The sequence below is a fragment of the Patagioenas fasciata genome, chromosome 1, assembly GCF_037038585.1.
Source record: "Patagioenas fasciata isolate bPatFas1 chromosome 1, bPatFas1.hap1, whole genome shotgun sequence".
Lineage (NCBI taxonomy): Eukaryota > Metazoa > Chordata > Aves > Columbiformes > Columbidae > Patagioenas > Patagioenas fasciata.
Window position 1 is genome coordinate 142,108,667 of NC_092520.1, and position 144,179 is coordinate 142,252,845.

A 144,179-nucleotide genomic window follows, 5' to 3' on the forward strand; every position below is an offset into this window, starting at 1 on the left:
TATTGCCATGGTGGTTCTGGCAGTGCTGGTACTTGCAGCTAACTCCTTTTCTTGTGTACAGACACATGAAAGATCTGTCAGTGATAATTTGGGGTAGTTGATGCAATCACAGCTATACCGATATACTATTCATACATTACTATAACCTGTGAATATTTTCCTTATGATATAGTATCATTATTCTGTGGGATGCAGGAAGAACATTCATTCAAAAATCATCTGAATTTCAGCCAAGGCAGTAAAATTGAAGTACTCATGAATGCCTGTCACCAGACTTGCTTTTTGCTCATGTGTTTTGGAAGAAAAGTAGATAAAGTTTCTTTGCCTTCTTCAGTATTCTAACTTAGGGCAGCGGAAAATCTTCCAGAGCAAATCAACAATGATCAATGCTGTCAAGGGTTTAGATTGCGGGGTGACAATAAAACCCTGGCAGATGTATTGTTAACCTCCTCTCCCCGTCCCTTTCCCTTTTTGTCCCACCCTCTCCCCCGCTTCCCACTCAGGACAGGTGATTGGGAGGGAAAGAAGGACAGAGAGAAGAGAGTTGGAAAAATTAAAGATGTTTTACTAATGCTACTAATAAGAATAGACAAAATAATACAAAATATACAAAACCAATCTTGAAAGTCTCAGCAACTGCAGAACCGGCACCCAAAGTCCTGGATTGGACTCTGCAGCCAACCGGAGCTGGATTCATTCTATCACTAGGCCTCAGTTCACAGGGACAACCAGCAAGGTCCTCTCCTAATGTTGGCCATAAGCAGAAGGGATGAAGAAGGAAAAGGGACGAGATCCTCATGATCTCCCACTTTTATATGAAGTATTCACATGAATGGAATGTTATACACAGTTGGTCAGTTTCTTGGTCACCGGTTTCTTGTTGCCCCTCTCACAAGATGTCAATCTGTCCTCATTGATAAGTTAGCATTCCATTGCTATGTTTACCAAAACATGTATCTGGTTTTCCAGGAAAATGCAGCTAATATGAAGGTTTTAGCTGACAGGCAAAATTCGCTAAGAGAGAAACTTGTTTTTTAACAAAACCAGGGCAAATGCAAAGTGAATTAATGCAAGTCACATGCTAATAAATAATGTGGAATTCATCAGGTGCATATAGGTGTCTATTGTTAGGTGCTTTGCTTATGTAGGGATTTTCAGACTACCATGATATGGTGATAATGAACTGTTAGAAAAATCAATCTGAAAAGAAAAAGGCATTTGTAGAAAGTTTTTTTTTTGATAGAAGTAATATTTAACTATATTGCATGCAAGTCACTCCTAAGACAGATGTGGCAATTCACTTTCAATGCATCTCTTCTGAAATGCACTGGCTACAATTCTGTATTTCAATGTATGGATGAATGATAAAGGAATTTATCATTAATAATGTGGGTTCATTATAACTACACTTTCTGTGACCCAAAAAAGGCTGCTTAATAATATTTAAGTAATGATCTTTATTAGTGGATTTACCAGCTGTGCTGTAGCTCAGAGTGGCAGCCCGCTGAATACAGGTTTTGGTCACAGACTGCAGTTTAACCAAAAAAAAAAAAAAAAAAAAAAAAAAAGCAGAAAATGTGTATTGGTAAGCACATGCATAAAGGTGTCCCTGTTCACCATGGCTCCTGGTGAATCAGGGCCTCCAGTTCCTACAATTTCGGTATCTTCTGCATACAGCAAGATTGTTACTATTCCTCAGCAATTAAATATTACTGTGCAATAAAATAGGGAATTTGTCATATTTTTCATCATTTCAACTTCAGAGAGTGTGCTATGGCTCCTCCCTTTTTAAAAGTGTTGGCAGTTTACATGACAGATCTATGCCTATCTCCGAGTTATGCCCTGAAAATTTACCTGCAATTATTTTATTTTTATTTCCTTGTGAATGCAATTGTTATTTCAGTCTAGTTTGCCACAGAACAATCTCCACTCCCTCTTTGGATATCCAAGGGTGTGACTTCACATTGTACCCCCTGTGATTCACAATGTGCTGACATAAGCAGCAGCCTGTCCCATCAGCCTCTCTGCACTGACTGTGGTGGTCTGCAGTCTCACCGGCAGATCCCCTCACTCATCTCAAAGATAACATTTCTTCCCTCACTTCTGCGAACTGATCTGATCCAGCCCATGGCTGCAAAATCTCCATCTTTGATGCAATGAAAATAGTGAGAAGGTACTGCCAAGGGAACAGAGACCTGTACCTGCAGGTAGACGAGGTTAGAAATAATATTAAAATGCACCACTAAGTCCCATTGACATTAACATTATTTGTGGGTTTAAAAGCAATTGCTCTGATGAGGTGCTCTTACATCCTTGAACAGGAGACCAAGAAATGGAAAAATATTTAATAACAAGTGACTAATGTAATTCATTATTTGCTTACTTTTAATGGTGGTTTCCAGAACGCAATCTAAAGGTCTAAGCTGCAACTAGGCTAAAAAAGGAAAGATTGTGTAAAATGTATGTCCTTCCTTTTGGGAGAGTTCATTGTATGAAATATGTATTTCATTTAGAATAGAGAATTTCATCTCAAACAGGAAATAAAAGGCCTTCTTGAAAGTTTTGTATAGACAAGTGTTTTTGTTGCTATTATAATCTAGACTTGTGTATAGATTTCAAAAATGCTTGATATATAGGTATACCCTCTGGTTATCTAAGTAATCCTGAGGGATGAACAGTGCAAACTTGCAAGCAGAGCAAATTCAGTGTTCCCATTCATGATCATATTTCTTCATTGCTTTTCTGGGTTCTTTATTAATTAATCTAATGACAAGCATATCAGATGAAGAATTTATTGACTTAAGAGAGTTTGAAGAAGCCCTGTATGAAGTGATCTAGGTATCCTAAAGATATATTATGTTTCCTCCATCTGCAAATCTTTCTAAAAGAGGTATGTTGGGAAGTGGGCTACATCTGAGAGAATTCCTTTGAATACAAGAAAAAGCAAAAAGTTGGCACATGTGAAGAACTGGGAACTGTAGCAAAGATTTATGAATGTCGCTTGCCATATGTGCATGCCTAGTAAAAAAGTGCAGCAGTGTTTCTGCCTCGTTAGCTATGGGGCTTTTTTAGGACAAATACCTTTACTGGCTTCTCTTCTGCTGCCTTTGTGCTTTCAATCATGTAGATTTTTTTAGAAAATTATTTATGAAGCCCATTTCCCCCACTGTTTACTTGTCTTTTTCCTTAGAAGAAACAAATGCGGGTAACTATGGTGCAAAAATAATTTCAATTGTATATCATTAGAACTTCCACTCTGGCTGCAGATGGTTTCAGGTCCTGCGGCCAAGCTTTGAAGCAAGATTGTGTATCAAAAAGTTCTCACTTTTTTCAAGTTCACAGCTACTACTTAGGAGAAGCAGCTATAGATTACCTATATAATACTTTTTCAGTTCATGTAAAGCATGTTATCCCCAGACTTAAAAAAAAAAAAAGGCAGCCTAGCAAACCTATCCTGTACATTCAATGCAAGTCTTTCTGAGGCTAAAAAGATGTAAAGATTAGACATGTGTTATGAATCCCAAACAGGAATCTGTCTTCATCCTGTGCCCAAAATTCCCTGAAGAGCTGAAGATGTTGCTTGTGGGTAACATTAGGCTCTCGTTTGCCCTAAGAATATTCCTGAATGATCCTGATCTTCCCTGCAGTGTTCAACCAGGCAAGGCTCCAGGCCCTGGTCAACCCCTTCCCTCCTGGTTCCTCCCATTCATTTCTCTGACATGCTTTCTGTGTTTTCTTTGTTACCCCCTGCCCCTCCCACCCCCCATTATTGTTCTATTTTTGCATGCGTTTGTGTGTGGTGCCTGTATAGCTTCCTTCCACTTTAAGCCTAATTAAATCTAATTGAATTGCCTGGTTAGCCTTCTACAAAGCTTTGTCTGCAACATCCTATTTCATTCAACTCAAATGTTAACTGAATGTGCATGTCTTTCTGAAAGCGTGTCAAATGAGACAGCCTAGGCTATATAAAGCAAGTGTGGTTCAGCTTAATGGTGAATAATGAGAAATAAAATGGAACACTCTTCAACCTCTCCTTTGCTTAGAATTGTAAATGCAGGCAAATATTTTGCAATTTTGGTATTTTGGATTTTTTTTAATATGTAGGCTACTGAAGGGAGAGGGGGAGGGTATGACTAAGTGGGAGGAAATAGCCCTCCAGAGTTTAAGAGGTGAGGGTTCTGGGACTGCAAGTGCTGGGGTGAGGTGAGAGCTCAGTTAATGTTACAGGACATGGGGAAAGGTCCAGGAGAGCGGCATCCCTCAGTGCATCATTTTACTCCCCAGAAAGAGAAAGGCTCATGCTTATCAAGTGTTCACCATCCTTTGAGGACCTGGATGAAGCCCTGTTGGAGCTATGAACTTACTAGCATCTCGGTAGTTGTGTTAATCTTCGTATTAAGCTTGTATTTTTTATGCTCAAGTGTAGTGAAAAGCTTAAACTGATGGGTTTTGGTTGTATGTTTTGGTATAAAGTTTGCACTAGTATTCTGGTTATGGTCATGATCAAGCTGACAGGTGCAAGGAGTGGGGTGTGACTTATGTTCTGATGGCTGTGGTGCCCACCCATAGAGTCTGGTTCATGGGGTTTTAATGAGTACAAGTTGAGACTGGTATAATGTGAACCCATGTAATCTGGTCTGTAGAGGCAAGGGGAGGAGGAGGAGTTTGGGACAGGTAGTAAATTTGGGCTGTGGTGATGTTAAAACCAGTAACTTTTTTTCACAGAAGTTAAGTGGAGATAAGCACATATGCTTGTGATTGCCATGTTGTGACAAGCCCTTATTCTTACTGTGTGGTCTCCAGGCACAAAGAGGGGATCTTACAAAGAAAATATATTAAGATTGTGGTGATGTTGATAGAGCTTATAATGGATTTGTAAGAACAGCAGGGCTCCTGATGGGGATGGTGGCCCAGATGAGGGTAGGGATTCTCTCAGGTGGACTGTGGCCTGTGGGTGGCCCATGCTGGAGCAGAGGAAGACCAGTAACAAAGTCAAGTGTGGCAGGAAGAAACTGTTAGGCATATAATCCCAACCTCCAGAGCTGCCAAACACCTCATCAGAGGAATTTAGATGGACCAAGTGTGTCTTACTGCAAATATTGGGGAAGCCATGACAAAGAAGAAGGGTTTGGTTTAAGCTGAGCCTAGGGCAGGGGGAGAAAAGGTCTTAAGTGTTTGCACTCATTTTTCTCCTCATATTACCTGATTTCATGATCAGAAGTTGGTGATAATTAGCAATAAATTTAAATAAAAATTCCATGTGTAGAGACTTTGCCTGTGACCTTGCTGAAGGGCCAGGAATACTCAGGTGAAATGGAAGAACAACTGAAGGGTCACAATAAAAGCTTTGAGGAGGAACACCCTGGCTATCCAAGGGACCTCGGTCTACACTAAAGAATGCACGAGAAAACAAGGAAGTTGAGACAAGGATGTTTACTAGGCCTATTCTTATTACTTTTTTGTGTGGACTGTGTATTTCTTGCATTCCTTGGCTAAAGAGTCAAGAAAAGCAGTTGTCTTGTGAGATTCACATGACACTTTTGTGTATGTGCTTATGTGACTGAATGCATATGTTTACACCTATAGCACATCCAAAATGTTAATTGTAAGCCAGACAAATAATTTCTTAATCATGTTTGGTGCTGGAGTGTGTTTAGGTCACTACAGAGCAGGGGCTTGAAAGGTGACCTCAGTGCAGCTCTTCCCTAACTGGACACCATTTTAACGGTGAGATACATCAAAAAATACAAGTGTCTTTCATCTGGCTCTGAACTTTTAAAACTTCCGGTTAATGTATCTTGTAATACTATTTGCCACTAGTTTAATTATCTGCGTAGTATCACAAGTCTTTTCCGTATGGAGCTTATTAGGAGATGATTATCAGGTCTCCTCACACATTTATGTGACATGATGGAAAGTGATGGAATGAAGGCAGGCTTTCCAGTCCTCAGGCCATCTATCTTATCCTTTCTTATACCTTTTTTGACTTTTTTGAAATACAGACACCAGTAGATAATCTGCTGCCTTGTAACTGGGAAAGGGAAAATTGAACAGAGAATGGTCTTGGAACCTTTTTATTTTTGCCACTGAATTTGCCTTTTCCTTTCTGACAGGAGGTCTGAGTATTTTGATAATACCAGACTTAGGCTAGAAATATCCATGGTTCTTAGATTTCCGTGTGTCTCTGGGTGATATAATGCAGATATATTTGTGAAGAGTATATATATATATATATTTTTTTTTAAGTGGCATCTTCCTCCAAGAGCTAGGCGACCTCTGTCTCTATTTAGTATCTAAAAAGATCCTGGTCCTTCACAGAACTTTAGTTGAGTATATTTGGGAAGGGCTAATCAAATCAACTGGTTTTGGTGTTAAACCTCAGTGCTTTGATTCATCCCTTTCTCTAACTAGGAAAAGTAGCTTTCGCTTTTCACTGGCTACATAGGCAGCATAAGCTCCTTTTGTATTCAGAGTAATGCTTAGGCTAAATGCCTGAGGAAGCTGGTGTTAATTTTCCCCTCTGGATACATCTGCATGGCATGGTGCAGTGCTGTGTAAAGATATTATTTCCATGTGGAGTCCCACCAATGTCCATAGTTTTGTATTTACAGACTGTCTAAAGCACCAGGTCCTCAGCTTTGGTTGTTAAAATATATGAATACTTCACTCTAGCCTGGAGAGAGATTTATATTTTTGATATGTGCATAAAGATGCAGCTAGACTTCATTCTGCTGAATATTTCTACATTTACACATTTCTCTGTCAGTATGACCTGCAACAGAAACACACTGAAGTGATTGCAGAGCATGAAAATGTTACAGAAATATGTCGAACACTACATTTTTATCACAAAGCTTTAATGTTATCTGGCAGGTATGCGGGGGGAAAAGAGTATTGTGATTGAAGGCCTATCCCATTTAAGTTACATTGCTGTGGGAAAGAAAGGAATTGAGAATGCAAAATTTAAATTGGCTTTTCTGGAGCTCTTCTGAGCTGGAACCATATATCAGCAATCTGATACCTAGAGTACAGAATTGCTATGATCTTCCTTGTTGAAGGAGAGGAGCTTCATCCAAAATAACTCTCATGAATGTCACAAAAGTCGCATTTACTATTCTGGTATGTTGTCATGAATGTGTCTTAGATGCAAAAATTATATTTGATCTCTCTGCTTTCTCTGCAGATTTTCTGTGGTGGGAGTAGGATCAGGCTTTCGTTAGATATTTTGTTCTGCACTCTGTCTATCTGGCTGCACCGCCCTCTCTCACACTGTTTAATCTTTCTGAGCAATTTTCTCTCTTCCTGCAGGGGTGATTGAAACGATGCTTTGAAGCAACCAGCTTTGACATTTGGAAAAAATAAAAATAAAAATGAAAGAATGCTCTAATTAAGCAAAACATCAGTTAAAGCTCAAGCAAAAATGAGTCTGATCAGCTCTTTCATGTACACTTGAAAACTGCACTGTGTTAGCAGAGGGGCTCATTAGAGGGTGCTTACAGAAAATCCAGATTATTGAGCAGAGACACCCATACACAAGATTGTATGTAGAGAAGTTAAATATTTTCTGTCCTTGACATACTGCCCAAGCAGTTGAGAAAAAGAGAAAACTTTTGTTTACAGTGGGGCTAAAACACACTGTTCCACACATTAAAAGGGACTCAAAAGGTTGTGTATGTTGTCCACTCTTGGTTTCACTAAGAGCTGAACCCTCTGGGTCCAGGCACTTGCACATGTGTGTGTTTAATACCTGTGTGGTTTAACCAGCACATGGCAAGATTAAGAAAAAGATGTTTTCAAGGCCATGGTTTTTTGTCCTTCCACAGTGTTGTCCCCACCACAGGTGTACAGTAGGTTGAGGAAGTTCTCAAAGTAGAATCTTCAACTTGAATCCCCATGTCTCATGGCCACCTGATATAAAAAGCTGAATTTGGATGTTGTGAGAGCTGAGGCTGGTACTTCTGCACACAAAATGCCCACAGCTCATTGTTTTAGATGTAATGCCAGTGTTAAGATAGTGATTACTGTAAAATGGCACACATGATATAATGAGATGTTCTGAGTTTACCCTCAGAGAGGTTCTCTGTGAGGCAGGGCTGGGAGGATCTCGTGGTCTGGTGGCTTCAGCCTCACGATGCCTCAGCCAGCCAGTTTGCAGAATGCACTTCATAACACTAGTGAGACACATCTTAAAAATGGATAATTGTGGCATGCCCACACACCGCCCTTTGAAAAGCTGTTTAAGTGGAATGATATAAATCGTTTGTATTGTTTTACTCGCTTTTCTTTTTTGCTGAGTGAGGAATAATTTTCTGCAGTGAGGTTGTGCACTGCTGAAGTTGTGTTGTTTTTTTCCTGAAGTTTTCTCAAATCATTTAGTGTTGAGTGAAAATGCTAGAGGAGCGAGATGAGTGGAACTCACAAAAGCCCCTGGTTTCAGCCTCCCTGAGTTTTGGGTGTGCCTGATTTCTGGCATGGATGGTTTTCATTCAGTCATAGGGGTTTTTCCCCCATTGGAAAGTTGCACACCCACAGGAGGCAAAATAGATGAAATGGGCACAGACACAGGAAGAAGCTCACAGCACTTTGGCAGGACTGTGAGTTTATTGCCTGCATTAATAATGTTCTAGTGCAGGAGAAATACATTTTGAGAACTAATTGCATGTGGGGGTGGTACTATGGTGTGAATGCTTTTCTCTGCAAGAATCCACAGCCTTTATCTTGCAGTGGCCATTTATAACCACTGTCCTAGGGGACTGGACACCTTTAGCCTGGCTCCTTCAGATAGTTCTCTCTAGATTTTGCTGACCTTGCCTGGTTTACAGTGTGGGTATAATGCTCTCTCCCCACAGACTGCAGAATAAGTACTCAGTTATCTTAGAAAGACACCAAAGCATTAGAGGGGCAGTCCATGTATCCATGCATGCCAACAGGTTCTTGTGTCCTGTTGCTCTTTCAAGGGCATCTTGCAGAAGTCTCACTGCTGGGGCTGAGCAAGAACCACTTCCCTCAGGTGAGAAGAACAGTTGATGAACAGGGTTTACTGACAGCCAGGGCTGCTTTTCTGGGGACAACGGACTGGAGAATTCATGACCACTCTGGTCAGTCACAGTTTCAACATGAGACCACATGGTGCACGTGTATGAGGAACAGCTTCTACCCACTTTGCAGTTATCATGGTTGTGCTCCAGACATCCTCATAGTGTAGTTAAGAGCTGGAAAAGTTGTGGCTGCCTGAGTAGGAATTATTTCCTCAGGCACAAATATAGCATAGCTTAAAAAAAAAGTCCCTTTTTTGGAAAAAAAAAAAAGGGGCTATGCAGTACTAAAATCTTGAACTGTTGGCAGAACAAGAAAGAACCTGTTCTTTACTCCCTCAGTAATCAGGCTTTTGTTGACAATTATTTTGGCGTATATAACACACACATTCTATGATGGACCACACATTTATGCAATCTCCTGAAAAAAATTAGGGATTGTGCTGATGTTTGATTCTGCAGCTTTCTCAGGTGCCCAACATGCCAGAAAATAACATCAAACACAGTAAGTCTTGTGTTCCTTTACATTTAAATACATGTATTTTAGTTTTATATTGCTTTCCCAGAACACTTACTGGCAGAATATATGGCAATACTATTTTCAAGGTGACTCCCTTGCTAGTTTCTATCAGATCTGACAAGGAGTCTGTTCCTAACAGATATTTGTTGGGGCTTCTTGGCTAAACCATCCTCTCAATCTTTTGACAAATTCAGTGTCTCAACACTGCGAATCTCACACCCACCACCCCCAAAATACTGTCAGAGCAAGTGGCTTTCTTTAGAAATGTCCTCTTTCCAAGTTTTGCGCACTGAAAAGTTCCTCTTCAGATTCACTAAGTCTAGCTTGTGGGAGGATCTGATGACATCTCCTCTTTTCATCTTCGTCTGCAGCACATCGGTTGTTCCTGCCCTGCAGACTCGATAGCTGATCCCTCACTGCACGCTCCCTCCAGTGTGCCTGTGTGTACTAACGAGGCTGGTAAGGGAGTTTTTTGGTACCAGTGCTGTGAGCAGGACCTCACACCGGGGCACCTGCGTCACTGCCACAGGCAAGGGATGGCAAGGCAAGTCGTGTCACCAGATCACACAGCTCAGAGAGTAGCAAATATTAATTGCCATCTGCTGAGTAACAGTGATGGCTATCTGTGACAGTATCTATTTTGCTTGTCCTCGCTTCACAGATTATCTACCTGTAAGAAGAGGGTAGCTGGGTGAAAAGGCCTCTGGAAGGAGAAGGGATGCTCTTTCCCTTAGGGAGCAATTGAATCTGCCCAAAGGAGAGAGACGTCTGGATTACAGGGTGGATCAGAGGGAGCGGCAGTAAGGCTTTGGCAAGGCAGCAATCTGCAGCACAGTGAGGAAGTGAGATCCTGCTGCGAGAAGCAGCAAGCACACTCCGAGCTCTGTGCTGATGTCAGACAAAACCTCTTAGAGAGCTGAAGGGACTCTGCAGGTAGCTGCAACCCACCAAAAAAATCCAAATATACCTGAGAGTGATGGCCTGCCTTTCCAGGATACAATGGGCAGGGAGAGGTTTGTTTATAAGCCTTTTAAAGCTACTCCTCCGTCTTGCCTATTGTCTTACCTGCTTACTTGGCATCTTATGATCTAAACAGTCAACAAGCTGGACTTCTGGTCTAATAAAGACTGCCTTTTTCTAAATTTGAATGCCTTCTGTGTTGTCTTTGAGGAGCTCCCTGTGAAAGAAAAGGTCTTGACAGATTTGTATCAAAGCTTGGGCTAGTCTTGGGATCCCATCACGCAATCTAGTGGGTTTTGTAAAATGAGTTGGCAATCTGACCTGATTTTAATTGAATCATCATGGCAGTAAATGACACTTTGTTCTCATGTTACCAGACTTAACAGAAAATCCTGAGACTGAATCATCAGATCACCAGGAAGATAAGGTGCTTTTCCATCCTCTGTGCCTGGCCTCTGCAGACCTGCTCTGAGGTGCAGGGTTGGGCTGCCTCTGCCTGGTGAAGGGACTTCATCTTTGCAGAGCAGTGGACACTTCAATTCTCTCCTTCATCAGGGTATCATACGTCTCTAATGCTCAGAAACTGCCTCCTCAAAATACCTATTCAAGTTTTGCAGTGTTTTGGGGTAGGTTATGCTTTCCTCTGTCCTGCGGAGTAGAGGGCACTGGCAGGAGCCTGGACCAGTGATCAGATGAAGTGTGTGATGGAAAGAATAACACCTCCTTTGGTGGCTTTTTTTTCTGCCTGTGTCTGTTCAGCTGAAAACCCTTGGGGCAGGAACTGTCTTGTCCTATGTGACGGTACAGTGCACATTGATGGTCTTGCTCTGGGTCAAGGCTGCTGGAAGGTACTCTGAAGATGAAAAATAAGCATTTATTTTCTCTGACTTTGGCAGATCAAGTGTACTGCTGTTGTCCTGCTGCAGGTAGGCCAGGTAGATGCATCAGCCATATTGCCTCTCTCAGATACTCACCCACCAAATCAAATCCTGTGAGGCAGGAGTGTATATTAAACCTCTCCAAAGGTTGATTCAGTAGCCCTCTTCTCCCTTCCCTTCTCCACAGCTCTGTATGGACTTAAACTGTCCTGACCAAGGCAGAAGCACATCCTCCCCTGCTTCTTTAGGAGCCAGCAAAGCTACATGATTTGCCCCTGATGCTCCAGACCCTCCATCCTTCTCTCTCAGTTTAGACTTATCACCAGCCTTATGCTTTGGCAAAGGCAGAGGAAAATTTCTTGGGCAGAAGGAAGCAGCTCTTTTCTGCCCAGTATTCACAAACATGCTGGTGTATATTAAGTCCATACTGTCCATGTGAGAAAGAAGCACAGTAAAAGGAAAATAGGTACCTCCCACAGAAAGAAAAAAAAGAAAAGCATCATCAGTGCGCAAATGAACTTGAAAAATGTTATACAATATCACTCTGAATCTCTTCAGTGGGTTTGTAGCTGGTCTAACCAGTCTTTTACATCATGGAATCTTCCCCTACATATTATTCATTAAACAAAGGTCTTTAGTAGAGCAGAAACTGTAGCACGTGGCATAGATAACATCTCTAGTTCAGGGGAAAAAAAAGCTCCAGTCGTTCTTTAGAACACACCTTGCTTTTGTGAGAATGGCAGGTAATGCTCCTTCAGTGGCAGGGACAACATATTCCTAAGGAGTACGCGGGGAATTCCCACTGTCAGAGCAGTGAGGAGCCAGCAAATGCCCTATTGCTGCTCCCACCCACCTTGTTCATCTGTAGCTGTTCTGCCTTGTTTTTCTGCATGTTCCATGCAGGGGCCTTCCAGCTGCCTTTTTAATCTGTGCCTTTTTTTCAATGTGGGCTCCTTTATGTCTCTGATTTTTAAGGGGTCCACCCAAAGGTACAAACAAAAAAGCCATCCTGCTGGCAAGTCAGCTTACATTTGTCACGTAGGAGGCTGTGGAGTCACTTGGAAGGCTTTACAATTGTACAGCTAAAAGGAGATTGAAAACCCCAGTTTAGATGAATGCAGAAAGGATTATTATACTCATACCCACGTATGTTTTGGCTGCCTGGTAATGACCATATCAGAGCAAAGGCCCTGTCCAAAGGAATTGAATTACACAGACAGTGTTTACCATTCTGGTGGCACACAAGCCTTTCTTCCAGTTATTTGCATAGATTGTTTTGTCTTTCTGTATTGATAAATGTTTTTTTAAATTTCCTTGAGCTGTCTCTCTTCAAGGTATCAAGAAAAACTCCTTGGTAACTGCACATTGCTCCATGATCAAGGATATTTCCCCTCCACAGAGCTGCTCTTTGGAAATGTCGTGATACTTTGGCCACCAAGCTGAGTTGCTCATGATATAAAAGCTGTCCTTTAAGCAGGAACACTACATACCTGTGTATGTACCTATCCACATGCCATTCCCCAAAAGAGATATTGCTCACAAACTGCTGGAATTTTCTCAGTTTATTGCTCCTCTCAAAGTGAGCTGTATGAAGGAAGCTGTAATGATGCCTCACTGCCTTACGTGGCCAGTAGAGGCCAGCATCTAAAACTCAAGAAACTCCTAGCTCACAAACATTACATTAGAGTTAATTTGTATTTGCTGTTGGAGAAAAATCAGCTACGAGTGCTGCTGCAAACAAGTGTTAGCCAAAGTCTAAATGAGATGGAGCCAAATCTAAACAGTCCTGGGCAGCTAGTCATTGCAAGTAATGTATCTGGATACATTAAGGGAGATCAAACTTTTTTTAATTTGGAAGCAGCAGTGGCTTTGCAAAGACAAGTAGGATATGCTCTTGGATTCTTAGAGAAATGTCAGGTCTTTTATGGTAATGTTTTTGAAAGAACTGTTACAACAGTGGCTATAAGGAAACAAATATAATTTTATTGCTTTTAGTCTAGCATCAGATTTGCAATGTTATTTATTAAAGTCATTTTGGTATATGTATTTTAAAGAAGATATTATTATTCCCTACAGCATTACTAGTGTGCTGATACTAATATTTAAAATCTGTTAACACAGGACTACTGCAAGTTTGATCTTCAGGATATTAAAAACAGCACTTAAAAAAGAAAACAGACTCTCTTAAGGAAGAGCCTCAGCAGTGTAATAAACAAATTGTTTAAAAAAACACATCAGCAAATACAAAGTGAAAAATATTAAAATTAAAATATTTTTAAAGAATTTGAAATCATTATGAATTATATATGTGGGTTATTTATCTAAATATTTTTTCCTTAAAGTCTCTGTGTCATTTTGCACTTGCTTCTGAGTATCTCATTGCTCTGGGAAATGTAATCATTATAATTACGTACCATATCTTCTTTGACAAAGACTCTTAGCACTTTACAAACTTTTAATTATGAGGTATAAGAATCACTTCTGTAATCAGGAAAACACAGCCAGCACTGGCATGGACCGTGGCAACCACTTAGCAGCAAGACAAACACACTATGTGGTGTCATGGACATGGAAGGAAGAGTTGAATTAGATCCACTGGTGAAATAAACAGTGGTTCCAATATATCAATCACCTAAAATCTTAGAAAGGATGACCAAAGAAGTCTTACAATGTGGTTCCCTGGACCAGAGCAAGTTACTGATTTAGGAGGGCAAAACCATGAAAGCAAGAAACCACCTGCATCATTCCCTGCAGCAGAGAGTGCAGAAACAGCTTTTACTTCTTGAAACACTTTTCAAGATTCAAAATATTATCTTTTTTTTTTCTTTTTCTTAGAGCTGCTCTGCTTTGAGGAAGCCATCATGACAGTCTCAGTGCCTGCTGACCAGTGAGAAGCAGAGGCAGTCCAGACCAATGTGGAGCACAATGGAGGTTTGCGAAATAGATGGATGAAGAGGACAGTGGTGTCTACAGCCCTATTGCACAGTAACAGAGAGTGAGCCTCTCTGCAACCCTTGCTAATAGGGGTGAGAACAGGGTGAGTGGGCACCATTAGCTTCTTTGATCGATTCCTTTCACTGGTGCATCTAAAGTACTCGGGATGGGAGTACTCCCATGAGTCACAGTGCTGTTCCCTGGTGTTCAACAGGAAGGTCACTGAGCAAGAGCCTATTTCTTTGCCCAATTCATAGTGGACAATCCACACCAAATAGTTTCACAGACAAGACAGACAGGTCATCCCTCAAGCACCCAAAGTCACAGTTGTAGTTTTGCTCCTACAGAAGCTGTGGGAGACCTGCCTGCAAATTCAACAGTTGAATCAAGGTAAGAACTTGGGTCCATGGCAAGCTGGACAAGTGTTTTCAGTCCTCAGGTGTATCGGGTATTCTCAGGGCAGCCTCACCAATTTGGATCAAAAGTTTCAGTCTGGGTTCGATACTCTTTTCCTAATGAAAACTTCATTTGAAAACTACCCAGTCCTGGTTAGTTTATAAGATAAGATAAAAACAGGAGGAGGGATAGTTTCTCGCTCCCTTCTGTGGTTCATTGCCATCTCATATCTGGGATCATTGGTTTGGGACTGTGGGCTCCTGCCAGGCTGCACCCAAGTGTGTGTTTAAGCAATGCCAAGTGCAAAAAGACCAGAGATCCCACCCGACATCTCTGCAGAGTACCACTGCCAGTAATCGTGCTCAGGGCTGACATTGCACTGAACTGCATCATCAAATATGCTGGTTTTTGAAATGTCAGCTGAACAGCAGTTCCTTTTCCTTCTCTACCAACTGCCAAGTTGAAACCTCTGGTTTATTTCATATATCCTCCAATGATGGCCAGAAAAAAAATCCAAAATGAAAAATGGTTCTAATGTTCAAACTTGTTTATGCTTAATTCTTGGTAGCAGCCATCTACTGCTGTACTTACATTTAGCTTACCAGAACAATTGGAGATATCTTGAGGCTGGAAAGTTCCTGGACCACTGAGAAGCAATATGAGGTGGGATTTAGAATGTCTAAGACACATATCAGTGGTACATCGCTGATTTGCTGTATGCCCTTCAGCAACTCATACCTGCTTTTACATCTGTTCTGGTGTAAGCATGTTTATGTGTATTTTGGTGTTTTACCTATTGCGGCTGTTTTGCAGAATAGCTATCAGTGTCTCAACTGGATGCTTTGAGAGAGTTAATTAATGTTAGTGAAACATTTGGTATCCTTGGATAAAAGTCACTACAGAAAAACAAATTATTATTCCTTATGTTGTAAATCAGATTCCACTCAGTTCCTAAATACCTGCTTTATCTAAGGCTGATAGCAAAAACCACAAACTCCTTTAAACAATAAAAAAAGGTAAGATACAGTTGCCTGAGGGCATCCTTAATCAGAGAATATCTTTCCTTTTCAGATGAAAAAGACAAAAGATTGTACAGTGAGCAATTTAACTAGCCAAGAAACAATAAAGAAAAGGCTTCCCATGCTAAGTTGAATAGGTGGTAATTACTTTGCAGCTAGAGAAGGGGTGTGGGAAGAAGACTGAGACAAGCATCCGATTTCTGAGCCACTTAAGCTATGAAGGAAGCCAAAGTCATATGACTCCATTAAGAACCAGAAGTTAGAGGTCTTTATCCCAGCTGTCCCATAGGCAAGAAAGTTATTTCATCATCTGCTTGTGCCTTGGTTGCCTAGGTAGGTTTCCTTTTCCACTGTCTGCAGCTGTACCCTTGTACTATAAGCCCTGTTTAAAATGTTGTGATTATGGTTCATCTTCACTTCCCCTGAGCTTCCCATCCTCAGCTCCTCTGACAATGATCCCTTGTGTAACTTGAGGAGATGCAACAGCAGGGACATGTAAAATGAGTGCGCACACAAAACCCGTAACTGCGTGCAATAAAGTAAATCTGGCCTTGTATTAATTCTGACCAGCTGGTGAAAACTGAGCTTTCTCTGTGCTCTTACTTCATTGCTTAGTAAAATGACTGGTTGGCGAGGTATTGCTCTTGCAGATGGAGGGAAATTTCTGCCTCCAGTAATATTTGTGGAATTAAGTTGCCTGGAGTGGGCATGCTACGGCTTAACAGAGGACACTCTCTGGCAGTCAGGCTCTCTGACAGTGTGGGTTGGTAGTTTTCCACAGCCTTTACCCAGTATCAGGACATCAACCTTTTTCCATTAACTCATCCTTTCTGCAGCTCTGCGGTTTCCTGTGCTTGTTCTAGTGCAAATTTCCTTCCATCCACAACTTTGTTGTGCAGCCTTTACTTCAGGAGGCAAGAGGTTTGCCCTTGTTTTGATAATTGAGAACTGCTGAGGGCACTGAAATAAAAGTGCTAACAGCTAACGCCCTACATTTCCCAAAGCCCTACATATTCTTTTTGCTGCCATAGCTGAGAATTTAAAAATTGTGCCACCTCAGCGCACTAGGCACCAGGAAGTATTTGCTTAAAATTAACTTTACCAATCATCTCCTGCCTCTTTAGCAGCCTGAGAATATGAGCACCAGAGTCTCCAACAACACATGGACAACTGTGCTTCTTGCAGAGCTGTCTCAGAGCTTGGCAGCCTGGCTCAGCGCACCTTACAGAGATGCTCTCACCGCTCGCCTCAGCCACTCCTGCTGCCCCAGTGATTAACATTGCCGGCAGTGATGGTCCTGCTCCTTGCAAATATTCTAGTTGATTTTTGCCATCTAATCAAGTCTCCTCAATGACACCACCCACAGGGAAAAAAAAAAACAGGTGATCTAACTTAAAAGCCGCTGCTGTCTCTATCCGCATCTCAGGGTATTTGCATGTGATGCTGCTGCTCCCTTCGGTCACTTAGTGCAGAAAAATGAAGCGAGATGGAGGTTAGGCAAGGTCCTGTCTGTAGGACAGTCCAGGAAGACAAGGCCCATCCTGCGAGGCGTATTCACCTTGCTGCTTAGCACAGCCCCTCTGCTAGGCAGGCTCCCTCAGGTAGAGAAAGCTCCTGCTCTGTTGTACAGCCTTCTGCCTCCCTCAGTGGCCAAACGAAGGCTGCATTTGCATGTGCAAGGCAGCAGTCTGGGCTTTTGCATTGTGAGGGTGCTCCACCAGCTCTTGCACAGCTGCTTTGCAAGGTGAAGAGCTGTGCAGGATCCTCCTGCATCACCACCCCAGCCAACTGGCTCCATGTACCTCCCTCCTCTTTTGCTGGAGGCACATTGTTGGACAGGAATCAAAAAAGGGAAGGGGAGAACTGAAACACAGAAAACGGGGCTGAGCTGCCTGTTGATTTGGCTTCTCCTGTCTTCCTGGGCATGCTTCTGTTGATCATTTCTGGTTCTATACAGGTACTGAATAAGGCTTGCTTTTGCTCTGGCTGTGTCTAACACAAGGAAAAAAAATCAACAACTGGTTCCTATGTACAGATAACTCTGTACCAGGCTGTTTTGCTGACCTGGGCACCTGGCTGACTACAGTTATAACACTCCCGGTCCTCTTCTTGAGATATTTGTATTGGTATTGAACTGATAAGGAGCAATAAAATCAATTCACATTTTCTCTGAAGTGTAGCTGTCTTCATGTTTGAACTGTTATCTGCATAGCTATGCTGTATTAAACTCTACCCATCATCGCTTGTACTTATACCAGTAAAAAGTGTAAGTATACAGATTAGACCTCAGTAGGAAGATGTTGCTAGGGATGTGGGTTTATTCCTGAAGTAACTGGATGCATTGGCTGTTAGGAAAGGGTTTGAGTGGATTCTGACTGATGTTACTCCATCTGGCACTGAGATTAATTCGAACCCTCTGGTATGCTTTCCTGTCGTGAAACTCAAAAATAACTAAATATTTCTTAAACCAAGATACTAGATCAGGGTGATACTTCACCTACCCAGAGTAATCACAAATTAAAACTGCAAAATGAGGCTTTGATCTCATAAGATGTTCCTAACAGAAGTTTTGTGCCCATACTAGTTTTGATGGAAATTGGCTCGGCTGTGGAGAGGTGCAGGGAGGTTGTCCATTCAGCTCTAGCTATGATCCTGGTAGTCACCATTAACAGAATTTATAAGTACTGATTCTCCCATTTTTATGCTTGCTTTAAAAACTACATACTCTATAGAAAAGCTTTCTGTAAACTTAGAAGGAGAATGTAACCTGTACAATTTTGCCTTGTTAAATAAAAAAAGAAATGCATTTGAGGTTTCTGATGAAAAATTCAGATAACATTTCCTACCAAAAAAAGCATCATTTAATAATAATCCTGGAACACTTAGGGATCAAAGAACCAATTCAAGTTCCTTTGTATGTTAATTAATCATGTTTTAATAATTTGGTTTAGATTTTCTAAAATGGAGACAACGTAAAACAGATAGTGATACAAATGTCTCTTCTAAGGACTTTAGTTTGTCCTAGAACCCTACTGTTTGAAAAAATGACAGAGCTGGAGAAGAAAATGCTCCCTCATCCTCAGATTAACTCTTTGTTGTGTTCAGGGACAAGGGCAATCAGGGATATTCTGTTCATTCCTCCACTGAAGATATAGAAGGGCAAAGTTGGCTTCCCCAGGTATCTGGGTCAGTTAAGCTGACGAGAAATAATGGCTTTCTTCAATGCAGGAGTGTAGTTTTATAATTTACATGACTCTTGGACTACTTAGTCATGAACTTGATTGTTCCACCATTTAATCTCAACAGACATAATGAATTCTGCCGGTATAAATACCCAGTGACAACCCATGCACTGCTGTTATTGTATTTGCAATCAGAAAATATACGATGGTGTACTTTCTTAGTTTCTTTCGAAGTGTAACAATTTGCCCTGAACACTGCAGAGGAGGATCCCTTTGTATGATCCTTACTTCTCTATTAGATTCCTTTATTTGGTGTTACCATTCAAAGTCATTATAGCCTGAACACAAACTGAATCACTTCAATATAGCAAGTCACTGATGTCCAGCTTCCAAATGGGAAGAAAGTGAAGCCATGAGCAGCCCCTTCTGAGATCAGAAGACCAAGTATTTTGAAGCCTGTAGTACTGTGACGTGACTTTGTGGCATTAACACCCAAACACAGCCATCATTTGAGTCCGCTTCTTGGCACTGTTTCCATCAAGCAGGACTGCTGAAACAGGTAGGAAACCAGAGCAGCGTGCCTGCCAGATACCCCAAACGAGCTACGATTTGATGTGGCTGAAACTTGTGGTGGAATTGATTTGTATAAAACTTCCCTTTGCTTTTAAATCCCCACAGGGCGTGCTTTGAATCCCATAATTCAGATCAAAACTACCAGCTACAGACCAAGCGAAACCACAGGCTTTGATTCATACACAACCATAAAAGCAAACTTCAGCCAGCCAGCGTTACCCTGTCCCCGCACGGCACTTCATGCTCCAGCGAACCCTCGCCGGGGACCTCCGCAGCTGCAAGGCCTGGCACAAGGTGCGATGCTTCCCAGTGGACTTCCCGCTCCTCCTGGAGCAGTATCGGCTCTCCTGGAGAAGTGACACCTTCTCTTGACAGCCGTGGACGGGCCCGTTTGTGCCTCGCCTCCCCCTGCACGTTTCTCGCAGGAATTAAACGTTTGATTTGCTGCCCGTCTGCTCGCCCCTTTTCTGCCCCTTGGGCAGCTGCGATCCCACAGCTCGCTGGAGCGGAGCGGGGGCTCACCAGCCGGGCTGCAGCTCGCTGGTCGCTCCGCAAAACAACTCGGAGGCTGGCCCAGCAAGCTCAGCGCCGAGCTACCCCAAGCCGCCCGCCGCTCACCTGCCCGCCGACACCGGCTCCGCGGTTACCCGGGCGGCGGGGACGGGGAGGGGGGGCCTGCCCTCCGAGCAGCAGCGGGCACGGAGGGAAGGGACTGCCTATAAACACCCCGGGGCACCACCGGGCTGTGTGGCCGTGGTGCGGTTTGGGGTGTTCGATGTCCTGCTTTCCCCTCGCCTCCCTCCCGCGGGTTCGGCAGGCCCCCTCCCCGCCTCGGCCCGCCCCGGCCCCGCCCTGCCGGCGCGGCTCCCGCGGCCGCGCATTGTGCATCGCGCCGCTGCCCCGGGCGGCAGCGCCGGCGACAGCCCCCTTTTGCTGCGGGGCTGCCGGACACCTTCCCCCCTCCCCTCTCCCCGCCCCAGCCTCCCGGGCCGGGCCTCCGGCTTCCTTCCCCCGGCAGCACCGGCCGAGGTCGCGCACGGTGAGTGGGGAGCGGCGGGGCCGGCACCCCTGGCGGCGCGGACTGGAGGGGGACCGGGCGTTGCTGCTGCCTGCGGCTCGGGCCGGAGAATTGGGGAAGGGAAAGTGGGTCTGGCGTCGTTCTTCTCCGGCGGACACGGCGCCTGCGGAGCGGGCGTTGCGGCGTTTCCCCTGGGGGCTCGGGGAGCGGCTCCGGGGGACCCCTCTTGCCCCACAAGGGCCGTGCGGCAGTGGGAAAGCGGGGCTGTCCGGTGGGAGAGGTGAGCCTGCAGCGGAGCGGCTTCCCCGCTCCGAGGGGAGCACCCGGCTTTGTTTATTCCTCTGAAGTGCGGTAAAATACACCCCTCGCAGCCGTTCAGATGATTTCTGCTAATAGTAGACCTGGGGCTCGCAGTTCTTTGCGCGCTAAGTGAATGTGAAGTTGGCGTTTGTGCAGACACTCACCTCCTTTTTTTGCAGTCTGAAATAGCTATCTCAAGTAACGGGAGTTGACTCTCAATGTGATTCCTGTGGGTTGACTGCTGTAAGCCTTATTCACGCAAGTAAGATCTATATATGCATGAGTAAGGTTTTTTTTTGCAGAATGATTTTGCATGTTCTCACCCTCAAGTGTATAATCTCTGATGGCTTTTGCAGACTTGTCCGTTTCAATGTGTGTGTGTGTGTGCAGTCACTGTTAATTTTGGCAGCTTGCAAGTGATCGTTAGTAAAGGTCCGGTGTCTTCATTTTCTTCAAGAATACACCAAGTTGGATGTATGCCAGTGTTTTAATATTGTAGAAGGAACAAGAGAGGCAGCCTTAGAAAAAGGATCGAGGAAATGCTTTAGCATTTCTAATGTTCATCATTTCCAGCCTGCGTACTTTTAAGCATTTGATTTTAAATTACAAGAAACAATCAGTTTTCGTATCTACCAGCATGTTGATTAATAATGGGAAGGTAGGTCTAAAACTAAATTTTGGTGCTTCATTTAAAATAAATACTTTTCATCTGTTTCGCACACCTATTACTTTTTAGGAAAAGAAGACTATTGGGTGATGATTAGGCAGCTTTCTTACAATGTGAATAAAAGAAATAGTTCAGTATAGGCCAGCTATAGAATAATGGACACATTTTGCATCTAGTGCACAGTTGGATGTAGAGCTGTGTTGCTGCCTGACAAAAGTGTGCTTTGTTCATAACTTCTCCTGTAGCCAAAACAGTAGTAGTTCTGGGAGTCAGATGAATACTGCTTATACCTCTGATTTCTCTATGGTAGACTACTAATATATCACTTACTATGGAACATGTAGTGACAGGGATTTCGTATTTATAATATATACCATTGATTGAATGACTTGATGCATCATCTTTCTCATTACTAATCTAATCAGGGGAAGACTCTGGGATTGAGACATGTTCCCAGTGGATATGCAGTAAAAAAAGAGATACTGCAAAGCAGACAGTGTAAGAGGAATTTCCAAAAGTACTCATCACCCAGGACAGAGCCAGATTTTGAACACTCCTAGGCTTGCGTTTAAGTTCCAGAGAAAATTGCTAGGTTTTTGAGTCTTTCTTTTCAGTTCTCAAACTTTTGTATCCAGAGTTGTTTGAGGGATCTTGAGGTAAGACAAGTTCTGACCTTTCAACGCTTAAGAAAATCAAGCCCTGAGCTTGAAAAATCTGATCCTTGGGATACAGTCATACCTCCCCCTGCTCCCATTTCCATTCTGGAGGAATTTCCTTTTAATTATTATGACAGATAGAATTATAGTTGTAAAATGTAGCCACAATAAAGAAAGTCAGTAAAATTACTTTGTTTTAAAAAATATATTTTTTTACTGTAAAAGCCAACAGGATTAATGAACAGCTCCATAAATACACAGAATAAAATGCAAGATTGGTAATAGAATTGTAAGTGGCACTTAATCTTTGAAAGAAAATAATAAGTAATGGCTAAAAATAGCATTTCCTGTTTCAACAGTAGAGTTAAATATTGTAATGGATATTAACTGCAGCAAGGTAGATTGGTCCAGAGCTGCAGACTCAGGCTGTTCATACCTGCTGACCTGGCCTACTTCTTTGTTTTCATTTAAAGTATCACTCTTGCTTGTGTGTTTGATAATAAACCGCAAACCAAAAAGCTGTTATTTAAAGGGAAAATTGGAGCTTTTTTGCTGCGCAATAGCAGTGCTATAATTTCTAAAATGTATTCTGATCTCATGGGCTCAGTGTAAACTGCTGAGCTGTGTTTAGGTCGTGCCTAGAGTTGCACAAGTGGTTGGTCCCACGCGTAGGCAAAAGCATCCTTGCGCCAGAAAGACAGTGCTTATGTCTGGTTCTGATCGTTTAACAGCGTGTGAAGTGTTTTAACATCGCTGCCAGATAAATGCCTTAATATTAAGGTCAATGAAAAATTTGCCTCTCCAGTAACCCTGGCCACAGCCACTCAAGGAACTGTTGAATTATAAGAGCTGGTTAATTATCTGCCTACGTCTGTGGCCTGGGACTCATTGACACTGAGCACAAAGAAGAGAAGAAAATGACAAATGCTTGTCCAGAAGCATGTCTTCTTGGTGGCATTTGCTTTTCCCCCGTTTTCTTAGGAGAAGACTGGCAAGTTTGGGGTGCAGAGAAAACCATGATTAATTAGCTAATGCATATCTAGCTGTTGGAAGACGGAAAATACTGTATGGAGATGATTTGAATGAAGTGCTGTTATTCCATGCTATTGAAGAAATTGCCTGTTCTACGTCTCAAGTTGGAGTCGTAGGCGATTTTAAAGCATTATTTAAACTGTGGTTTAGGTCTGCTCAAGCTGCAAGGCCAGTGGGAAGTCTTTCAATAGGAAAAAAAAAATCAGGTAAAGATTTTCTTGTTTAAGCATTATTTTTTTTTTTAATAGCTGCAAAATCTGTGTATGTGAGAGGGAAGAAAAAGGAATCGAATGGAGTCGAGCGAAGGGCTGTGGTGTGAGGTAAAATTCTGATATTGTTCTCTCATGTCACCCTGCAAATACATTTGCATTTAAAATTTCCAGGCGAGCCAAACTGCAGGACCAGTGCAGAATGCTAAACGAAACGTGACAGCTAACTTGGAAAATGCCACGTAATGATGCTGGGCATTCCCTCGCTTGGACAATTGAGTTGAAGATTGTCACTTGTGATGAATATGGATCTGAAACCAAAATAGGTGCAGGAAAAAAAATGGGACACACATTTTATTCTGAGCTATTTTCACTTGAAAGATGTTTACTTTCTGTCACATTACCCTGTAGCTGCTGGAAGACTCACAGGAACTGTAAACCCCGAATCTGTTCGTGCCCATCAGCTAGCCACAATATGCTCCTTTGTGTCGCTCAGGCTGAAATTCAATCTGCTTGGGAGGCTGATGAGTGATTCGGGGCGCAGTTGTGATCTGAGAGATGGTGGGTGTCACCATGGAGGTACCTGTTCTGCTGCTGTGCGAGCAGACAAAGCAGCAGCTCTTTTGGGGAAACTTGGTGATGTATCTGCCGTACAAGAATGAAGTGTATTTATGCTCAGTGGTGGCATGGTAGAGAGGCCAGCGTGATGACAACCGAGCAAACGTGAAAAGCATTGGGAGAGCTTGGTGGGTTTTACCTTTTCGTGTGTAAAAATAGGTTGTCTGCAGTTACTGTCAATGAACTGGCCCTCTGCAGACAGACCGATGATGCAGAACAATCTGAGGGAACCGAGGGATAGAAATAGGAAAATAAAATGAATTGCAGGTTAACGTGTGCATTGGGTGTGGAAGAGCACAGAGTCACAGGGCTGAAACAAATCAAGGGCCTGTGGTCAGGCACGGCTGCTGCAATGATGTGGTAATACAAGGCAGCTCGGTTGTCTGTGGTACATCCCAGTTATGAATCGAAGAATAACAGGCTTTACATGTGCAGTGTGGATGCATCTGCCTCCCTGGCTTAAGTGCAGGACATCTGCATTTTGAAAGTTTGAGAAAGAAGTGAAAAAGTTGATTAGGAGAGTGAAGGGACTGATTTTTGAGGAAAGATTGAAAATGCTTATTATAGATAATCTAAGAAGCAGAGATACCAACAGTTCCAGGTGTGGGTACTGAAGAGGTAATCACTCAGCCTTTGCAAGACGGTGCAACTAGACTTAATGGGCTGCAAAAGAAAAGGTACCTTGAACATCAAGAAAAGCTTCTTGATGGAACAAAGCTAAATAATCTTCCATGGAAAATGCCGGTAGGTAGCATTGGTGGTTGGGGTTTTCTGAAGCTCGTAGCCCTGGAAAATGTTCTGCAGGCTGGCAGCTCAGAGTCACATCTGCCCTGGCTGAACTGTGCCCACGAGTGGAGGTTTTGGAAACAAGGCTCTTTAGGAAGCCAACTCCTCTGCGGGGAGTCAACTTCTGAACTCCCCTGTGTGGTCTGCTGGAAGGGACAGTCATTTTCTGCCAGCTTGGATTAGATGCTGATATGGAGAGCGGTGGACCAGATGAATTAATAGATCTTATTGCATCTTTAGCTCATAGGAGCCTATGATCCAGGAAGTATATGAACGCTTATCTTGCTGGCAGCTCATATGCATGCTGCTGCTCTGTAAAAGACACGCTATAGCATCTCATGTGCCTTTGTGGTTGCGCAGCGAGGGAGGATGGGAGGAGGGACGTGATGGAGGACACTTTCCTGTGGTGAGCACAGCAGGCCAGACTAGAAATATTGCTTCATTTACATTGACTCTGTATTTTGCGTCCTTGGATCTATGTTTAATTCTCCTCGTGAGGAAAAGCTGGAAAGCAACAGGCTCGGTGTATTTTCCTGCTGTAAGTTCCAGCTGTTATTGGCAAAATATAATTGATACTCTTGGACAGTAGTTACCTTATCCTTTGCAGAGTCCTGTAATAGGCACAACATTATGCACTTAGTGAAACGTGAAGAGCAAGTTCAAAGGGGTGTGCAGGTCTGCTGAAGTTGTAGGTGATGCACAAACAGATTTAAAGGGCTGAGGGACATGATCCAAAAGACACCACAGTCAGGAGAGAGGCTGCTGTCTTGGATGAGCTCCAGCAGTTCTTCAGTCCAAGAGTTTGTTTGCTTATGTTTGGATTTAATCCATTTATTTGGGATTAAGGTATTTTTTAGAATGTGGTTCCAAGAATATAAAGAGAGAATGATTTTGAACTTGGTTTTATGGCATTACTGTATACTGATGATTATTGTCCTGTTCCTCTCTTAGATATGAGATGGGTCAGTTTGTGAAAAACAATTAGAGACCACTGACTAGTATGCTGTATGGTAGTACCATAATGTAACTCTCACAGGAGGTTTGATGTCTTAACTTATAACCTTTCCCTCACTGGATTTCTTGTATCACAGAATGAAACAGAGCTTATAGAAATTAGAGATGCTCTTACTGCAGAATAGGTGGAGTTACAAGTGCTCCAAGATGGTATGTTGTTGCTGAATAGGGAGGAATATTTTTATTCTGATTCATAGGGGCTGCTTTAAAAATTGGAGACAGTTTGGCTTTCTTCAGCATGAATGGTTTATTGAAGGGCAGGCAGGGAAAACATTGACAAACATTTACAACACTGGCTTAAGGATGACTCTCCTTTAATTAAATGTAACTTGAGTCCCAAAATTTCTTCATGGTACCATGTTTTTGCCTCCTGCATTGTCGATTTTAAGTGGAAAGTCAGAAGAAAAGAAACTGAAATTCTGTTGTCTCAATTGCAAAGGGAATCAGAAAGCTGAGAGAAGTAAAGCATTCTTCCAGAAAGTGCATTAACCCGGCGTGGCTGTGCTCATCTAGCCCTTCCGTAAGCCAACACTGCTGGTTTTCTTTTCACTGCTACATTATTTTTTCTTTCTGTAAAATAATCCTTCATGCCTCTCTCCAGAAATAAACGAGGGCCACTTCTCTTCCTTTGATTAACTACTTACATCCTGATCTAGAGAAATACCAGTGAACTGGTTCGATTTGGTAATTTTTATTGATTCCAATGAGTGAATTTATTTCTCATCCAGTTGTCCCTCTAACAGGAACACCCAGTGCTGTCTGCATTAGTTCATGGGTATGACTTGGGATTATAGTATCAATTAACTTCTAAAGTACAGGCACTAAGAATTACATACAGAGAGTCTTGATTCACTCCTGGCTGCTCCACTGGTGATTACCATGACTTTGTAGTCATGGTTTTGCTTGTTTGTTTTGCTGATTATTTTGTGGTGGGGCTTGGGGGCATTTTTGTTTTTAATTTACTTAGATTTTTGCTCTGGAGGACTAGACAAAGGCCACTGTCAGCAGGTGATCAGACTAAATGCATAATTTGGTTGGCTTGGCATAACAAAACCTCTAATCCTAAAAAAAAAGCATCATTCCTAGTATAAATTATCCTGTAGTGTATCCTATCAGTGAGGCTTGAATAAGTCCAATTCAAACTGCCAGGAAAGAAACATTCTTGTGGTAATTCTGGCATCCTTGAAGATAGAAAGTATTGGAAAATTTGAGAGCGAGCTTGTTCTTCTAAAATATCCAAGCCAGTTTTGTATAACAGAGAAGCAGCTTGGAAAGTTCAAATAAGAAGCCAGATGTTGGCCCAAACTTGTGAGATTTGCTTGCATGGATCAAATTTGGCATTACAGCATGTTTCCCAAATTGATTCTTCTGTGATGTGTAATTCCAGCATGAGTCGGTTTTCCATTTTATTCTGGACGACTTTTGTTCATTTATCATTATTAAACAATTTCCGGGGGATACTCAGGCTTCAGTATGTGTTTGTATGACTACCAGAATTGTCTGTGGTTATTACAGTCAGGACAGAAAACACTAAGGGAGGTTAGAAGATACATTTTTCCCATCTACAGCACTGTATATACCTTGTGACAGTCATCAAGGATTTCTCGAAGTTTACCGGAAGATTTAATTTGAAGAATATCCCAGCTGGGAACAAGATGCAACATTCATACTTAGTGTGCTCACGGACAGTAAATTCCTCCTTCTTTTGCTGCTTTTAGCGTGAAGATTTTAACATTGATTATACAGCACTGGCATAATCCCTTTTTACTCTTTTGCTGGGGGAAAAGTATCCAAAAGAATACTTATTGGCTGATTTAAATTCAGTTAACTTCTCTTCCCTTTCGTGGAGTTTTTAACAATGTTTAATGGGAGATGCAGATGTATTGCAGAGCTATTATCTCTGCCTGAATACATTGAGGTCTTTCTTGAATTCCCGTGAAGGTTTCTTGATCATTCACATTTTAATCCTGGCCCTCACAATTATTTTGTAGCATATGTGGAGCCCTGTAGAAGCTAATTCTGGTGGCCTCAGTCATGCTGATTTAACAAATAGTTCCAGTCCCTCATTTATCTGTCTTGGTATCTATTGTTAATTGGTGATTTTTTTTTTTTCCTCTGCCTTTATACCCTTGGGTTGAGGAATTAAGACCACCCTGTGTTTCACAGAGTACGAACAGAGAACAAAGCGCAGTCACTGTTCTGCACATCAACACTTTCTTTTTATGACTAAACGAAGGATATTCCCCTTAACTGATCTGTACTGGCCCCTTCAGCAGCGTTTAGATATCCTAGAAAGTAAATCTCCAGCTTCGGTAAAACAATTTAAAACTGAGCACCACTGTTGCTAAAATGAGCCTCATGCTTGTTGGAAGCTGTAAAAAATTCAGTTTATCAAGCTGACCTTTCATCCATGTGCTTAGGCAAAGGTGTGATGCTCTTCACTCTCTTCTTTGCCTTGCTTTTTTTCTCATTCAAGCAACTGGGCTATTTAGTGCTCAGGCAAAATGTGCCCTTCTTGTTGTCTGCTGTTTGTTTGACTTCTTGTTAAGCAACAGGAGAAGAAAACCGCTATTAAAAATGAAGATACTTTATTAGCACATAATCCTGTGAAGGAGGATGTTCTGTTTCCCCCACAAATGGTTAAAGTAGATATGTTCCTTGCTGGCCCCAAATGTTATGATGGCCATAAGAATGATAAAAGCACAGTGGAATTACAAATTGTTGCATTGCTGAGTGCAAACTACTAGATGTGGAACACTCTGTACCCTGGAGTGCGGGGTTTTTTGTTTGTTTTGTTTTTTGTAGGCAGCTGAGGTTCAGAGGCAAAGCTTGTGCATGTCAGAGGGCAGTTAACTGAACTAGGCTCTCTTCTAAGTATTCTTTGGTTTTCCATACATGTGCTTATACATATACAAGCACATATAGATAAGCACACAGGTGCACAAGATTGAACAGATTGACTCAGTCCTCTTGAGCAGAGGCCCCTGCTCTGCATGCATTGTGTTGTGTCTTCCCAGTGCCCTGTGTAACCTCGTATGGGGAATTATATGGAATATAGGTCCCGCAAAGACACGACAGGTAGCTAGATGGTGCCTTCCTAGTTCCTTTCCAGCTGGTGGAAAAAGTGTCTGGGGTTTGCCATTCTTCCGGTGGAGGAGAGGGCATGTCCAGACAGATCTCAGGCAGCTTCTGCATGGTGATCCCATCTCCAGCATGTGCTGGGAAGAATGGATGCAGATTTATGCTGCTGGGACATACCTTTTAAGGCTTCTTGCTTCATGCCCTCCTAGGGAATGTGGGGAATGCTACGTAGTTGTGAAGACCAATGAAACAGCTGACACGTGTTGGGATTCCTACTCTTTCAACTTGAGCTTTCCATAGCCTCCTGAGATATGTCTGGCAGAGCCCTGGAGAGCTCAGAATGGCTTTTTATCCATGGGTCCTACTGGGCAATATTTACATAACATGGGGAAGGATCCCCTGTGGTTTGATCTTTGGATATGACCCAATTCTTACCACCATAGGGTCCCATATAAAGTCTAGAGACGTGTTCTGGTTTGGGATGGCCACAGTGTTTAGGAGAACTCCTCCTGGAGCTGCATGAGGAGCTTAAGGCAACCATTGCTACTGTTTTGGCTGGCCCCAGCAGCTTCATACACACATTCAGAGATCCCAGATATAAATGAATTAAAGCCATTTTCCCTCCTCAACTGCCTTTTTTTTTTTCTTTTTTTTTTAAACTGCTGTATCAGTGTTGCTCAGTCTCCTGCCTGCCTCTACAAACAACAGAGTAATGGAACAGATTTCTTAAGCTGATATATCAAAGAACAGAAAATAACAGTGGATTTAGTGGAATCCGAAGACAGTTCTGACCTCTGAGGAGCACAGCATGGTATGCTGCAATAAAGCTTAAAGATGGTGCCCTTGGTCAGGGTGCCCAAAGTCATGGGGGATATTTGAAATAATTTAAGAGAGACTCACTTTGCTTATGTTTTAAAACCACCTTGTGATTTTGCTGACTCTACAGCAAAGCCCATATCTTCCTACCTTGAAATGAAGGTACAAACATTTCGCATGCAAGTGATGCAGGTTGCTCTCAGACCAACGCTTGGTTTAGCTATTAATTTAGTATTATTTTTGTTTACTGAGAGGAAGTCAAATGGATTGTGGTACTTTGGGTGGTGAAAGGAGGTACCTGGGAATGGTGAGTCCACCACTACTGCAAACAAACCTGGGTGCTCTTGGCTCACTTTGCAGTTGCCGAGTGGGTGTGATGAGCTGGGGCTCACACTGTCATGTAACAGAGTTGGGTGAATTCTGGGAAAGCACTCAGGTAAGAAATCAAAGTGCAGGATTTATATGAACAGGCACAGAGAAGTTGAGTAATGCCCATGTGTTTAGAGTAGCTAAAGGTATTGATTAATTTTGCATTGAGTTTTTAGGTACGAATCCTGTCTGTTAGCAGCACCATGTGCCCTCTGGAGCATTTCCATGCAAACTGTGCTATCTCATGCTGTTGCGTGCAGCGCTGACAGCCAAGTCTGGTGTGCTGTCCTATTTCCCATCCCTCCTTCTTCCCCACTCCCTTTGACTGCTTTTTGGTTTCTTCTGTTTAAGAACTGTAAATTACTTCAGTAAACCTATCACTCGCTGGGGTTGTGCTTCTCTGTTGATGATTTTACTGAATGGAACTGTGCAACAGCCTGAAAGATAAGAATATGTGAATTAGGATACTGGGTCATGTTGGGGGCTTTTAGTTCCTACTAAGTGTAAGAGCACATATTACAAGTTCGAAGAAATATAAGGTATATATCTACTGCAGCCTCTGTGCATGGAATAACGTCAGGAGAGGCTGCAGATTCGCCAGCCCTGCTGTACACAGAATCACAGAATGTTAGGGATTGGAAGGGACCTTGAGAGATCATCCAGTCCAATCCCCCTGCTGGAGCAGGAACGCCTAGGTGAGGTCGCACAGGAACATGTCCAGGCAGGTTTTGAATGTCTCCAGGGAAGGAGACTCTACAACCTGCCCTGGGCAGCCTGTTCCAGTGTTTTGTTACCCTTACTGAGAAGAAGTTTCTTCTCAAATTTAAGTGGAACCTCTTATGTTCCAGCTTGATCCCATTACCCCTTGTCCTACTGTTGGTTGTCCCCGAGAAGAGCCTGGCTCCATCCTCATGACACTCACCCTTTATGTATTTGTAAACATTAATGAGGTCACTCCTCAGTCTTCTCCAAGCTAAAGAGACACAGCTCCCTCAGCCTTTCCTCATAAGAGAGACGCTCCACTCCTTTGATCGTCTTTGTTGCCCTGTTACCTCAGTACACCTAAGTGAAACGCGGGGCAGCTGCCTGGTACCTCAGTGGAAGATGGACATTTGGCACAGCCCAGCTCCATGCCGCTGTGACCTTGTGCCTTGTCCCAGCAAGACTGTGCAGCGGGAACAGTGGCAGCAGGGAACGAGGATAGAAGGGGAAGGACCTTCCAGTTTTTTCTCCTCTCTCCCAGGCAAACCTGAGCATGGTGAAGTCACCCCGAAGCAGAAGCAGTTTGAAAACTCACCGAGTCAACCCACCGCCCTCGCTGGAGAGCAGAAGTCTGGTCTTCATTTCAGTTAATTCTGGTTCAGCCACCAAAACCGCTTTGTATTTGGCCCTTATGGGGATATTCCAGCTGTTTATTTTAAAGAGCCAGTCTGGCTAATGCCCTCTTGGAGGAAGACCCCTCCTCTTGTGGGGATACCAAGCCTGGAAGGTCCTCTGGCTCCACAGAGGACATTTCTATTCAAATAGAAATAAGCAGAGCTTTTTGCTGAATCTAAATCCCCGTCTCCGGTGTGTTTGCTGGCTGACTGTTGCAGCATCTTATTTGCTGTGCTCTCCTGGCTCCCTGGCAGCGCTCTCCGCTGTTGCATTTCATTGTATGTTTTCTGTGAACACAAAGGCATCTGTGTTAATCTCTCATTTTCCAGGCAATTCAGCGTTCTCATCCAGCCTCTGTCTGTCTCATTTTTCTCAGCTTTTTCCCAAGGTGGAAGTCAAATTTGGTAAAAATTAATAAATTTGTATAACAGGGATTTACCCAGGTTTTCCAGACTTCAAAATTACTATGAAAGGAAACCAAGTAGGCTGATGCCCTTCTTTATTTCTGTTTGATTTTTTTAATAGAAAGTCAGATCCAGCCCAGCCTGTGAGTCTCCATGACCGTAGCAAGTCAGGCAAGGCAAGAGAGGCTCTTGCATTTCTTTCTTCAGCAAAACCTGTAGACTTCTGTTCAAATCCCATCACTTTAGAAAGGCAGCAGATTATTTCAGCTCTTGAAAGTGTGCCTGCAGACTGCCCCATCACTGAAGAAAATGTGCATGTGGGGGCTGGAGGGTAGAGAGTATTCCCTTGTCTTTGGTTTTGTTTTTCAATTTAGAGGGCTATTTTTGTTTTCATCCCCCCCCCCCCCCCTCCCCTGCCCCCCCCTTCTTTGAGCGGTACCATTATGTCAAAAGTGAACTTTTTAGACCACCTTTTTTCTGCTGCCCTTTAATTAGCAGATGAGAGCTACCAAACATCATCCCACAAAAATTTCAGCAAAACCAAGAGGTTCTTGGTGTATGTATCAGGTGAGCAAACAGAAGGAGAAAAATCATGATATTATAGCAGGCTTTCAGCTTCTTTTGAGGCAGGGAAGTAATTTTTTTAATTACCTCTAAATAGAGTGCTGAGGAGTAAAAATAAGCTGTGTTGACTCTGCGTGGGGAATGGACCATATTTCCTTGGGGGACTGCTGCCTTGTAGTCATCTCAGTATGGTCTTCAGTATTCAGTCAGATACAGACTCTGTGTGAAACAAATGGAGTCTGCTGGCCTTTTGTGGCATCTTGTAAAGCCCTTTTGTCCCTCATAGTTTGAAAATGAAGGGAAACGCGGAGGAATTCTGGGGTTTGTTTTTGAGTCTAGCCTGCTGCTATGAGATTAGGTAGAAACGCTTTTGCTGCTCTTTAGTTACCCATGAGTGATTCTGCCTAGAACATATCCTGAGAGAACATATGCTTCTGGTTTTGCTTATGCTGAATTATCTTTTTTTGTGCTGCTTTCCTGCAGAACCTACCTCAGTCAGATTTTGGTCTGTAAGTCTATGGCTGAGGCTCCTCTGTTTGAGAATAGTGCCAAAAACCCCAGCAAATAATAATTGGGCATCCTTAAATACAATTACTTCTGTGCTATTTTGTAGATACTTAGGGGCCTACTTAATAAAGCTTGGAGGAAAAATTGTCTGACTTGTGGCTAATTTTTATTGAGGTGTGATTACCCTTGAATCTCGGAGAGAGTTTTCCCCAAATAGAAAGTCTGAGAAATGACGCTCAGGCTTGTGCAGTCTCTTGAGCAGCTTTCGTGTTTGGGGTTTGGTTCTTGAGGGTTTCCCCTCTTCGTTCTCTGTGTGTCTGAACCCTTGGCAGCTTTCCAGCATTGTTCTCCGACCCGCTGCAAAGGAGCAGAGGAGCGATGCTCTCTCGCCGCTAGTTCAGCAGAGATGGTGCGATAGCGTTTAGTAAAGGTTAGAGACGCCGGCTGAGGGGAGGTTCAGAGTCACCCACCCAGCCACGTGCCCCAGCTTGTGGTTCCTCTCTGTTTTACTTGTCTGTTTTTTTACTCAAGGAAGGTAAGCGTAACCAAAACTGGCTTTTGCTTTTCAGGATCTTTCTTTTGACTTTTTTTCCCCTTTTTTTAAATTTTTTTTTGAATTCCTTCTTTTTATTGCATAAGTGGAATAACTGTTGCTCCAGTGCAAATACTGTGGCCCTGGTAAAAGCCTCTCTCCCCCGCTTCATTATAAATACTGTACAGATGATTGCATCTCTGTGTAACGCACAACAGTGACAAATAAGATTTGAGGGAAATTTGTCATTGAAGCACTTACCACCCAGTATTGTCCACCAGTACACATTCAACAAGCTCCACTGTACACCCTGATATTCAGATTCTTCTCTTTGATTATCACCTAACTTTTGCTATTGTAATTTCATAAGATTTCCCAAAGTTCACATGGTTGGGTTGTACTGCTGGAACTGAAATTTAAATCGTGTTGCCCTTCAGCTGCTTGTGACACTGGAGCTCTAGTGTTTCCTCTTTTTTCATGGAAGCTTGAAAATTCTCTGACTGCATCATCTTCTGTTGAACAAGCAGTTTTGTTCAGGTTTTAAATGAGTCCTCCTACTTGCATAGGGTTTTTAGTTGCTTACAATATGGTTGGGGAAATAGCGTTTTAAAAGTTTCTAGGTTTGTGTGCTCCTTGCACCAGCAGAGGCTTTTACTCATAAAGCAGAGCAAAGATGCTGCACTACCGTCCAATTTACAAACTGCTGTTTCCAGTTAAAATGTGCAGAGGCCCCCTTTGCCCCAGCTGATACTGCCCTTACCCCTCTGCCGGCAGTTCCTCTTGTATGTCTCTGCTTAGCAGAATAGGCTGTGTGAGCAGTCCCTGACCCACTTCAGGCAAAATTGGAAGGCTCAGGTTAAACTGTGAATGGGAGATGCCTAAATGGGGATGGCTGCCATAGTACTGGACTGCTTTAGCTCTCCCACTTGCATCCACAAAGGGATCTGTTTGCACAGGGTGACAGTATCTAAGCAAAAACTTAGGCTGGTTTAAATCCATTTAACACTTCTGCAGCAATCATGTTTTGGCAGAACTAGAGTGTTCCTGTGAGCCTGCATAACATGTTAGTTTGAAAAATGTTCACCTTTAAATTGCCCAGCGATGTTTTTCTAGCAGCTCTTTTCCTCTCCACAGCCTGGTGAGAGGCTAACACCTGGGGCTTTTGTTTTTGAGTGAGTTTTTTTGGTCCACATAACTTGGTACATGCTCCCAAAGCTCACAGAGTGTAGTGCAGGTAGCAGGCTGCCTGTGGTCTCTCAGCAGGTGGCAACTCTTCCTTTGCTGGAAACAAACTCATCCATCTGTTCATGTGTGAAAATCCCAACAGGCATGGAAATTTCAGTAGGAATGAAGACATGACAATGAAAGTCTTTTCAGGACAACCTGGCAAATTCATATGTAGAAGAAAAAGACACCACCACCCAGACTGAAAAGGATCTTGAAATAAGAAGTTTAAAGTTCTGTAGAACTTTGGCCAAGTTGGGACCTGGTTGGGTAGTCCAGGATAACTCGTTGCCTTTACCAAGTGGATGAGAATGGTGAAGTTGTTTTAGGTTTTTGTGTTTTTTGTTTTTTTTTTTTTTCCTTCTTTTCATATTAAGGATATTTTCAGTTCAGCTGATACCAGTTTAGCCATCAACACAGTCTTGAGGCTTTCACATTTGTATGCTCACAACCATGGCAGGTTGGAACAAAGCAGTGCCGTGGTGGCTGATGAAGTGGCATCGTATTTAAGCTGTAGAATGACCAAGAGGAGACTCTTGGTGATATTGCTGCTGCTGCAGTTATTTGATCATGATTGTACTTAAGCAACTTATTAGCAGAACCATTGTATTAGACTTTGTGTAAGTACATGGAAATAGACACTTAAAATGCATCTATACACACACACACATAAGTATACACATTCTAAGTTAATAAAAAATAAGAGGTCTGGTAAGAACTCCTTGGAGTGAGAAGATAGCTAGAACCAGCACCACTGAGGATACTACAGCCTCCTTCAGCCTTCTGATAAATGCCCAATGTCAGCTAGCATGATCTAAGTCTTAACAGACAAGTATATATTAGATTTTTCTCTGATTAAACCACCAGCCATCCTGCAGGAACAGTTTCCAAATTGTGCTCTCTTCAGCGCACAGGCTGAGTTTTCTTCCTTGATTTCTTTGCAGCTGGTGAGCCAAACCAGTATCACACCTGTCTGCCATTTATCTGCCGGCTTTGCCAGTGCCGGAGCAGCTGTGCAACAGCAGTTGCCATCTGTCTGGGGTGAGGACAGATTGCTTCTGCAGAGACTAAGGAAGTAATTAGAAGGCGAATTTAATTTGCTCTTCAAGCACATCGAGGTCCAAGTACCTCTCCCCACCCCCCCGCCAAAAGAGCTGGGGGGAGAAGAAGGAAAGGAAATTATAGGAGGGAAGCATAGGGAGGAAGGAATCGAGCTGTGTCCTCGCCATCTGTCCACCATGACTCGCACAGCTGCTCTGCCACTGACAGGTTGCTGTGATCCCACCCAGCACTGACAGCCAAATGACTTGCATGGTGAACACAAACCACTGAAGATTAATACTTCTAAATAGCCTGGTCAGAATAAACTGTGCCTGGAGGCAGAGCCTTTAACTGCTCAAAAGCCTTCAGTATCCTCTCGCATTTCTTCTCTCATTTCTCCCTTCTCTCCACCCAAGATTTGCTCAGAATCTGGGAGCCAAATAGAATTTCAGTACATGGGCTTTTTCTGGATCAGATCTTGTGCCTCTGAATGCAGCACAATCAGTTTTGGAACATGAAAAGGTAATCTAGAAGCAAAGGGGAATGGCCAGTTACAGCTAGAGTGAGGCTGATTCTGTGCTTAAAATTAGTTAAGGATGTGCTTACATGCTTCTTTAGCTCAGGGCCTCTGTCTGCTCCCTGGGGCTCCACAGTTTCTGACAGTCCCAGCTTCAGGGGCCTGTGGAAGATGCCCTCCTTTTATTTGTGAAGAATATGTATTTTGCATCTGTTGCTGTGGAAACATGCCAAGCAGTCAAACATGGACTTCAAGGTAACAAATATTAGAAACTAAAAAAAAATACCAAGGATATAGCATTCTTCTGTGAATGACTTCAGATATCTTTCTTGACATCTCAGTCAGGTGCTCAGGAGGTGTCTGAGGGGTTCCCCCAGGACAAGGTGTGTGGAGTCCACCTCTTCTCTTCTGGAGGCTCTTCAGGGGGGATTCTCATAACAGCCCGAGTCCAGATCCAGTATCTGTTGTCAGCAATAGAAAAATACCTTGTGTACCAGTATAAAAAAATCCAGCAAGACACGCTATGTTTGGTTTTCATCTCTTGGTATTACTAATGTTCATAGAGTTTTTCCAGAGTCTGGTCACTGGCAAGTGTCCCTTCCTGAGGCTGAAGGAATTCAGGCAGTTGTTAATCCCCAATAATAGCTCTGCATTTAGGTCTTACTGAAAAGCTGAATATTGTTTAGAGGCTCAAGGTGTCTCTCATAACTGTTCAGAAAGGTGAGGATGGGATGACAGTTTTTACATCTGTAGTATTTGCACTGTGGGACTTCAAATTATTGAGGGCAGGAACACAAAAAGATAGCTGAGTTGAATCCAGGTGCTTTTTGTGATAGTCCTGTAATTGCTGCTACTTATATTTACCTTTTCTTCTTTGAAGCCACTTTATTTCCCATAAAACCCTTCTCTATGTAGTGCCTCCAGCACACTGGGTCCAGACATTACTGCACAGTTTATGTAACCTCTGGCTGGTTTCAGTGATGGAGGATTGATGGAGCCATGATTTTGCCAACTTCTGCGTAAGTCCAAGCCAAACATTCACATCTCCCCAAATTTATGCAACTGAGAGGTTAGAGATCTGCCCTGCCTTCTCCCAGCAGTAGTTTATCATCTGCTATCCAGGCATATCATCCCCACTAGAGGGGCATAAAAAACTTCTTGTATATCCTTTTCTCCTTTTATTATGAAGGGGTTCAGGCAGCAGTACCTGCTTTGAGAATGGCAGCAGATGCAGGCTATGGAGCTGTGTTCTCATGTTACTGGGTTTCCTCAGGAAGCTTTTGACTAAGCAGCTGCTGTCTCGCATGTAGTCAGGAGCTGAGTCTGAGAGTGTAGTAAAAATGTCAGAGGAAATACAAGAAGTCGCTGCCCCCAGCTATTTGCTACCTTTCTTCAGAATCTGCAAGGCTGGTAGAGCAGAAAGTATCTCAGTATTGTATCTGGCAGCTTCACTGGAACCTCACCTTCCTTGGCAGAGGAGCTGACACCGCTTGATTTTGCACAGAAACAGACTATAACACAGCCCCTCTGCCAGCTTTGCTTTGGTGGAGCAGGGGAAGCGGTAGAATTGGTAATAAGTGTCATAATTTATTAAATTTCTTTTTCCAGACTTGAAAATCATCTGTGATGAGCTTCGGATGAACTACTTACTTTTTGTCCGTATTGTTATTTTTTTTAATTTTTTCCCCCTTTTCCCTCACATAATTAAATCCAAGTGGAAAGTCCTTCTATGTTCGCAGTATGTGACTGAAGAGTACTACCCATGTAAGGATTGGACTCTTCCCCAACACACACTTTTTCTTTCCCTCTGCAGTCATAGTGATCCTGGAAAAGGAGAATTACATTGCTTTTGCCCAATCCATGCCACCCAGCCAAAACTTTCTTTTGCAGCCAGGGCTGTGTGAGCCTCTCTTGCAAACTCCGCTACAGGTCCTGCATATGTCTCTAATCTCATGCCAATGCTGCCATCGTTAGGTTTGGTTGTCACTACTGTGCCCATAAGTAACCCCAGCTCTGCTCTAAATATAGAGAAAATGAGTGGCTTTTGCTCCGGTGTATGCCTGGAAGGTGCTGAGCCAGAAGCTTGGTGGTTTGAGTGGAGATGTCTACGTTAATGTTGGTGGGCCTTACAGCATGTTCAGCAAAGTCTACAGATTTGTGAAGAGAGACAGATAAAGTTGTCAAAGGGCTTCGTGACCTTGTCATTGCTTTTTGCCATGCAGAGTTTAAATTCTTGCTGCATTGGAAGTCAGTTCTGGCTCCACTTTGCTGTCAGATGCTGCTCTCCCTCTCCAGTCGCTTCTTCCAAAGCTTGCTTATCACTGCCCGTGCCAGGAGCGCTGGATCAGCTGAGAACGGTGTGATTTGTTCCTCTAAACTGGTTATGAGTCTCCATTGCCGAGGATCCATCAGTCTCTTAATCCCTCCATAGAGGGTTGCTGCTGTTCTTAATCAGAAGCTACCATTCTTGGGGGGTGTTTTTTCACGTCAGCTTCAGAAGCAGCTGCCTGACGTGTGGTCTGGCACCTCTGCAAACTGAGGCTGAGTGCTGGGCTTGGAAAGGGACCGTGGTGAGGACGTCTGTGGGCAGCACCTCCCCGCCATGCAGGAATTGCTTATAAATAGGAAGACAAATTGAAACGTTCTCTTTTTGGTTTTCCACCTCCTGCAGTTTGTAGGAATGAGGAAGGATGACAATAAGAAATGTTGGTACTGTAGTCAAAAAACAAAGGCAGCTGAGGGAGAATGCCTGCCTGGATTTGCTCAGTTTTCAAATACAGGGGTAAAGCAGTTGACAATCCCTGTCCGTGAGATTGCCTCAAGTGACTGAGCCAGTGACAGAGACCCAGCGGGTGCTCAAGTGATATTCTTCCAAAATGCCCTCATTTAAGCTCACTGCATCCTTTCCTAGTAAAACCCTTCAAATGCTGCTTCAAAAATTAATGTGTTTGAGTGCTTGAATGGAAGCAAAGGAGAAACCTTTCCATTTTGTCCTGAAAAAGCCTGTGGAAAGTTTAAAGGGAACTTCTTCAGTATTTATTTATGCTGCGTTCACCCATCCAAGAGCTCTTGTCCCTGAGTTACCTGAAGCTTTAGTGTTTTATTGAAATTGCTGGGGGATGTTGATTTTCATGTGAGGTCTGTGAATGGTCAGCCTGTAAACCAAGACACTAATATATCAACTACAAATTTGGCTTAAAATGATACATGTTATGAATAGGATTTTCCATTTTTTTTCCTGCTGAAATTGTTGAATAAGTTTCTATAATTTTCATTAAAGCAGATCCAGAGCAATGCAGAAAGATTTAAAAATGTCAATCTATAAAAACATTTATGAGTTCAAGGAGCTCTGCTGTCAGGATTTTTTTTAATCTGTTTTGTTGAGTGGTAGTCCCCTCTTGAAAAATGTGCTACTGTTCTAAATCTATGATTAAACCTGCTTACAGTATGAAAATGCTGGCAGTGATGCAGTTGCATTTGCAAGCTTTGCTTGTGAGATATTTTCACTTACCTGAATACGAATTTAACTTGGGGTGCTGCGTAGTCCAGTTCACAAGGTTCTCTGTATGAACACGAGCATCAGCACCTATGCCTTGTGTAAGCATCCTCACAGTGATCTGCATGCAATTTGTCTGTGCCGTCGATCAGTCCTTACATTAAAGATTTGGTCTATGGGAAATGAAGAATGAGAGAGGTTTTAAATATGGAGTATCAGTGGAGAGAGGTTTTAAGTAGGAGTTTTAAGTGTGGAGAAAGTAATAATCTGAGATAAGAGGGATCTTTTAGTGCTTTTAAGACTTGGTTAATCCTCCTATTAGTCCCTTAAAGTTTCATTCTTGGTTTTGGTACATGTGCTAGCTTTTTCTTTGTTTCCATGGAGTAAAATTTGACACACTTTAATGCAGAGCTTTCTATGACTTTTTCATCTTACTTCTAAGGGTAACATCAAGGATTTTCAGGAGAAATTATTGCCTTTAGGTTTCTATCTTCATAAATTTATGCTCTCAGAGAGATAAAAGCAGATTAAGTGTCACTATTGCAGTATAAAAGAAACTCAGCAATACATGCAACAGAAACAGGCTGTCAGCAAAAAAGAAGTCAGCATTAAAAACAATCTTATTATTTGTCTGAAGTACAGTGCTGCTGCAGGGAAAGTCAACAAGGGTTTTCCTATCCATTTCTGTACCCAAAATTAATCAGAATTCATCCTTTAGTTATAATTTGAATTTACAGTATGAGTTTTAATTCCATTAAAGTGAAATATTTCTTTAAAGAAGAAAGATCAGGGAAATAAAGCCCAGAAGACATACTGTCATCTTTTTTTTATCTCTGGGGGAAAAAAAAAAAGGGGGGAGAGAGAAAAAAGTATTTTGTACCTGCAAATCTTTCACAAGTCTGAAGGAAGAGTGATCCAAGGTGCTTGGGAAGCCAGGTATGGCATAGGCTGAATCATGTGGTTTCATTTGTTGGGACCGGTTGTAGGCTGGCTTGTAGGCTGGGGAGGGGAAGGCCCATAGCACAAAAGGCCACTTGTTTCATAGACTGAAGTAAGGCTTAGCCACCATAGAGGAAAAATCTATATGTATGTAACTCAAGGAATAAAGCTGAGTGTACAGATGGTATGTTTTACATCAGCATCTTTTCACTACATTCTTCCCATGCAATTTTTTTCCATGCTTCGGCTTGACTGACTTGAGCCTGCGAAACTCTGAAAGCAGTGACCAAGCCTTTGCAATTTCCAGCCATCAATATGCTTCCAAACGAAAATTCTCAAATAAAAAAAGGTCTGTAATGTTGCCACTGGGGGCTTTCACACAACAGACCTTGATCACGTCGACCTGCCAGGCTGACTGTAGTTTAATTGCAATCGCTATTTCCAGCCAGCATGTTGATTCTTGGCTTGCCCCTTCATAGACCGCAGTCGCTGAAATGATAGAGCTTATTTGCTGGCCACTCATGGCTGCATTAAAAGACATAGGCAGTAATACCCAAAATTAGAGCCTGTGTGACTGATTTCTCTGGCCGTAGCGGGCTGCGCAGTGCGTTTAAGTGGGGCAACTGTGTCAGCTCCACTGAAATGCTGATTTACAGGAGCTCTTGTTGGTCCTGAGGAGGAGCTGACAGGCCCTTTGCTGAGCAAGTTCATGCTGTGTGAGAAGTGAGTTTTGTCCATGCTCACAAATGAGTTACAGGCACTTAGAAAAGGAGAGCAGTTATATAATGCACCTGTGATGCATGATCCTGTGTTTTACCCTGTGTTTTGGAATATTTGCTAGAATTTAGACAACTAGCCTCTCTGCCAGAAGCAGCATTGAATTTGAGCAGATTCCAAAATCGCCGTTCTTTCAAGCAGCATCACCAGCCTTGCTATGGCTTTTCCTCCTCTGCCTCACACATGGAATATATTTGGAAATTACACTGCCCTGTGGTTCAGAGCATTTTGAGCTGAATCTGGATTTGTGGCAGCTTTGGGGTCCAAAACCCTCTGGAGTCATGTTTCTTTCCATGCTGGTCAGGAGGTCTCTAAAGCTACATGATGGTTATGTCTGCAGAAGTATTTTGGGTCGTTCACTGTGGTTCCCCTCAGAGACACGTATTGCTGCTTTTCCTATAGCGAAGTGGAGGGATGGATAAGCAGTGTTGTGTGTGAGAAAATGGTAAAGCAGTCGTGAAGTTCTACCTCTGAGAAACACTTAGTTTTAGGCACGGTATCCATACTTAATAACAGAAGGCTACATGAATTCTTGATTTGCTTTATGTGCCAAAATAATGTACTGATTGCTCAGCTGGTGCAAGAAATATGCTTAATTACAGTCTCCTGGAACTTCTATACAACAGCATCATGTTTAGTTTTGTGGGTTTTTTTTTCTCAGGCATTCTCTTTTTCTCTTTGCTCTGAACCTATAAATAGTTTAGGATATACAAGGTATTAGATGAAAGCAAGAAAAATGCAATTTGCTAGTTTTAAAACAATATATATATTTCATGCATGTGTTGATGGAATAGCCAAGCTTTGATCGTCAAAGTTAGGTCGATTTAAGTAAAAAAGGCAGTGGAGACTTATTCTGAAGTAACCCCCTCAGATCCTGAAAAATAGCAGTGTGTTGGTGGTTTATTATCCCAGTTAATCAAATTATCACAGGTTATAGGAAAAATGGAGGATTTTTTTTTTTTATCTGCTAGTATGGAAATGTCAAAGCAGGGTCTCCAAGCAAAACACTATTTTTATACCCATAAGCATGTAATCTTTTGAGAACCAAATAGTTACTATTACACTTTCTGTGCACAATATCTGTCTAAAATCAGCAGGATTTCTCATATACTTTAAATTAGAAGATTAAGAATCTTCAATTTGCCTTTTAAGTTGGGGGGGGGAGGGGGGGGCAAAGCCACATTCATGACAAGTCCTATTATTTTAGATAAGTACTTTGATGGTGTCCACTTCCAGCTAAGATCATAGCTTTTGCAAGACCTCGTTCTCCTGGCCACTCGAGCAGATGCTCCTGATATAAACCCAGCTATTTCAAGATATGTATCTGATGCAGCTCCCTTTGCTTAGAGCAGTTTTTCATATGCTAGTACAACATCTAGCTGTGCCCACAGGAGTTTTACTTGGTACAGCGTGCTCATATCTTGGGTCTTTTTTTTTTTGCTATACATCCTTCACTTAAGGTTTGTTTATGTGTCATCTCGCTGATGCATGTATGTCGCTGAAAAGGTTGCTTTCCCTACCTTGCCCACAGGTATTCAGAGTATCAGCTTGTGGCTCTGCAGCCTCTAAGCTGTGAATAGTTTCTTCCATCCTGCAGGCTGTCTGCTGAGCTGCTGGTGCGTGTGTGCTCCTTAACGCATTGCAGTGAAAACGCACTGACTTCACACAACACCGCTTAAATATTTAAACTAACACCTCTGATTTTGAGTGAAATAAGTGGTAACAGAACGAAGCTCACACCCATAGAGCAGACAAAAGGTGGGAGTATAAGGGGATTACTTAGTTCTCTCAGACATGGGAAGGATTAACCTTTACATAGATCTTTTTTAAAACACATGCAGTTATTTGCATCCTTGTGAAGAGGGTATGAAATGCCACAAAACAAACGCAAGAGCAGTTTATACCCAGGATAAACTGAATCAGAAAGAAGATCTGTGTATTCGTAGTTCAATTTAGCAGTGCGTTAGAGCTGGTACTAACAGCTGTGCAGAATGCAAGGCACGAAGAACCGCACTCAGAATGTGGATGCAGATGTGTGAGAATACTGCTGTGTGTCTATTTGTGTGTATATCTATCTTTTTCCTATTACTGTTTTACATTTATTGACCAGTGATTAAAAAAACAATATTTAAAATGTGAAGTTGTTTGTATTGTAAGTCATATAACGATAAATTCTGTGCTGCACCAAGATAACTGCTCTGGGGTTGTTCGTTGTCTTAACAGTCATCTCAGAGAGTCACTTCAAGACTAGGTCAGGACAGATGGTGATATTATGACCATCATTTGAAACCCTACAGTAAGAATTTCTACTATTTCTAAATTATGCATGTAAGACTTCTCTAGGCCTTACAGGCCTTATAGGACAGCTGCTCTCCAACAGTGATCAGCAGAGATCATATTTGAAACCTTTTTCTGTTGTGTCTTTAGCGCTGGAGCACAGGATGCTTGCACTGATGGTGCTCATGGGAACTCACCCTCTGTAGTGCAGGTGTAGCTCTTAGTGTTGGTGTCAACGAGTTGCTCCCCCTGAAGAAAACAAAACAGAAAAGGGAAAAGTGCAGGAAGAAATGTTTATTTCTAGTAGTGATGAGATGGAACAGCACTTGTTTCACTTCTGCGTGTGTCATGTATGGGCTTGTTAGTGCGCTCTTGAGAAACAATTCCTAGATTAGCAATATGTGCAATACTCCTTTTTTGTGCATCTTTTGTTGCAGAGCTGCCTTTTTTGCAAGGGGCTGACTTTTTTCAACCGAATTGTACCACCTGTCGAGGATTTTCATGTGACTCTCGAAAGCCTGCTGCAGACTCTTCCTTATTTGCTATTCAGTCCTGTTTTCCTCTCCCTTTAGCAGGTAAGCACATGTTTCTGCAACACTATTTGCAACTGGAAGTGTTACCAATTTCAGACACCTGGAGAGTTCATTCCCTTGGATTGATGAGGGTTAGCACCTCTCTTCCAAGATTTCCCACTGATCCCCCTCTATTTTCTGCCACGGAAAAATATCTGAATAACAATGCAGTACTGTGGGATTTTTAACACCAGCTCATGTCAGTCTACATCCCTCTAGCTTTAGTGCAGCTTAAAAAATGGTATGCATGGACTTTCAGCTGTGAATCTATTTACAGCTGAATCAGGGTTGTGAGCAAGCAATACAGAAAATTGCTTGAATTTCTGCTCTCTGAGAGGAGCCTCTACATAACTTTGTCCTTGGAGAAAAAAAAAAAAAAAAGGAAAAAAGCCCTGAAGTAGAGAGCTGGAATGGGCGATGCAAAAGCTTGGATATTACCCACCACAGGGACCTCGAGCTGAATGAGAGGGTTCAGATACTGTTCACCAAGATCATGGTCAGACAACCGTGGCAGGAACAGATTAAGCTGCCCTGGCTGACTGTGCACTGTAGCATATAAAGAATTCTCAAGTGACCTATATATGACTGATGCATACGTGGGTGGGACAAGAAGCAGCACCAAACAGCTGAGTGGTAGTGATGTCTTGCACAGTTGCAGAGATTTCTGCAGAGGTGCTTGGCACAACCCTCTGGAGTTCCTTAATATTAATTGCTAGAATTGGATCCATGTTTAAGATTCAAGGCTTTTAGGAAGGAGGAAATTTTACAGATTTATTGAAATTACTTTCAGTAAACACTAGTCATTAACGGAGAGTGTGTATGGGGGTTGCATGTGCATTTATGTGAAAGGCAAGTAAATGTGCTTATCTGTCTTTGATGTTGTTCTGTTTTTCTTTTAACGTTATCATTGCGTGTAATTGCTCTTATTTTTTTGAAGCAACTTGGAAATTTTGTCAGAAAACAATGACCAGTTTATTCCTCCAGAAGATTTTTTTTTTCTGGTCCTATTAAGAGACTTATTTTCTCTTTAAGACTTATTTACTTTATTACTAAGCTGCAGAATCTAACCTCTGCTGTGATTTGAACTTTTTTTCCTGTGTTTTTTAAGCAGAGGTCTTGTCTAAAGGGTTCACTGTTGAAAACTACTGTTTTTATTTACTTGGCAGTAATGCATGCTTGCTTCCCAACTTGTATGAAGTGGCAGATGATGGGAACACCTATTCCATGCTGCTTCATTGCAGTGGTAGCTTGATTTTGCTACAGTGGTTGCTTGATTTTATCTCAGGCTGCAGGGGGGTAAATGGTCCCCTGTAATCTGCAGCTCCCACCAGGCCTTGCACCATAATCCAGTGCAAGGCTGTGACCTACAGCAGAATTTGGCTTTGTCTTTGAACTGGGCACAGATGTTAAAAAATGAGAGAAACTGTCTTCACTTGTGCTGCACTTTTTTCCCCAGGGATTTCCAGGGTGCTGTTACCCCCTTGCCTCTCTGGATTTCCTGAGAAGTAAGTTAGCAGCACCAGTAGCAGAGAGAGGGTCTTGCACAAAGGGAACTTGATAGTCCCAGGTCATGAAGACTATGGGTATGGATGTCGCTCTTCTTGTTATAAGTGATTCCTCTGGAAATGTTGAGGGAGGAATCTGGGTATAACTGAGTCCGCAAATCCCTGCTACCTCTGCCCACCTTATTTCAAGCATACCAAGAAAATTTCTGCTCCTGAACTTCACCACCTTCTCTAAAACAAATACCCATGTCTGCTGTTAACAAAGTTAGCAGTCTACCAACTAATCTGTTAGCAAACAGGAGTTCTGTCAGCAGCAGTAACTCCAAATACAGCTGCTGGGAGGATTCAGCCATTGCCAGCAGAACTTCTGCTCTGATGCTTCACCGAAATATTTTGGAAGGTTCGCTGTGAACGCTCCATCTTGGTTTTGTTTGTTGCTAAACTTTTTATTCTTGCTATTGTAAATACGTACCCGGCAGACTAAACAGAGAGACATGAGCATCCCTTCTGTTCCTAGCAGAGCATTTGCGAACTATCCCACTGTAAACTGTTTAGGGATGACTATGACATCTGTAACCTCACTGTGATGGACAGCCAGATCAGAGTTCCCACCACGCGAGAGGGCATTATTAGACATTATGCCTTGAGCAACATGCTGCCACCCTGACAGAGTGTTTTCTGATTGGAAATACCAGCACCTTATGAAAAACCACTGCCTGCCTGCTGCAAGCCCAGCATTTTGTAACCACTTGGGTTTTTTTCGTTGCAAAAGCCATAACTGTCTGGCAATATAATAGACTTTAAGTGGTGTTTAGGGTTTTGTTTTATTCAAATTTATATTCCAGCAGTGTGCATATTTTCACAGTTACTTTTATTATTTGCTCTTCCTTGTGGTATAATATAATTCAAAAGTCTTAGGAGTTTGGTCCTACTCCAACAGAGACTGTAGAAAAAACGTATTGAAGGTTTCAGGCCCCTAGTAGCTTGCATCTGCAGACCATGGCCTTTATAAATGGTTTTATATAGGTTTTACTTTCTGGATGTGTCCCATGTTATTCCATGTAAATGTCACAGGGTTAAAATCCAGTACATACAGAAGCCTTAGCATGGCAGGGGCCTAATCACAGACAGCAAAGTAATGTTTGCTGTGCTCATAAGGAGACAGAAGTCAGTAAGAGAGTGCAGAGGTAATAAAGGAGGTTAGCAGTGTTTACTGTGTCACAGCTGATAAGCACTCAGTCTTTTCCTAGTTAGTATTATGACAAGTCCATGGAAAAGTTATAGCTTTTTGCTCTCTTTTTTCTCCTCCTCTGGTATAAAGATGAGTATTTTTATTTATTGTTTAATTCTCCCTGTCCAGTGCTGGAGTGGATGTTACACTCAGCTCATCTCTTCCTTAAACTTTCAAGTGATTCCCTAGCCAGAAGGTGCTCTTAACCAGCAAATCCCATTTGTCTTTCTGTTGTGACCATCCCATGAAGTCTGCGAACTTTGTCCTTTTCTCTCAGTCCTGCAGTGCCTTTTGTCAGCAGCAGACTCTCCTAGAAATACTCCTAATTTAATATCTCTCTACTTGAAATACCAACTGAGCTTATAAACCAAAGATAGCTCCCAAAGGTCTCTTCATCTAGGGTCAGAGCATGTGCTTGAGGAAATGAAACATTAATTAGTTGGATGCCAGATTATTTACACTTGTATTATGATCAATCAGGCAGTAAGAGACTGGGGATGACATTCATCTTATCTAATTTGAGTTACTTACAGCTTGGCATACTGTATCTGTATCTAAACTACTCACATTGTGTTCTCTTTATAGTTGGTGGAGAGAACAGGCATGTCCCCAGCATGACTTCCCTGATCAGGTTTAAATATCCTTTCATAGGATGCGATGAATGCACCCTGGATGTGCCCAGTTTTCTGCAGCCACTACAGAACGGGGTTTGGGTTTTCCTGTACACCTCTACTTGTGACATGTACATAATCCCACTCCTGATGTCCATGACCGGATTGAGCTTAAAAAAATGGAAGTCCAACCTAGAATGACTAAACTTTTTCACAGGAGTGTCTTAATGGCACCTTCCAGTTCTGACCACCTGGGTCACTACACTGCTGTCACTGTGGTCATGAGAGTCTAGTCTGTCTTCACAGGCTCTCATAGAGAATTTAATCAAAAAGAAAGAATTATTTCAAATGTTATTCCCAGCTTTCTTCCTGTCACTTATTTACCATTTTAGTGAAATACAGACAGTAATAAAGTGTAAATAAAAGCATAAGTATTCTATCTATAGAGCTGCCTATCTAACTGTATGTAAAATAACTGTATAACAGCTGAACTCTTAGATTTATTGCATTTAATTTTGCTATAAGTAGAGGAAGGTGAAAATAGTATCTTTTGTTCCTCTTTTTTTCCCCAGCTCCACACAACCCAAAAATCTTTATGGAGCTGAGCAAAGGAGGACAGGTCAGCTCCCTGAGGTCTGAATCTGTGATTCTGTGAATAATCTTTCAAAAGTTAAATAATGAGGATGACCAAAATAAGGCCTTGAAAAGTCATATGCCTGGCACAAAAAAGTGTGATATGGGCTTGAAAATGGATTATTTTTTTATTATTATTATTGTTCTTCAGAACTTGTGTTCTGTATTTGAAATGAAAGTGGGACCTCTAGGTGTTTCAGCACCTAACATTGACTAGATAGAATTTCTTGATAAGGATGTAAGAGTCAAGTGCAAGCGGGTCCTGGTCATATTTTCATTAAATCTCCTAACTAGGACTTAACAAAGTATCTAATAATTTTGGATGCCTTTTGTTTGCCTTTCATTTTGGTTACAAAGTTCATTCCCTCTTAAAGGGAAAGACAATTATACAGCATAAGGTGTTCAGCCTTTAAAAATTAAGGCAGCTATAATTTTTTTTTTTTTTTAACAGTACTGGGTACCAACAATAGAGTTGGAAAGCTTTTTGCCTTTAAAAAAATGCTTCAAAACATTTGAACCAGGAAGATTTTCTGCTGAAAACATTAGGTATGAAGCAATATACTGCAGTAAACAAACACTGAAACTTTCTATTTTGTTCCAGCAGAATAAGTTTAGATGCATTTGTTTCATATGTCATGCTAAATTTTTTTGCTAAACAAACCAAGCAAACCCAAATGGAGTCAATGAACCAAAAACCTGGATTCAAAAAGCCATTTATCTTCATGCCGGTCTCAGTCAAAAGTTCAATTCTGCATACTCTCCTTGCTCAGAGTGTTCAAATCTGGATCCAACGCTTTCTGTTGGAGCCAGTCTCTAAAACAGATGACTAATAAAACTAGCATAATGACACACACATATATATACACACACATACCTCCTTTTAACATGTGGAGTATTAGCTGAGGGCCTGGATTGTTTTATATTTATCTTATGTATAAAGTGATTCAACTCTCCCTTCCCTGTCTTCCTCCCAGTCTGGCCAGATCTTCATGCTGGCTCCTACTACTGCGTAACCAAATATTGCAGAAGGGAAGATGGCAGGTTTTTTAAGCAAAAAGGTAAAATATTGTTTTATTCATTTTCTCTGTGTTCATCAATCAAATTAAAGAGACATCCTAAAAATTGATGCAAGCAAATGGCATCCAAAGTGCCCTTGTGCATTTTATAATTGCACCCAGCTGTGATTACAGTCTCACAGAATATATTTTTGCATTTTCTTTTCTTTTGGTACACTTCACTGGTGATTCACTCCCTAGAAGGGATTCACCCCTTGTACGAGAGAGGGAATTCACTGGTTTCATGACCTTTTATTTCTGCTGTAGAAATGGGTGAACTCACTTGGAATAAATGCAAACCAAGCCAAAACGTTACACAGGATGAAATTAATTCAAAATCTGACCTTTCTGAGCCTTAAGGCGGGGGAGGCAAAGATGCTTCCCTCTGTCTTCTGCCCTGCAATATTTGCAAACACTGAAATATCACAGCAGGGGCTAAAGCTTTATGTAGGTGTTTCCTGGTGAAAAGCAGATGAACGGCAAAACTGTAAGAATCGCAGTGCTACTGCCACTTTTCAGGTCCATGCCAGGAGCGTGGTGTGGGCCCCTTCAGCTGCCTGGAAATGCCCAGATGCCCTGGCTGGTTTGAAGCTTCCAGTATGTCTTGCCACACCAGCCCACCTCATCACCACTGCTTGTGATGGCTGTGGATCAAAAGAGTGGGAACAATCATGTCCTGGAGTTCATCAAAAGCAGTGTGACCAGCAGGTTGAGGGAGGTGATCTTCCCCCTCTATTCCACTCTCGTGAGACCCCACTTGGAGTACTGCGCCCAACTCTGGGGTCCCCAGTGTGAGAAGGACTTGGACCTGTTGGAGTGGGTCCAGAGGAGGCCACCAAGATGATCAGAGGGATGGAACACCTCTGCTGTGAGGACAGTCTGAGAGAGTTGGGGTTGTTCAGCTTCAAGAGGTATCCTGAGAGACCTTCTATAAGCCTTCCACTACCTAAAGGGGACCTACAAGAAAGCTGAAGAAGGATTTTTTACGAGGGCATGTAGTGATAGGACCAGGTGTAATGGCTTTAAACTGAAAGAGTGTAGACTTAGATTAGAGATAAGGAATACATTTTTTTATTATGAGGGTGGTGAGGCATTGGGATGGGTTGCCCAGGGAAGCTGTGGATGCTTCGTCCCTGGAAGTGTTCAAGGCCAGGTTGCATGGGTCTCTGAGCAACCTGGTCAAGTGGAAGATGTTGCTGCCTATGGCAAGGGGATTGGACCTTCCAGTGCAAACCATTCAATGATTCTATGAACAAGACAAGAAGCGCTTAAAAATGTAATGCTGGTTTGCCCCCCATTCAATGCTGCGCTTTGGAGAACAGAGCGAAAGTGTGAAGCAAGGAGGTTTTATTTGTTTGCTAGGGACATGAGAGTGTCCAACAGGAAGTGTCTCCCACCAAGGAGGGGCACTGGCTTCAGATTTTTGTTCCTCTCTAAACAGGGGGTGACATGCCGCTGCTCCTGAGAGCTGCCTGAGGGGACAGGGGACCAGGGATGGGTCCTGCCTGTTGCATTTGCTGCCTCTTTCATGCTACCTGGAAAACCAAGAGACTGTCATCTTTTATAAAAGAGAACACACATGGTGGAGCACCTTTGATTTATAAATGTTTGTGGAAATTAAGCTGTTTCAGTCACGGGGCCACTGTTCATAAGGCAGTGGGGTCTCAGTGGGCTGCCTTGGCTGCCATTTTGTGTCGTCTCCCTGAGGCTGGGGCACAGTGGTGGCTGACGCTCCCTGCCCTGTCCCCGCTACCATTGTGGGGGCAAGTGGTGGGAGCCGGGCAGGGCCTGTGGGGGGCAATCAGTGGATGGATTGCCTCTGGCGAACAGTAACAAAACTGCTTCCTTGGCAGCACCTCCTCAGGTCGGTTGGTGGTAATGTGCATCCTGCCCAGAGGGCGCCATAACAAGTCGTGAGGGGCTCTGTCAAAAAGTTAAAATCTGGTGAAAAGCAGCATGCTGTCTACAGCTCCCTGAAAGGAGGTTGTAGCATGGAAGGGGCTGGTCTCTTCTGCCAAGTAGCAAGTGATGAGAGGAAATGGCCTCAGGTTGCAGCAGAGAAGTTTCAGATTGGATATTAGGAAAAAATTGTTCATGGAAAGGGTTGTCAAGCATTGGAACAGGCTGCCCAGGGAGGTGGTGGAGTCACCATCCCTGGAGGTGTTTAGAAGGTGTTCAGACGAGGTTCTTAGGGACATGGTTTAGTGCTAGAGTTAGGTTATGGTTGGACTCGATGATCCTGAGGGTCTCTTCCAACTGAAATGATTCTATGATTGTATGAATCTATGCCTGGGAGCATGTCTTCACAGATGTTATAGTGTCTTTTTAATTGTGGTGTGTTTTTTTTTTTGTTTGGGGTTCTTTTGGTATGTTTTACATGGCTGTTTTCAGGGCTTCCTCCCCATGTGGGTGGGGCTGCTCAGCACTGCCACTGCTGAGGGGGACACATGGTCCTGGCCTGGCCGCCCTCCCTGGTGTCCCCATCACCTCAGGTCTCTGGCCATTCAGGTATCATCAGACTGAAACCTGGCATGTGGCTCAAAAGGGCTTGAAATTTAAAAAAAAAAAAAAAAATAGACACAAATGGGTTTGTAAGATTTTAAGAGTCAGAGTGAGCAAAGGCTGCAGTTTCTCTTTGAGGCCTAGCTTTGTCTGTCCTCCTGTGAGCCTTCCCTCAGTGATCACCATGTCTCAGCATAAAAACGTCAAGTTGGTGAAGTTTGGTACCAAACTGTTTGTAAAGACCAAAGTATCTTAAAAGGACTGGAGACAGATTTGAACATGGGGCTGACTACAGTCCAGACTTCCCCACTCATGAGAGGTTTTCAGTTTATTTATTTGTTTCTAGTGACATTCCCAAAATGAAGTATACTCTGTAGCAACTGATTCAAGCAAGTGCTGTCTGCAAGCCTTGGACTACCTGGCCTAAGGCTTTCTGTATGAAGGAGCTGCGCATCCTAGAAACATGGCCCAGGGCTTTCGGTACCAGGATCACAGTGGTCCAGCAGAACATCTGAGAGCCTTGCTCAAGAGAAGTCCTTCAGCCTTGCTTCTTCAGAGCTGGGGAGCTCAATCCGCATGGGCTTTCAAATTCCTGGTCCTAGAGCAGCAAGCCTCAAAGGCCGTGGATGGCTTACAGCTCCAGATGCCATGAAGCCTAAAGCCTTTGTGGTCCCAGCAGTTTTGTGATAAAAGGTTAAAACAAAAGAGAAATTTTAGTCTTCCACATGTTTAGAGATCTTGAATTATTTTGCAATGAAAAGTTAATATAGCCTCAATTTGAAGAACAGTTTATTTGGAATTACTAAAGGAAGCCTGGTGAACAAGAAGAACACTGGAGCAGCAGGACTCGTCAGGAGAGACAGGAAAGATACCACAAGCCTGTTGAGGAAGCACAAACCTCTGTTCTTCCACTGCATCCCTCAGTAGCTTGAGGAGGTTGGTGTTTGTGCTGACTTTAGGGAGGGAGGAGTACTTTGACTAGTTATCTTGTTGTTGCTACCTTTTGGGAAAAAAATGTTTTCTGTAAGGAAATCTAGTAGAATTTGCCTTAGCTCTTTGATAACAAGGCATTCCTTCCAGGTGGTGACTCAAATGGTGATGTCATATTGATGTCTAATTGAAGACTGAGACTGGCTAATGAGCTGGAATGAGAGTGAAAAGAGGTTTTCTGAAACTTGCCGTGGAGTCTAAAAAATTCCAGCACTCTGCCCTTTGAGATAAGTTATTTTCCAGATCGCCCTGAGAAAACACTGACGTGTTACATACAGGGAGGTCATAGTGCTGGACCTGCTGACTTGGTGAAATGAAGATTTAAAGATACAAGTGTAAAATAATTTGTGTGATAAAGGCCTTTTTTACCCTTGCTGTTTCCACTGCTCAGTATCTTAGTCTGCAGGGACTCTCTCAGCATATTTATATGAAAAGATGGCAAAAGTTCCCCATTTTTAAGTTCTTCCACCATACTGAATGCTACAGCGTCAATCTACACAGCTAGATGTTGCAATTTTGGATTATCTTTAAATTCTCTCTGGTGATTTACCAATTTGGAAAAATATCCTTGTGATGTCAAGGGAGAATGAGAATTTTTCTGAAAGTATCCGTTTGTACTGAAGGCCAGGCTTTTGTGACTTTTACAAGCCTACAAGATTTGTTCCAGAGAGCTATAGTACTGTGTGAGTAACAGCATCATAGTACCACCAGAATCAAAGATCGCCCACATTTGCAGAACTGTCTCTTGCATTGCTTAGTACTGAAGTGACCTCCCTGACTTCTGCACAGGAGGTGGCAGTAATCTCAAGGCATGGTTCATGTTTCCAGCTATGCTCACATTCTTAGAGAGAGTATCACACAAGCAATATCCTGGCTCTGAGAGTAAAGCTGGAATATCACTCCTAACTAGCAGTTGTCCTACAGTGCAGTTTATGAGAAACTCAGCTAGTTACCAAAGTGGGTTCTTTATCTTGGTGACCTTCCAATGCAATCAAAGCCTTCTTGGAAGACCTTGAATCAGAAATGTTTGGACGTAAGAAAAATAGCACTGCACAGCACACAATTCTGATCTCCCAGGGTTCACAGATTTGGAAGGCGCTGCACCATATATAACTGTAGAAGACAGCACTGAGATACTGTAGCTGCTACATCAAGGTCATGGTGTTCTGGGATCCAATTAAAATTATGCAAGATGGGCAATTTAGGAAAGAATTCGCATAGAGCTCAGGAAGGAAAAAAAAAATCATATGCATTATGAGTTCAGTTATTTTGTAAGATTAATTTTCCACTGTCTTGTGATTTTGTAATAAGAACACAAAGTATTTTAAACGTTTGATTTGCTTATTGATCAGAACTCCGGAGACCTTACTTTCTAAATCACAGTTATAGGTTTGACTTCCATATAACAGCAAAGCTGTGGGCTTGCCTTGGGGTATACACTGAGTGCAGTGGGTTGTGAATTTGTTGAGTGGGCACGTCTGATGCTTGGAAACCCACCTCCTGCCCTAGAGGCGATGTGAATAGAAAACTGTGGTAATGCTGCAGGTCCTGTAATCCAGAGCATTGATCCTCACCTCCTCCACCATAACCATCATACTCGTTCAGATCACTGCACTGTCTTTAATTCCCTGAACCTATGAAGAGATAACGAGGAACAATACTGTGAGCTAGGGGAACTGCCATTTGATGGAAAGCTTGGTATTTTGGATGGGGTTGTAACAGGCCTGTTTCTATAGAATTTTCTCCTAGTTTCCATCTCCTGAAGGACAAGGATAAAAGAATTATCTATCTGCTATATTTTAAGAACTGCTTATATTGTTATACTCCATAAATGAAAAACTGCTAGCGAAGGGGATGCAATTTCATGGATGCTTTGAGCGAAGGTTTCCTTACAGGTATTGCTAGATATTGCTAACCTGTGTTAGGTTAGGCTTGTGACTGGGGACTTACTCTGAGCTCAGGGCCCTGTTTTGCTAGCTGGAGTACACACACTGAGCAAAAACAGTGAAGAAGAGCTAGAGAAGAGCTCACAGTCCAAAGAGGTGAGACAAAGACTTGATTCCCTTACAGCCAGCTGAAGAGTGTTTTGCAAACAGTGTTAATACCAGCATTTTGGTCTCTCTTTTTCCTTTCCTTTCCTTTCCTTTCCTTTCCTTTCCTTTCCTTTCTTTTCCTTTCCTTTCCTTTCTTTTCCTTTCCTTTCCTTTCCTTTCCTTTCCTTTCCTTTCCTTTCCTTTCCTTTCCTTTCCTTTCCTTTCCTTTCCTTTCCTTTCCTTTCCTTTCCTTTCCTTTCCTTTCCTTTCCTTTCCTTTCCTTTCCTTTCCTTTCCTTTCCTTTCCTTTCCTTTCCTTTCCTTTCCTTTCCCATTTTGTTTATATTTAAAAACTTTGCCTGAGGAAGAATTGACTGACCAAGACAGACAGAAAAGGAAGAGGGAGTATAAGAGGAAAGAGTGGTAGAGAATCAGGAGGGGAGCAAGCTGGGAAGGCTGAGGAACTCAGTCAATGAACATATAAGAAATGTCATCCAGCAGAAAACTGTGAAAAGAAACTAGACATGGATGGTTGCTGCAGTGCAGATGGCCCTTTGCTTAGATGCTGCTCGCTCGCTCTCTGCTGAGAAAGTCTCCTAAGGCACATTCACACTGCTTGGCCTCACACCGAGTAAGGCTGGGAAGGGAAGGTCCAGGAAATGGGCCCTGATCCTCCAGAGGTTGCAGTGATGAGGGGTGTCCATGTTTGGTGCAAGCCAGTATGTCTCTGAGGCAGGCAGTGGAACTGCAGCAGCCGTGCCTTCCTGCGGATCAGGTCTGGAGCTTTGCAGGATGGACTGCGCTTGCAGGTGTTGCTGCAGAAATGGTGAGGGGTGGTAGAGCATCCCTTTCTAGCAGAAGTCAAAGGACTCTTCTTAGGTGCCACCTCCTGCTTGCTTAAGAAGAAGATACTGTCTTGAGCATTTCTACTTTTCCACAATGTAAAAGACAAAAGAAACCCCACGTGTGAGTTGTATATGCAGCTGAAGGAGCAGAAAGCCCTGTTGTGTCTAAAGAGAGGCAACTGTGGTCATGCGAGTGCCATTGATCACAGGATGCAGAACTGCAGGAGCATGCAGTAGGTGTTCCAGAGGTTGGGGAGATGGCCCAGTAAGCCCAGGCCCTCTCCTGTAAGTGGGTGCTTGGCTGTGGTGAGAGCAGAAATGAAGGAAAAGGCTGGCAAAACCACGGCTGTCCTGTGACCAGCCTCAATAAATGACAGGCAGAAACCATCCTTGAGAGCGCCTTTATCTCCAGAGGTTGCAGAGAGTCAGTGGGATGGAGAGGGAAGGGCATAAATAGTGCCTGCTTGGTTTCCTATTTTCTTTATTCTCTTTATTCTTTGTTTTTTGATAATAAAGGAGCTTTATGTGGATATTGTAGTAAAAGAGTTGATGAGTCATAAGGTTTGCGACTTCATTTCCCCCTTTGCTCTTTTTATTTTTTTTTCCAGATAGTTGCACATCTCCTCCTTGCCTTCCACCTTGTTCCTTCTCTGCTGGTGCAGCAGGATGTGCTGTGCCTTTAAGAAATGTGTTTTTTCAGAAGACTAATTCCTGAGCTTTGGCATGTGTTGAGGCATGCCCTAAGTTTTGTGGTGTGGTTTACAAAGAAAAACTAAAGCGCATTTATCTAGGGCCGTTTTTAACTCCTTTCTGCAACAGATTGCACTTTACCTCTTTGTCCTTCACTTGCAGAGCGTACATCATTCAGTATTTCCATAGGGATTTCTGCCATCTTCTCCAAAAGAGGAGGGGAGATAAAGTGAAGTAGCAGCCTTTTTATTTTTTTTTTCCAATTAAAATTTATGTTTCTTGAGGTTTGGTGTTTAGTTTTTTTGGTTTTTTTTTTTTAACATGACACAGCTCTGGTGAATAACGCTGAGACAGCAAATTCTCTTGCTGATTATATCCTCCCACTGGCACCAATATCACTGCAGTGTTACCCTGTCATTGCAGTAGCAGAATGATGTAGCTGAAGACATGTTGACCTGTGGCAGTCACAGCACTGGCAGTTTTATTATGAATTTCATAAATTGTGCATTTCTTCATGTTCCCATTGTCAGTGTTACTTTTTGCTTCCTTGCCCTCTCATCACGGTCAAAAGGAAACTTGTAGGAAGACAACACAGTTGTACCGTAAAGATCAACATGGCATTACGTAAATAAAATGTAGGGGTTTTGTTCGGTTGGTTGGTTGGTTTTGGAGGGTTTGTTTTTTTTTTTTTAGCAAATCTCATTCTTTTGAAATCAAGTGTATGCTTGGGGAGGTCTGCCTGGACATTTTTTAATGTTTTCTAGGGACAGCAATGTGATTTTTAAACCGCAGCTCCCAGACAGAGCGTTGCAGTTGTTAAGGGCACACCAGGATGTAACTGCAGTTACCCTTAGTGATTATTTTAAAAACCATGTTTGCTATGAGGTCCTGGATCTGTGTGCTAACGTTGTCTTCTAACAATGGCATAAAACATCTTGAGCTTGTCGGGCTGTATTCATGTACCTGTAGGTTGTTTTAGGCCTCAAGATAGCAAGCAGGTCCAGGTGAGCAGAATTCCCCGAGGTCTCTGGCACCATGGCAGCTCCAGGACTTGCCACACAGTCACCCGCAGGATGTGGGCCCTGCAGATGAAAGAGCAGTTTTTAGTAGAGACAGGCCTGATTTTATGTGGAGAGATGTTGGAGGGGAAGGGGAGGGAAGGGAGCAGGAGCTGGGACTGGATGTGCCTTCTGCACCGAGGTGGTTGTGTGGCTTTGATTAAATCACTTAACCTTTGAGCTGCAGTTTTCTTGCGAGTGAAATAGTGGTATTAGCACTGTGTGTGGCATGCTGGGATTAAATGAATTATCCTAACAGTCCTTTACAGTCTCGTCTCTGTAAATGTGCTGAGTGTGGTTGTTCTATTTGAGAAGCTTGTAGTGCTCGTTATTGAGCCTACGGGGGAGGGGGGCTGCCACTCCCCCATCCTCCCCTCCTTCCCAATTAGTCTGGTCAGTGTTCTTACCCCACTCCATGACCAATAGCGAGCAATCTCTGCTGCTTAGCCTCTCGATGTTGAAGCAGTGCTGTATTGCGGCAACTCTCTTCACAAGTGGCTACAGAGGAACAGCCACACTGAAAGCCCTGACGAAGAGCTCTGTCTTCTGCATCACCCTCTGGCACCCCAGGCCCAAGGGGTCCCTGGCTACCCAGTCCCTGCAGCATCCCCTCTGCAGCATGCTGGAATGGGAGGCAGAGGTCCTAGGATCTCTTGACGTCTCTGACACCTCCTCACAGGGTGGCCTGGGCAAGTCACATCACCTTTTTCTTCTTCACTCTTCGTGCTGAAGTGCGGATCGTATCTTTTACCTTCATACCCAAGAGCTGCTGAGGGCTGAATTAATGAATGCCGTGAAGTCAAGGATGTCTGTGGATGCACAGCACAATGTAAATGAGAAGTATTACTCGGTAATTATGGGTGGAGGTAACCCTTGTTGAAAAGGATTAATTTCATCATAAATCAACATTTGATCAAGTGGAATCATAGGAAGGAGTGTAGAGAAAGCCTGGCCTCTGTTACCACGAGCCGAAATTTTTCAGGAGACTGGAACGCTGCTTCTCCCATGTGCTTTGTGCATGTGTCGACTCTGAATCTAGTGCTGGTTACTGAGATTGATGGGGTGGCATAAAAATAGTCTGACATCTATAGGTGTAATATTTCAACAAACAGAGGGAAAGAGGTATTTTTTTCCTTCTCTGGGGATTTGGAGTTTATGAGGAAGCCAAGTGCTGCTTTTTGCAGCATTGTCTGGCATATTTGAGGTTGACACAGCAGCTCCTTGGGTTCAGTCATTTTAGAAAGTTGAGGATTTTAAGAAAAAACCAGATGAAATATTATTATGTAGTTGCTGAGATAATGGCATCATCTAGGTACGGTTTATAAAGTCATCGACGCTGCCGAAGGATCAAAGAGTTAAAAATTCCAAAGGTTTAATCCGGTAAAATAATATTTTGCAGGGCTTATCAAATTCACAGCAAGTGAGATGCAGAGAAGCAACTGAGCTAGGTGGAAAATGGAATTAGATGGAATTGTATTGACACAGGTTTATCCAACTAGTTGTTTCACTTAACAGGGTAGAGGCACGTTTATCTGAGCCCTCAGCAGAAGCGCAGACTGAGATGTGGTCCCCTGCTTTCCCGAGCTGTATTATCCACGGAAACGGAGTGCCCTTCATCCGATTTGAACAAAGCAGTGTTTTGCTGTATCTATTTTTGGTCACTGATTTGTATGCTGTAGAAGCCATCTCATTCCTTAGAATACAGCCATATATTGTTGCGTTTGTTTTCCTTTTGCGGCTGTGTACATAGTGGATTGTTGTTCGTTTGTTTGAAGGATTTAAACATCTGGAAGAGACCAGGGATAGTGATGCCTTTGTACATAGGTTAAATGTGGAGCTGCAGGTCCCTTCCAAAGTGAAACATTATGTACCATCTACCGTGATGCTCATTTGTATACTTGAGGGTTTCAATATGGGAAGGACAATCAATATAATGCTAATCCAAGGAGCTGGATGAAACTACTGCTGCTAAAACTAGCACAAGGTAAAAATGGATTTATTTTCCTAGATAGTTCTGTACCTGCTGCCCACAGAGGTAACACCAAATATAAATTTTTGAAGTAAATATTTATATGCAATGAGCTTAGCTGAGTTTGGGTGAATAGTGAGAGAAATGAGTTTTCAGTAAGTGATGCGCAAAGGGCAGATCTTGCTGTGAGAAATCCTGTTACCCTGAAATGTAAGCTTTGTCATATTATTTGGACACAAACACATTCTGGCCTGAATCTAGACAATAGGTTATCACAGCTGAAAAGAGTAAGTAGAAAGTGAGGGGAAAAAAAGAGAGGATAAGTTCTTCTATATAGCAGCGCCCTTCCAGAGAGTGGAAGGTGACTCTGCAAGGTGCCTTCATGGCTGTTACCAGGCTATTTGCAGACCAATGCTGGAGCAACAGAAGAGCAGTTCTTACGCTCTGGCTCAGTCTATTGCAAACAATTTATTTTCTGAGAAAGCTAATCACTGTTTTGTTACATTGCTTCCCAGCAGATGAGCCAGGCACTCCTGAATTTAAAACAGAACCACAAGTGAATGACAGCAAGCTGAGCATGGGCTGGAGTCTTGTAGCAGCATATCCTTCAGCTCCAGTACTGCAGTCAGAGAGAGAAAGTAGATTTTTCCTTTGAAGATAAGACACCTGGGGCTTTTGTAGAAACTAAGTATGCCCCGAGTTGTGCAGCTGTTATCTCGATTGAAAAAAAAAAAAGGCAGAGCAAGACAAAGCATCAGGCTCTTCTATGCACTACCAAAATTTCCTCAAAATGCTAAAACCTAAACCAGTGCTTTTCATTCTGCAGCTGTGTTGCTTGTGAATACTTTCTGTCTTGTGGCTTATGTGACACTTTCAGCCCAAGCAGCCTCCCAGGCGAGCCATAAGGCTGTGCTGTGAGCGTACGGATGGAAGAGAGGGAGTGCGGGAGTGTGCGTATGTATATGTATATGTATGAGCCGGGGAGCGAGAGCGCGTGTGTGCAGTGTCGTAACGTGGCAGGGCACAGGCAGTTATGAAACTTTCCAATAAAGTCTCAGTGCGTCAGTATTGGTTGCTTGGGGTTTGTTTGGGGTTTTTTTGTTGCGTGGTTTGTTTTTGTTTTTCTTTCTTTTTTTTGTCCGTTGCCCTCCAGTTTCGTTTCCATTTGCAAGTGCAGAGACAGAGGGGGAGAGGTGGAGAAATTCTAGCAGACCCCCCCAAAGCCGCCAGAGGAGCCGAGCAGTTCCCACGACAGGTGGAGCACGCCGCGGCGGCGCGGAGCGAGAGTCCGGGTTCGCGGTGCCCGGGGACAGGGGGAGGGGAAGACCTCGCTCCTTGGGCAGCTGCTGGTTGCAAGGGGCCCCTTCAAAGTGCTGCAGCAGCAGCCAGAAGTTCAAGTTTTATTTTTTGAAAGGACTGGAGAGATTATTAACCACAGTTGATGACGTCAGAGTTGATCTGATTAAAGGTTTGTTTTCTTGCTGGCAGAGGTGTGCTCCGTAGAGACTGGTTCTCTCTTCTTTTTTTTTTTTAAGTTTCTTTTTTGAACAGCAAACGGAGGGAACTGCTCGCATTGCTGCCGCTGCCGCTGCTCCAGCTGCGTGTGTGTGTGTGTAAACAGGATGGTGTATCTGTAGCTGCCACGCGCAAACACACATTTGACCATGAGGACTCTTCGCAGGTTGAAGTTCATGAGTTCGCCCAGCCTCAGTGATCTGGGCAAGAGAGAGCAGGCAGCCTTGGATGAGCGGGGGACCCAGCAGCGACGGGCCTGCTCCAACGCTACCTGGAACAGGTAAGGTCTCGTATGACGTGCCGACTCCCCAGCAGCCTCCCCATGCTCCCGTGGCCGTGATTTAAGTGCAGGTAGCCGCTCCGTTGGCTTGCAGGCTGGGCTGCTTTGCTCCCAGCTCAGCAAGGTTACAGGACGCCGGGCTTCTGCGTTTGTGCGTTATGCGTACCAGAGTTTGAGTTCAAGTAAAAGATGGGAGCGGCTTTTTCCCTTTGCTGTTAACCTTTCTCTGAGGGCTGATAGCAAAGAGCTTTTTCTGCAGATGGCTCAGCCTGCTCTGTGTTGTGATGGACAAGGACTTATTTCAAAGGATCCAGCTACAAATATGCCTTTGTGTCTATCTAGATACTCTCATTTGAGGCTGATTTGGTTTATTTTAGTTCAAAAAAAAAATGCACAGCTACTAAAATACGTAATTTTTATCTGCATGACTATATTGCTGGTTGTTGATACAAAGTCTACTCAATTTACTCACATTAATACAGGTATCTCTGTGTGTGCGTACATACGCACATGCACTTTGGACAGGGAAAAATAAGCCCTGTCTGTTTTCTTTATTGTGTTTATACATCTGAATTTTATTACTCTTTGACAAAAAAATACATAGAAACATTTTGTTGAGAATGTGTCACTTAGCACAGAAATTCAGAAGGCATCTTAATGACCACTTTGGTGACACTCTTAGACAGGAGTCTAAGTTGTTAGGAATTGTATTCTCATGTCTTTTTTGAAAATGAAATGTCATCCTCTGGGTCAGAGCTTGGAAAGCATCATTCGTAATGTTTTACAATTGTATAGTGGTACAGCTGTAGGAAGAAAAATACCAGTGAACTGTAGACACCTTTGTTAAAGGTATTTGAATTCTGAGAAAAAGATCACATCTTTTGTCCTGCTTACTGCTCAATTTCTGGTTTCCTGCTTGCATTATGAATTGTTTAATGCCAACAGCAGACCAAGCACTGAAACAGTACGGATCACTAAAGAGACCAAGTTTTCTGCTCAATTTGTATGACCTGGTGTTGCCCACGAGGTCTGGATGGTGGTGGTAATTGAAGGCTAGATTGCGCCACCTGAGTTTGTGCCGCTCGAAGTTTCACTTGGCCAGAAGCCCCGTGGGAAGCAGCAGGGAGTAAGATACTCTTTGGTGTGAATCAAGGTGACAGGATACGGTCCCCAAAGCCTTTTTTGTGATGGTGTGCTGACAGCTTTTGTCGGCAGGGTTTAGTGTTTCCAGGTCTGGCTTATGGGCAGGGAGCTGTGGAAGTGGGCACGAATGGAGAGCAGGTCAGGCTTCGGGTTTGCTGGGAGAGGGAGAGCTCCAGGCTTAGAGGCTGCTGATACTCAAACCAGAGGGGTTTTCCTAAGTGAGCTGGGACAAGAGTTTATTATTTTTACTTGGGACAGGACAAGTATAGCTCTGGCCAGGAGAGACTACTGATCAACGAGCATGTTTTAGTCAAACAATTAGACCACCGTCCCATCGCCTGTTCCTGGAATAGGTGTCTGCGACTCATCCTCTTGCTGCTTTGCACGAACTCAGGCCAGACCCTGCTTTCCTGCTGCGGGCTGTATTTTCCCTGTGCAGGGATCGCCACACTGTCCCATCGCATTTGGTGGTACATGGCTCCAAAACAGCTTGGGAGAGCTGGCAGGGCTGCTGCCGTGTGGTGACAGGCGGCTGTGACCTGCGGTGGCAAGTCAAGTGGGCATTGCGTGCCTGTGCTAACAGCTGCCTAAAGCTATGGCAAGTAATGCAGATTATGAGACAGTTGCACTGCAGGGGCAAAGGGAAGGTCCTTTATTTCTTATTTAATAGCGCAAGGGTTTCTCTTGAGTGGAAGAGAGAGTAAGGGTAATACTTTCAGGCGCAAAAAAGACTTGTATCCTCTCTGGAGCTTATCCTCAGGAAAGCCAGGGATTAAATTATGTTGGATTAGTTGTATTAAGAAGTTATCCACTGCAGCTTCTGCCCATCACCAGTGTATGCCCATCCTGGCATATGTAACAGGGTTTGGTCTAGAGGGAGCTGGCGTTCATCTGTAATGTTGATCTGGCAAACTGGGCGTCTAAACTTTGACTCACCAGAGATCTCAGGTGGATTTTGAAAATGTTAGATTGTGGAATGTTTTTTACTTTTCCCCTGCAAAATTAAAACATCCTAACAGAGAACTATAATGCCATACTTTGGTTTATGGGGCTGCTTGTTCTTCCAGACGAAAGGATTGCCCATTCTGTTTCGTTCTGTGCAATATCAAGCGTAAGAGCTTGCTGATCAAGGAAGTTGAGATACACCAGCAGAGCTCTTCCCTCTCACCAAGCCTGGCTGTTCTATATTTAAATGTCTGCTGGTTTCTTGCCTAATGTTAGCAGCTGTGACTGGGTGTGGCATGTGTGTATCTGCTTTTGAACCGAGCTCATCAAAACTGATGTGGGAAGAGGTAAAGCCAAACCCCACGGCAGGCCCTGCCCCACACGAGACTGCCGATCCCACGCCACTGAAAGTCAGCCCTTAGAGGTGGAGCGAGGATGCTGCCTCAATCCTGCGGGGATCATGCGGAAACACTGCTGAGCTGGAGTTCTGCCAGTGGGGTCTTCTGCAAGATGGCAGCCTTGTCACCATGAGCTTTTTTTAAGGAGGACATGTGGCTCCCCTTCTGCAATCAGCTTGTATGTGGCTACAGTCTGGCTGCTCAGTAACGTCCCCTCCACCACCTCTGCTCTGTTCAGACCCATCTCAGCCCTCAGACTGTTTATACCAGAGGATGCCTGCTGCTTTCTGACACTGTGGGAGGGCAAACTGCGGGAGCTTAATTGCAGGGTTCAGTGTGTTGGGGGCACAGAGTACTCAGTGCTAGTGAGGAGGGTCTCTTCCTCCCTGTTAACTTTCCTTCACCTCCAAAATAAGTGCTGTAAAACTTCTCCACACTGTTAGATCAAAGGGAGATCAGTGCCGAGCTGCTGTCTGCTACTATGCAAATTAGGCTTTATATCACGGCTTTTTTGAGCTTGCTTTCCCATGAACCCCAAAAGATCTGTACAGCAACACACCGGCAGTGCACGTTAACTAGCAACCAACAGCAACATAGTGGAACAATACAGTTTCACTACAGCTCACAGAATTTGCATTGGATTAAAATAGCTTAGATTTTTTCACTAACATTGTCTTCAGTTCCTTTTCTCCCCCCCGCTTTTCTGCTTCAGGCAAAAAGTGAGGGCTGAATGCTGACTAAAGCAATTGGACTGAGAAACCCAGGGGTTTTAATCTTGAGCTTGCAAGCTGGGGGGGAGGCCCTCTCAGGGCAAATGAAATCCATCGCGAGGTTTTCATTCTGATTGAGCTAGCACAGACTGCCTAATCAGGAGCTGATACTGAGTTGTGCTGTGAGAAAGCCTCTAGTCAAAAGCACTTATATCCTTTTTGGTGCAAGAAAATGGGGAAAAAAAATCACAGAAATGTGAAGGAGAGATAGCAAAGAAAAGGCAAAGAAGACACAGATGATGTGCCTTTGACATTACTGAGATCAGGAGTAAATCCAAGGAGACATATGGGATCAGAAAGAATTTTATGATTTGGGCTAATTTTTACAGGGTTGTAATAAGCACAGTAACTTGCTGTAGTTTTTACAGTCATGGGAACCATATTTCATCTTCTAATTAAAAATGAATGTTTTTTTCAGATCACAGACAGGCTTTTCTACTGGAGAAAACATTCCAGAGCAGCATATTTATCGACTACTTCTACTCAGAAATTTTATTTCTTCCAATATTTAGTGTTTATTTAGAAATATTTTGAAATATTTCTGCCTGTCTGAGGATCACCTTCTTTTTCCCTCTTTGGAGCATTTGGCTGGGTGTGTGCATGGGGGGCAGACAGAGCAGAGCTACGAGTTGCAGAGGAGGGATGGGGGGTGAAGGGGACTTCCCAGCTGGTCAAGCCACCACTACACCATGGAGAAAGTGCCAGACTTGACTACAGTTATAGAAAGTTGTGGTGGTGGAGAATTCCTGCGCCCCAGAGCCCTCCAGACATATTTATGCTTGCTTGAATGCAGGTATGTTTGGAAGCCAAAGTCTCCGTGGTCCTACACTTTGTACAGATATTAACTCTTGGTAACGCTTCAGGGAAGTCCCTTCACCTGTTTGTCTCAACTTCTTCATACGTAAGAATGGTGTTTATAGTTGCTGAAGTTCATGAGCTAATGCACCTCAAACTCTTTGAAGATCGAGTTTTGCAGACCAGCTTATTTTCTGTTGCGTGACCCAGTGCGTAATTGCAACCTATCCCTCTTTGCAGATTGAAATTTCTACTCAAGGTAAAGCAAAAACGTAAGTGAACTAGCAGTTGCAGGCTTATTTCAAAAGGGTCAAGGCCTCATGGAAAGCCTGTGGAGTTGCAGCTGGACTGAAGCTGTGCTGAAAACGGGCTCTTCCCAATTGGATTAAGCTAATTCAGAAAAATGAGGTTTTGTTCTGGAGCAAGGGTGTCTTCAAGGAGGTTTTGATGAAAGTATATCAGGTTAATTATTGCTAATTAGCTATTCCCATAACTGTCCAGAGGAAATAAGCCCTAAGTCAATTAGTCCCTTTTGAAAATGAAAATGTTGCCTTTAACTACCCAGTACTTGCAGGGTGCAATTATTCACACAGTGTTGGTTTTGCTCATAGACTTCACTTGGAGCTCTGAAGAAAATTTGCAAACACTAAGGAAAAAACTATATTTTCATTCATGCTGTTTGCATACGAAGGTAGTGACTGTTTTAGAGAACCAAAATTACTTGTGTTCTGTGCGTGAATGAAAACATGGGCTGCTCCACCTGCTTTGCCAGGAAACGCCAAGCTGAGAGAGTCATGGCCACGGTCAAAGCAAACAGGTCAAGCTTCAGAGACTTATCAGCCCAGTTTTGCACTTGCTCCTCAACTCTGTGAACAAACTGTTTCTGACCTGGCAGAAAAGAGTATTTTAATGACAATAATTTTTTCTTCTCGACTTCTTAAGAACATCAGTGCAAAACAGGGGTGGTACTTCAGTGCCAGGGGTAGGCAGCTTCCCACCCACCAAAGGCAGTGGTATCTGGGTGGACAAATAGCGACTCAAGGGGAATGTATGTTTTGGTGGTATTGAGCTACTTAGGCAGTGGTTTCTATTATGCAAAAATCAGAAAAATAAACCCCACCCTCCCTGTCTTGGCATTCACGCTGTTAGGCTGTTTGCAAGTGCTGGCAGCAAGCATCCAGCTTTGTGCTGTGGGGATTTACACCTTCCAGATACCTTTGTGCTGAAGCAAACAGTGGGGAATTCCTGCCGTTCCCCATGGTTCTGGCAGCTGAATACTGAGTCTTGGAGCTGCTGCCTCCTCTGGAAGATTGGGCAAATCTAGGAGGAGTAGCAAGGTGAAGTTTCTTAGGCTGCTGTGTTGACTTTTGTTGCTGTGAGTGCTGCCTTGGTTGTAGGTAGCGCTCTTTTGGCAATCAATGTCAGTCAGTGGCAACTGTGGGGTAGATAAGAACAATACTTTGCTTGAGCTATCTGGCATTTTGTCTTAATTCTAAAGGCAAAATCTTACGAAAAAAAATGGTCACTGCAGTTTTCCGATCTTCATTTCCCCTCCCACAGCCAGCCTGCTCTAGCCGTGCTTCCCTCCTCCCGGCCTGTCCACTCACCTGTGAGAAGCCTCCTTCCCGGTTTCTTTCTGCCCTGTTACTGGTCTCTCTTCTTTTAACCATAGTCTTCAGAGCAGGTATGGCGCATGGCATCTGTTTTTACAGAAAGGTGCCTGCGCACAATGTATCTTAGTGCTTGAATTCAGCTCGGACAATGCTGCTGCAGCAATTTACCCCAATTCATACTAGTTGAGGAGCTGGCTAATGAATTGGTGTTGCACTTTCAATCCGTAATGCCATAAACCCCTATCTCAGCAATTTGCCTTTTCCCATGGTGCAAGGGTGACTGTAGGTTGTTTCATAGGTACACTGCTCAGGTGCACAGAGCTTCTAGGTCTGTTCCAGCAGAAGATACTGGTGGAGGAGTGTTAGAAATTGCTCATTTTCTTAAGCAGGAGACAGTGCAGCACTGGAGGAAGAGGAGGATACATCTGTGCATCTAGTTGGTACAGTACAGCAAATCAGAAGCATTTATAACCCTGGATGAAGTGTCAGTTCTAGTTTTGATTGGAGACTGGAACCTTATTCAGTACTGAGCATAGACAATTAAGGAACTGACCGTTTTTTGGCCCCTTTTTTTTTGCCTCCTCTGCAGTTCTGTGTTCTTGTACACACATTTACACACGCAGCAACTACAGGGAAGATGTTCAGAGTAATATCAGTGCATGATTGCACTCATTATTAACTTCCCTGTTGTAGAAGAGTTACAGAAGGGAGTTTACAAGGCATTTTCAGTTCAAATTTATTAAAATATAAGTTTAATTACATACATTATTGACTTAAGCCTCAGTGGAGACTGGTCACAGGCACAAGTAAAGATGATTCACCCACCTCAAGCATCTTGCAGGACTTCTGTGTGTAAGCAGCAGCTCAGATTTTCTTCACACCAAAAGTTTGTACCATTCTAACTAAAACCTTTTAAATAATCACTCATTATAGAAACCATAGCATTACTTTGATATAAGCAAGGATTGGGTTTGATTTTTTTATTAGATCAAGGTAACTAAGAAGATTTAAGCTAGCTTTTTATTATCCTGACACCACCTCATGCCACTGATAGCGTTCCAGTTATTCCAGCTCCTCTTTGTTGCCTTTTGAGCAAATGTGGGGAGCCAGATTACGGTGGCATTCCCACATCACCTGCAGCCTGGGACTGCGTATCTGCACCCGGTGTGCGAGTGCTGCCACCTCTGATGGGAAGGAAAAGCAGCTGGTCAGTGTAGCAGGGCCAAAACTTGTCTTCCAGACAAGGCAGTTGTCCCTCTCTGTAAGGGAAGATCCCAGGCACATTGAAAGATCAGCACTAGGATGTTTTATATAGGTGCAGTTCTACTACACAAGGCACTGAGTTAAATGCTCACAACCTGTCCCCCTTATTTCTTGTTAAAAAAGCTTGCTCTCTCTTATTTCTTTGAGGAATAATAATGGACCTGTTAAGCTGGAAAGAGAACACCTCCCCCTCGCTTAGAAAGGAGTGCCAGAGAGAAGGAGAAAGCATGTTGGCTTTTAGGAGAGATATTTAGTCATTGTTCTCTGCAGAAGGCTGCCAAGGAACATTGCAAAGTTCATTTCCGAATCAGACGAGCGTGTAAAGACTGCTTGTTTTATTCACTACATTAACCTTACTTCACATATTACTCATAATATTAAAATACCCACGTCACTTCACTGTATACCGGAGACATTTAGCTGCCAGTTTTCAAATAATTGTAAATTGAGTGTGTCTGTTTGAGCCAGTCAAAATAAGCTGGGTTAGATCATGAGTATATGTCTGTGCACATGGGTGTAGGGGAAAGAGGGACCACCATGGCTGGGGAGTGCTTAACACCTTGGAAATGTCAGTGAAGGAGCAAAATAGAAGAGGATAATGGTTCCTATTTTTATCTGCTTGTGCATTTATCCACAGCAGGTCATATCCTTCACCTGCCACTTTTAATTTCCTTTTTCCACAGATGAACATGACTGAGCTTTTCTAACAGTGCATCTCTGCTGTTCATTGTTGTGTGCCTGCATTTGCAGGTCTGTGAATAGCAGCAGGTTTACGTTCCAGCCCAGTCCTCTACTCCCGGCAAGCACTGAAAGGGGTTGTCTTCCCGTGGATCTGGGGAGGTTTATGTGGACACCTAAGGTCCCCAAGCATGCTGCACTACCACCTGGCATCGTGCCTGCAATGACATTTAGCTCTTCTTCGCAAAACAGGGCAACCCCAAATCCTGATACCTCCAGGATGGGCAATTTTCGTCCTGGTTTTGCTTTACAGAGCTCCAAAACTGGTTGCTGCTTCATTGCATCAGATTCTGGTGTAGTGTGAGTAGGGGGAGGTCAGCTGCAAAGGTCTGAAAAACAATACTGCAGAGTCACTGGTAAAACCACATTCCCCAGGAGGGATGTGCATGCTGTAGCTTCTCTTTCTTGGAAGATCTTTTCAGTAGATGTTGTCAGGGTGAAATTCAAATCGGTGGCTCCTAAATACACCTCCTGAGCATGCCTAAGGCTCATTCTTGCTGTTCCTTGCTCTTTCTGAGTACAGTCAGGGAGGTGGCATGCACAATGAGAGACACTCAGGGAGATGGTGCAGAGCAGGAAGATTTCTGCCCTGTGGTTTTTGTAATATGCCTTAAGATATCATCTCCCCTTCTCAGATGCAACCTTGAAAAGGAAGAGCCACACTTTGCGGTTAGTAGGAATATGAGGGGAGAATAAAAAACAGTGACGGTCATGGCATGTAATAGTGCTATTGACAACCACATTCATTGCTTTTGGTATGATTTTCGTAACAAAACCTTTAGCGGGCAGTGTCATCGTCTTTATTTTACACATGGGGTAACTGAGTCAGAAATGAAATGACTTGCACTCACTGCCAGTGGTGGGAATGGTCATTTCAGTAAAAGCAGTCGTGTTAGAAACTGAGTATCAGCAGTATGAGCAGTGGGGCAGATAAAGGCTGCTTTCTTGTGTGTTAGTGTCGGAAAACTTAAAGCATCCGTGTGCATGTCAAATAAAGGGTGAGCTCAACCTGCAGTATGTTCTTGATCCCTAAAAGATCCAGCAGAAACCTAAAAGACCTTAATGTTTTGGGGATGTCCACTCCATAGTTAAATGTGGTAGAAGTTGTCAAGGGGTTCCAGTAGTGGAGGATTGGGGGTGAACGGACAGATGGAGAGACTGTATGAGTCTTCTTTCTCTTTGGAGTCAATGCTGTGAGGCTATCAAAGGTGGCACTGGGCAGGAGACTTCTTTCTGCTAATGCTAGAACAGGTTTGGTCTCACCTTTCACTGGCTTTTCTTTACCTTTGTCCTCAGACCTAAGCTCAGTGATTTAAGCTGATGTGTCATCATGCTAGTTGTGTCAGGCATATTTCAGAGCTTCATCTTGAAGACGTACTCATTTCAGTAACCCTTTGAGATAGTCTTGTTAAGTTCATGGGACTAGTAAGCATCCCTGCTAAGGACAGAGGTTGCCAGGTTCTTGCAGTACCTGGCAGGATTTTGCTGTTTTGTGCCCTAGAATCTATGGGGCTGGTGGCCATACGCCCCAGGGACGTACAGCATCAGGTATGTGATGTTCTGTTGAGCTAGAGATTTTTGTGATATCAGTCCTGTCTTCGGTTGTGTCTGATTGCAACAGAAAGTCACCACCTCTAAGCAACATCTGCTTGTAGAACAGTTACAAATGGCATTGAACATGAAAAAGGAACATTTTTGTAGGACAGGTGGTTTGCCTGTGCTGAGCACATCACTGCCTCTCTTGCTGTCCACCTTAGAAACTCCAGACCTGTTGTACTTTCAGTGCAGGCTTGGTTTTCCTTTAGCCAAAACAAAAGCGTAAGTCTTCGAGAAATGAGTAAGTGTTAATAGGAAAAAGTCTTTGTAACCGGTTGCCCCTTTTCTATAGTTTCATATTGGAAAATGAATAGAGATTGTTTAAATTGACTTAACTTCATAATTGTCCAGTGTTTGTTTATTTTTTTTTAAAGAACTAACATTCTTGAGATTACATTCTAGTAAAGTATTGCTACATTTATGGGTTAAACTTCAGGTATAGAGTCCAGCCTGGATAAATGCTGGTTTGTTGATAAAGAAATCAAGTAACCATAGCTCAGGGAAACATATGCCAACAGTGCCTGGAATATCATCACTGATCTCATAGTGAAGCTGTTAATTGTCTCTGTGATGAGCCACAGAGACAAAAATATGTTTTAAAATACTTTGAATATGCTTAATATATTAAGGTATTTAAAGTTATGTTTAATATACTTAGACCTATTTTAGGTGTTAATAATACTTCAAGTTTTCTGAGTTTGCTGATTTAATATGTGCAACTGTTGAAGTGACTGAGTTGGAACAAATCAAAAGAACTGGTTTTCAAAGATGTAATCTACTTTTGAGGCAATAATTCCCTTAAAAGCATCTGGGATGAAGTACCAGAAGTCATCTATGTCTTTTAAAAAGGTCCTGCAGTGTCTAGGCAGAGATATTAGGCTTATTGTGGAAGTGATACCCTTCTAAAATGTGATCAGGTGCTAATGACTCCTTTTGTCCTTTTTCAGTATCCACAATGGAGTAATAGCCGTGTTCCAGCGTAAGGGTCTCCCGGACCATGAACTTTACAACCTCAATGAAGGAGTCAGGTAAGACACTACGCAAGATGCTACTAACCACCCTGCATGGTACTGTTTGCTAGCACTTGCACTGGAAAGCTTCCACACCAGTAGTATGGGCTTTTTTTCCCAGTGGTATTTTCAACCACTACAGTTCATTTGGCCATAGTGAAGAGCTGTTGCTGAGATGTATGTCGACACCTCGCTGCATAGCAAGAGCTGGGTTCCTCCTTCTGCAGGGGATGTATTTAGCTGTGGGGAGGATGGATTATTTCAGAATCTGTCTTGATGTACTGGATTTTAACTAAGGAAGGGGAAACCTGGAACACTCTAGTAATGCAACCGTATATGGCTGCAATCATAGAATCACAGAATCATAGAATGTCCTGAGTTGGAAGGGACCCACAAAGATCATGGAGTCCAATACAATGAGGCTGCAATGCAATGCAACTTAATGCAATTCAGTGAGGCTGCCCTTTCCATATGTGTCAGACCTAGCTCTGAGGTGCTTCCCTTGCATCACTGGAGGAGGTGAAGCCTCCAAGTGCTCAATGTGACATGGCAAGGACACATGTCCTGCCTTGTAATGCCTTACATCTAACTGCTCCATCTGCGCAGGCAGCATGTGCTGTAGATGTTATAAAGCTGTCTTGTCAGCACAGGGACCTGAGTAATGCAGTTTAAGGCTCCTATTTCTTTCTTATACTGTAATGGTACTGTTCACAACAGAGTAAATATAGACCAGTGGGATGTGTAATGGGAACTTTTTTCCTATTTTAAAAAAAAAAAAAAAAAAGAGGTGAAAATCCTACCATTTGAGTTATTAGGTTATAGTTGCAAAGAAAAGTTTACTAAGAGACAAGCTGGTATCTGGATTTACAGCACTTTTTACTACTTTTTCCAATGCTTACTACTTCTAAACCCTCTCTCACTGCCAAGGACAAGGTAGCAGATTTCGTTTTCAAAACTTGTCCCAACACTTTGAAGAATAAACAGTGGAACAAGCTGCACTTACAAAAGACAGTCAGCTTATTACATTCTCTGGCTGTCTTTAGATGAGACCCTCACTGATTCCCCTTCCCTTACTGCTTATTCGCGCTCTATATGGGCAACAGAGTCTCATAAATTCGACAAGATATCCAGATATTCTGGAATTATCAGGTTCAGTCTGGTTCCCAGTCAGGGATAGATGTCCCAGTCTGGTTCCTTTAACTGTGAGAGTATCTTCAGCGAAGTCCAGACGAATGATGTCTGGCCTGTGATCTCTCTCTTTTCCCTCTCTCTTTGTCTTTCTGAAATGAAAAAAAATATTCTCCAGTTATTTCTTCTCTAAGGAGAAAATGACATACAAAGAATAGCTTTTCTAGGATGGCTGTCAGTTAGCATGCTCCATCAATCATTTTGAGTTAGTTATTGGAATAATGGTTGATCATTATTACTGTAAGTGCAGTTAAGATTGTTCAGCTTTATCTGAATGACAAAAACTGGTAGTTCTGAGCTGAGATTTCCTGGCCCAGTGCATTTGCCTCAGGATGTTCATCTGCTGGTGAGGGAGAGAAGAGGAAAAATTTATCTGCTGATGTGACAGAGACAAATACAATCTTGTATGAGCCAACAAATAGAAGACAGATAGATGGTATCTGGTGAATTGTGCCCAGTTTTTGCTTTCATTTACCTGAGTATAAACCCTGCACAATGATGACGATTGCTAATATAGTTGTTTTGAATTTATTGCAACATCCCAGGCAGCCGAACAGGCGAGCTGACTACAAATAGATTGATTTTCCTTCCATTTTTTGATGGGCCTTGCTGCTGCGTGATAGGCCCATTCTTTTTGTTAGGGTAAGGATAACACTGCTTTGTTGTTATCTTGGCTGAGCTTAGTTTTGCTCTGCTTCTGGGAGAATAACACCTGTTGACTCATGCCTGAGCTGATGGACAAAATATTTTGAAATCTAGAAGGCTGCAAATGAGGCATCAGCAGCGTAACTCTCCTGGGACGAACAAGCGTTTGGCGAGGTACAGCATGACTTTCAAGACTGGTTCTTGTCTACTGCTGCTTTGAGGTTGTTCCCTCTTCCCTTCGACTTGGCATGAACAACCTTCTAATTTATTGCCAAAAGCTGCCCATGCTCTTAGTGACAGCTCTGAGGTTTGTTTTTGGGAGGCTTCTCCAGTGTATCCCACTGGCTTCATTCACAGAAAAAGGCTAAGATGAGAAAAATGCCATGGGTGAAGAGGACACAACAGCCGAAAGATCTGTCTCTAGAGTAGAGCATGGTAGTGGCACTTTCTTAAACATGCGTGTTCACACATCCAGCCACAGCCGCTTTCCAGAAGCGACTGTACTCCTGCTGTGTGCTTCATTTTACTGCCAACCACAATCAGTAGCATTTTAGGGCCTCTTGACTTCTTTGCAACCAAAGCCCTTTTTCCTCACTTAAATTCAACTCAAAACCTAACTAAGAAATTGCTGATTTGAGACATACCGAAAATATCTCACTTACTACTAATGTTATTTGATTCAAAATAACTTTCTTTGGGTTTATGTTATTACTGAATGCAAAAATATCTGATTCATAAACATGACCTCAGAAGCAGAACAAGTGTATATTTGCCTTATGATTGTTTTAGATGCATTTTCCTCACAAATACATAAATAAAAAGAAACAAGTAGTCATTATTTCCACTGGACAGAATTTGGGTGTGGAAGCATTCAGTAAAATGGCTGCTATTGGTAACTGTTTTCAACAATTGCAGGACAGTAAAATAAGTTATTTTATTTTACCACTTTAATTAGAGCAGATTCTGGGGTACATCTGATAATTGAACTTTGAATATCCAAGCTGATTCACAGACCAAGAATAAATATTTGAACAGTTACGTTATGCCTGCAATATTTGCACACCATTGTTTTGACTCAGGAATGTCACATATATTCAAATACTGGATGTCACATGCATGCAAACAAATACGTTTAACTTCCTTTTCTAAACACACATGTCGAGACTTTGAACGTATGGGCTGATTATTTAAGAAAACATCCTTGGGTACAAATCTGTACAGTCCCATTTACTTTTCTTCTAGCTTTGGCTTGTAAAAGCTACCACTCATTTACACCAGTGCCTTTTGACACCATTCTTGCATTCCTCTGGCATTAGAAAGTGGCCTTAAAATGCAGTTACACAGTGTTCAGAAACCTTACTACTAGTAAAATCGATGTATGACTTCAGTGTCTTTCATATTGCTTTAACTCCCGAATAACTCCACTAAAGCTAATGAAGTACAGTACAGTGGTGAGAGGATACTCCAGTAACTGGACGTATCACCAGCATATGTCCTGTGCATTACTTCTTCTGAGCCCTTACTTGGTGATTTAATAGGGGATTGATGCAAAAGTCAGGTAATAAAAATCTATATGCCAGTACTTACTGTTTAGTATTTCTTTTGATGTATGTGTGTTATATTAGTCAGCATATAGTGTTTTTTCCTTTTTCATTTCATGCACCATATGTCATTTCAAAGTGTTTATTTACACCACTTATAAATCAAAGAAGAAAAAGAAGGAAAGGGAAACACAGTGGAAGCAGGATGTCCTGTATTAAAGCTAATACATATTTATAGCTGCCTCTTTTCTGAGTTTCAGGATACGGATTTGATGGAAACAAAGCACATTTTAGTGGCATTTCCTCTGTTGTAGCAAGAGCTCAAGTCCAGTAGAATCACTTGTTTCCATTTGCTTCATTTAACTTTGCTTAATGGATATTTTACAGTGTTTGACTTGCCATTCTGAGTAATGTTGCAAGAGTTAATTTCAAAATGAACCAGAGTAGTGGCAGCAGGAAGATACAAAAAAGTAAGGACCTATTTTAGCATATTTTATGTGAATTTATATTATAATCTTAATTTATGAAGTCATTAAACAAGCTATGAAACCTGATACCAATGATATACAGGCTTCATGAGAGTGCAAAATGACTGGCTTCAAAATCAGATGTGCTTGAAAAGAGCTCTGCTATCTTATCAGGGTTTTCTTTTAGGTTTAATCAGATTTTTACTTGGATTCCACCATGATGTCCTGATATCTACATAAGGCTATTCAGTAATCTGAATTATCCAGGATCTGACAGGTGACAACCTACCTGATTTTTGTTAAAGGAAATTAAACAAGGAGGAAAAAAAAATGCAGGCAATATTTTGGATCCGGTTTTGTTGTGAATCTATTTTGAATGAATATGGCTACAGAGAACATCAAACACCAGTGTTCTGATGTGGCCTGAGGGCCTCACTATTTCATGAGAAATTAATTAAGCAGTGTGAAGTATCTGTATTATTAGGGATTCAAAGAGCAAGATGCATTAATTGTGCTGTCAGTTCTTTGTCCACCCTGTAAACAGAGATGCTAATGTAGCTGTAGCGCTGCTTGGTGTGATGCAGTCCAGTGCATATCATTAACCACAAGCTGGTTGTTTAGTTCTTTCGCAGCTGAGAAAATGGAAATGTGGTGGGATCTTGTTTTATCAGAGGGCTAGTTACTGGATACGTAGAATATAATTTTGTATTTCTTGCCCTAAATGCCAGGAATTATCAGTAGAACCTAAAATGTGAAAAGAGAAAGTATTTGTAAATCACCTGTTCAAGACTATGAGGAATCCAGTTCTAGACTTCAAAGGGCTGCGGGCTTGAGGAGAGGGTAGAGAATTAAGCAAAACTTGTCAGCATAAAGTATCAGTATTTTTTTTTAAACAGTGGCCCTAAGAGATATGTGGGAATAAATTGTCTCTGTCATACCTGAATTCAGAACTGCCACTTTCTTGTTATTTTAACCTAAAAATGGCTTATCTGTCCATGTTAAAAGAAAAACTTTTAGTGCCATCATTTGCAATCCAGAAAATAATCATACCACGTGGATATCAAATTTCCATTTTGAGTGAGCACGGCACCGTTTGACTGTAGCATCCTTGTGCGTGTTGCAGTGGGGGCTCGTGAGTACTCTTAAGGCTTTAAGAATCTTTGGGGGAGGTGGGTTTTAACCTCTGCCAAGGGCTTATCAGTGGGCGCCACAGAGGATGGAGCTGCAAGGGTTGTCCTGTCATATGTGGCAACAGTGTGCCAATGGGGCCAGCCATATAGTGGCCATTCATGGCAATGAGAGACCTACAGCTAAAGCCTGGGCTGGCTTTGAAAATTTTTGTCCATAGATAGTTTGTCTGAATTAATCAGGTTTCTAGCTGAAAAGGATTTTGATGCTTAGGAGCATCTGAAAACCCCCTTCTTTTTGTTTATTTTAAGTTTCATTTATGGCTAGGGTGTTTCCACAGGGTGCTATGAGGTCATTGTGAACATGCGCTGTCCACAACACAAAATAAGTTGTGTTTTGATCTCCTAAAGATTGACCTGCACCTCCTTTCCGTGAATTTCCAGAAGATCTCAAGAGGCTGTGCTAAAGCATGTGGGGAAAAAAACATCAGATACAACTCCTGCAGACTTCTCCATGGAGCACAGGGAAATGCTAAAATTTTTAAACCAGACGTGTATTTGTTCACTAGTTAAATAATTTGATTAATTAGTTGTTCATAAAAGACATAACCCAAAAGGGCAGATTATAACATGCTACTGACTATATAATTTACATAACTACCCTAATTGAAGTGTGTGTTTAGATTTTAAGTCAAATTTGATCTTATTTCTTCATGGGACCTGAGGTGGTCACACAGGGACAGGTTTTCAAAAGAGCTCCAGGCCAGATTTGCAGATATTCAGAAAACCGAACTGGGGCTAGATTTTTACAAGGTCTGAGCCCTCATCGATGCATCTAAATAGTGACTTGAGTGCAGAGAAGTACATCCAGCATCCAAGATGTGGGACTTCAGTGACATACAGCTCTTTAGCAATGTACTGAGTTTGGTCTGAATGCAAGTGTCAGGCTGAATTCAGTTTCTGAATCTGGGAGTTGCTCAGGGGAATCCTTTCCCTATGAGTTCAGTTTGCTCTTTGAGATTGCTCTGTAGGTTTGAGAGTAAAGAAGTCATGAAAGGTGGAACTAATCTGTTAAATTCCTACCTGCTTTTTCAGTGAAACCATATGAAACTTCTGTTGTCATGGGTCTCCTGACTAGAAGATCGTGACCCTTTTAATGAAAACTGCCCAAGTTTCATACGTGCAACAAAGCCCACAGGATATCATCCTGTTGCAGTTTTTTTTCCATAAACGTTTTGTCATGGCTCGGGTTTTTTTACTTGACACAGGACAGAGATGATTTGGCCCTGAACACATGTCAGCCAAGCCACTTGCTTGGGTTTTGGCTCAGACCCATGGGTGGGCAGAGAGCACCAGGAGCTCTCCCACGTCTGCAACACCCTGGAACAGCAGGGGAGCAACTCAAGCATTTTTAAAAGCACTAGATGTAGGATGGAAAACATCTTCTTTTCATAAAATTCTCAATTTCCCTTCACATTGTATTTGTGCAACTGAGCCATCTAAAAGCACAGCAGATATTTTTCAACACAGAAATGCTGGTTGGGAGTCTTGGTATTGTTGATCCTGTTTGTCATATTTGTCGTTGGGTATTATTGACAGGTTCTGTGCTCATATGAAAATATTTTGCTATTAGTGAACTTTCCCTTTTCTGTGCAGTGCACAGCTAAACACATTTTGCTGGTTACACAGATCCGTTTCTTATTCTTTTTAATACAGGCAATTATTGAAAACAGAACTGGGATCCTTTTTCACTGAATATCTACAGGTAGGCATGTGTTTTCTTTCATTTAAATCATATTTTGTTATACACTACTGAGCTAAATCATTTCACCCACTCAAAATGCCGATTTGGAGCCCTTTGAAACCATTAAGAGATGTCCATTGACTTCTCTGTATTCTGTCATTTACGGGCTAATGAGATTTGGATTTTATATATATAGTTAGTTAGTTAGATAGATAGTGAAAGCCCAAGCTGTGGAAGATTTGTGCAGTCACTGTGTCTCTGTATGACATTGCTGTCTTTCGATAGACTTCAGACATTCTCTTTTAACTTCAAATTTAAGTTCCTGAGTAAAACAGTGAAGTTAATTGTAGTAGTTAATAGGAAAGACATTTAATAGTAAGTACACACCATCCATTGAAGCAGTATTCTTTCTGCTTCTCCAAAAAGAGTTTGTGCGTCATGAGTCAGCCATTTGAAGTTTGAGAAGCACTTTGTACCACACAGAATACATACTGTATCCTGAAGGCAGCAGGTGGTTATATCGTAGTTTCACAAGTGTCCCAAGTGATTTTAGCAAGATGGACATAGGAGGCATCCTTTAATGATTGATCAGTAAAATAAAAGACCCCCTGTACTGTCAGAAGTTAAGAATTAACAAAATGTGAAATATGATGGCTGTAGGGAAGTACAGAATTGAGTAAAGGGAGTCTTTATTTTATTTGCAGAATCAGCTGCTCACAAAAGGCATGGTGATCCTAAGGGACAAGATCCGGTTTTATGAAGGTAAATTGCATTTCAGCATGGCTGTCTGTTTGTCACAGGAGTTTTAGCAAATGCGTTGTGAAGGTATTGTGGTCCTTTCCACTATCATCCTGAGTCTGGATTAGTTTCTATCAATTCATTCCTGCAGTCTGTTGTGTCCTGCCTTGGTGTTCCATTAGCTTTCATCAAGGAGAGGTGGTTGCCTAGAGCAGCAGCAAAGGAGTAAAGGAAAAATTACCTCCAGCATGAACACTTCCTTCTCCTTCAATTATAGCCTGCTCAATGTTAAGGAAAATCAGAAAAATAGAGTGAGCTATCTTAATAAACAAAAAACTAAGCACTAAGATCCAAATTACATGAAGTGTCTGGGTAAGTCCAAAATAATGCTGTAGGTTGTTTTAAGATTTATTCTGGATTCATGATTAGTTAAACGAGGTCAGACACTGTCTCTTTTTTTACAGTCAAGGCCCCATTTGTCTGTCTGCACCTTCTGGAGGTGTCATCTTATGGAAGTAAACATCAAGAATATCTTCCACCCAATGTGTCATTTTACGGTCATGCTCATTTTGTGTCCTGTGCTGTTGTGCAGCATTTAGATGTGCTCTTAAATACGCCGTTTTGTCCTGTGTGTAGGCATACACCATCAGAGGGTGAAATGGTTTCAGAATATCTTCAAGAATTATTGCCCATGCGAATAGTCTGAAGATCTTTGGAGGGTCTTGAAGCAATTTTAAAGAAATGTGTCTTTCCTTTTCCAAAGCTGCAGTCATAATACCACTTAGTCTAAATATACTGTTTAAGCAGTAGCCTGGAGACAAACGTTTCTATTTATTTCAGCTATCTGTAAATCCTAAATGTGACCTTTCACTACTGGCAGTACAGTTGATCAGATTAAGATGGTGCTGTGGGACCTAGCATTTCTCACGAAAAGACGATAGCCCTGAACACTGCAAAAAAGGAACAAATTTCGCATTAAAAAATACCATTCAAAATCCAAACTCTTCTAAGAATTCCTTAGTTATATAAAATAACAGTTTGAAGAGCACAAGGGGAGCTGTGAATATCTTGAGACCTTCATAGCTGGTTTGCAAATGACAAAGGAAGTTGATTTTTAAGTATCGAATTGGCAAATCAGATGGAGAGACCTACCAAAGTCCAAATCCTTTTTCTTCTGGTTTTACTAGCTTGAAAATCAAAAATACTCTGATGTTTGAGATCAAAGCTGTGAGATGAAAAATTAAAATGTGAGACTACTAAGTGGCTTTCAAATCTATGACCATGTTTAGCAAATACAGAATTTCAGCAAGTGGTTAAGTTTATTTTGGTTTTGAATTTGGTCTGTCATTTTGTGGTTACCTGTTAAACAATGGTGAGAAATGCTGGTAAGGTGAGGATTAAATCAGTCACGTTTTTTCCAAGTCCAACCGTGGAAATGTCAGCTCACTAAAACTGGCAAGTTACAGGAGGGTGGCTGTGATTTAGTAATCTCATTCAGAGGCAGTGTTCTTTCTGACAGGCAGCTTTCTGGTAGCTTGCCTGGGGAGCTGCTGGCAGATATGAGTTTCCAAGGCTGTAGTTTGGGTCTCCTGGCATCAGAAGCAGTAGCACCCCAGAGTCCATCCCATAGTCGGTGACCCCATGGCTCCCAAAACACCCGAGACAAAGTGGGGAGCATGGAAACCTTGGGAGCTCCCATTCTGAGCAGGGCTCCCTTCCTGGGCCTGCAGCAGGAGCCGTCCTGCCCTCAAATCTCAGGTTGTCCCGCATCATGTAGTTTGAGTTTCCCTGTCCAGTTGGTGTCGACGTTTTCAAAAGAGGAAAAAGATCACTTCAGAGCACACTTCAAAGGGTTTTTGTCCTGCAGGAGGTTTTGAAATGCTGATTTTTAAAAATTCTTATTTCAGGAGTTTCAATTAGCTTTTATAAGCACTATGAAAAGTACTGCATGCATTTTTATGTCATACAAAATTGACTGTATTGTCCTTCATTAAAATGAGCATTTAGAGTAACCCCACTTCCTGGAATCCGGCAAATGCTTATGGTAAATGTAGGGAGCATTTCCTGCCAGTACAACGAATGTCTTCTTGAAAGGACACGGAAGTCATGTTCTTCCGTGTGAAAGATGCTCATGATCAACAAACCATAGGAATTCTTTTACAGCCCCCAGTAAGAGGTGCACCTAGCAGTTAACTCTGCAGCCTTTCTGAGCTGCTGTACAGAAATCCATCACTTTGCAAAACAAGCTGCCCACAAGATGAAAGAAGTGTGTGACAGTAAAGTTATGTTCATCTCATCAGGGTAATTTGACTTCATGATATTCTAGCAGCACGGTTTGAAAAGGTCCGATGTTCAGCACCCACATCTGGAGCCAAATTTGTAAAGGCTTCATTTCCACTTAACTTCAACTTGTGGGCAACTAACGTAGTTAAGTCTTTTTAAAACTCTGCCCTCAAGGCATAGAGTGGTTGGGTTTCTCCTTCATGATCTGAGTTACATCTTTGAAACACCTTAGTGTTTTGGACACTGGTATATGGAGGTTATAATGCAACTGTATTTATCATTATTATTATTACTGCTATAGCTACTGGGAAATTTTGGACCTGGCTCCCTGCTGTTTCACTAGAATTAATGCAAGACAAATTCTAAAACATTGAAATGGAGAACACCCTTTTCAGTCTTGTGCATGAGTATGTAGGACAAGGAGAACTCCTGCCTGGTGGTGCAGGATTGAAGCTCTTGGTGTGGTTCACAAGCCAGCAGCTGCAGTATAGCACAGTGGTCCACATTTGTCACTGAAAGCACTTAAATTTGTCAGCCCAGGAAAAATGTGGGAGTTGCAGATGGGCCAGAGCTGGTGCTCTTTGCCATGTGCTTAAAAATGCAGGGAGATCAAGTATCCCATAATAAAGGCTGGCACTTGACTAACTTGGAAGTGTAGATACTTTAATGCAGAGTTTCTTTGTGACGTGTGTGCAATTCTGGGCATAATGTTCCCTGGCCGAGGCCATAAGTAATGCTGTAAAACCAAAATTAAGACTAATATCTGATTCTGCCACCAGTAGTAATATTGATGGATTGCTATTGAATTTCCTTTCTGATAGGCATATTTTATTGTCTGAACACCTCATGATCATTGGTGTATTTATCTCCATAATACTTGCTGGTGGAGGTGCAATGGCATTGCCCTCATTTCCCAGTTGGGTTAGGGGCACAGGGATGCTGAAGAGCTTGCTCAAGGTCACACAGGCTGTTTTGGGGAACATGGATTTGAAGCCAAGCATTCAGCTATCACGCCAGGCTTCCTGTCCTGTAGATCTCAGCTCCTGCATTTGCCTCTGTGTTTTACAAAATGTTCAGTGAGAAACTCTGTGTCCAACTTGGTTGTAGGACCTGGCCAGAGCTTCTCCAGTCTTCACTGGATATAGAGAGGGAGGTAGCCTCATTGTGAGGACCATGGGGGATTCGCGTCATAACATGTTTTAACAGCATCCTTTAAAAGTTACAGTAAAAAGTAGAGCCGCAACACCCTGCACTTTTCTCCATAGATCTTGGGTGAGGTTTTCTGTGTAAGTGGAGGTACAGGGAAGCTGAGGGATTTATCTGATGGGATGGATCTCCACAGAACACAGCTTGCTGTGTAGCCCTATGGCTTGGTGGGGCAGAGGGGAGCGTGGTGGGGGAGATTTCTCTGCATGAATGTTTTCATGTTGATCCTGCTGTGTTCTTCTTCTGCTGCTTTCCTCTGAAGTCTTGTCCAGTAGATATTACTGTAAGAAGAGGAGGAGGTAACCTGGGCTAGTATTCTTTATTCTTCACGGGGTTTTTCTGAGTAAGCTTTAACCTCAAGATCTATGAGTTTACTTAAGAACATTAGATGTGTCATCTGGGAAGTCACAAATACTGAATGCAAATACTGAATGATCCCATACAGCGAAAGGAATACTGATTCCGTACTGCTAATAGTAGCTGTTACATGATTCATCTTTGTGTATAATAGCAGATCCATATTGTTTCCTGCCTATTTTAGTCTTTGCAGTTAGCCAGTTACAACCTAAACAGTTCACTAGTTTGTTTTGTGTTTTTGCAGGGCAAAAACTACTGGATACCTTAGCTGAAACCTGGGATTTTTTCTTCAGTGATGTCCTGCCCATGCTTCAGGCTATTTTCTATCCTGTGCAGGTGAAAAATTACTCTGTTACTATAGAATCTTGAAAAACTGGAAAAAGCAACTAAACTGGTTCATCAACAGATTGATGCAATCCTTAACTCTCTCTCCTTGGGCCAGCCTCCCAGTGCAGCTGTTCTGTATAGTCTTGTCATGCAAATAAATTACTTATGCAAATGGATTTGAAGTGCTTGGGTGAAAAAGATGAAGGGGAACTTTGAAAACAGGAGTGGAGTACAGGGAGGATGGTTTCTTCTTCTGTCAACTCACACTTAAAAAAAAGGTTACGAATGATAAACAGAAATACGCACACATTGCAATAAGTGGAGCTGGTTTGTCTTAAGTATATGCATTTCCTTCTCTGCCATCATCTCTGAAGTATCTCCACTTTTGAAAAGGAATTGTATTTTCAAGGTCAAATTCTATGCTACTATAAATGAACAGCAATAGTCAGTGGAGAAAGGCCAGTTTACATGAGCACAGAACTTCTGTACCACAGTAGGTACTTGATCTGATTTGGAAATCTGTACCAGAGAGATATAAGTACTTTGGAGTTGCTTTTAGGTGCCTAAACATATTTGGCGAAACTTTATCTCCTTTATCCAAGTGGACCTCATGCAACTTTACCAGAATTTGGTTCTGAGAGAGAAGAGCTCTAAAATCATACAGGGCTACTTCACCTGTTCACTTGTGTCTTACCAGTAGAAACTTTAAAACTATAGACATAATATGGTGTTAAAAAACCTTATTGGAACACAATAGGAGATTTTTCTAAGCGCCACATAATTTCAATCCAAGGCATTTGGGAACCTAAGGATACAGGTAGGCTCTCAGCCTGGCTTTCCATACTGACTTGACTGAATTAGAACTCACTGAAATGTTTTTGAAAATTGCACCAAATACCCCTTTTCACTGTTGTGTTCCTTAAGCCTTTGGAAATAATTTAGCAACACAAGTCTCCTCACCTTTTAGATGGAAAATATTGCTTGAATTTTCAAAGGAACCAAGAGGGACTAAGAGCCCTAAGTCCCATGTGATTTCTAATAGGTCTGAGTACCTGATGTTCTGAGGTTACTTCCAAAAGCCCAGCTGGTGCTTATGTGCTCTTGTAAATTCTGTTCATTAGCAACTGAAACGGATTTGGGGCCTTCTATACTTCAGTATAAATAATTAACAAAGTGAAAAGGTATGGGTGAGGTGGGGTTGGGTCAGAGTTCTTTATTCCAGACTAAGATAAGTCAATATCAGCTGAATACCAGGCCTTCCAGAAGCATTAATATTTGACTGGCAGCACTCATAACTACAGGCAAGAATATGTATTTACAGCCATGAGTACCTGAGGAAAAAACCTTGATGCCAGAAACAGCAACAGTTTTTCACCTCCTCATAAGGCAAGTGGTGGTAATCTCTGCAGGGAGAGCTAGCAATGTATTCTTCAGAAAATATTTTCTTCAGTGAGAAGGTATTATTGAACTGCAACAAGATGTCTTTAAAAGTGCAATATGAAACTTGAGCTCTGCTCCTGCCTTATAGTGAAGTCTTCCAAACTGTAGAGAAAAGGAGGATCTACATGTGAAGTGAGTGAGGATTCCTGCCATAATGGGAAGATTGTACCCAACCAGTACTCAAAATGTTGAGAAATAATGGAAATTCAAGCCTTTTTCAGCCCTACTTTTGTTTGCTTGTTTTAAAAAACAAACAACATGATACGTTTCATTACTGTTGAAGTATAAAATATTCATATATAACCTGTGCTCAGGTACGATCGTGATCCCCCACACCTCACCCCAACCCCTCATCATCTTCATACAGGGTCAGACTGTCACTGTGTGCAGCATTCATTACTGCTGAAGCAAATTCACTCTGCAGACTCGTAGGCTGTTCTGTGTCTATTGTTGTTTCCTTTGCTTTTCATTTAGGTTTACCATTCTTGTAATCCCTTAGAAGTAGAGGAAGGAATTCTGACAGAGTCTTTTGAAACTAATTTTCACACTGCTTTGTTTCTGTTTCGAAGGGGAAGGAGCCCTCGGTTCGGCAGCTGGCTCTTCTGCACTTCAGGAATATAATTACCCTTAACATTAAATTGGAAGATGCATTATCACGTTCCAGAGCCAGAGTTCCACCTTCTATTATTCAGATGCTGTTAATACTCCAGGTAAATTGGTTACTTTCCCAGGCTGTTTTCTTTATCTGTCTTCCTGTACGGTACTGCTGAACTATTCTTAAACAGTCTCTGATTTTGCTTATTCATTTAAAAACTTCTTAACCCAGAACGTCAGAGCTTCTGTGCAATTAAATGTGGTCCAATATGTAAAAGTAGAGACTGGAGAGGTTCAGATTGTATAACTTAGGATCCAGAGGGTCTGAGAGCAGAGACTCATTTTGAAATTGTGGGCCTTGAAATACAAAATGTTGCAAGCAGACCAGTGTATGTGGTAATAACATGACTTCCATTAAATAATACGTGTTTGTGCATTAGCAGTTCTGTATATGAAGTTTCACATCTGGAGTTGGCAACAAAGTGAATTTATGGTTGAATCACGGTCACATTTGGTCACTAGAACCAAGTACAATGAAAGTTGTTGATATAAAAACATTAAGACCAAATACTGGTATTTGCCTTAGGGCTTTTTTGTTGTTTCTTTTTAGTGGTAGTGAGGAGAAACAAAAAGAGGAATTCCAGGCAAAATGCAAGTTTAAGATATTTTTTTTTGCTTGATTGAAGAAAAACATGAGCTTGTGTTGAAGAGAAGGGGTATGAGGCAGAAGTGAAGGACAGAGCCAGGAGTGGATTCTTGGGGAATGAAGAAGCTGAGATTTTCCTGGCTGGTGATTTTTTTAATAGACGAATAGTAAGGATATAGTTTCTCCTACACTTCAAACATTTCTTTGCTCTTCATCACAATATGAATTAGTTCTGTGTCTGCAATTGTTTTAAAGAGCAGTATAATCTAAAGGCCTGTGACAAAAATGGAGGAAAGGAGTAAGATTCTCTCTGCTGCGTCGAGAAGTGGAGTTCACCCCTGCTATCACAGTGCACATTTATTGAAGCATATAATATAATGGTGTATTTAACCTAGTTTTCTCAGAAAAAGATACTTATCCGATAGGACTGTTTGCTTGCCCATTGTCTCCCTTCTCTCTAGCCTCTATCTTGCCAAATGCTTCTTGAAACTGCTGGCTGATTGTGGCACAATGACAGCAGTATCCGAGATATTAAGATTTCCTAGGAGTTTCATGGAAATTAGTGTCTGGAGAGAGGAGAGAGAGGAACCTCAGGGAAAAACTGGAGCATGGGCTTAACTGCATAATGAGACATCAAAGAATTCACGTAATTGAACTGTGAAGCCAAGCTGTGTTAATAGACACCAGAGACTCCACATGAGAGAGTACCATTGCAAAAACTTTAATCACAGGAAGGTTTTCTATCAGGCCTCATCGCTTTTTAGACACGAGGTAAACTGCCCATTGTAAACCAGGCTTCAGAAGTGTTGTTACTAACAGACCTGCTAGCTTTTTTGTGGTTTCTTCTTTACAGAATCTGTGTTGGCTCTGGGCAGGATCTGGCTTTCGGATGAATTCAGTGGTGAGGTGGGAACTGTGTAACATCCTGATTTAGAAAGTTCATTGGAGGTGATGTGGAGATATTTGCCAGGATCAGTGCTACAAGAAACAGTTTCTTTGCAAATCTGCTTTATTCAACAACTAGAGGTGTTAACAAAGTGGATGCCTGTTTAGGGTAAAAGGCCAAATCCATTCTCATTGCAAAGCTGTTGGTGGAAATCAATAAGGAACCGAGAGGCAGTTTGCCCCTGGCCATTTATTTCTGCATATGTTAACTATGGTTGTGTGGTGGGGATAGTGAAAGTCCTTTCTTGGCAATAGCTCTGCCAAACTTGTCATTTAAAATCTAATGGAAATTATAGAAAAAGGTCAGAAGAGGATATGGGAATGAGCTATTTACATACTTAGCAGTGTTAGTCAATAATTGGATTTCAGAGCAAAGGCTTTTTCCCAAACTCAAATGTCACGTCAAAGAAAAGCAAATTTTATACGTTCATGGCATGATAATGGAATTTCCTTGACTTAGATTAACTCAACATGTGAATAGTGCTGAAACAGAGAGAATAATTCATCTGTCCAAAGAGCACATGGTGGTCTTGTGTGCATGGATTATCCCAGACTGAGAGATGATGTCTTGGTGTGCACATTGTCTAATTCCTATTGCTGTCTATCTTGGATGTCTCCTCCATAACAGAAGTGACGCTGCAGCAAGTTCCCACTGCTAGAGGATGAATCTGGTGATATGGACCCTGGACTAAGTGTTGAACCCGGTGCTAAATTTCCCCATTTCTGTCCTGGGCAGCCTTGTGCAGCTGTGTTACATGATTAAGGAGTTGGTCGTGTTCTTCAAGACAGCAGCTGTAATGTCAGCTGAAGGTCACAGATTGACGAAGGCCCATGCTGACACACAGCAGTCTGTCCTGTTAGACTGGATTAAAGCAGCAGAGATTTGGTAACTAATGCAGGGTGTATCTGGTATTGCTCATGTAATAGCTTGTTATGGCGTAGGGGAAGAGCTCTGACAATTTGTAGGAGAAGAAACTTTATTTGTGGAAGGGAAAGGAAGGGAAGCTTTTTTAAGAGGAAATGTAAGCTACAGCAATCCTTGGACCTTATTCAGAAGGTAGATGCTGATTCAGCAAAGCTCAGTAAGCACTTGTTTTATGTGAGCGTGGGTTGGCTTCAGCATATGAGCAATTTCCTTGACCTCTGGGAAGTTACTGACCTATTGCAAGTTGCATGCATTCCTTGCTTGCTCAGCTAGCTGCACGCTGGCATGGAGAATAAAATAGTCCCTGCCAAAGACCTCCTGAATAAATGGGCCTGAAGTGAAGTTGAGCCTCTTGCTTCATTGTTTGGGTGATTGATTTTCCTTCTTTGCATCAAATCTTTCATCCTGTCTACAGTAAACTATTTGCTGGAAGTATGCCTACCGACCATGCATTTAATATTCTAGCATGGGATACAGGACCCACACCAGTCCTCTGACATACAGTGACATGACAGAGGGTATGGATAGGGACAGAAGGGATCACCAACATGACACATACCTCACAATTTACCAAGAGAGCCAGATAACTCCCTTTCTTTGCATCTAAGACATAAAAGATTTTTTTCTAAAAAAAGGGGTGAGGGGGAAGGAAAATCTCATAACTTCTCTCTGCAGTCTGTCTTTGAAGGAAAGAAGAACCTCAATTTCTGGGATAAAGCTGTTACAAGTATTTTAATAGCAGATTGTACATCTCAAGCTTTATTGTAAGATACTCCCCATTTAAAGGACCAGAAAGTATTCCTCAGGTTAATTATTAGGCTTGGGTGCTCCAATCCGGTACAGCCATTTCTGCATCTCTCTAGTGCTGTAACCTGGACTGATTACAAGACAGTTAATGTATTGGGGAAGAAGGCTTCCCCCAGAACCTGAGGAAGGAGTGATGTTCTCATGTTGTTGAAGTCAGTGGGAGTTTTACCATGGCATGGAAGAAGCACCTTATACCACTCTAACTTTCTGTTGCCAGCGTAGGCCGACCTGGTTACAAAGCACAAACTGGAATGTTAATCCTTTGTGGTCACTTATTGGCAATATGACTTGAAGTGCCTCCAGGCTGCTGCTGTTTAACTTTTAGGTCCTTCAAGAGCAGAGTCATGATTGAGGGAAGTAAAAGAAGAATTAAAACTGCTTTTCAGCACAGAGAGGTGTGCAGGAGCTCATGTAACTACACTGAGTTGTCAGTCTCGCCTCAATGACCTTTCTGTTTGGGTGGAATTAGGAAGGGAGGGGAGAGGGATAAAGAGAAGGAGACATTAGAAAATAATTTTCTCCCTTATGCTCTGTGGACCAAAGAAAGTAAAGCTACCACCAGAGGATAAACAATCGGACTTATTTGCCAAAACATTTTGTCAAAGACTGAAGCTGGAACATCATATATCCAGGTATCCAGGCCTCCTTAGAATTACAGCTGGCGAGGGGGCTCAAGGACAGCAAAAAGAACTTTTTCAAATACATAGCAGATAAAACTAATACCAGAGGCAATGTAGGCCCACTGATGAATGGGGTGGGTGCCCTGGTGGCAGAAGACACAGAGAAGGCAGAATTACTGAATGCCTTCTTTGTCTCTGTCTACTCTGCTGGAGGCTGTCCTGGGGAACCCTGTACCCCTGACACCCCGGATGAAGCCAGGTCAATGGAGGAGTTTGCTTTAGTCAATGAGGACTGGATTAGGGAGCAATTAAATAGTCTGAACATCCATAAATCCATGGGTCCAGATGGGATGCATCCGCGGGTGCTGAGGGAGCTGGCTGAAGTCATTGCTGGACCACTCTCCATCATCTTTGCCAAGTCTTGGGAAACGGGAGAGGTGCCCGAGGATTGGAGGAAAGCAAATGTCACTCCAGTCTTCAAAAAGGGCAGGAAGGAGGACCCGGGTAATTATAGACCGGTCAGCCTCACCTCTGTCCGTGGGGAAGTAATGGAACAGCTTATCCTTGGTGCCATCTCAAGGCATATCAAGGATAAGAGGGTTATTAGGGGCAGTCAGCATGGCTTTACCAAGGGTAAGTCATGCTTGACCAACCTCATAGCCTTTTATGAGAATGTAACAAGGTGGATGGATGATGGCAGGGTGGTGGATGTGGTCTACCTTGACTTCAGTAAAGCCTTTGGCACAGTCTCCCACAGCATCCTCACAGCTAAGTTGAGGAGGTGTGGTCTAGACAATGGAGTAGTGAGGTGGGTTGCAAACTGGCTTAAGGAGATAAGCCAGAGAGTGGTAGTCAATGGTGCGGAGTCTAGTTGGAGGCCTGTATCTAGTGGAGTGCCTCAGGAGTCAGTACTGGGGCCAATATTATTCAATATATTCATTAATGATTTAGACGAGGGAATTGAGTGTACTATCAGCAAGTTTGCTGATGACACTGAGCTGGGAGGAGTGGCTGACACGCCAGAAGACGGTGCTGCCATCCAGTGCGTCCTGGACAGGCTGGAGAGTTGGGCGGGGAATAACCTGATGAAATTTAACAAGGGAAAGTGTAGAGTCCTGGATCTGGGCAGGAACAACCCCAGGTTCCAGTATAGGTTGGGAAATTACATATTAGAGAGCAGTGTAGGGGAAAGGGACCTGTGAGTCCTGGTGGACAACAGGATGACCATGAGCCAGCACTGTGCCCTTGTGACCAGGAAGGCCAGTGGCATCCTCAGGTGTATTACAAGGGGGGTGGTTAGTAGATCAAGAGAGGTCCTCCTTCCCCTCTACTCCGCCCTGGTGAGACCCCATCTGGAATATTGTGTCCAGTTCTGGGCCCCTCAGTTCCAGAAGGACAAGGAACTGCTGGAGAGAGTCCAGCGTAGGGCAACAAAGATGATGAAGGGAGTGGAGCATCTCCCTTATGAAGAAAGGCTGAGGGAGCTGGGTCTCTTTAGTTTGGAGAAGAGGAGACTGAGGAGTGACCTTATTAATGTTTATAAATATGTAAAGAGTGAGTGCCACAAGGATGGAGCCAGGCTCTTCTCGGTGGCAAATAATGATAGGACAAGGGGTAATGGGATCAAGCTGGAACACAAGAGGTTCTACTTAAATTTGAGAAAAAACTTTTTCTCAGTGAGGGTGCCAGAGCCCTGGAACAGGCTGCCCAGGAAGGTTGTGGAGTCTCCTTCCCTGGAGACATTCAAAACCTGCCCGGACATGTTCCTGTGTGACCTCACCTAGGCGTTCCTGCTCCAGCAGGGGGATTGGACTGGATGGTCTTTCAAGGTCCCTTCCAATCCCAAACATACTGTGATACTGTGATCTCTACTAAAGTCTAAGAAAGTCAGAAAAGAAGAATTAAAGAGTTTGTATCTTTTGGATAACATCATGATTGAGTGCACAGAATCTCCAGGTGACCCAAGGTATTTAAAAACCCTAGAAAAGCACACCACAATATCTCTCATGCTGAGGGATGAGGCCTCACATGTTTAGTGAAGCTCTGAAGAGAAAAATAAAACCTGTGGTTTCCTTTTTGGTTTATCTGAGCTTCATTTGAACTACCTTGCCTGTTGTCTTTCTCTGTAAAGGAAGACAAATACATAAAACTGCCTGGTGGGACCCATTTGTTATCTCTGGAAGGTTCCCAAACATAGATTCAGCTCCTTGCATTTTAATAGGGTGGAAAAGCACCTTGCAAGAGCTGAAAGCAAGTGCAAAAAGTGCTGTTTTTTTCCACCTCAGTAGCCACACAGCAAACCAAAGACAGTGTAGTGGTTAAAAACAAGATACCCTTTGCTACCTGAAAACTGCAGGGTCCTGCCTGAGAAATGACAAATGTGCTTTAACTCTGCAGTGTGTGTCAACTCGGGTCAATTCTTCCATAAAAATCAGAAACCCATAAATAAATGTATTGTAGACCGTATTTAAATGTAAATCACCATATCAAAAACCTATGCTTCCCTGGTGTTGTGCATAAATGTGTTCTTCCTTCCTGGTGAAAGAGTGGCTTGTCTGTATCTGCCCCATAGACATGTAAGGAGTCAGGTAAGAAATCTTACAGCTGGGACATTGCCTGACACAAAGGAAAGAGTTCTCTATTGCTTCGTATTGACATAGGGAAACTGATAATCTGGCCCTCCATATTTACACCTGTGAGTATTCTGTAGAAACAACGCTTCATTTCTAAGCAATATCCTCTTATCTTATTCTGTCTTATTTATTGTCTCTATCAGCAAATGCAGTTTGCAGTAATTAAATTGACACAGGTTTGTTATCCTGGAATGAATTTGTATTGCCATGATTTAACAAGGCATAGCATTCATTTGCTGTAGGAACAAGATCCTGTGGAAAGAAAATCTTGACCTTTTTGCTAGTGACGAGTACTTGGCATATTTGATTTTGAATTTCTCTGTATAGTTTTAATTATTGTTCTAGTATTCTGGTGCTGGGAATCAATTCTTCATGGAAGCACCAAGAATGCTATAATTATTTCATCTACATCTTGGAGTATTGCCTCAAGCAGATTGGCATGTCCTGTGTTAATGAGACAAGAAGCTGGGAACTGTCCGGAGAGTTCAAAAAAAAAATGGCAGCAGCAGTAGCCTGAGTGCAACACAGGGGAACCAGAAAGGTCTAAATTTACTTTACAGCAGTGCCGACACTTCGATCAGCCCAATGGTATCAGGTGGGAGTGCTAAGTATGCTATTTGTGCTAACCGAAGTACCACCTTCGCTTGCTTGTGTGTCAGTCAAGAGCAATTGCCCTGCCATTGCTGGGGACCTTGGTGTAAGTGGTAAGGACATCAGTCAGTGGCAATCGGTAGCTATACGTTTTCCATTTACAAGCTGCAGGCTTAAAGAGGGAAACCACATCAGAGATGTTTTCCCTCTATAATGATTTTAGCTCTGTTTCTACCTGGCACTTATTTTACAGTTCACCACAAGTATGTTTTCTCTAGGGGCAGAGATAAGGGGAGCAACCGTGGTTGCTGTTACCCCTTCCGAAAGCCTGACCGACAGGGCTTTTTCAATAGTAACTCCAAGGCAGCCAGCGTTTCTGCACCACAGACCTTGCAAGATCTGCACTCATGTGAACCCTCTTTGTAACTAAGGCCAGTGGAAATCCATTGCCATATGAACAGTTTTTGGTTTGATAGTGATTACTCTCCAAAACTAGTTCTCAACATACTTGACACCACTACATGTTGCCACTTTTGTAACCTTAAGCAGCTGAAAAACAGGAAAGCGACATAAAATAGTGTAGTTGTTTTGCTTTGTTACATATGAACCTCTCTCATGGACATCATGGCGTAGTAATTCAATTGTGCATCTTGTCCATCCTCTTAACAGAAAGACTGTGTTCAAGGGAATGTGACTACAACCTTGTCCATATCAATTAAACACAATTGTTTTAGAAGGCAGTTTGCATTGTGCAAACTCACTGCATATGCTCATAGTGTGTTTTAAGAGTACCTTGCATTAAGGAGAATGCCACTTCTGTGAAAGGTGCCAGTTAGTTAACCAAAGGTGGAGTTGGTCGAATACAGCAGCAGAATTCTGGGCTGCCCTGAGTTATGCTGTTACCATCTGTCTGTTACCTGCTCGTCTGCAGGTATTCCCCTTTTGCTGTCTTGTGCTGTGGTAGGTGAGAGGTGCTGACTTGTCCTCCTTCGAATTACCCAACACTTGCCTTGGGGCTGGAGTGGACGTGCAAGGAGTTACGGTGCAGCTGCTGCCTGCGGCACCTGGGGCTGCCTTAGCCCACAATAATTTACTTGTGCAACCTAGGAGTGAGTTGTTTCTGCTCAAGTCAGTTAGGTACATGTTTAACCTTGACTAAACCAGGTTGTCCTTACTAGAATATATGTCTGTTTCCTTGAGTTGGCCTCCATTAATGAAACTGGCCTGTTAAAACCAGTACAAGTTCATTGGTAGGCAAATCCTTAATCCATAACAAAATAGAGTTAGATCAGTAAATTCATTCTTAACTTGAATTAGAATGTCCCTGCAGACCCTATAATTTTATCGAGTTAGAGGGAAAAAGTTTTAACTAATTGCATTAGTTCATACAAATATCTTTTGTGGACCTATTTGGGCCAGTAGACTAAAACTAGCATAAAAGATACCATAGAAATTTTTACTATTGAAAAACTCTGAGCAAGAAGTGTTCCCATGGTGCAAGAATCCTTTGAGGCAGGGTGCTTTAATACTGTAATTCATGGGTTTTCTACAGGGGGAACATAAGAAAGTTAATCTAAGCTACCTTTTAAAGAAGATTAATTAAACCTCATTAAAACTCTGTATGGATGCTCACTCTGAGAATTAAAGGGCTAGGAAGGGAGGCGAGTTAAATTAATGACACTTCAATTCTACATCAGAGGCCTAAGAACAATTTATCTGAACAGCTTTCTGTTATTAATTTAATGAATATTATTTAATTTTCTTGAGCGTCCCCAGGTAGACAAAGCCACCAGAGAGTCTCAGCTGTTGAATTGCCCAGGGCTTTACAGGGAATTTCCCAAGAGGTGGCAGTCATTTTTTGGCTGCTATGGCTGACCACCGGTGTGGGAACTGTCCCCAGTGCCACCAGCACCATCGGTGGTATCTGTCGGTTTTCGCACAAATGGAGAGGAACGTTTGTTCTCCAGGGCTGGGTTGTGTCCATGCAGGTAGCAAGGTCAGCCGATGCTGTGGTCGGGTTTGCCGGTGCAGCACCTCCTGTTCTGTCCTGCCGGCATCTACCTCACCCAACTCACAGGAAGAAGGGTAGAAGTGATTTCTAACAGAAAGACTGTGCAGGGTTGTTTCATAGTGTTGCATACATGGGCTTCCTCCTGTTTTTTGTAGACAAGTAAATAGTGGTTTCCATTCAGATCTGATTATGAGGAGAAACTTCTTTACTCTGAGGGTGACAGAGCACTGGAACAGGCAGCCCAGAGAGGTTGTGGAGTCTCCTTCTCTGGAGACATTCGAAACCCACCTGGACACTTTCCTGTGCGATCTCTGGGTGAACCTGCTTTAGCAAGTGGGTTGGACTAGTTGATCCCCAGAGGTCCCTTCCAACCCCAGCCAGTCTGTGATTCTGTGAGATCTGTCCAGAGCTGCAGCTGGGTGCAGAGCAAGTTGGGTAGTTCTGTGTGCAGGTACCGCAGTGCTCCTGCCTTCACAGTGCCTAAAGCTCTCCAGCTGAGCACAGGGCTGGCAGGCTAAGCTTCCCACCAGGAGGTTTCAGAGGCAGCCCATGTGCCCCTTCTCCTCCTGCTCCTTGAGATGTCCCTGCTTGATGGTGGCACAAGTTCCTTTCCCATCATCTTTCTGGCTGCTTCATCACCTTTTACCTTCCCTTATGTCATGTCCAAACTGCTAAGTCCTCGTGGAGACAGCAGTGACCTGAGCAAGTTACAGGGACCAGGACAGCAGCTGGTGGAAATGCAGATGCTGTGAAGCTCCGTTTGCCCCATAGGCGGCGGAAGCTGGAGCTGGTTGTGCTCCCTGGCAGGCAGGCTGCTGCCCTTTCATCTGGGGACAGATAGGCGCACAGCCAGTGCTCCTAGCTCTGAAAAGGAGGTGCCCCTCAGCTGCAGGCGTGGAGCAGTTCGCCCACACCAGTGTGAATGGCAACTTTGTTGAAGAGTCCCCTATAATTAGAGATGACCAAAAGGAATAATTTCCTGTATTGATTGTTTGGAAGCAACTCTGGCAGCTGTTTGCTTTCCAACAGGAGTGATTTCTCCTGGGTTTTTTTTTGGTGTTTGCTTGTGTTGTTGTCTGTACTGTAGAATTTTATTATTATGGGAAGAGATATTTAATCCAACAGGCTGGTTGAAACAGATTAGATAAAGTGTCCTAGCCTCTGCCTTCTCCCCAGAAGGTGCAGTGAGAAGGGAACAAATTGTGAAATGTATGGAAGCTCCTGCTCTGCAGTGCCACCCAAGTCCCATCCCCAAGCCTTTCTTCTCCTGGTCTGTGGTTGCTGCTGCCAGAACCACTAGCCCACGGGGACAGCGTGTGCCAGGCTGGTGGCAGAGACTTGTGTAGACGATAACTGCTTTGTGGTGTATTTCCTCCAAAAATAAAAAGGCTTTGCATTGTGATCTGCAAAAGACAGGGGAGTGACTAAAAGAGTCTCTCAGAGGCATCCTTTCTCTCATGGGGAGTGGACAGGGTTAATTGTCTTCTGTTAGTAATTTCACAGCCTTACCCTTAGCTCTGCTGCAGCTGCAGAAGAAACAACTATGTGGCACAGCAGTATGCAACACGTGCTGTGAAATTCATTTACTTGCCACTAGCTGATTATTACAAGCAATCAAAAGGTAAACAGTTAATCATGTGACAGAGCAGGATTCAGGTTATGTTTTTTTGATTTAAACTGTTATCTGTTGGGAGCCTTGTCCTCTTTCCAGTGACCTACCGGGTGGTTGCAGTAAAACTTCTGCAGTGCAAGGTGACAACGATATGACAGGTCATGCCTGTGAGTCAGGTGAGTGGGCAGGTGTGCCGAGCATCCCTGATACCTTATGGTTTTACTACGAGCAAACCGGCTGGCCATGGCCATGAGGTTTTGCTGAGAAGCGACCACCCATCAGAACGAGGGTGGGAGCTGTGGTGGGGCAAGCCCAGGGTTCAGGGAGGGGAGGGGAGGGGACTGCTGCTGACTCAGGTGCTCTTCAAAATGGATCCAGAGGCCTCTGGTTTGAAGTTATTAGGCAGGGGATTGCGCTTTGGTGCTCTCTGATGCAAATGCAAAGCAAAAAGCAAGCATGCTGCAATCCAAGCAGATGTTGACAAGAGGAAAAGCCATTGTTTAGCCTGGCTGAAATCTGTCAGGAAGGTATTTTGCAAAATACAGCTGTTGTACTCAAAGTGGCTCTTGCATAAAACCAATTAAATATCCTCTCCTTGAGCAGCTAAGAACTGTCAGCTGCTTCTATTACCCGTCCACCATGTATCTGCAAGCCTCCTTTCTTGCTACTTTGTTTCCCCAAAAATGAGACAGGATCTTATATTAATTTTTGCTCCAAAAGATGCTTACTTTTTTACATGTGTAGCTGCCTGGGCACTGTTCAAATTGAGTTTTCTTGTGAACTGTAACTAGGGCTTAATTTTGGAGTAGGCCTTAAACTTCGAGCATCCTGAAAAATCATGCTAGGGCTTATCTTCAGGGTAGGTCTTATTTTTGGGAAAACAGGGTTGTGTGTGTAGAGCCTTCATGTACTGGGCACTGTATAAACACAATGAAAATAGCATCTCTGTACTAAAGATTGTGTAGTCTGATGCAAAAGATCGTGGATGTATCTGGACAGACACGTGGGGGACAGAAGGAAACGAGGTGACAAACATACTAGAAGTAATTTTATGGCAGATAATACTTCATTTGCCCTACTGGTCTAGATGTCCTCTAGAGGGTCCTTCTTGTCCTCTTGTTGTAGGTTGCCTGTTGGCAACCTTCTTGGAGAAGAAAAACATGCATACATCATTGCTTTTTTATCACTCATGAGCTGTTCTTGTGGTTTCCTTGTTCAATTGAAGAGAACAAAACCTTGGAAGCAGCAGTGGGGTATTTCTGTTTCTCAAAATGTCTGATTCAGATGAGGACAGAAGTTTGGGCAGTACAAAGCTAATGCAGCCCTGCTAAAGTCCATGTATAGTAGAGAAGGAATTGGACAGTAGTTTCGCCTGAAAAGCTCTAGAATGTTGTTTGATATGAAGCTGTGTTGTTAACATTTAAAACTGAAACAAGGAGAAGGCTCATTCTGTGGAGATGGCTGTGTGATATTATGCAAATTGAATTAAAGCACCAACCAGCCTTGAGGGGGGTGAGGAGGGGAAAGGGATTGTTTCAGTAGTAGAGTCATATCGACAAGAGGTAGGTCACAGTGTCTGTTGGTTTCAACCACAAAGGTTTCCATTACATGTAGATCTACCATGGCGGTTGCAAGAATTGCTGAATGCTGCTGAATTTTGCAAGGGCATGGAGTTGCCAGTGTGCATGGCCCTGGCAGGTGATAGGGACGAAAGAGGGAAGGTCAGTCCTTTAGAGCCACTCCTGTGATCACATACCTAACCCCTATCCATGTTTGCATTTGGGGAGTACACTGCTCGGTGCTCTCTGGCTGCCAAATCAGATTTTGTATGCTTGTATTACCTTGTTTCCTTTTATCCTCTACACATTGGGTTGCTGAGAGAAGATTTCTGTTCTAAGTACAGTCGATTACTTCTGAAGCATTTTGAATTGGCAAAGACTTTTCTATTGACATTAAATAATTCTGTAGAAATGTGTTATTTTGAGCAAAGCTTTCACTGCAAGCCAGGAGGGCTTCCTCAGGCCCAGGCTGCTGGGCACCTGGTTTCTAAAACTTCTGTGTTCTGGGACTTCTGAAAGCTCAGTCTCCTCGTGCAAGAGAATAACCACAAAATGCTCTCTCAGGAATGCACTGCTCAGTTACCAGTAGCCCCAGTGGGTTGCTCACCTGGAGGTGATCTGCTGCTTTCTGGCTCACAGGGATGAGTTGTTGGTGATGAATATGGTGTTGCTACCAAAAATAGCAAAAATTTAAAAAAATCCAGAAGGTGCAGCCGACGCATCTGCTCAGTCTATTCAAGTGTATTTCAGAAAAGAAGAAAATTCATGGATATAGTCACCTGCAAAGGATGAAGCAGCATGAAGAATGCTGAGGGATAAATGTTCATTAATGATTTAAAAGGGGAGTGTGGCTGTGAAAGGCAGTATCAGAAATCCTTAGAAGTAGGTAACAGCAGTGAAGTTAATGTTAGCAGCTCTTCAAAAGCATTTCTTGGATGCCTCTTCAAAAGAGCACTGAAGGAGGGCTCTGCCATCCTTTTTTCTGTTTGAGTACCCATCTGAAAATAAATGCAAGATGGATTTTTTTGTAATAAATGTTAAATGGGAAAACAGTCAGAGCCAAGACTAGGTAAAAGACTTGAATGATCACAGTTAAAAGTCATCAATTCCCCAGCAAGGTTAGATGAGCTCAATGCATATAGATCAGCAAGAACTTCGGGAGGGAGCCTAAAAAGAACTGAGAAGCTTTATTCTCTTGGACATTAAACATCACATCTAATTATTCGGTAACACACAGGGCGATCTCTGCATGGGGCTGCACACACCTTTCCGTGCATGTGTGTGTTTGCCCATGACTGTAATGTTGCAGTGCCAAAGCATTTGTAAATGCAGACAAACTAACTCCAGCTCAAATTTATTCCATAAACAGCTCTTCAGAGTCACTTCTGCAGGGATTCATTTGGTGGATTGTTTCAAAGTCACATGAGTTTATTTGACTAAGATTGCAGCTCTCATCTGTGCCCAGGGGAGTCACTTAGCCTGGAATCAGACAACCTCTAGCCCTAAAACTATGAAAGGCAGAAGTGCATACTATTATTTTTGGCCGATCTTTGTTAGCAAACTGGCTGTTCAGCTTCTGCAGGATTCTAAACACTGTATTTAAAGCCTCAAAGTTACTTCCTCACTTCTAATCATTACATATCTTTTCCTTATCTTCAGTCTTCATCTTCTTCTTTATCTTTTGCAGTCTCATATAAAATGTTTAATAACAGTTTAGAGAAAAATAATACATTTGGTTTCTGTGGGTCAGGGGAGGACTAGCCTCTCCTTAGTGTTTGATCCTTTCTGAAAAGAAAAACCCCATTGCTATCTTTCTGCAGATGAGCCATTTGAAAAACCTCTCACCAGCTGAACAGAAACGGTGTCTGAGTGTTTTGTCTTCCGTATCTTTTGTCTGTGTCTCAGTGCTACCAATGAAAGGAAGAGAGAAGCAGTGCAGCTTCTCACACTGACAGTGACATAACTTGGCACCTGCTGGAGATTAAAGTGAATATGACAAGATCTTTATTTCTGAGGCAGTCACAGGGATCTGAAGTGCTGACTTCTGTCAATATGGCAATGGAAAGCTTCTCCCTCCTGTGAATGCTGTTGCTATGAGAAAAGCAAGAGGCAGAGATGAGACAAGACATGATTTAACCCTTCAAATATTCTAGGCTTTACCAGTATGCTAGTGTCTTAGGATAGAATGAAGAGAGGAAAAAAGAACATGGGGCAACACTACCAAGGGCTCATAATGATACAAACATGAGTTGTGCAGCTGCATCTGTCCAACAGGTACAAAAAGGATACCAGTGCCTAGGAATGGGCATAAAATGCATAGGACAAGGCCTCCCATGGCTGCAAGCCAGTACACAATTACTAACCTGAGAGGGGTAATTCTGACTTAAAGCAATTGAGAATGTGATGTACAAGTCCTGCTTCTCGTATTTCCTCCTGCCATGAGATGTACCTATTTGTGAACACACATAGCATAGAGGTTTACTGCAAATTACTCCCTTACGAATTCTTAAGCCACGCCACTGGGCTGAGAGGGCTCTCCAAGAGGGGAAACTGCTTTCTTCCAGCTTGTTCTGGTCTGCAGAGGTGTGGCCTCCATTCCCCCCTGGCCCAGGCACATTTTCTCATTCTGCCTTTGGACTGCTGCAGAGAGAGCTCTGTGGGGAAGAGGGCACACATAGTTTAAGTGGATCAGGTTGAGCTTCGTCAACACAGGCTTGCACAAAGCAAAATGTAGTCCTTGCTTGAAGCAGTTTTGATCCTGTTTGAATCTTGTTTCCTAAAGCCTAAAAAATGTCTGAGTTGTCTGCTTGGGATGAAAGTGGCATGAATCATCAGGGCAACCCAGGAGGAAGTACCTGAAATTTTCTATCCTGGCAAACACAGACAAGTGGGCTAGAAGCAGGAGCAAGAAGATTAAAGTCCCAGTCCTTGACCCCTTTCTGCTCCCAGTTCGTTTGATGCAGGGCATTTCTTTTTACCCATATGTCTCTTCAAAATCTATCAATTGATCTCGTAGTCCCTCTCAGTGAAGTCCCAGAGTTTACTCAACATTTTTGTGGGACTTGAAGCTCTTGGATGGAGAGCCCTCCAGAAATGCGGAGCTCCATTGAAGCTAGTGGAAGAACATGGGCCAGCAGTGTGCCCTTGCTGCAAAGAAGATTAATGGTATTCTGGGCTGCATTAGATGAAGCATTGTCAGCAGATCGAGGGAGATGATCTTTCCCCTCTACTCTGCACTTGTGAGGCCTCAGCTGGAGTGCTGTGTACAGTTCTGGGCTCCTTCGCACCAGAGAGGCATGGGCTTACTGGAGACCATGAAGATGATAATAAAGGCACAGGAGCATCTCTCATGTGAGGAAAGGCTGAGAGAGCTGGGACTGTTCAGCCTGGAGAAGAGAAGGCTGATGGGGATCTTATCAATCGTTACAAATTTCTAAAGGAGGAAGGTAAAGAAGATGAAGCAAAGCTCTTCTCAGTGGTGCTCAGTGACAGGACCACAGGCAGTGGGCAGAAATGGAAACACAGCCCAGTCTGTCTGAACATAAGGAAACCCTGTCTTACTGTGAGGGTGACTGAAACTGGCACAAGTTGCCCAGAAGGGTGGTGGAGTCTCCCTCCTTGGAGACATTCAGAAGCCTTCTGGACATGGTCCTGGGCAACTGACTCTAGGTGGCCCTGGATTGGACCAGATGACTCCAAGGTCCCTTCTAACCTCAACCATTCTGTGATTCTCTGAACAGCAGGATTTAATCAATAGAAGTGGAAAAATTCATCATTCTCTCCATGTCTTATCTGGTTTCACGCCGTTTCCACCCTTGCTGGCTTGGGCTGGACTGTGAGCTGGTGTCAGTCAGTGTAGTTCCACTTAACTGCAATTAACATTCAGAATTAAGTAGAATAATTGTTGCCAACAGTCTGCTGCTTCTCTGTTGGACAGCAGAAGGGTTCAGCATTGCACTCATTCACCTCCTAAACAGGAAGACTGCAACTACAGAAGAAAAGTGCTTAGTGAAAGCATGAAAGAAATCCATCCTCACCCCCGTTCAGAGGACTCAGTAGGTAGGCCAGTTCTTTATTTCTGGAAACTAGTTATTCTGTCGGTTATTGACCATCTTCATCATGTTGGTTAAATAATTTCTAGCAGAGATTATTTATGCTTAAGGGCTACTGCAAAGTTCTGTGCACCAAGTTTTTACATCGCTATTTGCCAGAAGCACTAACGTATTCTACAAGAAAGCCTGCACTGAGTGTGCCCTATTTCATTTTTCTTTTGCCTGTGCACTTCTCCTGCTATGATTGTTAGCAAGAAAACATTGAATTTAGTTAGCTTCTGGTCTGACACTGCACAGCTTATTCTACACACTGTGTTACCCTTGGTGTCAAGATTGCAAAGGCTGAGAAGAATCCATTATCACATCTGATACCTCCATGAGTTTACCCATGAGTTTGCATTTAATCCCTTTGTAAATGGAGGCCAGATGCTGCTCCACAGATTTAATTCCATTTGTATAATACTGGGGGATTTGCTCTGTGAGGCTGACTCCCAGGAAAAAAGTGAGCAGCTAGGGGTGAGGGAGCCAAATATCTCCACCTAATTGGACTTCCTGATTTTGTGTTGGAGTTCAGGGAGTTCCTGCGAGGGGTGTAAGAATATTTCAGCAGAGTGTTGTGCATGTCGGCTGAAGATGGAGTAAGTGTGAGCAGGAGACTCTCCTGATGATTGTCTGTGGTGCAGTAGGAGCAGCAGCTCTGAACAGCCGTGCACAAGAGGACAGCTTCGGCTGTTTGGGCAGTGATTGCTGCTCCGAGAGCCACTGTGGTCTCCTCCAAAGCTGGAGGGCTGGGTGGGCTTGGTCGATGAAAGTTCCAAAGTGCTATAGAGAAAACAGAAATTCTACACACTTGGAAACCACTCCTGAAGCGTCTTCTCAACTGAGGAAACCATAATGTAACTTCGCTGCCACAGGTTTCTGTGTGAGCATTGCAAGATCAGTAGAAACTGAATGATTACTTATTAGATGATATTAAATCGACTCGTGTCTGTTCAAAGGAAGATGGAGGGATGCAGACCTCAGTCCAGAAGGTGACCCATAGCATAACTGGGAGCACATGCTGTGCCACCAGTGGTGCACATTACAGGAACTGGTGACCAATTTGTCCCCTGTCCTCCCCACAGTGATTCATGCTTTCCCTGAGACCGGGTTGATCTGTGTTGCTCAAGTTCTAGAAGGCCAGGTATGATGCAATGAAAGGTATTACATGCACCAAAGTGAGATAACAAGTAGTCATGCCCTGTAAGGGTTTCCAAATCTCTTACCAGCAAGGCTGCTGCTATCTCTTTGACTAAAACAAGAAGCAGATATTGCCGTGTATGTGGTCACCAGGGTGTGCACTGCAGTCTGCACACCCTTATCTATCAGTAGTGTTGGCTGAGTAATGTGTGTTTTCACTATAGATATTATTCTGTGTTTGCCTTGAGGTATGTCTTGTGACTTTTAATTTCAGCTTTCCCAGGGAGTAGTTGGGCAACTATTATTACCCAGATTATCACAGCTGCATGTGTGTTTCTTTCAGTCATATTGATCTGACCCATTGCCAGTCAAAGAAACGTGGTTCTTAATGCATTCTTCTTTCCTCCAAGGAGTCTGCTGCTTTTAAGCAGAAAATAGCTACATTTCTTAGCTGTTTTCCTGTGTGGTTAAGACAGGGCAGTACATGAGGCCAGGACCTCACTTTGCGTTTGGGCCTGACCCTCTCAACGCTTCCGGCAGTGTGTTTCCTTTCACATCGCACCAGGTCAGGACTGCTGCAGCCAGCGGTAGGTCACAGCCTTTTGCTGGTAGATGAGGGTGGATGCCAGCCATTGAGGACACCCCGCTGGACCCAGGCTGAGGAAACCCGAGCAGACTGAAGTTTGGGGTGTGTAATTTGGCCATGAGCTGAGCTGTACGCAGACACTTTCTGTCACACGGGCAGAGGACTTGGCTGTCCTGGGCCACCAAGTCACCACGGGTAATGACCGATGAAAAGACTTCATTAAATAATCCAGAAGTCTGGCTATTGCTCCTTTCTTTCCTGAGCCCAGAGGTTGGTAACCCAGGATCTAGCTTGTGGCTGTTACCACTTGGTGTCCCCAGTGGTAGAGCTGCTCCTCTGTCAAGCTCTAGGATGTCCTGTGCCTCCTTCAGTACTGTGTCCAAAGACAGATTTTATTTCTGTTTTTTTTTTTTTTCCTATTCTATTTTTCATTTAAAAGCTCCCCATCAGTTTATCAGTTGAAAGAGAAGGCAGTCTTCTGCACCAGTACTTACTCATGTAAACACGGTGATCCGCTGAAGTATTAAAGCTTAAGTACTACGTCATTTAATCAGTGACCAGTGTATACTTCAGCACATCTACAGTTGCAGATGGGCATGAAGTAGTTCTGTCCAGTTGTTAGTGTACACTTAGACACTGAAGATGCTTTCTAAAGTGTAATTTCATAGGTGAATGGTCCTATAATACTCTCTGCTAAAGAGAGAAGTGAAAAGCAACTGAGTGATACTACGATTTCTAGATGTTACTAGTGGTGGGTGCTTTTAGTCAGAACTGGAAGCTGTAGAGGACTTTGGACCTTTTACAAGTACTCAGCAAAACACCAAGTTACTGCTGGTCAGTTAAAAAGCAGTTTGGTGTTTAATAGTGGTTTACGATTATTTTCAGACACAGATGAGTGAGGAGTTACCTGGGGCAACTTGCAGTTGTCCAACCAGAACTGAAGCAGCCTGTGGTAAAGATGAATAGAGGAAGGCTCATACAGCAGAGGAGTTCAGCAAATGATGGAAGGCTTGCCCAAGGCTTGAAAGAGGAGCTCAGGATACTTGGGCTATTATGAAACAACGGATGTCAAGGGAACAAAGCAAAGGGTTAAAACAAAAGAAGTCAGGCATGAGAGAGTGATGGCCACTTCCAGATCGAGCTGAGATACTGAAGTGCAATAACATGAGCCCAACATCAACAATAATAAGCCAGGAGAAGCAGGTAGCAAAAAGAACAGCCAGCAGCTAAAATTATTTCTAGCCTCTTGGCATGCATGAGACATCCCCTTCAGGTGTGCCTGGTAGCCAGAGGACATGACAGCTTTAGCTGTAGCTCTCTTGTCTCTAACTATTGTGATTTATGTGCTCAGTCCTCTGGGCTGGTGTCTTACCAGCCATCAAGAGGGCAATGCATTGCTGGATTTTTAGGGTAAATCATTTTTCAGTCAATGAAACCTGCCAATTCTCAAGATTTCAAGGGAGTTGGATGAAGTGGTGAATATACCATTCTTCTGCTGGTGGCTGCTCTGCCCACCAGGAGTGCTGGAGAGGAAAATTTCATCTTTGTTCTACTTGGTGCTGTGCTGACAAGCACTTGTGAGTGGGCTGTAATTCATGGAGCAGAAGGGCAGAAACTGATTCAGCTTGCTCCATCACTCAGGAGCAGTCTCTGCTCCTAGGGCTGTTTTTTATTATTAGTCTCCCTAGGCAGGTTTTTAACAGTAGGGATTTAACACCAGTTTTGGCCACCAAAGCAGTGAGGTTTTGTCACCTTTTTGCTTCGTAATACTGGTAAAAAGGAGACGAGCAGCTTCACACCCAGTTTTTTGGGTGAGAAGTGAGATAGATAGAAGCAGCAAATGATACAGAAAACCAGCTCCCTTTCTGCCACATGCCAGGGTTTCACAAGCAAGGTCTTTTCCTTAAGGTGCCTTGCATCTGGTTATGGGAAAATGGCAAAACTAGAACTCTGTGTCCTGATTTAGCTGGGCTGCCTGCTGAGATGTACCAGACCATCAGCAGCCTAAACAGTTTTTCATGGCTGGGACTGTTGTCTGGGCATCTTAACAGAGCCTGAAGAAGTGAAGTAGCCAACACCACGTGGAAAGTGGTTGGCAGGAGATGATTAATTTCTGGGCTTCTTTGCAACTCACAGCCTGAACACCTCCCCAATGGGCTGGGTTTGGTGCAGCCAGGTTTGTGGTCACTTCAGAGTGTTCATTTGGAAGCACTGATAATATCCAGTTATATTATAGGTGTCTTTTTTTTTTAACCAAAATTGATAGGATTTCTGTTATGGTGATGGATAACAAGATGGAGCTGGAGCCTTGGGGAGTATTCAGCAATGGCCGCCTATTTGTACGGGGCAAAGGCTGCAGGCTGGCTTACATTTTACACCTCATTGGATCGGTGGCAGATCCACCTGCCTGTGTGCCACTATCACTGTTCACTGCCTATGAAGAAAAGAGCAGGGTGTTGAAAATGAATGTAATGGGACACAGAAATAAAGAGTTATGATTGTGGTTATTTCATTGCTGTGGTAAAATAAAGCAAGGACACATAATAAGTTTTTGATAAGAAAAATTGTGGCAAATGTTACCAAGGTAGGGATTAGGTTTCTGGCAACTTTGCAAGTCACATAACCTACACTTAGGTATAATATGATGTTTATAATGGCTTAATAGTATTTTTTGTTAGAACATATGTTCATTAAAAAAATCTTCAAAGCAATCCATCTTCACTATACAACATGCAAAAGGTTAAATCTATAAACCTTAGCCTTAGGCACGTTTTAAGGTTGTGTTTGAGGAGGACTCTTCATGCCTGCCCAGAGTGACATCCCCATTAGGACGACTTTGAGGCTTGGAAAAGTCCTGTATATTGAAAAAAGAGGCTGTGGCCTTAAGTGGGAGTACTAAACCCCTTGCTATTCTTCTGAAGGTATCTGCTTATTAGTAGTGCCGAAATATGAATTTATGCTTTCCCCTGTGCTTCCATATAAAACCTTTGTGTCCTTTAAAACCTCAGTAGCAGTTTGTGGTTAACTTACTAAATTACAGGGATGGAAACCTGAGTAGTTCGGTGCGTCCATTCTCGCTGGAATGGCATGGGTTTGACTCACCGGGTTTTGTTCCCAAGCACAAGGAATGTTTTGTTCCAGCAACATACCTCAGTGCAGCAACAGGAGCCACGCACGTGGCCAGTGCTGTAGTCCAGCAACCAGGGCAATAACTTCATAAAGTAGCTACCTCAATAACCTACAGTCTTATAGGGGATATGGCCCTTCTAGGAGTGCTTACAGATCTACATCTCAAAAATAGTAGTGCAGGGGGTCCTTTTGATGCTTTCAAACAACTACATACAATTATTTTTTTCCAAATGATTTGATTACAAATTAATGAAGTAAGGGACTTGGATACTGTGTTACATGCAGAAATACGTATCTCCCTTCTTGATGCTGAGTATACACCTTTTCCATTTGCAATGGTATTCACATATTCAGGACTCAAATCCCCTATTATCCATTTCTTGAGAGCAGAGCAGACTCTTGTAATAATACTGCATTATAGTCCTTCCAAAGATAATGAGGTGGCTCTTGTTGCATTTCAAAATAGTGTGACGAAGATGAGGATTTGATCCAGCAGCTACATTCTTCCAGAAGTACTGAGGTACTTCCAGCTATCTGATATTGAGCTATTTTGGCCCTCAATTGAGAAATAAATAGGTCAGGCAAGGCCTTTGAAAGGAATTTAATAGATACATCTAACACTTGCTGAGAAGCATAAAACTCTCCTGCGAAAATGAAATTGGGTTCATGAAAGGTCACGATTATCTTTTAAAGTAAGTTTTTGCATGTCTGCAGAGCAAATACTGCATTAAAGATAAGGGTAGAGTCTCTGTTTTATGGATAATGCTCCAAGTTTTCTTTTTTCTTTCAAATTATGATACAGCTTCCTGCAAGCTAAGCAGCCAGCCTGCTAGATCTGACTTTTGCTTTAGGGCTGTGTAGTGACGTACCAAACTAGTAAGGCATCAACCAGTAAGCAGAAGAAGAACCATGAGCTGCCAAAATAACAGAAAAATACTTTTTAGAATTATTTTATTGCAAAAGGATCTAAAAAGGACTTAATATACGTTTAGTATGTATAGATATCCATGTAGATAGATGTATAGATATCTATACATGTATATCTATCTATATTTATATATAGATCTATGAAGTATTTAGAACCATACTTTGCTCCATCCCAGACTTCACCAGAAGTGCCTTCTCACTGAATTTGATGTCACAGAAACACATGATTTCATATGTCGCAACGGATGGGGCAGAAACGTCTGGCAGAAAGAAGAGTTTAGGTGCACCCTTGGGGCTGGCAGCTAAAGCAGAACAGAAGCTTGCTCTGGCTTGCTAAATCATAGAATGTCCTGAGTTGAAAGGGACCCACAAGGACCATCGAGTCCAACTCCTGCCCTGCACAGGACAACCCCACAGTTCACACCATGTGTCTGAGGGTGTTGTCCAGTCTCTTCTTGAACACTGTCAGGCTTGGGGCTGTGACACCTCCCTGGGGAGCCTGTTCCAGTGCTCCAACACCCTCTGGGGGAAGAACCTTTTCCTAATGTCCAATCTAAACCTGCCCTGGCACATCTTCCTGACATTCCCTTGGGTTCTGTTGTTGGTTGCCTGAGAGAAGCGATCAGCACCTGCCCCTCCTCCTCCCCTTGTGAGGAAGCTGTAGCCGCCATCAGCTCTCCCCTCAGTCTCCTCTTCTCCAGGCTGAACAAACCCAGTGACTTTAGCTGCTCCTCATACGGCTTCCCCTCCAAACCCTTCACCAACTTCGTGGCCTCCTCTGGACACTCTCCAGTAGCTTTATATCCTTTTTATCCTGTGGCACCCAGAACTGCACCCAGTGCTCCAGGTGAGGCCTCACCAGTGCAGAGCAGAGCGAGACAATCACCTCCCTCGCCCAGCTAGCAATGCTGTGCTGGATGGACCCCAGGACATGGTTGGCCCTCTTGGCTGCTGATCTGCCTTAGGAGCTGTTCATCCCTCCCCCTGAAGCTCCTTGCCTGTTCCTCGTGACCTGGGACAACTTGCTCCTGGCTGGTGTTACTGCAAGCTTCCCCTCTGGCTGCCCTTCAGCTACACTGACTGCAGCACCAGCCGCACCTTGGGTTCACTAAAGCAGTGAAGCTGGAAGAATTGCAGAATTGGAAAGCCCTACTTTCTCCAATAGGGTTGTGAGGCACCCATGGCCCTGGTACCACCTTTGCTATTTTTCAGCTAACCTGTTGTACGAACCTGCAGCTACCTCCTTTCTGAGCCATGATCTTAAAAGCTCATAAAGGGAGGCAAGGGTCCCCTGTGACCCAACCTTTGACAGCCTGCAGCCTGGATCCTGGGGCTGCGACACCTCCCTGCTGTGTCATGTCGACACAGCTGCAGCACAGGCCAGCTGGCTCTGGATCAGGGGACATTTGGCTTAGTGAATGGCACTTAGTGACTGCAGTGCGGTGCTGCTCTGCCTCTGGGCCACTTGGGCTGCGGTAATTCACAAGTAAGTGATAGTGTCGTTCAGGTCATATGGAAAGTTTGTGTTTGGAAAGCTGAGACAGTCCTTGCTGAATACTGGAATGTACTTTTATTTGGTTAAATAGAGACCCAGAGGATGTTTGTCATTGAATAACGCAGTAGAAAGAAATGCAGGAAAAACACTCTTTTACAAGCTCAGGGCGTGATCTGCAGCCTGTTATGCTTTTGCTCTCAGAGAAGCTCCACACTGAGAAAATGGTTTAAGGGAACTGCCCCCTCCAGCCCTGGCAGGAAGGCCAGGGACAATGGCCAGTACAGGAAGGATATCGCAGGTGGATGCAGCACGTTTGTGCCACAGTGCTGAGCAGAAGTCACCGTGGCTCCAGCGGATGCCAGATGTTTCATGACTTTTCAGTATGTTTTGAAAAGCATCCCACGAAGCTGAGGAATAAGACTAATGGTAGGCTGTGTTAATACTAGGTGGTTTTCACTGTGAAGGTGGTATTTGTTGGCCTCTTCAGTGCTGGGAACTAAAGGATGCTGAAGTGAAAAGGGAGGTGAAGATAAGTACTGCTCTTGAATGAGCAGGAATGAAGGTTGAGGGCAAGACTGGAGAAGCTGATGCAGGTGGTTTGGGAGCTGGCATTTTGAGAGAAGAGAGTCAGCCTCTTCTCAGTGGCAAACAATGATAGGACAAGGGGCAATGGGATCAAGCTGGAACACAAGAGGTTCCACTTAAATTTGAGAAAGAACTTCTCAGTGGGGGTGCCAGAGCACTGGAACAGGCTGCCCAGGGAGGTTGTAGAGTCTCCTTCCCTGGAGACATTCAAAGCCCGCCTGGACACATTCCTGTGCGACCTCACCTAGGTGTTCCTGCTCCAGCAGGGGGATTGGACTAGATGATCTTTTGAGGTCCCTTCCAATCCCAAACATACTGTGATACTGTGAAGAGGGTGTTTCTTGGGAACAGTGAGCTGATGGACTCTCCAGGCACAGCAGCTGCAGGGCAGTGGTTGCAGGGACAAGGCAAATCACAGAATCACAGTATTGGAAGGGACCTCGAAAGATCATCTAGTCCAATCTCCCTGCCAGAGCAGGAACACCTAGATGAGGTTACACAGGAACGTGTCCAGGCGAGTTTTGAATGTCTCCAGAGTAGAAGACTCCACAACCTCCCTGGGCAGCCTGTTCCAGTGTTTTGTTACCCTTACTGAGAAGAAGTTTCTCCTCAAATTTAAGTGGAACCTCTTGTGTTCTAATTTGAACCAATTACCCCTTGTCTTATCATTGGTTGTCACTGACAAGAGTCTGGCTCCATCCTCGTGACACTCACCCTTTATTTATAAACATTAATGAGGTCACCCCTCAGTCTCCTCCAAGCTAAAGAGACCCAGCTCCCTCAGCCTTTCCTCATACGGGAGATGCTCCACTCCCTTAATCATCTTTGTTGCCCTGCGCTGGACTCTCTCCAGCAGTTCCCTGTCCTTCTTGAACTCAGGGGTGCAGAACTGGACACAATATTCCAGGTGTGGTCTCACCAGGGCAGAGTAGAGGGGAAGGAGGACCTCTCTCGATCTACTAACCACCCCCATTCTATTACACACCAGGATGCCATTGGCCTTCCTGGCCACAAGGGCTCAGTGCTGGCTCATGGTCATCCTGCTGTCCACCAGGACCCCCAGGTCCCTTTCCCCTACACTGCTCTCTAATAGGTCACTCCCCAACTTATACTGGAACCTGGGGTTGTTCCTGCCCAGGTGCAAGACTCTACACTTGCCCTTGTTATATTTCATTAAATTTTTCCACACCCAACTCTCCAGCCTGTCCAGGACCTGCTGGATGGCAGCACAGCCTTCTGGCCTGTCAGCCACTCCCAGCTTGAATCCATCCCCCAACACAGCTGCTCCCTGGCCCAGTGGTGGAGGGGAGTCGCAGCAGCTGGAGCTGGGTGGTCAAGTCTCCATCCTCTCAGCTCACCCCAGGAGCCTACCCCGACCCAACAGAGCTGCTAGAAGCCTCCTTGTATCCCTGCCAGAGTAGCAGTCAATGCAGAATACAGCTCAGGCTCTTGAGGTGTTCATTAAGTAAGAAGGAACATATTGTAGAACAAATAATTCACAACGAAAAGGGAAACCAAAGTAACTTTTAAAGCATGTGAGGCTGATAGGAAATCAGATAGTGTTAAGATGCCCCTGGACAAGGACACCTTTACCCCTTGTACAGTGTTGCAGTTCTGCTAATAGTTATTTTTTGCGTGGCATGGTACTAGCAAATTACTGGGTTCCATTCTCCACGGTTGATGTTTGGCTGTGGTCTTTCACAAGAATCAAAAATACCTCAATGGCAGAGAAGTAAATAAAGCCTTACCCCAAAGTCTGGGCATGAGCAATGCTAAATATCACTGGTTTTTGCCACCGGAATGATATATCACATTTAGAAAGCCAGTTCCATAGGTAATTGGTGTGGCAGCCCAGAGCAGATGGCCTAATGCCCTGGCCTTTGCCAGTGAGTTATGAGCTTGATGTGATCATGAATACGCAGTAAGATAACAGGCGTGTTGCCCTTCTAAGGGCTGAAAAAATCTTGGCTAAATCCCAGCAAGACAGGAGGGAAAACCCCAGAGCAGATCTCAACACAGTCAAAATTGAGACCCTTCCTCCTGTTATTTGAAACATTTTCTCTGATGTAGGCCAACAATGACTTAGAAATAATACATGCACTTTCACTAAGTCTTCAGAGTTATTCAACATAGGAATATTTTTATAGTATTTTTACTGTTTTATAATATTTTTATCTGGTTTAAATTGGTCAAATAGCTGTGGGTTCATTCTACTGTTACTTTGGTGTCTGCAAGCTTTCAGATTCACTGTATGTGCCCTTATGTTCATATTTGTATTTGTGATTCTCCCGAAGTTTTACAGGACAGAACGTATCTCCAAAGGTTGTTATTCACTATTTAAAACCTGCTGAGTTGAAATCCAAATTCCATCCATTCTCTGTTGGCTGTTACTGATTTTCCATTCATAAACTTTTACCAAGTAACGCCAGGCGGCGTGCAGGCAGCGCAGCAGCCGAGGGGTGAAGGACGCCATTCACAGACACGTTGCAGGCTGATCGTCTCTCAATAGACACTGGTTGATGAATCACAGTGAGCAGCGAATGCATCCTGAACACGAGCATCCTTCCGCATGCTGAAGGAAGTGTTGCAATTTTACTCATTTCATCTGCGTGTTGCTCTCTGGAGGCTTTCATGCCAACGTGTTTCTTTTTACAACAATTCAGGGACATATTGTGAAATCTGGAATTCTGCTGAATTCAAGCAAACTTCTTGCTGAGTATGACATTTAGGATCTTAATTCTGCAAGAAGATAACATCAAACATATGGCCACATAGCAACGCACTAAAATGTGTATTTACTGTGGGTTGCAAGAGGAATCGTATGCATGATTATACAGGGCTCAACGCAGTAGCACACATGCTGCAGCTGTATGTGGAAGGAAGACTACAGCTCCACAGGGTTTTCCTGTCACCTCTGCAGCCTTATATAAGCCCATTTGTGGCGGGGAAGCGCAGAATAAACAGCTAAAGCAAAAGGTTTTGCCTATGGGTGGGTCTTACCATGCTAGTTATAATGTGACTTTTGCCTGGACAATGGCAAGTGCCAGGGAGGGGGTGAGGAAAGAGATACCAGCCTCTCCACTAGCAGTATTTCTTGTTGAAAATATCCTGGAATAGTCCTGCAAGTCTCAGTTTCCACCGTTTTCTTAAGCCTGCTGGCAGGTTAAACATTACTTAGATGGCAGTGACACCCTGTGGTACCAGCTGCTGGTGCAGCACTCGGTGGTGGTTTGTTCAGCCAGTCAGTGTAAGATTGCAATAACAAAAAGTCCAGGGATATTTTAAATTCATCTTCATAGACCGCATCCTCCATCCTCCCTGGGTGCCTTTGCACTAAGCAGGATGTACCTTTCTGGATTTAAATGTCCTGGAAGTAGTTACTGCCTCTTTCTGAACATTTGTGCAGTGCCTGCATGGTGAGTCTCTCTGGTTTGACTCACTTCTCTTCGTTTTACAGTAAAAGGAATTGGCTGTAGTAACAAACCAGTATTGGATCATGGTGCACCTTTGCTATGTAACTTTGTGAAAATGCTTGTTGCATCTCTACTTGGCCTGTTGAGCAAGGAAAGCTTGTGGTTGGAGAGGACAGTGCTCATCTTGGATATTTTCTGTCTTTCAGGGGGTTCATGAGTCAAAAGGTGTGACTGAAGATTATTTGAAACTGGAATCCCTGATCCAGAAAGTAGTTTCTCCTTACTTGGGCACATATGGTCTGTATTCCAGTGACGGACCCTTCACGCACTCTTCCTGTATCTTGGGTAAGACTAAGAAAAGCTCTATTTGACACAGCAAAGAGGGCTCTACCAAAACCTTTGTCCACACAGGGCCAGGGCCCACATGAGAGGAGGCTGCCAGTACTAACACAACATGGTCAGGCTCCTTTGCTAAGGCTATGCTCTTTGCAGTGTGCAAAATCACAGCAAAACTTGGTTGTGGCAGAAGATGAAAACAGATCATCATAACAGTGCTCATTAATAAATCTGTGAATCTAGAGCGTGTTTAGCATTTCCATTCTACCTTTTAATGCAAGAGCTTTAACGCAGGATGCTTTATGGACAGTGAGAGGAATAAGCAAGAAGCTCTGTCTAGAGTCCCAAGTAATGTCTGTTCATTAGCACACAAAGGTCATTCAAGGCTAGTTAAAGCAGGGAAGAAAGTAGGAATTTGTCTTAGAGAAGACTAACTGATAAGCCTTTGAATCAGAAAAAGCTTTCTGCAAAGTGGAAGGTAATAAGCTGTTCTCCATCACACTGGAGATAAGAAAAATAGAGTGGAGCACACATAGCCCGGGAAATTCAGATTATATGGAAGGAAATATCTCTATTGTCACAAAAACCACCTCTGGAGGCTGTTGAATCTTCACAGATAGAAGTGCTATGTACATGTTATGTACCACAGCCATCCAGAAGGAGCAAGGTGGGTAAACGTGGTCCTACCTGATGGCAGAGGCTGAGAGTGAGTTACTTTCTTGAGTCCCTTCCAGCTAATTTTCTATGATTCCTTGAGCTCTGAAGTATTCAGTGACTTCTGTGAAGGCAAGATTTGGCCAAGATGAAAGTCTTTTGAATATTCCATGTACCATTAAATCTGATGAAAATGCAAGGGGGATACTACCAGTGTAAATCAAAAAGGAAATGGGATAGTACCTGAGTATTTTGATGTAAATACTGTGACAGTGTGCTTGAATAGAGAAAACAGAGGGGAAAAGTTCAGTTGTGTGTTTTCTATGCAGTCAATTTAATCTGTTTGCTTGTCAGAAACTGTCAATAAGGTAGTTGATTTTCCCTTGAAACTGAATGGAAAAATGGTTATATTGCAATAGGCATTTAAGAAACAGATCAGTTTTACATGAATGAATAGAGGCCAGTTATTTATGGAAAATAGTTAGGATTACTACTTTGAATTCATTGCTTGCCATTAAAAGGCCACAAGCATTTAAATGGAGCCCCAAATTGATGTTTTCTGAATACAAGCTTTTGTTTGCCAGGACAAAAAAACAACCAAAGAAAACAAAATTCCAGTGAAATGGATTGTTGCATTACATGACTGCAGAAAATAGGAAGGTTTTGGTGGACTGGGTGCTTCCTCTTGCTGCAGTTTGGCATTTAGATCTGTAGCAGTACCCCTGGATAGATCTTACTGTAGTCAATGAACCTGGATCCAGGGCAGCTGAGTGTGTTAAGTCTCTGCTGCTTTTAAACTAGCACATCTAGTTCTGTCCAGCTATTTTGGTAGCATGGTTTAAAGCTGTGACATACTGTCCTTGGGACTGGTGAGGCCACTGACCGCTTTTCTTCCCTGTCTGGCCAGCACACCCAGCCTTCCCCTGCAGCTGAGCCCTGGTGTGACCAAAAAGCCAGAGTTCAGTGGCAGGGGAGCCCCAGAGAACCTCTTCTGTTTGCCAGGTGAAAATGCTAACAAACAAAAAGTCCAAAAGTGAACTTGGCTCAGTTGATTTCGCTGCTGAGGCAGACACAATTGCAAAATGCAGTCTTAAGTACAGAAACTGGCTTTTCTAGTAGTAAGGCGTATGATTGGAATTTGTGTCCAGGTAATCACATAATTATCTGTAGGTAGAGTTTTAGAAGAGAATGGCATTTGTAAAGGAAATTGTGTGGTTTGCAGGGGAACATATACAAACATCCTGATTTAAAGCAGACAATTTATGCAGTAGCTGTGGTTGACTTCCAGAGTGTAACTAGATCCCCTTCTCCAGCCATGGCCTCTTCATGGGGATGGCAGAGTGAGAGTAGCAGTAAGAAAGCTTCAGACTAGACATGAGGAAGGAATTTTTTACACTGAGCGGGGTGAAACACTGGCCGAGGTTGCCCAGGGATGCCCTATCCCTGGAGACATTCCAGGCCAGTCTGGACGGAGCTCTGAGCAACCTGATCTAGTTGAAGATGTCCCTGCTCATTGCAGGGGGGTTGGACTAGATGAGCTTTGAAGGTCCCTTCCAACCCAAACTATTCTATGATTCTAAAAGCGAGATCTGTTATTCACACCCTTTTTTTTTTTTTTTTTTTTTTTTTTTTTTTTTTTTATCATAAGTGAGTCTGAGCACTGAGATCTGCAAAAAGTTTGCATGGTGGTCACTTCGATCTAGCTGCTGGGAAAAGTTTGCATGGTGGTCACTTCGATCTAGCTGCTGGGGAGCGCTCCAGCCCTAAACCACTGGTGGCACATCTCCGTGCTGATTTGCTGCCACCTGCTGCTCATTCTTTGGAAAGAGCCCACTTGGTTAACAGCAGCGTTCCTACAGTCAGTGCTGGACTGAGGGCAGCTTTGTTCCCCAAAAAGGTTGCTTTGGGCACTGCCTCCCAGTTCACAGTTCCAAACACTCTTGCTGCTCTCTCCTTGTGTGGTCTCCAAATAATGCTTTGAACTTAAGTTTTTACAGAATTATTAGTAAGACTGCGTATCTTAAGCCTTATGCACCAAATCTGAAGAGACCTCATTTTCACAGGGTGGGTGGAAAAGCTAAATTTCAACTACTAGAAATTAGTGATGACCTTTCTAGCCTGAACAGGAACAGAATTGCACTTTCTGTTCTTGTCTAAAGGAAGTATTTGAAATAGTGTACCAGGTCTCCCACAATATTTACTGTTTTACTCTAGTTGCTGAAGTTGTATGAATATAAGGGAATAACAGCTATTATTTATAAAGGTAGGTTTGGGGTGTTCGATATGCTGAAGAAATCTGGAAAATCTGAAGTGCATAGATCTACAAAACAAAAAAAATGTATTCTTTTATAAAAGTTTCTGTCATTCAAGAAAAGCTCATTACTATTTAGGCCTTCACTTTTATTTTGAACACCTGTAATTATTAGTCCCACAAAAATAGGAGACACTGTAGATATTACTCTGGATCTTTCTCTGTTTACAGAGAAGCGGTTCTTCAGGCGTTCAAAATCGGGTGACATCCTCGCCAAGAACCCTGTGGTGCGATCAAAAAGCTACAACAATCCACTGCTGACACCAGTGGCCGAGTACGAAACCGAGGGTATGGCTGCCAACGGAACAGGCATCCGAAGGCACTCCGTTTCGGAAATGACCTCCTGTCTGGAGCTCCAGGGATACTCCAACCTCACCACCATTATGGACAACGGCTCCAAGAGCTCCATGACAGCCACAAAGAGCTTGCTGTCAGGAGACCAGGAGAGGCCCAGCACTGGCTCAGTGCAATGCTCCGGCAAACTCAGCACAGCTGAACAACAGAAAGGACTCTTCCACTCAATGGACGACCCTCATAGGTCTTTTGAGCTGGACAGGGACCCTTCCTTGATTCCAGTTCCTTCTTCAAGCCCTGAGAACATAGTGGATCAAATTTTGGAGTCGATTGACTCTGATTCTGAAGGCATTTTTATTGATTTTGGCCGAGGCTGTTCCAATTCATCAGCGTACGATGTGGATGTGAACAGACAGAGCATCATGTGAAGGATATGGGGAGACAAACCCTGGGTTTTAATATTATCTATGAAAGTTACTAGCGCATTGAGTCAGACTGTGGGCAAGCTATGTATGTCTAGGGCAGAACCTCTGTTGTAGGTCATCACAGCTGTACTGAAGTACACAAACAAAAGTTAACAGCAAGCAGGAATCTCTTGCGAGGGGGAAGAAACTCCAACCACTTCTCTCCATCCTCCTCACTCTGCAGTCAGATTTCCTATTGTCGTTATAAACTTGGGGCTTCACAAGCTGACAAGTGTCTGGTACAATGGTATCAGTGCAGCTGGCAGTGTTTGTTCAGTAAAACAGCCTAGTAAATAGCTGTGTCCACTTTTAATTTTCTCAAGACATTTCCTGTAGACAGCAGGTTGTCCTCTGAACTGTAACACCTCAGCCAGAGTAAAAACATATCCTTTTAAAAAAACAAACAAAAAACACACCAGCCCAAAGGCTGTGGGCCTTCATGCCACAGAATACAATGATAAAGAAGTCTCTTTTAATCTTGTACATCTTGTATGCACTCCTTTGCCTAATGGTGAGTTAAGAGTTCTTGAGGAAAGGCCAATAAACAGAATTGTGCTACCTGATGTCACGCGATGCCTTGTGTCTCATATTCTGTTTCACAGACAATACCTTGTGTCTGTGGGAGAGTTGTCTTGAAGTTGGCTTTTAAGGTCATGTTAACTTGCTCTGAATGTGGCACTTCCAAAAAATCTGTGCACTGTTGACTCCTGGAGTATCCATTGTATGGAGACATTCCAGCAGAATTCAACTTACATGTTTCCTAAATAAATAAAAATATGGCTTCTCAGTGGAAATCCTCATTATGTATTTATATTCTTAAAGAAATACAATTATACCTATGCTGTCAATTATGAGTTGATATTTGGGGAGTGTGAACCTTGCAACTCTTCTCATTCTAAGCACTCCAGCTCTTTGATTCTCCCTTGCAGTAACATGGTGTAAGAGCTGTGTTGCTGGTTTTACAGCAGGTGGATGCACATGATATGACGGTGAAGTAGAAATCCTGATGCATGATAGATTTTTTTATCAGATGGTTTGGACTTCAGGTCCCTCCATTCTAGGCATCTCCTTTGCAGGAAAGAGTCAGTTGGTAATTCCTGAGCTGCTCAGCAGAGACTGGTTGCCAGTGTGATCTGGCAGCGCCCTGTGCTTAGCTCAGATGCTCAGGGACTTTCCAGCTTCACTCTGCACTTGCGCTGTTGACCCCAACATTGGCCAAACTCTTACCCAGGCTTTGATTACATTTCTAGGCTCAAGGCCCCCACTTCTGATATTTAATTTCCTTTGGCCTCGCTACTTGATCTTTCAGAAAGTGTTACCTCAGTCTTTGGCTGCCACCTTGCTTCACTACTGGATATTTCCCCTTCCAGATAGATGTGCAGGCTCCCTATAATGCAGAGATTTGAGAACCTCAGAAGCCAGCTGAGGAAGGAGCCCCATAAATGAGGCAGGGGGTTGGGGTCTGTTTTGCTTCCTAGTGTGTGGCATGTTCAGCTGTGCAGCCTCCCCTACAGGTAGGCCCTTAAGTTAGGTCATACTTAAAGGTTTCTTTTACACAGAGAGAAACCATCGCTTCTGTGTCCCAACAGCCTCAAACCTGACAGCCAGGGAACACACCTGGACAGGACCATCCGATGTGGGGCAGAGTCTGTGCGGAGGGACTTAACACCAGCTGGCAGAAACACAGGTGCAGCAGAACATACCGTCAGCGAGAGCAACTCTGGTACCTGGTAGGAGCTTTGAGGGCCAATAAACGAAACGACTTAGGGTGCTGGCACCTAACTAGCCCTCCGGGCATGCAGGTAAAAGTTGTCAGGTCACTCATTTGGCAACTTCCTGGCCATGGCGATGCCTGTGCAATGCTGCTGCTGCACACCTAGGAGTACTTAACTCCTGATGGGGCTGAGAATGTTGGCAGCTTGCTCATATCTGAGGTTTGTCACGTTCCTATCAACTAGTTGGTGCTACCAGCAGGTGTTTGCCCACCCTTGTCTAGCTGGGGGCCATAATGAGCCCACAGTCCCAAGGCACATTTGGTGCCACACTTCGCCCTGTGCAAACTACAGGGAAGAGAGGAGGTCTTGCTGAATGTGAATACAAGATATGATAGGATCAGTCATTTCCAAAAGTGTGCTAAAATGGTACAAGTCCTCACACTGGTGCCCTCAGCCTCCACCCTCGTTCCTTCTGGCAAACACTGTTGCCTGAATTATTGTTGAGGCTGGAGAAAAGGATTATCCATAGCTTTGTTCTAGGAACACAGTGCAGGGGAGGAGAAGATACATTCAAACTCCTGCAAGAAATTTTTTTAAAATATAGTGGATCTAGGCCTCTGCACACCTTCCCTTTGGGAACATTAAATGTAATAAGAATCATAAACTTAATTATTGGGGAATGTTTAAGCACAGTTTCAAGTAAGAGAAAAGGACCGCTAGGATCCTTCCCACCTGAGCTTTTGTGTGGTTAGTGCCCTTCTCTATGACAGGAGACCTGGAATCCCCTAGCATGCTGCTAATGAACTAACCTCTTCCACCTTGCATGCAGCCAGTGAATGAAAATCCTCTCCTATTTTTGAAGGCTATTTAAATATAGGCTTCAGTGACAGCAACTGCATAAGAGTATTCCCAACAGCCACCTCAGAAGATCTCCAAGAGGAAACAAGTCTTGTCTTCAGGGTTTCCTCTTGGCCAAGGCAGGCACCCTTGATCCCCATTCCACAAGCCCATTCTTGGACACTTGGCTTTCTCACACGCACTGTGAGGGGAACGAGCTCTCTGGGAGTGCTGTAGCTTTGCAGCCCAGCACTTCCAGTCTAGCCCTTTACATTTAAGTGGGCTCTGGAAGGTCAAAGCTCTAGCTGCCAGAAAATTTTCTGTACACTTTCATTAGCAGCACACAGCACCTGTTCACCAGGACCACACTGGAGAATGTGAGAAAAGCCAAGCCCAGCTGAGCCCCACCCCACCCCAAAAACTGACTACCAGCTGTGCTAAGAGTTGAATGAGTATTTTAAGGAAGTAGCACCCAAACCTCTTGGGATTCAGTACTTGTTCTTAAGTGCTAGGGTGAGTTGCAAGTGCTGCTAAGCTGAAGTAAAAGGCTAATATTTTTCCTCCTCAGGCTGAAGAGGATCTCAGTTGGCTTCAACTGAAGTAAGTTAACTTGATGATGTTGTAATAGAACAGGTTGATTTTTGCTGTTATGGTTTAGAGCCTGCTAAACTTGCATCTCTGCTAGCAAATGTGGTATCCCAGAAGTGTTTTGTCTGCTGTGCAAAAGCTCTTCTGCTTGGGTATTGACTAAAGAAGGAACAAGTGCATTCTGACTCTAAGGGTTTAAACTGCAGTTTTGGGGATATTTTTTAATTAAAGAAAACATTACAAACTCAGCAGGCTTGCCATGAAGAATCTGAAAATCTGAAGTGAGAGTTAAGTCTAAAGGCAATGGTGATAGGGTGGTATTTTGTCTCTTCTTCAAGTTTCTATTAAAATATGCAAGTGTATATGAATGTAAAATGAAAAACTGGGTGTGGTGGTCTGGACAATTCCTGTGAAAGTCACTGTCTCTTGTCCTCTGAGATAAAGTTTCTCATCATCCTATTCCCAAAGAAGTGGCATGACTGGTAGCACTATCCACCCTCTGGAAAGGTGTAGGTGGAGCTGTGCTTTAGCTCTGTGCTTTCAGCCTTTGTGCAGGCTGGGTTTGTATCTGTGTGAATGTGCCTCATTTATGAAATTGCAAGGTGCAGATGTGGCCCTGGGAAGACGGATCATGCGAATGATGCTGAGCCAGGTGTGTGCAGGTAATCAAAGCCCAGTGTTCAGTGACTTTAAATACTGCATAGATGTGAGACCACCACAAGTAATCCTAGTGCAGACAAGTCAGGGACGTGGTCTTCTTGGAGACAAATGGTGGAGTCATTACGAAGAAAATGTGTATCCAGGAGAATAATGCAGGTTCTTGACAAAATGCATTTATGAAATGATGACTTTCAGCGTTCAAATGCTGCTACATGGCGGTGTTCCAGTGCACCAGTGGTAGATGAGCCCTGTCTCTAAGGGGGCATTCTCTGTGTGCCAGTTCTTCTTCTGCACCTTTCCTTCGTTATGATAAACTATAGCATTTTATATCCTAATCCAAAACTCAAAAGCTCTCTGCTCTTTTCCTGGCTGGGATACATTCCAAAGCCCTACAAGGGAGACACAGAGCAACAGATGGTGCTTAAAGCTCTCGTCGTCTGGCACTGCAGGGTTAACATCACATAAGCAAAACCAACTGGGAGAGTCACCTAATGAACAGCTGCTGAGCTCTGTGGAATAGTAGTAGCAGCTCCCTAGAGCACAACTGGAAACAGCAGAATAATGCTGCCCAAATAGAGGTGTGCTGTGGTATTTTTTGTTTGTTTTTTTTTTTTTTATAGAAATCGGGAAAATTACTTTCCGTTATTCAGTCAGCTCCTGATTAAGCTGGTTTTGATAGTGGTTTTGACTAAAACAAAAGATTTTGCTGATACCATCTGAACTACTAAGTTGTGGTGACACTATGGGCCACCCTCTTCTAGGGCCACCATACAAACGTGAGTATATGAAAACATCTGGTCTCTGTCTAAAGTTCTGGTTAGAGATGTATGGATTGCCCCTTTATTAGGGTAATATCTTGTAAGAATGTCTTGTATATAAAGATGTCAGACAGCCTCAGTGTTATTTTTGTGCTCTGGTCTGCAGGGGTGTGACTGTCATTACAGAATTTTTCTCATTTGGAGGGTGAGGAGCAGAAACCCAGATACCAGTTGAGCTGGCAGTGCTGCAAATAACCTATGCAGATGTATTAATAATACATAAATCTTGCCACCATGCCCTCCAGGAGAATAAAATGCTTGGTTTACAATTGCAGTCTTGTTTGCACCTTTCCACAAAGGAGAAAAACACACTTCTCAAAGGGGAAAAATATATTTTGTCTTGAAGAGCCTTCTAACATCTGTTTCTCTTTCACGTGGCATGGTAGCCACAGCAGCAGATTGCTGCACTCAATGGTTTGCAAGTTCCTGGACTCCTCTTCTCATGCAAAGGGAGGAGACAATTGCTTGGAGCTTGCTTTGTGTGGTCCCAGAATACTGGAAACAAGTGGACACAAACTCTCCCAGGTGCCCTGTGTTGGTCTCCCTGCTCCATCAAAACTGATGGTTAAACTCGGCTTGCTTCATCAGACTTGGAATTAGACTCGTGTTGTTTCTTTGAAATCCCTCACCTGGTTTCAAGCCGCTATTTAGTCCTCTGTATTGCCCTCAGTCACTTCTTAGGGAGATCTGCAGAAAGGATTTAGCTTTGACCCAATATCTAAATGTCATAATTACGCTGGCATTTTAGTATTCTTCAGGCAGGTAACTTGACTAGTAATTAAATAATGAAAATAACCTATTCTTTCACAAATGGTGCACCCCTCAGGTCTTGTGTTGCATAATTGGATTAGCAAATTGGCTGCTTGCCTGCCTTGTAGCTGGATTGCCTACCTGAGAGGTGAACTGCCAGGACCCTCAGCCAAAGCCAGAGGAGAGGGAAGGGAAAACTGGGTGTGTGAAGAGCTGTGGAACTGCTGGGCTAACAAACCTGCCAGAAATTTCTTGTTAGTTAGTTGCCTTTGTAAAATGAGGTATCAGAGGCTAAGTTTGTATCTCTGTTGCAGTGGATCTGCATCAGCATTTTCACCTTTAACATTACTTAATCTTCCCAAATACATTTATTTTATAATTATTAGGGGATGAAATAACTTTTTCCTGTGCAAAAGGAATAGTCTTAGGGTGAGTTTTATCTAGGTTTTAAAATACATTCCCTTTATAAACCCTCTGAACTCTGGGTTTGGAAATCAGGATTTGAAGGGAATTCTTGGGGCACTGATGTTGTCTTTACAATGAAGATTAGTCTAGGGATCAGATTGCTGGGCTGGAACTCAGAGACTAGGATGGCTTAATTCCATGTCCTCCATGGGCTTTTTGTGTGGATTTAAATTACTTCATAGCTCTGTGTCAGTTACCTCTTCAGAACATGGGGATAATATTCTTATCTGTCTTTCTTGCATTTTAAATTGTCAAGTGGATTGTCTGTTGCTTAAAGGTTTCATGATAAAGTACACACAACAAGAGGAGAGGAGACTGTATTGGAGAATGAATGTGAAATAGCAATGCAACCCTAAACCTTTCTGTATTTGACTTTGTTGCTGTCATATTCTTTTAATGTAGCTGCACCCCTGATTCAGGTCTATACTTGGTAATTAATTACTCTTTATGGTCCCTTCCCTATCTATCTTCATGCCTTGTTTGACTTTCCTCCTCCACAGTCATCTTCACTGACATATTTATAAGGATATTGGGCTCTGTTTCTTAGGCTCATATTGCCTCTTTAATGTTCTTTGAGCTTTGAGTACTTCATGGGTATTTTTTTCTTTCAATACATGTTAGTTAGTTCTTATCAGCATCGAGCTTCTTATTGCCAATTACTCTAAATAGTTTTGGTCCCTTTGAAATTCCTCATGTTCTGTCCTGAATATACTCAGTAACACCCAGGAGCAAATATCTCTGCTTCGTGCTTCATCCATCTCTTCCAATGAAAAAAAAAAAAATGCAAAGGCATTAGGCTTGATTTCCAAAGAGGAACATTTATCTTCCCACTTGCAGTAGTTTTGTGGAAAATTGAGATCATAATGTTCTGTTCTTTATGATCACTCAAACTGTTTTTCCCAGCTACAGATGTAAAGGTTGCTGGTTTATAAGTGTTTGGATCGTACCCTCAGGCTTATGTTAAAATACAGGTATGGTATTTGTGCTCTACAGTTCTCTACAACGTCTATCATAAAATACTCCATTTGCTGTGAATTATTAAGCCACTTCATTCTTAAACCTCAGGGGTATGCAATCATCTGTGATGGTAACGTACTACAGGAAGCTGTAGAGGGTGGTAACCTCTTCGGGTATCCACAGGCAATCTCTTTACATTGTAAAATAGAGTAGTAAAAGTAGAAATGGAAATGCCGCACCAAAAAATTGGAAGTAGGATGGTATGTGGGTGCTAAAGCATACAAAAGGCACAAACTATTTAATGGCAAAAGTTGACTGACGTCAAATGCTGCTGAAATCTCACCCCATGTCTGCACCAATAGCTTTGTAATGTCCCTGTTGTTAAAACTTGTTCAAGCCTTCCCAAGGGAGGAGGGTGCACAACAGAAATTATTCTGAAGAAAATATTGCACACAGCTCTGAGTGGAGAATTTTGTGAGGAGAGGAGTTTGTCAGGGTAAGGGTGGAAAATATTTTCAGTTTCACTTGTTCAATTTAAAGCTTGATTTGTCATACAAATGTTCTCAGTCTTTAGCAAAATTGGCTTTTAAAATTATTTTTAACTGCTTTTTGTGTCGTCCACTCCAGGAGCAAGGAGCGATGGCAGTTGAGTACATTGTACCTCTACCAAACCAGGCAGCATTCAAATGGACAAAAGCTTTCTCAAGAAAACTCCAGATTTCCAGGGCACAACGACTGAGAGGTGGAATAAAGGGTTTTGTTTCACAAACATTCCTGCAATTCCTCAGCTGCTGCTGTGCACAGCAAGGGGGAAGGTGATTACCTGCACTATCTGGGATATGATGAACATTGCTGAGAAAAACAGGCTTGGGATGTTAGTTATTTTCTAAATTCACTTTTCCCTTCCTTGAGTCAAACACTAAGGACTCTCTTCATGCACAAAATGATACTTGGATGGTAAGACTAAGGGAGCATTTGAAGTTCTATTTTGTCAGATGCATCCAAACACATCTGTGGCACCCTGCCACCTCTTTCTTCTACTTCCTATAAACAAGTAACTGCTGATTATTGACAAACAGCTCTAATATTTTGAAATTGGTCTTTCATGGGTCAAGCCCTGGGAGGTATTATAGATGCATCTACTGTGTATGGATCCATCTAGATACTTCCATTAAGCTCCTTCATGAAGCACCAGAGAACCTTCTTGCACTTGGAGACTGCAGGTGTCCAGCACAGTGCAGGATCTGGCCCAGTCAGTCAGGAATTAGGAAATGGTGAAGAAATGGATTAAAACTGATGCCCCAGGTAGCAGGGAAAGAAAATGCACATTGATGCCCCCAGTTGGCATGTGCAGCCTGAGAGGGCCACACACATGGCTACTGTGCAGATTCAAGTGAATTCAACTTTCTGTGAGCAAGAATCACTTAATGATTTGCTGATGCTGAAGAACAGATTTGATATTCTACCTGTTGCATCTTCCAAAAGATATTCCTTAGATGTTCTGTGTGAGTGAGGATTCTTGACTAGTAATGCTGCAGTAGCTTAATTTTAAATGCTCACAGTGGATGCATCGGTCTTGGTTCAGGTTGTAGAAGTAGCCAAATATAACCCCAAGTCACTTATAAACAGTTTCATACATACAAAGATATGATTTCTTTTTTCTCCTTACTTTTGAAACTGTCATATATTTTCTTCCTCCTAGTTAAGTGGAGTTCAGGGATTTATGTGTGTGGCGGGTGGGGTTTTTTACTTTTTTTTTTTTTTCCCAGAAGATGCTTTAAATCAAACCTGAAGTCCTGCTTTTCTACTCTTGACACATGCTGGGATTATCTCTGTGTTTTCTGATCTTCTGTTCTTATTCCTTCTTTTCTTTAATAACCCTGTAAACTAGCTCACTGGGATGCTCTGTGACAAAAGCTGACCACTGGCTTCATGTAAGGAGATGTTACCTGAGTGGTGTGCCAGTGTCCAGGCTGCATGTTTTAGAAGGGAGACGTAACTGTAAACAGGACTGACTGAGAACGACTATGCTGTTTGCTCTTTCCACTGGAATTTCTATTTTTCCCTCATTAATCTAGTTGCTGTTGCCTTGCTGACCAAACTTGTTGACTCTACAGGCTACAAAGACACTACAATAATCTTATTTGGGTTCAAGATCTGTTTCTTGAACTCCCTTTTGCACAGCCAAGAAGCCTGTTGATGAAGGAGGTGAAGATAGCAAGGAGATGCACCCAGAGTTGAGTGTCTCCTTGGAGGTACTCCTGTTGCAACCTGACTTGCAGAAGACAATTTCTCATCTCATATGGTCAAATGTGGTGAACAGCTTCCTTCAGCAACACTTCCTCCTCTCTCTTTTCCAGACTAAAGTGTATGTAAAAACTATACAGAGTAACAAGTCTACTCAGCACAAATGCTTCCCCTTCCAGCAGAGGCTTTTCTGAACAGCTATGCAGTGTAAGGGTTGCTCAAGTCACTACCCCAAGCTGCTATTTTTATCAGTACAAGAGTCAAAAGCCAATTCTTGGACAGGAGATCTTTCCTTAAAACTGGCTGGGTAGCAATCAGTATTCAGACTAAGATTTTCTACAGTCTGTGGGATTTCTATGACCTTACCTCTGATTCCTTGGGTGAGCAGTGATATCAAGCCCTACTATTGGGATGAAAGGATCCTGTAGTTCCACTTCTTTGCCTCTCTCCATATGCTCTCCTGGCTAAAAAACCTGGTCTGATCCCCATTCTTGCTTTCAGATGCCAACCCTCAGAAAAACAACATATTTAGGATGGTTATTTATTACAGAAGCAGTGCTAACACCTTCTAGATGGTGGATCCCTTCCTTGCTGGAGGGCTGTTGTGAAAGTGGTGTGTTCCCTGCTCTGGGGTGCAAGTGTTCTTCTGGGATGTGCTTTCAGCTCCAGAGCACTGTGATGCTGGGCTTGGTGCCATCACGCACAGCACCTGTGCTTAGCACCACAGGGAAATAATACATGTGGGAGATTTGAGGGATTTTCTTGAGGTTGTTGTGTGGATGGGTTTCTATTAGATGGAGATTTATTTCTGAACTAGCCAAAGGAATCTCAAGGTCAGCTCGAAGGCTGAAAAACAGCAGTGAGACTCGGGCGCATGGACAGCTCGTGAATATGGACAATATCCAATCAGCTAATGTGTGCTTGGAGCGTGGACACATGATCAGGAAATAACTGCATATATAAGGAGGCTTGTTTCTGTAATAAATGGCTTCACTTGAATTCATATTGGATTGTGTGGGGTCCATGAGTTTTTGCCCTCGCAAGTGGTGATTCCGACGTGATCCATAAGGAGAATTTACAGAAGGGGGACGACTGCTGCGGGGAGCGAGCCCCAGCTGGAACGGCGTGGCTGGACCGTGACCAGGACGCAGTCTGCGGGCTGCGTGACTCCTGATTGATCACTACAGAAGTGACAGAGGAAGGATAAAGGATCCGATATCGTTGCAACGGACACCCAAAGAGGTGAGCAACTGGGGGCGAGAGGAGATGGGGCAGAATACTTTTAAAGAAGAAGAAGAAATACTGCGGCTCCTCCGACATATTCTCTCTAAGAGAGGGGTGAAGTATGAGGAGAGTAACCTCAAAAGACTATTAATTTGGTGTAGAGGCAATGGGTTTCCTGCTGACCTGTTCGGAGTTTTTCAAATAGAGACTTGGGAAAAAGTGGAAACTGTGTTGTGGAAGAGAATCAGTCACAGTGAAAAATATATTCTCGGCCTTGTAACCACCTGGAAACTGATAATTACTACAGTGAAGCAATTAAAACCTGAAAAGACTGTTACAAGCATTAATGACTCAAAACTTAAACTTGAACTTTGGGACAATATAGGGTGGAAATTATGGGATAAAGTCAGCAATGGAGATAAAGAAGCTAAATCATTAGTAACTACATGGAAGCTTATAATCGCTACCTTAAAAGATCCTAAGGCTGAACGGTCTGCTGCTGCCGGAATTTTTGCAGCATTGCAGCCTGATAAGTATCCTGAAAATCGCTGTGAAGTTTACCCGGTTCGTGTCTTTGATACCCTCCCTACTCCATCCCCTGCTGTGCTTTTGGCACCCGATAGTTCAGCAGTCCGGGGTGGGGGGAGGAAAAATGCCGAGCGGGTGGCCTCCTGTACCATTGCCCAGCCCTGGTGAGAACAGCAAGTCCAGAGGATTGGAGTCAGACAACTTGCCCAAAGAACCTGTGAAAGCTGAGAATGCTAAGGTCATAAACAAGTGTACTGTCAGTCCTTTTACCAATTTGTATCTGCCTTTACTGCCTTTTAACCCTCCAACTTCCACGAGAGAGCAGAAGGAGTCACTGGATAAGAACTGGACAACAGAACTGTGTGACAGATTAGATCAGCTAATAGCAAGTTAATCCAACAGTCAGCAATGCAATCATGATGATCGTGATGGGAAAGGGGGTGCTCCTGGGGACTCAGGTAATATGAATAATTATGATGCTAGAAAGTATTGCCAAGACTGTGCACTGTTCTGAACTCCCCTGTTACCAGCGATTCTCCAGCACCATTCAAGTCCGCGTTACCTGAGGACTTGGATGAGGATGAGGGTCTGCAGCATTTTTTTTTTTGAGTTAACAGGAAAAAGAGTATGTGTGCATTTTGCCCCAAGATCAGATAAAATCTATGAAAGACTCAAGCAAAATTAGACCTATGCAATGTAACAGCTATAGATCATTTAGGATGGAACGATGGGGACTCGTTGAAAGGGGCATGTATCCCACAGCTCTTGGAACAGACACTAATTGACACACCACAATTACAGGTGCTATTAGGTTCTGAAATCTTGAGGCAGTCAGCAGACCTTGCATATCAAGCTATAGTAGAGGTGTCTGAAACCAACACAGCAGCCAAATCTTTTATAACTACTATCAGGGTCCCAGTGAGAATTACATGCAATTTATTGAGCATCTTCAAGAGGCTATCAATAAGCAGGTTGAAAACTTAGAAGTTAAGGAAGCACTGGTGTTGAAATTAGCAGTAGAGAATGATAATATTTGCTATCAACTTGTTATCTGCGGGTTTTACAGTACATATTACATGCTTCTGTATATTGCCCCTCTGAAAATCAAGCAGCTTGTCAGGAATGTGAGTTAATTGTTTCACTAGTTGTTGTTAGAATTGTTTCTTTGTGGTATAAGTACACCATAAAACTTTATCCCCACTTTTCCCACTCGCGCTGCAAGCAGCCCTGTGCTTTCCCCCCGCTCCCTCCCTCTTCTCATGGTTTTTTACTTACGAGATGGGGTCAGGAATGATTATTTTCAGTCGTGTTCCTAAGAAATCAGTATGGCGAGGTGTTCTAAAACATAGGAAAGCACTTGAAAATATGAGGAAGGAAGATCCTGTGAAATATTGTAATTAATGGTGGCTGCTGTATAAGTTAAACGATTGGGAAAAGTGTCCAGAGAACAGAATCTTGAAGTATAACACTTTGTTGCAATTAATGTTGTTTTTAAGGTGAGAAGAGCAGGACAAAATAAATCCCTACAAGAGATCATTAAATCATTTCAGGTAGTTTTACAGGTGGACCGGTTTGAACTTCAACAAGCTGAGAGAGAATTAACTGATAACACACAGGTCACAGTAAATTTGCTGAAGTCTGCAAGATGCTTTCCTCATTAACCTGTTTTCTTTGTAGGTATCTGTTTAAGAATATTACAGTTTAATAGGTCTTTGTCTGTTATATGGTACAGTAAGTTCACAGACTGTTAAATCATGAGAATCCGTTGACTCAAAATGTGCGTTTTGTGATATTACAGAAGATCGTGAGTAACTTAGTTCCTTACTGCGTGAATGTGATGATAAGATTTTATGTGTAATAGCTGTTACTTTTCTTTCTAACATGCTAGCTTTATTCCAGTATCCAGACTTGCGCAGTTCTGTAATAGGCTGTGTCTCATCTCGATGTGCTGGATTTGGCTCTTTTGTATGCACACCAAGTAAAGAATCCTGATTTTGGGATAACAGTTGTAGCGCACCAGATGGGACACTAATAAAGCCTTGGCCGGTCCAGCTTGCTGCGGCGGTGGGGGGGTGGGTGCCAGTTGGGCTCCAGCGCGCACTGACCTGTTTTGTCAGGGAGACCCAGCAGTACCTCTGCCTGGCTGAGCAGTGAGCGGTTCAAAGGTGCAATGCTAAAATTGAGATATTGGCTTGAATAAGTGTAACTCTGATCTAGCTGCATATTTGAACTTGGTATTCGGTTTTCATATCTGAGCTCAGTATTTTAATTTGCATATTTATATTTGGTACCAAAAGAACTTTGTTTGGGGAGATAATTACAAAATGGGAACCGGTTCCACTGCTAAAATTCCACCTTGCTCCCCCCGTAGGAGGCATCCTTATGCATTAGAGTAATTGCTTATATTGTTATCTAGTAATTTTGAGATCAGAAAAGAATTTAAATTGTTAAACTCTGCTTCACAAAAAAAAAAAAAAAAAGAAAACAAACAAACAAAAAAAAAAACACAACAAACCACCTAAATGCTATGATGGATGTGAACTTGGTATTGTATGAAGTTGTATTTAAAAGCTGCTGGAATGCGAACTGATTTGGATCTAGGAAAATGAAATAATGGAGTGATGTTTAATATACTGTATTTTGACATCTGTAAATTGTGAAAGGTAAATGGGGCTGAGAAATGTAACAACTGTTGAGCTAATTGGAATTCTGTATAAAACTCAGCTCATTGTAACTGAGGAGTTTGCCAGAGCCTCCCACTTCGTACCAGCGATTACGCCACCTGCGTGGCCTTGGCTGTATCTGAACTGCAGCAAGAAGAGAAAGGAGGAAAAAAAAAGGAAAAAACCTGTTTTCCCACTGCTAAGTGGAGAAAGGGGGGCTTTACTCCCCCCGCTCTGTCTTTTTTTTTTCCTAGAGTATTGTCATCAATCCTTGTTGTGGCACTGTGTTGCTTCTCCGCTTTGAATCAGGGGTTGTTGGTGATGTTTATTTTTGCTTCTGTCTTGTTTCCTAGGTTTTTGGCACATCTGGGGAAAGAGCTCATAGTTTTACCTCCTTGCTGAAGTCACTGTTTTCACACTGGTCAGCTTTTGGGGGTGAGAGTCCTCAGTGCTGCTTTGGGTCAGAGTGGTACTGATTTGAGTGTGGAGTGGAGCCGGATTGGTTTGATGTGGAGTTCGAACTGACTTGTTTTCATGCTGGGCTGGAGATTTTGCCATCTCAGATGGGGGCGAGAGGGAGGTTTTATTTTCCCCCCAGGAATGTTACTGCTAAAGAACTGTAATACTGCATCAAGGAGTCTGAGGGTTGAAATTTAAAGGTATTGCCAGTGGATCCATAGTTCTAATGAAGCTGGGAAATTAAACCAAATTTTTTTTTTTTTTAATAGACTAATTCTGTGGTAACTGGTTGTAAGAGACTTCTCAGTAAATTCACCGTGCTAGTTTTTGAGGTCATGGGAGAGAACGAAGGAAAGCTGTTTTTTGAGACCAATAGAATGCCAAATTTGGAACAAAGTTTTAATACATGAATTCTTGTAGTTGCCAGAAAGTCCTATATCTTTCTTGGGTCAAGATTCATTAAGTAAATTGTAGGCTCAAATAACGTTTTCTGAGAATTCTGTTTAGTTGCATGTCTCACAAGAAGCTGCTTGGATGGTGCAAATCTGCTTGCTGTAAGTGAGAAATCTCCAAGGAAATTTTGAATGCTGTATTTCCACTAGTATTAACAGCCAATGTTTTGATAAAGCAAATACTACACTGATAGATCTGAAACAGGACTTCGATCCAGTAAGGGAAAACAATATCCAATAAATATGACAGCTAAAATGGAGTTGGAAACTTTGAGGAATAAATTTATGACAACCTTACAGGCTGACTGCATTCAGTTGGACTTGCAGATTTGTCTGTTTATAGCTACAACATAGAACCAACTTGTGGCTATTGTGGGACAGTATGATGAGAATGATAACAGACTGATACACCGATTGTTACTCTGATCAAGAAATGCAGGGAATTCATTTAAGTCTTAAAAGGCCATGATCCTTTTGTCATACAGGTACCATTTGTGAAATTTAATTTTGATTTTTTTTATTTGCAATCTACATCCTTGTAAATTGCACTAGCTGATTTTCTTAACAGCACAGCTTTTGGCATGCATAAATGTAAAATGTAAATTGCTGCAGAACCTGCAAGTCTTTAACACCAGGTCACAGACCATACTTGTAGTTGGTCTGTTCCTACATACTTGGACAGTTTTTGTTGATGGTTCTGGGAAGTCTCATAAAGCTGAAGTGGTCTGGCGTTAAGATAACAATTGGCATTATTTTGTAAAAATTATCGAAGGTTCAACCCAATTAGCAGAACTTGGTGCAGCTTTACATTGCTTAGAGCTCTTTAAGGAGGAATCTCTAAATTTGATTTGTGATTCTGAGTACGTAGTCAAGGTCCAATGCAAGTATCTGATTCTGAACTGTTTTGTTTTTGGTTTTTCAGACAAAAAAGCAGGGAGAAGTAGGGAAAACACCACAAAACCAATTGTCAAAAGCATTGTATGTGATGAATCACTTATATCTAAGTGGTGCAGCCTAAATTTGCCCTGTGATGAAACACTTTGCAAGTATAACCCAAAACCATGCTAAATCAGAAAGAACCTACATTAGTTATGGTCAAATCACTAGTTAATGATAAATGGAAAAGGCCACATCAATTGATAACCTGGGGAAAAGGTTATGCTTGTGTCATTACAGGCCAAGGATTGAAGTGGATTCAACAAAGATTCAATGGATGCAGACAGACAGGAGGGAGATAAGTTGTGAGGACTCTTTCAGATGTAAACCATGGATCCTAATTCAGTGTTATAGATGGTCACAGACCTGGTGGTCTAGAAGCCTATCAGCAGCAGTTGGTGTACCTTCTGTGGAGAATGGCAATTTGAGCAAACAGCAGGAGAGTCAAAAGGGTGATATTACATTTAGATAGTCAATGCAAAAATGAGGTAAAATTATGAGACATTCCTACCATAGTATCTCCTGTATCTAGTATTCTCCCTAGTCTAGCAGCTGGTAAAGCTTTAGGAAACATATCAAAGTTAAGCTATTGGTCTTTTAAACAGGCTAATCTAACTTCTGAGATACTAACTCAATTAATAGTAGATGTTGATGATATTAGGCATGTTACATTTCAAAATCGTGTTGCTGTAGATTTTTGTTGTTATCATAAGGACATGGTTGTGATGAATTTAAGAGGAAAATGTTGTATTAACATGTTTAATCATTCTGAATCTATTTATAGTACTTTAGACAAACTAACCCAGCACATTAATAAGATTGTCATAGTAGAATTAGGGTTTGAGAAATGGTGGGTAGTTGTTTGATCTTATGATGTAAGACTTAGCTACATTATATGTAACTGTAATCATTGTTGTTAATCATATGTTGTATGCTGCAGTGTATTTCAAAGATGATTCAGCGTGTTGTAAACAAGGCCTCACTGGTTCAAAAACAAAAAGGGGGAATTGTGGGAGATTTGAAGGATTTTCTTGAGGTTGTTGTGTGGATGGGTTTCTATTAGATGGAGATTTATTTCTGAACTAGCCAAAGGAATCTCAAGGTCAGCTCAAAGGCTGAAAAACAACACCCTGAAAAACAGCAGTGAGACTCGGGTGCGTGGACAGCTCGTGAACACGGACAATGGAGCTAATGCATGCTTGGAGTGTGGACACGTGATCAGGAAATGACTGCATATATAAGGAGGCTTGTTCCTGTAATAAATGGCTTCGCTTGAATTCATATTGGATTGTGTGGGGTCCATGAATTTTCGCCCTCGCAAATACACAGAAAAATGTCAGTGAGGGTTGTACAGTTTTGTGAGGATGGGCCGTACTGCCCCTAAAGAAGAGCCATTCCATTTATTTATTCCAACAGCTCGGTCCTGAGCCTCTGTTATCAAGAAATGTGGATCTTCTGTACACCTCTTAAGATCAGTCATTGATAGACTTGACTAATTCTCTGCAGGCTCCATGATATTGCAGCTCCCTTTAGGTCCTTCTTGGTTTTGCAGTGGATCAGAGCTTGTACAGTATTACTGTGTTACTACAGAAACTGGCCACTGGATTGCACCATTGCTCCAAATAAATGCATCTGAAAGCAATGCAGCATGTGAGAGCGGAGGAGCCAGCTCTGTATATAAAAGGCCTTTTGTGTTCTCACTTTCTAAAGTCCCTCTGAGAGAACAGCAGCAACATGCTGAGCTTGCTACAAGAAAATGAGTCTCTGATCAAACTTGTGCCTTCATTTCTGGGCTGATGGGGACTGAGAAATGCAACAACTTTAGCACCCTTTGATTTCCTCAGGCTCTGGTTCCTGTGGTGTACTCAGCTGTGCACACTGGTGATGAGCTAGGCAAGATCTGCTGTGTGGCATTTCAGAAGAATACGCCTTCCGTGGTTGCTCATCTCATGGTGAAGGTGAGAAGACTGAACAACTTGGGGAATTAATTGCTCTTTTAGAAGATCCTGGTGAGAGGAAGAAACAGCAGAGGTAGCACAGAAAGGCAGACTCCAGGCTGCCCAACACAGCTGTTGCAGCAGGACCATCTCCTAAGACGTGGAGAGCTGGGATGTGGAAGGACCTTTTAATGAACTGGGGTAAATGGCTGTTGCAATAGCTGTCTTGCTTCTACTGTGCACATCCCTTTTCGAACTTCAAGCATGTCTGAGTTGCTGATGACTTCCGTGTACCCCAGCCCAGGACCCACCAGCCTTAGACATGGGCACTGCCACAGGGCTGCTGAAGCGCAGTAACTAAAAGATCCATTTTTACAAACAGGTCAGATGCCCCTCCTACACATTTGGACCAGGGTCCCCACATGTAGCTCCTCTGCCTCAGGCACTCCACAATGTGGGAAAGCAAGATGGGTGATTCCAGCCACCTGGGTGATAAAGGAACATCAATACTAACATAACTATCAGGATGGTCAAAGAAGAAATAATACTACCATAATCAGATCACAGCAAGTAGTCAAGATATAAAGGGCCTTGGGCAGGTTGTACTGAAGTATGTTTTTCATAATTGTAGAGAGTGATAGTCCAGCCTCATGAGAATGTTATCTCAGGCCAGATAACTGCCCCCAAGTACATGTGATGTATAAATGTTGTTGGGCCTGGTCTGTGAATGAGTTGGAACATAACTGAAACAGACACAAGATGAGTGTGGTGTGGTTTTTAATAACATCTTGTTTAACCTCTTAGTCCAGGCCCACATCTGTAAAACCTATAAATTGTGAATGGTTGATAAAGAGAGTCACAGCTCTGCTCAACTCTATCTGGCTCTGCTCTAGCTAATAACAAGAACTTTGTGCCTGTGCGTCTCTGTCTGCATCTATATGAATTGTTCCTTATTGCTGCACTGCAAGGCAGGGACCTCTTTTCTACCATTGGTGTCCAGGTCTACCAATGGGTCTCTTCTGGGCTCTTAGGGGAGCTTCCCCAAATGTGACCTGCCACAGCCTGTACTTATGTTAGTGGTCTCTGGTCATCCAATCTGTTAGATCCTCCTTCATCTTGCCTTGATGCTGTTTGGTTGTTGTAAGCCTCCAGTGGACCACGACTCTGTGACTTTCAGACATCTGCCTTGCAGCCATAGCTTGTTCCATATCCTGCCTAAGACCTTAAAGCCACAGTTTAGGCATTTGTCTGGCACACACAAGGTCTCCAGGGAAAGCCCTGCAGGCTCCTCCGCGGGTCCCAAGCAGAGCAAATGGGCAGGTTACAGAGAGACATGGAGGTGGTGGTATGGTATCGAGAGCTGAAGGGCAGGGTGTCCTCATCAAGGCAGTTTTCTATTCCTTTCAGTATGCAAAATGCTGTTAATAAGCTCAGAGGCAACTTCCCTCTGCGAGGCAGCCTCCCTTGATCTCGCTGGGCTCAAATGTCCCACTTTTCCTGAAGGGAAAAAGTAGGTTTGGCTTTTAGCCACGAGCTGACTGACTTCTGAGTTTCCGAGCATTTTTACTCCAAATACAAAGTTCTACGTCTGCTAATTGTGTATGTGCGACCAGTGGTCTTTATCGTATTTTCTGCCTGGCAGAGCATTTCAGCCGAGTGCTTAGTCCTCTTTTTTGCTGTGTGCCTGTGCCAGAGCTGTGCCCTCTGTGCTTCTGGATGCCAAGGCTGGCTTTTTCTATCTTCCCATGTCATCTGTGCCTTGCTTATACCCCAAAGCTCAACACAGAATATCACCTCTTTTCTGGTGACACTGCTTATCTTCTGAGTGTTAACTTGATGGCTTGTGTCTTGTATCTGTGATATTAAACCCATGAACCTTTTTGACATGAGATGAAAGACTGTTATGCTGAGCAAAACCTCAATGATGAGGAAAACCTCAGCGTTGATGAGCCACCTTGGTGGCTCTTCTGAGAGATGAGAAGGATATAGGGTTGCTTGCACAGAATCAGTACAGCAGTGGGAGAAAAGGTGGCAATGAAAATATATCAACAGCTTTGCTTCAGATGGTGCAATGGGGCAACCCAGCTAAGGGCCAGCCATTCCCAGAGCATGCAGGAAAGGCAGCAATCAACATTGCATATGGTTGTTTAGCTCATGGTCTTAAGACAGACTTCAAAACTAGTTGAGACTGAGGCATTTAACTCATGTCTAGTGAGACATTTGTTGCTCTATCACTGTACCACAAGACTGTGGTTAAATTTAAAAAAAAAAAATCACTCCAATGAAAGTCAGTGCGATGCTTGTATGTGCAGAGAATCCAAGAATGGTTATCTGTATAATATACTCCAGCACCATTATTTTAAAAAATAAGGGTAGAGTGTGTATTTACTTCATTGAAAACTAGATATATTGTGCAAACATGAAAGTCAAGCTTTGAAACCATTGTTGAACTGTAATTTAAGATGCCCCTAGGAACTGCTGAGTTCAAAAAGAATCCATATCTTAAAAATATATCCTCAATACAAGGTAGGAAGTAACCTAGTTTTACAAGTTGCCAAATACTTGTGATTCTTTGAGACTATTTGATATAACTGTTCAGTCTTTTTCAGGGATGCTTTTGATGATTCAATTAGGCTTGCAAGAAGGTTTAAGTTTTCTGATAAAAGCTCTATGCTGCTATTCCCAGCTATGATACAAAAAAGGTGTACAATATTTGTCTGAATGACTGAATGTAATATATATCTTAGAGCATGAGATAATAGGTTTTGTGGTTTTTATTTGTACACCATTAGTGTGGTAACATGTGTGTGGTAGCTGTTTTGCACAACTAACTGAAAAAACAAAACTACAGTTAACTTGCTGATATTGTTGGATCAACATATTTTCTATACTATGAATGTGAATGTTATGCTCAGTTTTTTAAATCGTTAGGCACATGGAGAAGGAAGGTATAAGTAAAGGCAAGAACCATGGAATGATTTGGGTTGGAAGGGACCTTCAAAAGTTACCCAGTCCAACCCCCCTGCAATGTGCAGGGACGTCTTCAACTAGATCAGGTTGCTCAGAGCCCCGTCCAGCCTGGACTGGAATGTCTCCAGGGATGGGGCATCTACCGCCTCTCTGGGCAACCTGGGACAGTGTTTCATCACCCTCATTGTAAAAACTTTCTTCCTTGTGTCTAGCCTGAATCTCCCCTCCTTAGTTTAAAGCCATCACCCCTTGTCCTATCACAACAGGCCCTGCTAAAAAGTTCGTCCCCATCTTTCTTATAGGCCCCTACTGAAAGGCCACAACAAGGTCTCTCTGAAGCCTTTTCCAGGCTGAACCACTCAAAATCTCTCAGCCTGTCTTCATAGGAGAGATGTTCCAGCCCTCTGATCATCTTGGTGGCCTCCTCTGGCCCCTCCCCAACAGCTCCATGTCTTTCCTGTGCTGAGGGCTCCAGAGCTGGACACAGGACTCCAGGTGAGTCTCACCAGAGCAGAGCAGAGGGGCACAATCACCTCCCATGACCTGCTGGCCACTCTCCTTTTGATGCAGCCCAAGATACGATTTACCTTTTGGACTGTAAGTGCACATTGCTGGCTCATGTTCAATCTTTCATCCACCAGTACCTCCAAGTCCTTCTCTGCAGGGCTGCTCTCAATCCCTTCATCCCGCAGCCTGTATTGATTGTTGCCTCGACCCCGGTGCAGGACCTTGCACTTGGCCTTGTTGAACTTCATGAGGTTTGCAGGGGCCCACTTTTCGAGCTTGTCCAGGTCCCTCTGGATGGCATCACTTCCCTCAGGCACATCAACTGCACCACTCAGCTTGGTGTGATCCGCAAACTTGCCAAAAGTGCACTCAAGCCCGCTGTCTATGTCATTGATGAAGATATTAACAGTGCTAGTCCCAGTAAGGACCCTGAGGGACACCACCCACCATCAGTCTCCATCTGGACATTGAGCTGTTGACCGCCACCTTCTGGATATGACCATCCAACCAATTCCTTGTTCAATATAGAGTCCACCCATCAAATCTGTGTCTCTCCAGTTTAGAGAGAAGCATGTTGAGGAGGACTGTGTCAAAGGCCTCATGGAAGTCCTGATAGATGTCATCTGTAGTTCTTCCCCTGTCCACTGATGTCCACTCCATTGTAGAAGGCCACTAGGTTGGTCAGGCAGGACTTGCCCTCGGTGAAGCCATACTGGCTGTCTCAAATCACCTCCCTGTCCTCCATGTGCCTTAGCACATCTTCTAGGAGGATCTGTTCCGTGATATTCCCAGGTATTTGCTTGTCTGGGGGACTGAACACAGCCCTTTTTGAAAAGGATGGTGTCCAGTCATCCGTGAGGACTCCTTAAGGAGGTGCAGTGATATCACCACCTGGAAAGATGCCTCATGAAGAGATGAGCAAGGCCAATGCTAATGAGTCCTGCTGGGATCTGGGAGAAGAAGATGGGAAGCAGGATCTTGAGCCCTGCAACAAAATGCTTCCCTAACTCTGGCTGTTGTCCAATGGCAAGGACCGCTGCTGACAGAAGAGATTTTCAGGTGCTGCTTTTCCTTGAAAGAGCAAAAGCAGCCCAGATTAACCCATGCCTGGACCCGACTATAGCTCTTGGCTCAATGCAGCTCAGGAGCCCCCTGCAACATGACCTTTGAAGTCATGCAAGTGCATCTGCTATTGCTTCTTCGAAGGGCCACTCAGTCAGGCCTAGTTCAGTTCAACTCAAATGTCTCTTGTTGACCCAAATCTCTCTTGTGTGGGTGCATCCAAACTGCAAAAAAGGGAATCGGCCCTTTGCAAGTACATAGTCAAATCACAGCTTCCACTCCATCCCTGCCTGCTGCTTCCTTTACAGGCCTAACCAAGCTATAAAGATGACAGTTTAACTGAGGCCCCAGTTCATCTTTTGCCTGGCTCCTTTCAAAGCTCATGGGATCGTTCACCTCCTGTGCCAGGCTACTTAGAGAGCCTTGCTCAGTGTGGCCACAGACTGGATGGGCACAAAGGCAGTACTGGCCACTGAATGAGGGCAACAGGGACAATGTCCTGGCAGGAAGACAGGTCTTTGTATAGACCTAGCCAAAAAAACATCACGGACTTCCTGCATAGGAGTAGGAACAAGCCAGGACTTAAGAACTCATTGATTCTCTGCCACGTCACCAGTTTGGGGCTTGTGGTTTTAAAGCAGAGCTCTTCAGTACTCCTTCTTACACATAAATGGGAGTATCTGGCCAAAAGGTTTATCTTTGGGAAACACACCATAAAGGTTACTGTCAGAAGCAGGATCTTTAGCTTGGCAACAATATGCCGATCCTCTGTTACAGACAAGCTGTTGAGGAGGACCATCCCTGGAGAAAGACTACCAAAGAGGTTGGTGGACCGTCCATTTGGCTGGAATTTTCCACCATGTACATGTACAGAGAAAAGTAAACGATGTTGCACTTCCCGCACTCTGAAAACAGATGGCTTTGTTTGAATTGAATTTCTCTCTCCTGGTGAACCAAAACCCCAGGTTGTTTTGTGTGCTTTCAGACTGTAGTCTGGGAAGTGCACCCAGTTCTTGTATATAAGTCATTTGAAGACAAAGATCGTAGAGCAAGGCCGGCTTTTATCTTGGGGGTAGTTTGACTCTTCTGCATGAGAACATCATAACCCTCCACAGCCATTTTCTCACTCTTGTATCTGTCTTGCCCCAAGCTCAGCACTACAACCAGGTTGGGCAGGAGGAAGCCACCAGAAGAGGAGGTTCACTGTGCCTGCACAGTCACACTGAGTGGGGATTTTCTCAGTTACTAACAAAATCATGGAAACAGACACGGGACAGACTCCCATGCGAGCAAAAATAGTTGCACATGAGAAGGTTATAACGTCCTTTCCAAGGCAATGGATATATCTTGTTGCCAAACAACTCAATCTTTTAGTTTTGCATGAATTTGTTCTTTAAATCGTTATTGCATTTTTCTGATGCTTGCATACATGTATCTTAGAAAACTTTTTGTTTGGATCCCCACTCCCTAGGGTTGCCACTGTTACAGCAGTTTAAGGTGTTGCCATGTCCTACTCTGGTCCTTGCTTCTCTGCTGATCCCTGAACCCTCCGAGGTGTTCACCTGTCCTGGTTTTGTTAAAAAAAAAGTTTCTCTTTTAGTAAATTTTGCCTGTCAGCTAAAGCCTTCATATTAGCTGCATTTTCCTGGAAAACCAGATACATGTTTTGGTAAACATAGCAATGAAATGCAAACTTATTGATAAGCACGGATGGACATCTCGCGAGAGGGGCAACGAGAAACCGGTGACCAAGAAACTGACCAACGGTGTATAACATTCCATTCACGTGAATACGTCATATAAAAGTGGGAGACCATGAGGATCTCGTTCCTTTTCCCTTTTTTCCTTCTGTTTATGGCTGACATTAGGAGAGGACCTTGCTAGTTGTCCCTGCGAACTGAGGCCTAGTGAGAGACTGAATCGAGCTCCGGTTGTCTACAGAGTCTAATCCAGGACTTTGGGTGCTGGCTCTGCGTTTGCTGAGACTTTCAAGATTGGTTTTGTATATTTTGTATTATTTTCTCTATTCTTATTAGTAGCATTAGTAAAACATCTTTAATTTTTCCAACTATCTCCTCTCTGTCCTTCTTTCCCTCCCGATCGCCTGTCCTGAGTGGAAAGGGGGAGAGGGAAGGGCAAAAGGGGAAAGTGGCGGGGGGAGGAGGTTAACAATACATCTGCCAGGGTTTGATTGTCACCTTGCAATCTAACCCTCGACACCACCAGAAGCAATACTGGTCCCAGCTGTCTCTCCTGTTCTTCCTTTTTGGGATGTAGTCAACACTATAAAGGAACAAATGCTTTTGTTGTAGTCAGTTCAGAGCTTCTTGTTTTAAATTAAATAGGCTCAAGCAACTGCAATGTGAACATATTCCCTGCTTAAGGAGCACAGGGATGAGGAGAATGAAGTGGAAGGGAGCGGGAGGTGGAACCAGACAGCTATTCTAAAAACTTTCTAAAATAATCATAATAGGATTTATCAGATTTGCTTTACTGGTTTTCAGCCCTGTGTGGTTCAACAGTGCAGCATATCCAGCTGTGAGGTGTATAGGGCCAGATAAAAAAAGTCACAGCCACCAGATGCAAAGTGCTGAACTAACATAAACTCACTCTACTGGTCACGTTTGTTTTAAAAGTAACTACAAACCAACTTCAGAACAGCAAGCTGGAGCAGGTCTTGTTGGTCCTTTGACACCCAGCAAAACCTCTGCATCACTTGTGCTGGTGAACTTGGTAGAAATGTGATCAATGATTGACACAGAGCAGATTTTTGTGGTTAAGTGATCTGGTCATATGTAGGTCTGGCATTAAGCTACCTGGAATTGTGTGGTCCCACATAAGCCACTTTATACTTCCAAGGGATTTTACAACAGCATTTCTCTAGAAGGCTTTTAGAAAAATATTTCTAATTTCAAGCACTTACTATATTTTGGTCTAATTAACAGCACGAGTGATGTGATGGAATTTCCTTAACTTTGTGAACTAGAGAAAAGGGTTTGTAACAAACAAGGACAGCAGTGTTTAATCCATGACTTTACAAGGAAAGCATAGCAGTAACATCATATTGCACTCCCTTTGATGGGCTCTATGCAACCAGACATCAGAAATGCAAAAAGAGGCATAATATCAAGTGGAAGTAAGGCACCCCAAAAGCCTTAGGTTTAGGAGCATGCTGTGAACTCGGCATTATGCACACAAGATCATACTTTGTGTTGAGATTTTCAAAGAGAGTGAAAAAGAGAAGAGTGGCAGTATTGCTTGTTTTTTATGTGGAGCAGATCAAGTAACTCAGGTGGGCTTTTTCTAAGGTTTCTAATCCACAGGGGTTTGGTCTTATTTCTTGCCTTCCACTGAGCATCAATAGAGAGGAGATGTGTAGGTATAGCCAGCAGAATGTTTTATTTTCTCTTTGCAAATGTGAAGACTGTTTCAAGGTAGGAATGGTCAGTGACTGATGGCTGAATGTGAGGAACAAGATGAGGAACTTGAATTCTCTTTTCTTTGGCTTCTGAAATGTGGTGTGATTAAATGAAGGGTTTGGCAATCTAGCAATCTAAAAAATCATCCGGGTTCTCAGCAGCACTGTGTCAAAGCTCTCCAAACTCATTATCTGGTCCTTAAGACAGAGAAGGAAATGCTTTTGTATTGTAGTTTCGATGTGTTTCATATTTGGTAGGGGCTGGGTACTGCCATGAAAGGTTTTGTAAAAACAAAACTGGCTGTTCATTAGAAGTATATTAATGGCCATCTGCATTTTGTTCAAGGCAGGAACACATCAACTGCAGGCAGATGTGGATTCTGGCAAGAGTTTCTCCAACCGTGTTTCCTCAAGGCATTCTCCTCTCATTCTGCCTAGAAAAGTCCTCCAAGGAAAAGCTTTCTTGGGACTAGAAAGTAGTGATCTTCAAGAGCAGCCGGCTTACTATTTTATAGGTGGTGTCTAATTTAGACAGTCTAATTTAGGTGGTAGATCCTGCATCTCATTTCTAACTACATGGGCAACCCACTGAGACCACCACAATCTTGTGGGGTGCTTATTGCCCTCCTTCACCTTGATGCTCCACTGCAGAAAGCTTGTCCTTCAAGAATGATCTTGTAAAATCTTAGACTGTTTCTGGCAACATTCCTGTCTTGTGAAAGTGCAGCTATTAATAGAGTAGGATGCTGACTGAGAGGAAGGGGAGGAGAATGCAAATACCCCGCACTTGGGGCCCAAGTCCTATCTTGTGCAGGTGCTTGTGTTGAAAATAAGCATCAGTGCTGATGGGGACAAAGGACTGAATCCCATGATCACATAACCTGCATGTTCTTCCTCATCAGTAGCAATGATGAAAAGAAAACCCAGTTTGATTCATGGATCTTAGTACTCTTAACCTACTTCCCTGAAAGTCACAGACAGTGCTTCAAAGCTCTGTCCTGAATAGAAATAAGAATGTGTTTCCCTTAAAGCATAAGACCCAGCCTGAGATTTTTCCAGTGCTTCTGCACCAACAAGTCAGATATGGCAACTGACTGTGCCTCAGCTGAAAATGAGAATCTACTGGTGCATTTGTCTAGTAGGATTGCCTTCAAGTGCACAAGCTATTTGTCACCCCTTGCTGTACACAGGCATTCCCTCACAAAGTTATCATGGTCTGATCAATTGCTTTCTAAATGAATTGGTCAAGCTGTCTTCATTACTCTAGCTTGGCACTGATTCTGCTGTCTGGAGTTAATCTACCTTTAACTGGAAACTTTGCATTAAGTACTTTTTACATGGCATTAAAAATGAAACCACTAAGATAACATAAAGGAAGCCAGGGAAGACCTAAAAAATACCAAGAGAATAGTAGATGTACACTGTCTATTTTTTGCTGTGCATAGGAAATAAAGTAAATCAAGCAAAATAATTTAATTGGAAAGTGGGGGCAAATTCAGGACCATTTTCTGACTAGCTGTCCACAAAGGCCTGATGTAGTTAGTTCCTTCTGAATGAGAGGGGTGTCTTCAGTAATTTGAATGCAGCTCTTTGTATCTAAAGGGCAGAACACATGAAGGCCTCTGGCTGCTTTTTGTGTGCCCTCATAAATGAAGCACCCAGTATTTCATGTTTAATATTCCCCTGCAAACCTATACTAGAGCCAAAGTAGACAGTGCTGAAAGGAAACGCACCTGAGTTACACTGTGCTCTAGTTGGTCCTTTCCTGTTCATGCAGCAGAATGTATTTAGCAATTTGTTTAATGCTAGTGACTGTTGAGAAGTGGGAGAAAAGAGTTGTTGCTGCTGTTTTTTACCAAAGCTACCTGATTACAGACTAAACTGTCAGCTTAGGCATAGATTGATTGGGGCAGAGGAGAGTTGGACATAACTTCTTCCATTTGCTCTCTCCTTTTCTTTTTTCATTTGCTCTCTCCTCCATTTCTTTTTTCTCTTCCCTACTCCCTACCTCCCTTTACTCACTTGTGCTGTATCCTATGCTCTACATAAAAAAGAACAACTGGAAAGTACACACTGCA

At 43.0% G+C, this 144,179-nt stretch overlaps 1 protein-coding gene across 8 annotated transcripts; it reads left to right on the forward strand.

Moving 5' to 3' along the window:
• Positions 1–20,368: 20,368 nt before the first annotated feature.
• Positions 20,369–117,702, forward strand: PRR5 (proline rich 5). 8 transcript variants are annotated; one of them, XM_071816532.1, is made up of 12 exons: positions 20,398–20,536; positions 20,995–21,077; positions 23,419–23,490; positions 44,156–44,293; positions 60,947–61,206; positions 71,415–71,495; positions 78,162–78,210; positions 78,894–78,951; positions 83,018–83,109; positions 85,110–85,250; positions 113,056–113,194; positions 116,322–117,702. In XM_071816532.1, exons 5-12 carry the CDS (start codon positions 61,076–61,078, stop codon positions 116,870–116,872), a joined length of 1,242 nt encoding a protein of 413 aa, XP_071672633.1. In that variant the 5' UTR covers positions 20,398–20,536; positions 20,995–21,077; positions 23,419–23,490; positions 44,156–44,293; positions 60,947–61,075; the 3' UTR covers positions 116,873–117,702. The 8 variants fall into 8 exon arrangements, with proteins under 8 accessions (XP_065718667.1, XP_071672633.1, XP_071672644.1 ...); XM_071816543.1 differs by lacking the exon at positions 23,419–23,490; XM_071816537.1 differs by lacking the exon at positions 20,995–21,077 and having other exon boundaries at positions 20,484–20,536.
• Positions 117,703–144,179: the final 26,477 nt, after the last annotated feature.

Coding starts and splice junctions, on each gene's coding strand:
- PRR5 (XM_071816532.1), top strand. CDS start 61,076: ATGAGGACTCTTCGCAGGTTGAAGTTCATGAGTTCGCCCAGCCTCAGT. Junction 83,110..85,109: donor CTATTTTCTATCCTGTGCAG/GTGAAAAATTAC, acceptor TCTGTTTCGAAG/GGGAAGGAGCCCTCGGTTCG. Junction 113,195..116,321: donor GCACTCTTCCTGTATCTTGG/GTAAGACTAAGA, acceptor CTCTGTTTACAG/AGAAGCGGTTCTTCAGGCGT.